Source organism: Pan troglodytes, chromosome 1, assembly GCF_028858775.2.
Source record: "Pan troglodytes isolate AG18354 chromosome 1, NHGRI_mPanTro3-v2.0_pri, whole genome shotgun sequence".
Lineage (NCBI taxonomy): Eukaryota > Metazoa > Chordata > Mammalia > Primates > Hominidae > Pan > Pan troglodytes.
Genome location: NC_072398.2, coordinates 49,993,186 through 50,117,681, shown reverse-complemented (window position 1 = coordinate 50,117,681; position 124,496 = coordinate 49,993,186). Strand labels below are relative to the sequence as shown.

General features: G+C 35.0%; 2 long non-coding RNA genes across 2 annotated transcripts; one reads left to right on the top strand and one right to left on the bottom strand.

Moving 5' to 3' along the window:
- Positions 1-20,146: 20,146 nt before the first annotated feature.
- LOC104004338 (uncharacterized) lies at positions 20,147-46,144 on the bottom strand. Its single transcript, XR_677271.3, has 3 exons — positions 45,962-46,144; positions 35,597-35,769; positions 20,147-20,563 (listed from the first exon to the last, which is right to left on the bottom strand). It is a non-coding gene; the product is annotated as an uncharacterized LOC104004338 (long non-coding RNA).
- Positions 43,314-101,711, top strand: LOC107969669 (uncharacterized). Its single transcript, XR_001711630.3, has 3 exons — positions 43,314-43,646; positions 66,461-66,577; positions 101,077-101,711. It is a non-coding gene; the product is annotated as an uncharacterized LOC107969669 (long non-coding RNA).
- Positions 101,712-124,496: the final 22,785 nt, after the last annotated feature.

Here is a 124,496-nt window from a genome sequence, read left to right as displayed (position 1 = left end):
ACTGTTCTAGATTTTAAAATAGATTTGTAGATTTTAAATTATATTCCTGAGTATAGTTAATAAATTTTTACCTTAATTGATCTAGATATCGGATTCTAATTTTGTATACTTCTTGATCAACCAAACCATGACGACTATTTAATTAGTTTACATCAGATAAAATATGATTTTAATTTTACAATTTACTAAATTTCTCTATTCCATCTAAAACTTAGAAAACTTATTTGTTCTCTTTATTCTAGCAAGTTACTGGATAATCCTAACTTTAGTCTGAGATTATTGCTAAAAAGCAAAACAAGCTGTGTCTGAACAACAGATCCCAAACTCTGTTATCAGTTTTTAAGCCTAGTTTTTACACATTTATTTTAATGTCCAAAAGAAATGATTTAGGAAATGAGGCCAGTGTTTTGCTTTGGTGTTGATAATATTTGCTGAAAAGTTGTAAACTCTGCTAAAATCTGTGGTCTGGAGAAGAAAAAATATACTAATTATTTTCATTTTAATATAAATTTTGTTTAAAGTCACAAATCATCATGACTTTTGCACATGCCAGGATAGGTCTGATATATAACAGGGACTTAGACAACATTAAATAATGAAAAAGAGTCATATCATGTTAAAATTCTAACAGTAATCCAAGTAGCCCTCATTGTACACAGTTTTATATGTACTGATTTTCGTTACCACACTTTAAGTCTATAATATCAGTACTTAAACAACATTGTTCAAATTTTAGTTACCACGGCATATTAACCGTGAATAATCACACAAGATATAAAATTTGCTGCTAGCTCTTCAGGCCACAGATTACTATGTAAATAACAGATGCAACTCATGTTCAGCGGCCAATCACATCATTTCTTTCAGAAAGGTGGGTGTTTTGTCACAAGGCATCTGTTGCTCCGTTCACACAGAGATAGCTAAGCAAGTCATTGTGTTGTCTTCGTGTCTCCTAGTCACAAATCCATGCAACATTTTATAAAACAAATAATCAAAAGGAGGAACTGGATAAGGAAGATGAAATTTCAGCAAAGAAATGAAAAGTGATGATACTGGAAGTGAAATTTGAATAGATGGGGGTATAGAAGGCATGGTTGACTAAGAGAAGGAATGTTGACTACTGCATGTATGTAGTCAAGAGGAACTTAATGACGGTGAGCTTATCAATATAATGAAAAGGATAAGGATAAAATGATGATGATGTCCCAGAGGAAGTGATGCCAGCCAAAAAAAAAAAAAAATTATATTAAGGGGATTCTCAACAATACCTCATGCCTTCAAAAATTCAAAAGATGAAATGTTAAAAGCTCATCTAACCTTGGGAAGAGTATGTTGGTTTGTTAAGGCATAGGAAAGACATTTATTCTTTGAAATTATATGACAAGAAGGAGGCAAACACCATTCAAACCACTCTCAACGAGATTTTTACAGTGAAATAAAACACAAATTCTCAATGTTTCTAAATGATTTAAATTACAGTGTTCTAAGAATATAAATTGTATTATTTGTTTTCATTTCCCCTACATTTATAACAGATAATATCAGGAGAGGCCTTAATGTTCCAAAAAATAAAAACTTTAAAAATCATAGAACAATTGTAATTTTCTCATTGATAAGGAGATCACTTTGTACTGCCAGCTTTCACATCTTTTAAAAGTCCTACACTACCATGAAAAGCAAGGACTGCTTGTACTAACTTCTTTACTTTATCTGAGTGAACAACAATCAAGTTCAATACATTTTACCAGGAAACAGGTACTACGTGGTTTCTAAATTACCTCTAATCATGTTTATGTAATAAAAAAGCCTACAGTTTTGATATGCCTTGGAACTTTTTAATAGACTAAAATTAAAGACAATCACTGCTGCAAGATTTTCAATATGACCATTAATTGACCCTGCTACTGATCAACATTGTGGGAATAATAAAGCATATGGAGTTTTCACTGGTCACATATAATATATTGTAATTCACCACTGAAAAAAGTAATCTATGATGCATAATTTAAGCTTGGAAGATATATGCTGAAGTTATAATTTATTATTTTGGAGAAAAAAGACTCATCTATATTTTCACCCATCCCAAGAAAGATGTCATAATTTTTTGGGAAAGCTATAAATTATTATCATATCTCTGCAGATCATAAATAAATTAACTGCATTAAAATTTGCTCCCATAATAGCAGCAAGAAGATAAATTAATAATACATTTTAGTGTTAAAGAGGTATACATAAAGGCTTATATTAGCATAAGATGAACCACAAACCAGAAAGCAGACCAGAAACATTCTATATAATCAGGGACTATGCTGGAAACAGAACACACTAAGATGGTTCAAGAGACTCTAATGAAAGGTTTGAAGAGAGTTTTAAAAAAATAGTGTGTTGAAGCAGCCAGAGATTAGCAAACATGAGAAGCCTTTATCACCTCTTGGCCTAAAGGGTTAAGGAGACGATGTGTTAATGAAGCCCAGGGAACTCTAGTGTGGAAAATAACTAACAGACAGGAGTTACAGTCCTGGAGGATTCAGCTATTGCTGGAAATGTGGCTTACAGTGGAAGAAAGAGGTCAGGAGATGCTCTGATCCGATCTCTTCCTTCTTTCCTCTGCAGTCTTTCACCAGTGGACCCCAAATCCGCCACCAGTGAATCCCATTAGCCAAATCCCACTAGAATAAGTCAACAAGGGAAGTCAATGCAATCCATGAAGGTTGACTTCCTGAGGCCCTGAAGGGGACAGATAAGGAAGGAGTTTGATTCTGGAGATACGGCAAACAGAATAAGCAGAATAACATAATAATAAGACCTTAGTAATGTACCTGTGTCTCACTGAATTATACCCCAGAAGCAAGACTGAAACACATCTCAAGATTTGAAAGTAAGCAGAAGTTTTAGTAAACTCAACTTGAATTCTGAAAAAGAAGCATTTTATTATAATAATGTTATAATATCAAGGAATTTAAGCTTCATTTTTCTATTTAATTGTACTTAATCCTTATTTTCCCACCTCATTTAAGCCATTACCTACCTGTATTTTGAGAAACTCTTAACCACTAACCTGGGAGTGGACAAAGATACAAACAAAATTATTCAAACATAGCATGGCATTACACAGAGGAGTGAGTGCTTAATGCTGCCTGCCCAGTCAATGGATCTCATGAAGTGAGGCCATTAAAAGTGGACAAGTGTCCACTGTCCCCAAAAGGTTGAAGCAGCATGGGTAAAGGTGAGAGAGGAAGCAGGAAGTGGCATGATCCTTTTTTGAAACAGCAGGCATCTCTATATATGGGAGTACAGAGTAAGAAAGTGAGGTGATACTGGTTTGGAGAAGGGCAACCTTCTCTGAATAACTAGCCTCATGTGTCTTGAAAACAATCTTGGACTTTATAATTTAAGAAAAGAAATGGAGAAACACTAAAAACTGAGAATCAGGGGAGAACTAATTACTTTGAAAGCTTGCTCTGGCCGGGCACTGTGGCTCACGCCTGTATTCCCAGAATTTGGGGAGGCCAAGGCAGGCAGATCACCTGAGGTCAGGAGTTTGAGACCAGCTTGGCCAACATGGTGAAATCCCATATCTACTAAAAATACAAAAATTAGCCGGGCATGGTGGCACATGCCTGTAATTCAGCTACTTTGGAGGCTGATGCAGGAGAATCGCTTGAACCTGGGAGGCGGAGGTTGCGGTGAGCTGAGATCGTACTACTGCACTTCAGCCTGGGCAACAAGAGCGAAACTCCGTCTTAAAAAAATCAAGAAAATGTTGGAACAATTTAATTCAGTATTAACTTGTTTCTTACTCTTGGGGAAACAAGAACAGGAAAAAAAAATACAAACGGTGATTATATTGTTTACATAATTAGAAATAATGCTTCCTACAAATGCTTTACAATGACATTTAATTAATAATTATAAAGATGAAGCTATAAACATTGCACCGGACCAGCTATTTGGCAATGATTACAGCATGGTTCCTTGGGTATCCAGATAAAGCAGGTAAAACTGTGAAAAGAACATGGTTGCCATTTACAGCGACGTATTTGTATAAATCTGAGTGTTTTGACACATTGTGACTTTAAGACAAAGAAGAGAAATTGTGTGGTTACTAAACCTAATAGTAAGTGTCAGATCTGCAGCTCTTACTAGAAAAGAAATGCAAGAAATTCGCTGATTTATATAGACAAATCTCTGGAGAATACATGTGAGAATTAATTCTGAGGTGATAGAACAAAGAAGGAGAAATAATTTTAAATCAAGCTGAATTTATCAGCTCTGATGCACTTACCGGGGAATCTAGCCACAAACAGTTATGAGTAGTTTGAATTATTTGCTAGTTTGGTTTGATTCAAAAGTGACCCACACTCAATACAGTTTAGATAGCAGATAGTTATTGTTATAATATAGAGAAGGAATCCAAAGACTTTAGAGGTTGTGCACTGTTAAAAACATAAATATCTTTCCCTTCATCCAAGCCTTAAGAAAAAGTAATTGGTGAGGGATATATTGCCTTTTTTGAAGAGTAATTTTGTGGAAACATTTTATAGACTAAGCATGCTGGCAGTGGACTCCACAGTTGATTTTAAGAATGAGAGATGTTGGTCATGCCAAGTAGTGATAAAATGTTAATTCCAGGTGAGATAAGTAATTATGATAGGCTGCAGTATAAGCCTACTCCACAGATTGGCCTGATTAACATACAAAAATTGGTTCCAGAGTCTGCAGAGTCAAAAGAGATGGGCAATCCACAAAAATCTTCTTTGTTTTATTAAGAGAAAATTCACCTGGTAAAAAGAGGCCTGAGATAATGCATCAAAGTAGAGAATTGTTCCCCCCTCTCTCAATTTGCAGCTAGCCAATACGCAGGGCAGAGCTACTTGAATCAAACACCTTGAAGAAAGGCCCTGCAATCATATTCAAAGAGCATATTGTAGATTTTCCAACAAACGCCCCCCTGACTGGTCCTAATTTACCAGGGAATTCTCCACTGAGAGAAAGAAAACGCCTCAATTTTTCAGATATTACTGGGCCTTGGATTGAGGTAGTATTAATTCCTAAGAATCCAGAATGCCTCCACAGGCTCTCAGTCAGAGGGCAGTACTTCTTTTCTTTTTTTTTTTTTGAGTCGGAGTCTCGCTCTGTCGCCCAGACTGGAGTGCCATGGCGTGATCTCGGCTCACTGCAAGCTCCGCCTCCCGGGTTCACGCCATTCTCCCGCCTCAGCCTCCAGAGTAGCTGGGACTACAGGCACCCGCCACCGCGCCTGGCTAATATATTTTTTTTATTTTTTATTTTTGTATTTTTAGTAGAGACGAGGTTTCACTGTGGTCTCGATCTCCTGACCTCGTGATCCGCCCGCCTTGGCCTCCCGAAGTGCTGGGATTATAGGTGTGACCCACTGCGCCGGCCAGAGGGCAGTACTTCTGAGCATTATTTAATGATGGGCTTTTGATTTGAGCTCACATCATAGTAAGCTCATTGAGTTCTAAGACTCATTTCATGACTTCATACTGAATTCCTGAGTGTGTAGTTGAAATACATAATTTTCAGCAACTGGCAGAATCCTCATATTGGTTCTCTGGCTGATAGATTAAAGGCTATTATGTCAGACAAGACTAAGGGGAAGCACCTGAAACTCCTAGTCATTACCAAAACATTAAACCAAGTTCAATTCTATGTACCTAGGGATAACACAGAGATTAATGCCATCATCAAAGACTTAAAAAACTCTCTGGTGGGGATTCCTATTACATCGCCATTAAACATTGCAGTTTAACCAGTGCAAGAGACAGATGAGTTTCAGAGAATGGCAGCAGATTATGGATTATTTTCAGTTTAATCAGATAGTGACTGCAATTGCAGTTGCTATTCCAAATGTTGGTCTTAAATGAATTAAAACAGGAATCGAGTAAGGATTATCAAATGAGCCAGAGGTGAGGACCTAGGTCATAAGAAACAAATGAAAAAGGGAAAGAGAGAAGCAATCTACTCCATTGTCTGATTCCTTTTTAACCCAAAATAACTAGAAAGAAAGCTTTTTGCTAGAGGGAAGGAGTGATTACATTCTGGGAGGGAATGGATACAAAAGAGAAGCTGGCAAGTGACTTTTATTGCAACTTCTATTCCAAATGTAGCATATTTCAAATATTTTCTCCCCCACTTTCTCTTTCTTCTCATTTATATATGTGTTATACTGCTTGTCATTGTCCCACGGGTTATTGAGGGTCTACTCATTATTTTAGCTCCTTTTTCTCACTGAGTTTCAATTTGAATAATTACCACTGTGCTACACAATCACTATTGTGATCTCTTCTTCTGCACTGTCAATCTGTTAGGCATACCTAGTGAAGTTTTTATTTCACTTATTGTATTTTTTGTTCTAGAATCTGCATTTGGTTCATTTTAATAGTCTTCATGACTAGATTTAGATTCCTCATCTTTTCACTTAAGTTCATCTTTTTCTTTATATTTTAAACAAATTTTAACAAATGTTTTAATGCCTTTGCCTGCTAGAGGCTCAAATTTTACTATTTCTTCTCATGCCTAATAATTTTTAACTGTTTTCTGGTATCATGGATATATTGTAAGGAGTCTATTATTGTCTTCATTTCAAGATAACAGGAATGTTTAATTTAGTTCTGAAAGGCAGTTTTGTACTGGCAGATGAGTTGGATCTTTTGGAGGCTTGTTTTCAGTTGTTTTCTAGAGTGGACTTTTAGTTTTAAGACTACCTTGTTTCTAACATGTGACCATTCTGAGGACTCACTTAAATATCTGGGTTGTTCAGTGTGTTCTCTCTACTCTGGGTCTTTGGGAATCTTACATCGGCCAACACAAGGATCTTTGTTCAGCTCGTAGACCCCTTACTAGTTATCTTTTGCCAGATCTCATCTTCACTCCTCCTGTTCATGCACAGTTAATATCTGAACAAAAAAAGTAGGGGACCCCTAGGCAGACTTCTGGATCACTTTCTGTGAACCACTGTCTTCCATTTGGTATCTTGCCCTGCAGTCTCCATCCATTTTAACAACCTCATTCTTTTTTCTGTTGATATATTGCCTCAATACTCTGCAAAGTACAGATAGAAGAATAAAGGCGATTACTGCCAGTACAATTATAAAGTTTTGAGCAGAAAAGGTTAAGAAAGGAACAGAAAATTCAAATATGCAAATATAGACATCATACAGTAAAAAAAGGAAATATGGATAGATGAGGTTTCTGGTATGTTTGTTACAAAGTAGGCAAAGAGCCAGAGACCTGAAGGAATGATGAGGCATAGCAGTTATATTGTTAGTTCTGTCATATAAAAGGATTCAACTATATGCAATTTTCCCCTGTAATTGCCATAACTATAGATCAATATAGTTACAATGATATTAATTATAACTATTTTATTAATTTTTGGCAATAAAGTATTCTATGCTATTAAAACAAGAACATATAGACTTTTTTTTTTTTTTTTTTTGAGACAGGATCTCACCGTGTTGCCCAGGCTGAAGTGTGGTGGTGCAATGGTGCGATCTTGGCCCACTGTAACCTTCGCTTCCCGGGCACAAGCTATCCTCCCACCTCAGCACCCTGAGTAGCTAGTACTACAGGCACATGCCGCTGTGCCTGGCTAATTTTTGTATTTTTTTTTGTAGAGAAAGGGTGTTGCCATGTTGGCCAGGCTGGTCTCAAATTCCTGGGCTCAAGTGATTCACCTGCCTCAGCCTCTCAAAGTGATGGATTGCAGGTTTATTTTTATGTACTTAAAATATTTTAGAATGTTTACCCTATTAGTGTAATAGGTTAGACTCGGGGCACCAATTTTTAAAGTATTCTTGAATATTAATTTAGACTCATGATTTTAAGTTCAAATTGTATTAAGTACATATTTAAAATTCAAACATTTAAGAAAACATAAGGTTCATTTGTTATAAGCGCTCTGTCTTATTCTTAAATATTATTAAAATGCTTATAGATTTTTCTTGTGGTTTTGTTTATTATACAACTGAAATATTCTAAAAGAAAGTAGAATATAATAAACTTATATATGGAGCTTAAAATATTTAGGTGAGTTTAATTAATTAAATTTATAGGTGAAGCCAAACATTAATCTGGGCTATATTTAAAGTTACTCTCAAAATTAGCTAGACTTATAAATAAAATAAAATTGGAAAACTGACCTTAAAAATACAAGGAATAACATCAAATTATACATTTTAAAAAATGGTATCAAGTAGTTCATTTTTGTGCACATAATCTCTCATCAAGGACATTAAAAATTTGATCTACAATGCTTTACCTTCATGTACTTAAGAAAGCTTTAATTTTACATTTGTATGGTTAATTAATTTTGATGTCCTCTATTGAACACAAGATTCATGAAGGCAAAAACCCAGTTGGTTTCTGTTTTTTATTTAAGCCCAGTCGAGTGCTCTGAGTAGGCCCTCAAAATATATTTTTAGATATGGTGAATACATTCAAACAGCATTTTTTCATTATCCAAAAAGACAGATATGAATCATCTTTATATCTAGGTAAATATAGATATAATATATGCATATGTGTGAGGAAAATATTCCATTTATTTCTCAGGTAAAATATATACCATAAAAACCTTCAGTCTTACAGCAAGATAGCTCCAGGTACTCTCTTCCAATCCAAGAGTATCTGACCATTCACGTCTTCCTTTATATACTTCTATGAGAAAGGGGGAGGGCCCTGGATTGGGAAATAATTGCTGGCATTAGTAAGTCTGTTGCAGAGGAGTGCAAGGCAAGAGGCCGGACTGAAGGTGATGGAGAGGACCAGCTGTAAAGGGAATATAATGAGAACGATGTGTAGACAGAATTGAGATTTCCTTTTCGTGTGTGTGTGTGTGTGTGTGTGTGTGTGTGAATGATAACAGTTTAGTCATATTAATATTCATTTAAAGAGAATGGCCTGTGCAAAGAGAAAGTATTAATGATGCATTGTCCACATGGAGTTGCTAGTATGGCATGAACACCAGAGGGATTAACCTTGCATATAGGAAGAGAAAATGCTGCCACTAAGATAAGAAAAGAAAAAAAAGGAAAGGAGAGAAGGATGAGAGTGGATGCAGATACATGCTGATGACATAGGGCACACTTGGGCAATGCAATTTCAGGCTTTCTTATTGCCCTTTCCTCTTTTCCAAATCCCCACTAGCCAAGTTCAAGTTTGCCTAAAATTCTGATTTTTAGATATAATACTGTGATTTCATCTCTCCAACTTTGAAAGGTAATTTTTTTTAGTCACTTTACTTTCGTTTGAACATTTATTACAAATATTCCTACTAAATTTTTTGAAAATGACTAGTTTAACTAATGACTATCAGAATCAAATGTAGTTTTAATAATATTTATATATGTAAGTAATATATACACAAATATATTGATTAGTTAACAATTAACATATATATATATAAATTTTGTCATAGGGAAAATTGTAAAGCAGCACAGAGACAAATAAAGCACCTCAAATCAGAGTATGAGGCGAGCAGTGTCTATTATGGCTGACCTGTGTTTCCTGTTTGTCTAGCTGTTATTGATGATCAAAAAATATTTGCTCCATTCCTGAAATAGGAAGCAGCATCTTCTCCCAAGATAGGAAACAGTGTCTTGACAGCTTTTTAAGCTAGACAAGAAGACGGTGCAAAGTAATATATGCAAAAAGTGTGGAGTCAAGTGTATTGTAAAATGAAGTGCATAAATGTGAAGAGTAAGTATGTGGTACAAAGAAACAGCAAAAATGATAGAAACACACAAATGCAATTTTTGTTTTATCTCTAATCCTTAGGATAATATTTAGGAACTTTTAACAAATGCTCCATGCAATTTAAAGTTTAATCTTACCTCACAATTTAAAGATTTCACAATGAAGCTAGTGACCCTGAGGCACCTTAGTGACAAGCCAATGATTAGTACCTGAGTTTCTACTTTGCTTTTAGCCATTGATTCAGGCTGCCTCCCCCAGGACACGAAAATATTTCTAGGAAAACCACAGCTCACATTTGACTACTTTATTGATCATTAATCTTCCATTTTAAGTGTAAGGATCTGAAAGTAAATACTAATCACCTTTTCCTGGAAATATTAAAACTTTAAAGGTTCACACAGAAGGGGCTAGAATGACAGGGGAAAAACTATACATTAAAAAAAAAAAAATGATTTGCAGGATGAGGCCCCAAGGATCCCAGAACATGATCCTCTTTTTATATTCTCTATTCTGCTCTTACCCTATTTTATCATTCTCTATGATGAAATGGCATATAACTTTTCTAGTCATTTTCATTTGTAAATAGACTTATGTTAACATAAATTCATAAGGATATTTTAAGTCATGAGAAAAAAAGTGATCAAATCCTGTATTTCAAAAATGGAGTATTCCCCACTTCATGTAAATTCAATAAAAGCAGAGTGTTTCTGTCTTATTCATAGATTTATCCGCAGCATCTAGTGTAGTACCTGACTCAAGATAAATGGTCAATAAATATTTGATGAATAAATGAATGAATGAACTATATTTCATCAAATCGAATCAATCAATACCATAAGCAATCAACTGTGTTACACATTAAAGAAACGCAAAAATGAGTATCCTACCTACTCTGTGGTGGTAACAGAAAGAGGATTCTTCGCTTGATCTGGGCCAAACGTCAGAGAAGTAATGAAAGAACATTCTTATGGAGATGGGAGATATGAAGTAGGAGACTGATGTTTAGCAGGCCACTTAAACATACTTGAGACTCAGTTCCATGATTCGTTAAGTAGGAACCAATAAGCTGAGTATCACTGGCTCCCCATGAATATAAAAGGATGTATGTTATACTACTATTTCCAAGAACTTTCCTACAAAGTGTCTGTGACGGATTGAATTATTTTTCTCAACTTGTTACTCCCTTCTTTCCACACGAGGATTACATATCCCTTTCCCATTGGCATTGGTGACTTATTTGGGCCGATGAAATGGGAGTGTATGTGATACACTCCTCATACATAGGTACCTAATGGCAGAACTTGTAAAACGTAGGAAGTCTGTGCCCGTGTTCTTCTTCATGTCCCCTCTACCGTGTCCCAGCCAATGGCTATTCCTGCAGCCTAATTCTCAGAATAAAAAGTGAGGGGAAGCAAATCCTAACCTGACACACAATCAGAAGCAAAGACAGCAGCTGACCTGTAGCTGATGGTATCTGTAAACAATTTATTTATGTGAATAATAAATAGTTGTTGTAAACACTCAGTATTTTTAGCTTATTTGTAATGTAGCATGACCTCAAGAAAATCTGACTCATACAATCCCTTAACCACAAAAGCAAGTAATGTGTAAATGTGTATCCCTCTCCAAAAGGTCATAACTTAAACTGGATCATCAGAAGTCTGTAAGTTTTTTTTTTTTTTTTTTTTCGAGGCGGAGTTTCGCTCTTGTTGCCCAAGCTGGACTGCAGTGGCGCGAGCCTGGCTCACTGCAAACTCTGCCTTCCGGTTTCAAGCGATTCTCCTGCCTCAGCCTCCGGAGTAGCTGGGACTACAGGCACACGCCACGCCCAGGTAATTTTTTGTATTTTTAGTAGAGACGGGGTTTCACCATGTTGGCCAGGATGGTCTTGATCTCTTGACCTCATGATCCGCCCACCTCGGCCTCCCAAAGTGCTGGGATTACAGGCGCGAGCCACCGCGCCCGGCCGAAGCCTGTAAGTTCTTAAAAATCTTTTAGTATCTAATTTTGCACTCCAGTTCATAGTATTTGTGTTTGTTTTATAAGCAGTGTTTCGAAATACTTACAACGAGGTAATGTTACTCTCTAGGAAGGTTTCAAACCACATGTACATGTGGCACATCACAGCACTTATGAGAAGCACAACGCTGTGAAACTTCAAATAAAATAAGGTTTTTGCTTTTGTTTCCTGTAGTAGAATAAGTCTATACTGACGCATTTTAAAAAAACTTTTTAAAATGTAAAACTTAAACATTTAATAATGTAAAACTTATGAGGTAGCTCGAGTTTTAAATATATGTATACTGAAAAAAATGTAGTTTACATACATAAACAGAGCTCAGCAGAGCTGATGTGTGTACATGTCAACATATGCATGGTTTAAGTGTGCATATTAATGTTAGTTATTTGGTTTTTATTTGGTTAATTATTTTGTTTTTTTATTTGGTTAATTATGATTTTTTAATCCCCAGAGAAAAACAGATCTTCAACAGTTTTTTGATGGAAATAAACAATTTCAGGTTGAGACAACACATCAACTTCATGCATTCCTTCAGCTTGAAGTCAACTGGGCCTGGGTTGAATCTGGTTCTGTTTTGTTGTTGTTTCCTTTTGTTTTTTAGCATTTGACTATGTACAGTCTCTATTTCTAAGTCTTGATTTCCTCATTTATAAAACAAAGCAACTAAATGATATCAAATACCCTTGTTTTGAAAATCAAAGAATAAGCACAGCACCCAAGACAACTTTTTGTATCACAGGCAGACATGAATGCTTTTTTCCTTTTCCTTTTCTTATCATAAAAACCTATATTTTATGACTTTTACATTTATTCCTAGATGCTCTCATATGCATTATCTCATTTTTACAATAACATTATAAATATAAACACTGTTATGCTATTTTACAGATGAGAGACTTGAAGCACAGAAGGCTAAAACTACCTTTAACTTCTAAAGAAATTTTGTGAGAAGCATCTGAGACTCTTGACAGTTAAAATCCCTATCATTTCAGAAAGTGCAACTGGGGATCACATGTATTTTAAATAATTCTAGTTGAGAATAGTCAAAAGTCGCATTTATGAAGGAAGATTGACATTTTTAAGCTTCCCAATGATTTCATCAAGCTCCTTTAGTACTCCTAGCCTCAGTTTCTTCACTTGCAAAATAAGAATAACCAAAAACAGGAGCTTCGTGGATTAATTTTAAGAATTAAATGGGAAAATGTTTATCGACATTTTAGCACAAGCCTGCTTACAATAAACATTTTAAAAAGTTATCTATCTTAATAAATATCGATTATTTTAAATGAATATATTTTATTTGTGATTTTGTTTTTCTTGCTTTTTTATTTTTGACAAATCTGCCAGGTGTTCATGAACATTTATTGATCAATTTGAAGTCATCCCATTTCAGTTAAATGGATTTAACTGTATGAATGAAGACAGTAATGATAAATATAAGTAATCTCTAGATGGCACGATTGCAGATGATTTTCAGTTATTCTATTTGTTTATCAATATTTTATATTTTCTGGTAAAATGCATTTATTTTATATGAAGAAACATTATTATATATTAAAACAGACTTTTAATCAAGAAGGCTTAAAGAACTGCATGCAATGTTATAAGGCTCAAAGGTGGGTAATGCATATTCAAAATGCTCAAACTCAGTTTTGTCATATTGTAAGAAAATTGTCTTCATGATCATTTCAAATGTTTGACCGGCCTCCTTTTAGAATTTACTAGAGTGTCATTACTTTTGCTTCTTAACGTGACCAATGAGTAGCTCTAAAGAGAAAAGGTGTTAGCTCTGCCACTTTCTCATTTATTTCACATCTATTTTGTAGTATCTTTAATCCATATTTGATTGCAAGATTTTTTTTGATCACTTGTCAATTTTTGGAGCATTTATGCTTTTAAAATTTGAAAATATAACTCATAAATCCATACCACTAGGCACACAAAAATCATGTCACAATGTGCTTAAATGAACTAATACGTGAGAAAACCATTGTGGTTATCTTCCATTGTGAAATGCTCACTCATTTTGCCTTGAAGTATGTCACTGACCCCAGAAGGCATGGAGTTATCTGTCAGACTGTGATAAATAAAGTCAACACAAATATTTAGAATGCTTAATGCCCATCTAACTTTTTAAATTAATATGTGTATATATAAGATATTAATCCACAAATACATTGTATATATATATGAAAATCAGCAGATATCCTACTTACACTTTGAGATGTTATCATTTCACTTTGAAAAAATGCTGTAATAAATAATTAATCATTTACTAATTAATAATCATTAATCATTTACATAGTAAATGAGGATACATACTGAAACAATAATATTACACAGCTTCCCATATGCACTCATAAAGTCAAATGAGGAAGACAGATGGTAAACAGTTCAGAAGAAGGAAAAAAGCAGAAGGAAATAAAAGAGTTTAACGAGGAAGCTCATTTAGACATGACGGGCAAAAATCTCTCAAAGAACTGGTGTTATGGCTCTTCTAAAAGATTAGATGCCATGAATCAGGGAACAGTAGGAATGAAGGCTTTGAGTTAGAAAAGAGGAAATTTTATTGTAAGGGACTGTCTAAATCCAATATGACTGTGGTGTAGTGAAAGAGGGGAACGGTTGAATGAGAAGAGGTGTGAGAGGTAGGCAGGAATTAATTATAACAGGCTTTTCAGCCATTGAACGGGTTTTGCATTTAACCTTCATGCAGTAGCAAGGGTTTTATATTGGCTGTATGGATAATAGATTAGATGAGCGAAAAGTAGAAGGCAGAAAACAAATTTGGAGTCCATCTCTGTAAAGCAGGGAGGAGATGATGATTGTTTGAATGAAGGAATAGCATTGAGGATGCAGAAGAGCAGGTGAATTCAAAGTATGTTCTGAGGAATGAACATTCAGGACTTGCTGATAGATTAGATGTATGGTATAAGGAAAAGGGAAGCATCAGGAGAGACTCCAAAACTTTTAGCCTGAGCAACTGGTAGATGGTAAAGGCATCTATATCTATTGGGATGAGGAAAATTGGGGAAGAAGTGTGCTTGAGAGAGTAAATCAAGGGTATCCTTTCAACCAGATTGGGCTAGTGCCTTGGTGATGTAATGTAATGTTCAAAAGGGAAATTCAAGTTTCTATCTTTTGCAATTGGATGAGTGGTGGCATGATTTACTGAGATGGAAAATAAGAAAGAAACAGATTCGTTCTTACTCTAAATTGGTGGAATTATCAGATCTCTATTTCCAAGGCATATTCAAGAGGCATTTAAGATGAGAGGCTGAATATGAATTTGGGACTGCAAGTTTGGCATGCAAAGGAGAGATCTGGGATCTGGATATATTCATTTTAGAGTTAAAATACTGTTATTTAAAGTAAGTTCATTTTAGAGTTAAAATACTGTTATTTAAAGCAAGGGGTATGGAACCTGGGGAAAGAAATGTAGAGACAGAAGAAAACCTGGTAGCAAGATAGTAGCAAACTCCGTGTTTCCAAAGAAAAATTTTTAAAGTTCCATTCTAGTATTCATGTCTCATAGAAAAAAAAATCTTAAAATAAACTATAATGGTTTTAAATAAACTCCAGCTTGCTGGTATAGCTTAATGATGTATGAAAGTATGCATTCTCCAAATCACATACAGATGCCCCTCGGCCTAGATTGGGGTTACATCCTGATTAACTCATCATAAATTGAAAATATTGTAACAGAAAAACGCATTTAATTCACCTACCAAACATCATAGCTTAGACCAGCCTACCTTAAACATGCTGAGAACATTTACATTAGTCTATAGCTGGACAAAAACATTTTAGCAGAAAGCCTATTTTATAACAAGGGGTTGAATGTCTCACATAATTTATTGAATACTGTACTGAAAGTGAAAAATAGAAGTGTAGTTTTTACTGAATGCACACTGTTTTCAAACCATTCCTAAAGTCAAAAAATCAAAAGTCAAACCACTATGAAAAGTGGGAGACTGTCTATATACAGTTTGAAAACTTTTGGCTACTTTTCAGAGTCTAGGTCACTCAGTTGCCTGATACTTTCTAACACTATTTCTCTGTTTCTTACTGTATTCAAATTATTGTTTTTGAAAAATGATTTTATTCACTACAGAACCTCTGCTAGCTGTGGTTAATTACTAATCTACCTTTTTGTGTACCTGTCTCTTCTGCAGGGTATGGAAAATTAAAAACTATACTTCTCAATTTCCCTTGTAACCATGATAGGCAATGCAAATTCAGTTCTTTCAGTTAGATGCACCAAAAGACTGAAAACAACTTACCATTATTGGCTATTTTCTGTTGTCAAGTCATGGAGATGCCAGAGTTAGCCTTGTGGAAGTTGAGAGACCTTGATGATGGTCACAAGTCCTGGCATACCAAAGTCTAGTCTGTACTCTCTTGGATGTTAATTGCATTTTAGCTGTGACCAGACTCTGTTTCCAGGGTATAAGCTTCTCTTGGGGAGGGAGCCTGATTCTGGCTTCCTGATCCCTGCATCACAGCCAAGTTAATATATTCTCACATTCAATAGTTGCAGTTTCAACTCCTGATTCTCCATCTTCCTGCCTGTGTTAGAAAGTAGTAGTTCACCTGGCAAATGAGTGCCACAGTGTTCTGTCAATCATTCTAGAAAGGCCATCATAGAGCCCATTGTTCCAGTATTTGCTGCGGTTTTGCAAGAACTTTTATAAAAACCGATAGTTTCCTAAATCCTTGTCTGCACAAAAATACTGAGAGATATTTTTACTTCCTTTATTAAAACAAGACCCATAGCCTGATTTAACTCTGGGGATAAGCAGAGTATCAGCTGGAATTAAACACTATAAAATTGTCGATAGAGAGGATCCTTCGAATCATGAATTTTTCATTATTTAATTTAGTATGATACATCAATCTACTATGGGTTTACATTGAGAAATACAGACAAACTTAGTAACCAGTACCCAATTTAAAAATTTATGAGATAATTCCTGGGTAAAAAATAAGTGACTGGCAGTTATGATGAACAGTTCACACTCTTATGCTTAATGTCCCTATCCATTACACACAAATTGAAGTAATTTATTTCTAAAAGCACTTTATTAATAGAAAAAGGAAAAGAAGATTCATTTATGTAACTGCACTCATAATAAAATTGTCAGAATCATTCTATTAGAAGAAACAATATACCTTCTTAAAGACACAAATATATCCCTTTTTATGGCTAAAGTATTTGATGTAATTTGATTTATGGTGTAACAATTGAACAACCTAGAAATGCAAAATGTACTCTTTTCAGATTTTGTGATAAATATTCAGAGAGTTCTGAGCTCATATCTATTATATTTTATTGCTCTATATCAAAAAAATAATGAAAGAACAGGAGTTTGTCGCCCTCAAAAGTTAAGTTTAGTATTCTCTAGTATTAGTCCATTCTCACACTGTTAATAAAAACATACTTGAGACTGGGTAATTTATAGAGGAAAGAGGTTTAATTGACTGAGAGTTCAACAGGGCTGAGGAGGCCTCAGGAAACTTAGAATCATGGTGGAAGGGGAAGAAAACATGGCCTGCTTCACATGGCGGCAGCGAGGAGAAATGCCAAGCAAAAGGGGGAAAAGCCCGTTATAAAGTCATCATATCTCATGAGAACTCACTCACTATTATGAGACTAGCAGCATGGGAAAAACTGCCCCCATGATTCAATTACCTCCCACCAGGTCCTTCCCACAACACAATACGTGGGAATTGTGGGAACTATCATTCAAGATGAGATTTGGGTGGGGACACAGCCAAACCATATCATCACTTGTGTGATACTTAAATATGGAAGATATTTTTCAGGCCAGAAGAACAGGTCAAGCACAGTGGCTGGCATACACCAGGTGATCAATAATTATATGTCCAGTGAATAAATGAGTGACTTAAGAGATTCTAAACAACAACAACAAAAAATAGGTGATTTGGAAAATCACCATGGATGAGGTTGGCCACGCAAGTTTAAACAAAACAGTTATTAAACAGCCATTATGAAGAAAAGAATCAAACATTACTCTGAAATCAGTTAAGCTGGCTTTGGTTCCTAAATATGTGTTTTATTTAATATATTTCATGTTCAAATAATAAAAAAAACTCCAAACTTGATATTTTCTCATCTGTAAAATAGGGATAACAAAGCTTCCCTTGCATAGTGGTGATAAGGATTACATGATGGGTGCTCAAGAAATCGTGGTTATAGGTATTGCACAAGTATTTTAATGTTTATAGAAAAAAGTGTTTAAACCAAGAAAATTTAAATATCATCCCTTGCTTTTTAAGAAAGAGTAAAGCAAAGTGTTTCTAGAAGGCCTGCCGAGCACTTTAGGTGCCTCGTGACCTGTCATGATAATTCCTCCGCTTCTATGAACACCCTTCACTCTCACTACACCTTTTGAGAAAAGATTAAATTCAGTATTGATATGAACCCTGTCTACAGTTTAATTCTCTGATATGTGGGTTCTTCCTCCCACTGATGGAAAAAGAAGTATTAATACAAGTGAAACCATGTCAGCTTTAAATTCAATTTTACAGAATTTTTTTTTCACATTTGAAAACTGTGCTAATGAAGGTTAAATTACAAGTGTATGTCTTTATATGTACATAAATATTAATGCCAAATGTGTTCCTACACATGTGTTATATTGCATGCTTTTCATGTAAGCTGCTGAACCCTCATACCGAACACGGGTGCATCCATGTCCCTCAAGGACAATGAGAAAGAACCAAGTGTCCCAAGTCTGTGGTTACACGCAGAGCTGGAAAAGAGGAGGTGACAGAGTAGTTTGGCTAATTCTCAACATAATTTTGAAACCAACTCTCTAGAAGAGAGAGCTTAAAACTATAGAAATACCTCTGAAATGCTATGCAAAAGTTAAAGACTCATCTTAATTTATTAATCCTATAAATTCACACAAAAATTCTACCAGCTTCTGAAAGAACGTGTCTATTTGCCATCACATCATCCAATAAATAGCATGGTAATAATAAAAGAAGCAAACATAGTTTAATGTTTGGAGTTCAATTCAAACGATCTCATTAAAGTAGAAATGTCTAGTGCATGAGAAGCACAGTAGACTAGTAAAAAGTTAATTAACTCATATTTATTTTCAAAATGCATTTATTAAAAATGAATTACACAGGTAAGTTATGTTTGCCAATTCTTACAGCTACACACTTCCAAGGACATCAGGGCTTTCCTGAATCTAAACTTTTAAAATATCACTACCCCTTTAAAGCTACCTTGAAGAAATTTTGCTTATGGCATAAGCACTTGTAACACAGGACACAGTAACAAGTGAAAGAAGAAATAAAATTCATCCTGCACCCATGGTGCTAAGTGGGCTTTTTAAGGAACAATTAAAAGGAATAAGTAACTATTTTTACACATTTTCTTGATACATAATAAATTTGGGAAACAGGGAAATCAGCAACTGAATTGATAATTTCTTTGCACTGTGGTGCCTTAGTTGTCTATATAGAGCTTTATTACTCTATAAATATATAATAAAATTTGGAATGATAGGCCCATTTGGCAGTGTAGTGAATAATTAGTAAACTCAAGAGTACAAATTGAATCACATTTTGGCAAAGAATTGAAGAAAATACAAACAATGCAACAAAATTCATTGCTGAGGATGTTCAAAAGCTAATTCACATCAACAAATATACTTCACCCAAAGTGACATATTAAAACACATAGAGGAAAGGAATACTGGTACTCAGGATAAACTCAACCTAAGCAAGAAAAAAAAAACTAATGCAAATCATTATTTTCACAGAGCAAAATTCATGACATCTAAAGTTTAATGCCCATTTGTGGGCTCAGCCAGCCCCAGTGAAATGTCAATTACCAGAAGACTAACAATCCTCATGTGTAATAGTAAGCCCTAGCCAATCAATAGAAAATTGAAAATACCATAGTACAATGTGGGAACTGTATGACCTGACACAAGATTATACACTGATACAGGGGGTTATAAGCAAGAACATGCTGAATGAATCTTCAGTGAAATGGCCCATACATTGTATCACTTTGATTATCAGATAAGACCTAACACCACAGGAAAAATGACTTATCTCTTGACTTCAGGGAAATACAATAGGATATTAATTAATATACTAGTTTTTTTGTTAAAAGTCTTAGATTTATTCATTATTTTAAAACTAGGTACCTCTTCTTTTTCTTTTATTGAGACAGCAAAGGAAGATCTGCCTGGCTCAGGTATAAAACGTGAGTAGCCAAGGAATGAAGATGCATAGGATGACATCAGAGAACAGGGCGTGGTTTTGCTTTTAATATTTTGCAGTCCCCTTCCAGTTGCCTTTCTACTTATATTCAAGTAGAAGAATTGGTAAAACGAGAGAGAGAGAGTGTGTGTATTTTTTTCCTCTTAGGACTAAATTATAGAAACACCATAAGCATTTTAAATCAAAGATCAGCTGTTTTAGGAATTCATCGTAATATCAATCCTATCTTATGTATTAACATTAGCAATCTAACATTTTCTCTAGCATGGGGAAATAGAAAACAATCCACCAGTTAGAAAAAAAAATCTTATTCTAAGCTTAACATTTTTGTGATTAAAACATAAAATTATTGAGAGTGACATTTCTGTAATACTAATGGATATGAGAATCATAAATTACAATAGAATGACTTTCTAAAAAACAATATTGAATACATTTTCTTCTTTTACTCTGATGTAACATCACATAGATCCTAACTCTGTATGTAGGTTTTATAGCTGTATTGGGCTGTTATAAGCCATGGCCCTTGAAAATCCTGATCTTTATTCTTTTTCTCTGTAAGATAAAGAATGAATTTTAGCACACAAGAGATCATCTGGAAATAAATAGAAGATTTTCATATTAACAATTTTCCTCTTCTCTGTTACATTCAGTATCTAATATAAGGTTTTCACTTTCTCTTTTGTCTGTAAAGAAACTAGATGATGTTTATCTGCTTGAAAACTATCATAACATAATGTACAGTATTATAATAATCTACTACGATAGTACCTTCTGTGTTTCTATGATTTTATTTATATGTATTAACTTCCCCACAAGGATATATCATTAATTCTGCCCCAACATTTATTAGGAAAAATCATCTACGTTTTCTTGATCAGATTTAAAACTTTATCAATACTTCTACATGCTTTATGCTATTATATGCCAAAGTAGAATTACCAAACTACGAAGAATATATACTTATAAATTAACATTACATATCATTAACATTAATATAGAGATTCATGTTATAAACATTTCATATATATATACATATATATATATATATATAGTGAGAAAGCACTTACTTCCTCTCAAAATAACCCAGTTAATCTTTGAAACTCTTTTGATATGATGTGTTGTGTTACTATACACACTATATGTAGGGATTAGGTTAAGAAAATAAATCTACTAGAAAAACAAATTGAAGAATTGCTCCCTTCCAGTTTTCCTTCCAGTTTAGCCATTACTGAGCCAAAGGTGAAAAGACTGAAAAAATTAAACTGCCTTTCTCTAATTCTACATCCCACCCAACTAGTAGGAGATTTAATTTTTATATACTTGTAAAAATGTGATTCATGTACGAAAATCTAGATTGTCTATGCTTTTCTTTGTTTAGTTCTAAAGAATTTACATTGTGGCCTATTTATTAAGAGCTCTGAGGTGCCTCATGGTGAGTTCAAGTGCAAAAGAGGGTCTCTATTTGCATTTGAATTACCGCTATCCTCAAATAACCAATCAAGTAATGTCTCATTTTGAAGGGCAAGTGGATGGGAAGAAACAGTAGTAAGTATAAAGTTTATATTTCACATGATGTGCCAGATTTTCCCCTACATATAATTTTTCAAATTGGGAAAGAATGGAGGAGTCGAGTGGTTATTATACTCCTGGCATTTTGATGAAGACAAGGACATAGCCATGCCAATCATCTTTCCTATTTCATTTCCTGAAAGGGAAAGATCAGTTAGTATGATTATCTTATTTGGTGTACAGTAATTTTACAGAAAGTATTGATTCTTTTCATTTATTTAAATGTGTACCACATATTATCCCATAAGATTCCACAGTACTATATCCCATAAAACTATAGAATTTCTCATTTAATAAAAATAAACAATAAGAAAATAAGATACTATATTTTGTCATCTAACCCTTTAATATTTCAAATGTTAACATTAACACTGAATCATAATCGGTGTGCTAAAATTAAAGGCAAAAATAGGTATTTTTGTTTTGCTCTATGTCAGAATAATTGTTGAAATGTTAAGCCTTTTTAAATGTAATGATTGGAAGAAAAAAAATGAAGACCACACTTAATGGAAATCAAAAGAATTTGTAGAATTAGATAATTTTCATGATATAAATACTGCGTACATTTTAGCATGTATTAAAATTATATTAATATGCAATATATAGTCAACATGCAGTAAAAGGTTTCTACTGATACTAATAAACATATCAGCATTTAGTTAACAGAATAACTGTATTCATCTTAGTTATATTGAAAGTGATAGTTAATTGAATTCAATCACTGGCTTCATAAAAAAAGATTATATAGGTGGTAAAATTCAGAGGTAGATTTTCTGTAACTTAACTAAATTGACCCAAATATGGTTATATTTGCATTATTGTAATAGCTAATCAATGAGCAGTTAATAATTGCCATTTGGTCACCATATGGCCAAACTAATTTAGTTATTCCAAGTGACCAAAATAACATAAAGAGCTATTTGTTATTCTATTAAAACCTTAAATACAAATTGGAGTAACCATGTAACCAATATTCAAACTTGCAATAAAATATATTTCTTATAAATTAAATCTAAATCATATAAATGTTCTGCTCATACCATCTGAGAGCATAATATGGCTACATTCCATACTTGAGTGCCAAATTTGTTGTCTGGCTGCTCTGGGATTAAAGTACATCCAAATAAAAGCATATGCTTGAAATATACAGAAGCCTACAAATACTCAAAATGCACTTTTCTGTAGCTTTGAAAATGAACATGGACTATCTATCAAGAGAACTACAAGGCAGCAGAAGAACTTGAGCATCTATATCTAGCTACCAAATGAAGAGCTGTGTGTGTGTGTGTGTGTGTGTGTGTGTGTGTGTGTGTTTTCCGTGCTCTTCTTTTTAATCATGGTCATGTAAATCAGCATTGAAAGCCATGTGGGTGATTAAGCTGAGAATCACACCCAAAACTTTCACAATCAGTGCACATATATGGTATTTTGGCTTCTTATATTTCTGACCATCTGTCAAAATGGCAAAAAGCCCAATTCAAAGTTGCCAGATCCTAGCAAGTAGTTTTCAGATGGTTATGGGTTTCAAGGGATATTCTAAATAATAAATAACACTTGTCATTTAAGGATTTCTGGCATTCTAATAAAAAAGAAATCATATTATACTTCTTTTATGCCAAAGTAAATAGTATATAGATAAACATCATACTTCCTAGCAAGTGAAGTAAGTAAATGGGAACATCTTGAAACAACAACTAAAAATATTACTTCTAGGTTGTTTGAATCATTGTCTTCTTTAAATAGAGATTTGAGTTTAAGTGTTTTCCCATTCAGTAATGGATCTATATGAATTGGTCTTATTTGTACTTATATTAACTGGCCTCAACTGGACCTAGGGGTAGGATTTGTGAAGGCAGGGCCACTGAACAGTGATAGAGTCCCTGTGTGAAATAGAAAGTCCGGTGACCTGAAAACCAAGGAAATCCTTGTACTTTATTTCTCTTTACCTTTTATTTTTGGTGCCTTTCAACACCTTACTTAACAGCTCCAACTCTCATTTTATTCATGTTTAAAATTAAGCAACTGAAATAAATAATTGCTCATCTTTTTAATAGTATTTTTTAAATTCTAGAATGCATAAAATATTCTCTATTCCTCAATGCCCCAATCACAGATCTTCTCTGTGTATCTTTAAAAATGGGCCCTCCTCTTTCCCAATCAGAATTATTTCCCCATTTGTGTTCCCATAGTACTTTGTACATAAATCTATTAGAATACCTACTACATGATAGTGTAAGTTTATGTATGTTTACGATGTCTCTGGTAAACATTTTGAGAGCTCCTCAAGAGCAGACACGTTTTGGCATTCCTAATATTTAACCCAGTGCCCAGCATACAGTATCTACTGAATAGTCATGTATTACAGTAAACAGAGACACAAGTATGTGCAACACTAAAACAATAGTAACTTTAGAAAAATAAAATAAAACCACATGCACACACATTATATATATATTTGCAAATAAACATATATCTTACATATTATATATTACTTATATAATATGTATGTACATATATATTACATATATAATATGTATGTACACATATAAAATATATGTATATATTACATATATGTATGTACACATATGTAATATATGTATATATTATATATATATGTTTATTTGCAAATTTTGGCACTCTGAAGTGAGCATGACTTGCCCTAATGCACAGGAAAAAAATGTGTTCTATAATCCACTTTTAAATGTTTGCATCAATGATAGCTTATAAGATTTATCCCTGCCAACATTTAATTTAATTAGGTGAGAATTCTTACATTATTTTAGAAACTAGAACTAATTATTGCTATCTTTTAGATGCTTTCTTCGCAAAGACGTTTATATCCATCTGTCTTCTTTGTAGACTTTGTCAGAACTTGATGGGTTTCTATTTCGAGACAAGCTTTCGTTACATTCTCATTAGCTGCCATTTACCTCATTCTCTGGACCCTGTCATTTGGTTAGGATCAGTGCATTCACTTCTCATCTTCTGCATGGCATCCAGACCAAAGTGCTCCTAAGCCCTGTCGTCAGACCCAGGTGGCCTCACTCGGCCTTACCTTCTCACACGTAGACATTATAGATTGACTCTTTGTTCAGCTTTTTAAAAAAAGTTTCACTCTAGTACACAGACCTAAAATGACAATAATTCTTAATACTCTGTAACATGGGTAAGGGCAATAAGTGGTAGGGCTGGAATTGGAACCTAGATCTTGCCTTTTTCACTTCACAGCCTTCCTTCTATTAGTTGTTTTTCCAACTGACCCATTTGATCGTTCTACAGTTTTCTGGAGTATTGACGAGCTCCTATGTGTGGTATTGCCTGAGCTTACTCATTTGATATCTGGCAACATTAGGTTCCAATGTGAGAAACGGAAATCTGGTGTCTCTAAGATCCATGCAGAGCATACTTTGAGAATGAGCCTTGTGAGACTGTAGTATCCAAAGCATTCTGTATTTCATGTAGGCAGAGTTTAAGATGTGAGATCAAAGAACAACACTACTTGTTGGATAAAATAATAACATTTGGATGTTTCCAAATGATTTTCTTAAAAAATGTAATTAATAAATGGAACTGGGCTTTCATTTCCTAAATAAATATTTTATAAAGTGATTGCACAAGACTTTCTTTGCATTTTGCACTACTGAACGTTGGTCAAACATGTTGAATATGCAGCAATAATGAGATCTGTCATCCAAAATGGTAATTTTGCTTGAAGTCATGTTTTCTTTAGAGTCCTTGTTATTTAAATAAATTCACTTATCCTCATGCTAGGCTTGATGCATTTTATTTTTACTTTACTTTTTAAAAATGGCAACAATTTAAAGAGAAATTTGTAGGATAAATTATGAGGTTCTTATTGTACAGCACATCTTTTTAGTCTCACTAAATCTTTCTGAACATACATAATCCATATCTGTATAGAAATTGCAGAATTTTTTTCAAAAAAGCACAGAAAACATGAATCTAATTTGAAGTTGGCTAAGTATCTGAAATAAAATATGAGAAAAACAAAAGTATGCAGTTAAAACTAGAACCTAAACTTTAGCTGAAAACTTTGGGGTTTTCTGAAAAGGAAATGTCAAAGTTGCAAGTAAGCAAAAAATTATTTAATCTACATAATGTCACTTTAAACAAATAGTTATTTTATAAAGTAAAGATGATGAAGAAGAAAACAAATTTAAAAAGACAAGTGAGTATCTTTCCAGAGATTTTATTTATCCTAGAAGAGAGATGCCCCTTATCTTTATACCCATGAAGCTAACTTCATAACATTGCACAAAATTTTTTTAAGAAAAAAATTAGCCTCATGGACTGTGGTATATAATTTTCCAATGTGTTATTTTTCAAAATAGTAACATCTTAAAATCTATACAATAAACTTCAGATTATTTCCAAACAAGGGACATGGTCAGAATAAGTTAGTAGAGAAACTTCTTTGATTCTTTTATAAGAAATTATGCTGGGAATATTAAATGCTTGGCATACAAATATTTAAAGTAGACAAATGCATATCTAAATTGACCTTTAAGTGGATATTAATATTTTTGTTATACAAATATAAAAAGAAACTCACCTAGGGTTTCTTCTTTTAATAAAATTACAGAAAAAGCAATTTATATATAAATGTATTTGAGTGTCTCTAAAGTGGAAAAGAATTGTGTAGCTCAACAATGCATCCATTTTAAGCAAGTCCAAGACATTCCATGAGCTTGTGGAATGATATTTAGGATTTTGCTGAAATGGATTTCTACAAAGCCCTTGTTCACTTTTCCCTGTGTGTGTGTGTGTGTGTGTGTGTGTGTGCGTGCAATTTTAAAGAGATTTAATCACAGTGAGTTTGATTAATTTACTTTCCTCTCATCAAAATGCTATTTAGCAAGAGTTGGATATTTGATAGCCAGTTATCTATGCTGGACCTTTCTCTTTGTATGGGGAAATGCGCATTTTGCCAAAATTAAATGGAAATCAAATATCAAGAATATGTCAGTAAGTGAGTTCCAAAGCTATAAATAAATTACGGTTGTGGTCTGAAATTCGTTCCTACTGCTTATTCTCTATATATTATGCCAGAAGTTTCACTCTAGATACTTATTGAGGGCAGGGCTGGATTAGACTCCAGAAAAATCAGGGACAGCGGGTGGTCTGATTCAAATGAGCAGCTCCAGGTCATTTTTCATACATTAATTTAAAAAAATCAACTTAAAGAGACTTTGTCATGGCCTAGATATTGCTCTAAATACTTTACACATGTGAACTTGTTTAAGTTTCCTACCAAGTAGATGACGAAGGTCACATTATATAACCCATTTTACAGAGGAGGAAGTGTTAAGTAACTTGCTCACGTCCATCTAGCTGTTAAGTGGCAGAGCTGAGTTTCAAACCCAGGCAGCGAGGTTTTCCCAAAAGAAGTGCTTGAGAAAACTATTAATATCCATTTAAAGGTCCATTTCAGATATGCATTTGTTTAGTTTAAATAATATTTGTATGCTAAGCATTTAATATTCTTAACATGATTTCTTTTTTTAATCTCTTTTATTATTATTATTATTATTATTATTATTATTATTATACTTTAAATTTTAGGGTACATGTGCACAATGTGCAAGTTAGTTACATATGTATACATGTGCCATACTGGTGCGCTGCTTTCTTATAGAAGAATCAAAGAAGTTTTTCTACTCAATTATTCTGACCACGGCCCTTGTTTGGAAATAATCTGAAGCTTATTGTAGAGATTTTAGGATGTTACTCTTTTGGGAAATAACACATTGAAAAACTATATACGACACACAGTAAATTTGGCTTATGTCTTTTTTCTTAATAAATTGTTGTGCAATGTCATGAAGTTAGCTGCATGGGCACTTCTTTTGGGAAAGCCCCACTGCCTGGGTTTGAAACTCAGCTTTGCCACTTAACATCTATATGGCCATGAGCAAGTTACACTAATCTAATTCTTAGATTAGGTTAATGATGCCCAAATTTGCTTCTTTAGTGAAGGGATTACAATAGGAGCCTCATAGAGTCTACTCAGCAGCATGGAGGTGTTCATTTGACCTGAGGCATGCTGAAAAGTGGTTAGTAATTCCAAAGAAAACAAGTAGCAAGGATTTAATAAATTCAGGACTCACGAGCCTTTTCTGGAGCTGCCTTTTCCTTGCATCGACACCTTCTCATGTGGGTGCGTATAATCAGCACAATCTCTTACATTACTTCCCACAATTTCAAATGTGTAGCAGACATTCCAATGTACCCCAAATTGTGCCCATTTTAGGAATCTAGACAATTCTAGGCCTAGAATATGGAATCTGCATGACTTGAGACCATGCACAACTACTTACTACCTGGTGCTTTTGGCCAAGTCATTCAACTTTGATAAACTATAATTTACCATCTGCAAAATGGGGATAATGGGAGCAACTACATCATCACCTTTTTTTGTGGATCAAAGGAGAGACCATAGGTAAAGAACCTCAAAATGATAAGCATGCAATACTATTTACATGAGGACATTTCCATGAAGTAAAAATGTTTGCATGGAGCCACCAGGCGAGAAAGAAACATGGAGAAAATAGCTTGTGGTCTATTTTCTCTGAGCTGCAGAATGAACTCATGTCTAGATCCTAAAGGAAAACACCAGTTCCAGGAGGCAGTCTGTGAAAACACAGGGCTCACTCAGTTTTATGTAAGGCAATATGTAGCATGACTTGGAGGACAGAAGAATTTCCTCATTGCTTTAAAACAGGGAGGGCAATAAGAAGCCCAGAAACTTTTGGGAATCTCAAGGCCGGGCAGAGGGTAATCATGCCCTTGGTGTGGGCATTGGTTTTCTTACCGAGACAGAGGCTGTTGTTGATCATAGGAAGATTGCACCTTCCAGGGACTTTAAGTACCAAAAGGGAAATGTGGAGGAAGAAGGGAAGGAATGAAAATACATTAGTGTGAAGTACACAGAAGACTCTCCTCTGGGTTTTCTAGAAATAGTAAGTTGAAACCTTGAGGGAAGCAAGCTGAAATCCTTTTTGTAAATGCACATACATGTGTACACATTCGATAGTGACCCTATTAATACCTACTTTGAGGCTTGTAAAAGAAACTTGGGTTATATTGGGTATTAATTTTGTCATTCTAACTACATTATAATGTCTTCAAATGGAAACCTATTTTATGAGAAGCCTCTAGTACATAGCCCAACATGTAGATAATCGATTATTATTTTCCCCCTCTGTGCTTTGCATAATTAGTGATCCTAGAACCACCTCTGGACTTAGGTGAATCTCCCAGTGATATGTTATCATCTTTGGCTTTCTTAAGCTTGATTTTTTATTGTGTATTTTGTACACCTCTGATCAATTGTTGAGGAATAAATGTTTCAGGTTCTTCCTCAACCTCTCACCCTCAGCTTTCTAACCTGTTTCTTTATCATTTTGGTAGAGTTTCTTTTTGCTTTTATACAATCAAATAATTTTTTTCTGTATTATATAATATGTGGTCTAACATAAGTGTCTCTAATGTTGTATAAAAAAATTCTTGAACACAGAAATTTCCAAAACAAACAAATGACTGTGTAAGGTTTGTATGGATAAATTCTATTTTATTTTTTATTAGGCTGAAATAATTAAAATAAAAATTTTGAACTGAATGTATATAAAAATGCTTACATAAGTAATATTTCTGGTTTTTTTTCTATGTGAAAAATTATGATAGAACTTTTCAAATGCCTTGGCAAACATTCACTGGGGTGGAGGGGGAATATGACACAATTAGAAATAATTGTCTTCCAAGACTTTTTCTCTAAACAGTGGGAAAAATTATAATATTATGAATTTTAGGTATAATGAAATCCATAAGAATAAAATTTTAAAAGAGAAGAAGAAAGAAAAAGAGGAGGAGGAAAAGGCAGAGAAGGAATTAGAGGATTTCATATACAAAAGCTGTTTAAGATATATATATTACAAATTTCTGTAATGTTACGAGAATTGTTTTATAGGATCACATATTGTCAAGAGAATTCAAAACCTGCTTTTTCTTCGTTTGATTGTATATTTAAAAACTCAATATTTTTGCTGGGATTTTTCAGACCATAAAAAAATGCAAAAACTCTTTCCCTACTGGAATGCCTCTGCTTAACCCATTTTTCTACATCCTTTCTTCTTGCATTTATAACTGGATCACACCAAACCAGAATATGCCCCACAATACATCCAAGAAATATAGTGATAACATAGGTTCACCCATATCTTTCTTACTTCGTTGGCCTTAGTTTTCGGTTGTGCCTGCTCCCCCTCCCCTTTGTTGGCAAATAGATCAATTTGAGGTGTCTGCTTTATTTCTCACAAGCATATGTAAGCATTTATTTATGGGTTTTCTCTTAATGCATTCCATATTAGAAAAGGCCAAGAGTACAACATTTCTTTAAAAATTCAAATTTCTTGAGAAACAAGGAGGAGGTGAGGGGGAGGGAGTGTTAACTTGGCAGACTGTGTTTAAAATATTTTGCAAGAGGAGCCCCCTGAGGAGCTGTCCATTAAACTCCCACCATTTTGCTGTGAGTAGTGAATGTTTTTCCTGGCTCTGAATTTATGTGATTCTTAAATGTTCTCACAGGTTGAAACAAAAAAGAAATAACTGAATGTATACTTGACTATTCATGACTAAATTATCTCTATTTATTACAAAGAGAATTTGTTTCTTGCTTGAACTTCCTACTTCCTTTTATTTTTCTTAGACAAAGCATAATATGTGGATAAGTTTTAACACTAGTCCTCTAAGAGTATCAGAAGGAACATTACATTTTTGCCACGATTTTTTTCTCTTGTCTGCATTTGCCTGATTTTGGAGTGCTATTCACAGTCGCAGGAAAGCAGTTACGTCTTTGAAAAGCACAAAATAAATTCTGTTCACTGAGTGGGTAATTGTTCAAGGTCATCCATTTATTGTCTTTGTCTTGATTGTTTGAATTAGTAGCTAATAATGGTGCTGAAATGTGAATGAATTATTAGCAATGGGGCATATTTTGGGGAGTGTCAGGAAATATTACAGGGCAATTAAGGTTATCCAATAGCAAAGCTGTGTTCCTAGCAGATGTCTTGTAATTACTGTGTTTAAGGAGTGTAAGGCTTAAACTAAGATTACAGCTTTTATATTGTCTGCCTTTAGAAGTCATATTTGGAATTTATTCAGTTTATTCTCCTGCCCTTTCCCTTTTGTTCTGATTCTGTCACTTACGTTTTCATTTAAACATAGTCTTTTTATGAATTAAAATAAGCATCAGCAGATGGTATGCAGTATAGATGCTTATAAAATAGGAAAATGATTGCAGAGACATTTAAAATGACTATTGATAAATAATTTATATTGATATTATTTGTTACTCACTTTTTAATTTCTGGAATTCAAATATTTTTAAATCTCAAATAGTTTCACAACCTGGCATTTATGAAAGTGTTGCCCCAATTTATTCATACTTACCAGGGTGGTAAAAATCATTCAAGAAATGTTGAGTTACATATAATCTGGAAGCTTCTAAGTTTTAAGGGCAACACTCATTGCACACTTAATTTCTTCTTTCAACATTGACCTGTAACAATTGTTGTTGTTTCATTAAGTTTATAAAACATATCAAAATACGTGGAGTAAAAATTGTTATGTCTCTAATAATAAGTATTTTTGATTTGCAGATAGAGCTTTAGGAAACAGCACTGCATGCATTGTTCACATCTGCTGTGAGTATACTTGACACAGCTGCGGTGGAGAGATGCTTGAAAAACATACTGTAAAATACACTCGGTTTCCTCTTATTGACATATTTAGCAGAACAAGGCTAATTGAACTATTCCAAAAAAGTACTCATGATCAAATCTGAAAGTTGATGTATTCGACCAACTCATAAATTATTAGAGGAGAAAGAGAATGGGTGGAAGGGGGGGATACCTAGCAAAGTGTCCTTATTTGTAGATTGCTATCTCTCGTGAACTATATAGAAATTTTAAAAGAACTAAAAAGAAAATAAATAAAGAATGAGCATTAAGTTAAAAAAAGTCAAGCGTTAAAATCTATAGGTCTCTGGCTTACAATTATTAAGACTTTCTCAGTTTTGTATTCTCCATAGAACTGAATAGATTATCTTGCTAATAAAAATGCCACTATTAATAACACCTATGAGACCTTGGATTTTCATATTGTATTTAATTTCAACATATTTGGGAGATACTAGTTAGGGCTTTGCTAACAATTTTTGAATAAATAATTTCAAACATAAGTTTTCTATAACTTTTGGAATAATTTTATGAGTCATTGGAAGCCTTAAAACAATTGGTTGCCGAGTCTTGAATTTCTCCTTATAAATGGCAAATCATGAAAACATTTTATAGTTAGAACATTTTGGTCACTATCTTTGATAGACTCATTATGAATATTAACAGTAAATAGGCATACACATTTATGCAATTTTAAAATATTTTGTTTAAAATTCAACAAGCAATTCTTGCATACTTACTCTTTGTATGCATTGTGATAAACATTCACAGAAGTATGCCTCTGAGTAAGACACAGATTCTCCTCTCAAGGAAAAAGGGAATTTTGTTTTGTGGACCAGATAGGTGTAAGGTACATACTGTGACCCAAAACAAAATGTTGCTAGTGTTATAATAAAAACACAGTGCACAGTGGCAACACAAGAGGAAAAATGATATGTCAATGCAGGTGATTGGAGAAGTTTTCCTGGGCCTTTAGCGTTTTGTGTATGAAAAAAATAGGAAATAAGTTAGGTCAAAGAGGGAAGAGCAAATGATAGGAACTCTGGGCCAAGAAATGGACTTTGGGGACTTGGGGGAAAGGGTGGGAGGGGGTTGAGGGATAAAAGACTACACATTGGAGGCTGGGTGCAGTGGCTCACGCCTGTAGTCCTAGCACTTTGGGAGGCTGAGGCAGGTGGATCATGAGGTCAGGAGTTTGAGACCAGCCTGGCCAAAATGGTGAAACCCTGTCTCTACTAAAAAATACAAAAATTAGCCGGGCGCGGTGGCGGACACCTGTAATCCCAGCTACTCTACTCGGGAGGCTGAGGCAGGAGAATCGCTTGAACCCGGGAGGCGGAGGTTGCAGTGAGCCAAGATCACGCCACTGCACTCTAGCCTGGGCGACAGAGCAAGACTCCATCTCAAAAGACAAACAAACAAACAAAAAAAGACTACACATTGGGTAGAGTGTACCCTGCTTGGGTGACGGGTATACCAAAGACTCAGAAATCACCACTAAATAACTTATCCATTTAACCACACACCACCTGTTCCCCAAAAACCTATTGAAATTAAAAAAAGAGAAACAGATGGAAGTGTAAAGGGATTGTCTTATTTAGAGATGAGAAAATAATCTTTAATTGCCAGGATGTAGATTTATAACATTGATGAATAATGAAATAAACTCTAGTTAGGTTGGAGTTAGACTAGACAGGGCCTTAAATGTCACACAGAGGAGTTTAACGTGATCAATCAGTAGTTGTTTTGGGCTTTTGAACAAGAAAGTGAATGACCAGATCTGTTATTAGGAGATAATTTTGGAAGCTCTGTGAAAGATGGAATTAAAGGGAGAGATTGGTGATAGAAAAATCAGCAGGAACCTTATTGCAATAGCTCAGTTTAGTGACAAAAGAGTCCTAGAAACCAGTAATTGTGTACTTTACCATTTTTTTGTATTTGCTCATTTTATCTTCTCTCTCCTCCTCCACCCCTTTGCTGTCAATAACCCAAGAACAACAAGAAAAAAATCTCAAAAACTAATATGTGTTAGTTTTTAAAAATTCAATAACTCAAAATAATAATAAAAACTCTGGCCCCCAGGGACAAAAGAGGGAGAGGGGACACTGAACTGTAATTTAAACACAAATTTTGATATAATTTTATTGAAAGGAGGGAGATAATAGAAATAAAAATTTTTACCAAAATAAAATAGAAAAAGATTCCTTTCTCTTTCTTCAGTCTTCATATTACAAAATAATATGTATCACTGATACCAATGACTTGTTTTTATGCAACATTAAAATTAGCACTTTTTTACCATGATACCAAATTCTCTCCACTCCTCTCTCCCTCCTCTCAATAAAATTGTATCAGAATTTTGTATTTAAATTACCACTTCAGTCTTCACCCCTCAACTTTTTAAAAGTTGTGTTATATTGTTTACTTCTGAACCAAGTCATTTACTAAGATTTGCACCCTTACCCAAATAACTCTTTGTTTGTCCTGGAGTTAATACTCGTCTCTTCTTTTTCATAAATTGCTACATTCCAAACAATAAAATACCTATGGAAATTGTTTTGTTTGTTTGCTTATGGTCAGTCTCACCAGGTAATGTGTCATGAATTCATTGGTTCCTTTTTTGTTTCCTGGAGACATTCATTCCTTAGTCTTCATGCTCTCAATAGCCTTGGGGTTTCTAGACTTGAAGAATGGCTGATGTCTCAGGATTTCCCTTCAACATTATTCCAGGAATTCTTTTCAACCTATCCTGTGTTGTAATCATTTTTCATTAATCCTATGTCTTGTTTATTTATTCCATTATTTTGGTGATGTATATCTTCCTACAGAAGGGTGTATCACAAATACATATTTTTAGATCTAACCTATCTGTAAGTTGCTTTACTTAATCTGTGTCTTCTGATTAATTTTTTAAATGGAGCATAGAAGTCTAGGTTGGAATTAATTTTCTTTCAGAAGTCTAAATGTTGTAACTCCCATATGTGATCTTCTTTATCTTTGTAGAAGTTTTTAGCATCAAATATTTGTACGCATTGTACAATTTCAGAATGATATACTTTTGAATATGTTTTTATTCATTTATTATGTTGACTCTTCAGTGTGCATTTTTCTTTATTTATTTAGCAAATATTATTGGATATTGTCAATACGCTAGATACTGTTCTAGATGTTAGGGAAAAAAGCGATCTATATTCTGAAGTTCTTGGAAATTTCATTCAATTATTTCTTGTATTATTTTTAAGATTCAATGGCTGTGGGATGTAAAGAGATCCCCAGAGAGAGTATAGAGTGGGAAGAAGACCTTGAAGACAACAATAAGAGGAAAGGAAAATCATCAATTAGAGGTTGATAGAAAATATCAGGTAAGTAAAATGAGACTCATTCATTTACTCACTCATCCAACCTCACTCTTGGGAGCCTGTGGTTTCTGTTGCACATGGCTCCTGCAGTTCATGGAAGCGAGCCACTTCCCTGTTGCTCTCTCCCTTGGGCAATAGCAGAGTGCCTGTGGTCATGGCGTGCTCACTTGGCCCCTTGGCCCATCTCTAGCTCAACCCTAGGGATAGTGGCTAGTCCATATATCTGTATTCCCATATTTCTTAACATTATTTTACTGCTGCTTGCAAATCCCTCATTACTTCAAACCTCTGTTACAGTTAAAAAAAATTCTCATAAACTTCTTTGTTCAAATTACCATGTGTTTTTACTCTCTTGATTCGATCCTAACTGATTCATTGAATAAATATAAATCAAATTATAAACATGTATAAAATTATTATACCCCCCAGATTATATTAATGTTAGTTATCTTTGGATATATTGTCATTATATTGCTTATCTGCATATTCTAAGTCCTTACAACAAAAATATATTTTGTGATAAGAAAACCATCAACATACTTTTCTTAATCCCCAAATAAATTGTTTTTTATCCACCTGTAGACAGTAAAGAATGACCTGCAATTACCTGCAATTACTCAGTATGATTTAATTTGGCTCTTTGTGCCTTGTTCAAATACTGTGTAATGAACTTAGAGATAAATAACCAACAGAAAACCCAGAGTTTTGGTATCGTTTCCAGTACAAATTCATGATCCAAAGTAATTTACTGATGCATTAATGTTCATGGAACATTGCAAGAAATTATTTTCAGAAGTAAGGCAGGTACACAATAGAAGTGTTAGGGTTTCAGCTTTCCCGTTACATGGAATAATCTTCCTTGTCTAAAACTTTATTGGTTCCCACATCTAATGTATACTTACAGAGATCGGAGGGAGGGTTATTTAAACCTTTTTGACATCTGAATTTGAATTTTAGTTGACATCTTATAAAAATCAGACATTGTATTGATCAGAAGTAATCTAATTAGAAAAGGTCCATCATTTTAAAATTTAACTTCTCTTGATATTTTTCTGTGTACCGGATCACAGGAATTCTGAAATGAAAATGCTCTTACTTCAATAGAGAACCTTAGGTAAGCTAGGTAGTTACACAAAAGGCCAGTAGAAGGGCTAGGGAACACACAGTGAAACTGAAGTAGTTCTCTTAAAGTTTGATTTAGACTGTAAATTGGTTTCTAAAAATTGCAATTTTATTTTTCTCAGAAAATACATAATTTTCACCTTTAACTTGACTCAAAGTTAACTTGCAGTTACAGCTTTGACATTAGTAAAATCCTGCACTACTATTATTTTTAAAGCACTATTGCAAAAACTTAATAAATACCATATTCTATATTTTATTTCGCAATAAAATAGAAAATTTCATCATATGCATTTAATTTTCACTATTTCTTAAAATAATAGTTTCACATAATGTTAAAGTATAACTGTAGTATGTTAGCAGTTAATCTTGCCTTTCCTGGTTCAACCTAAAATTTCTGCCCTGGAAAAACAATTTAGCAGGTTTTTATCAGTGTACTAGATGGTAGGCTCAGAATGAAGCAAATATGTGTACTAGGAATAAAACACAAATTAGAAATGTTACACACAATTAAAATTATAAGACACAGAAAAAGGACTAAATCAACTTTGTTTAACATATCATTGTGTAATATTATGTATGAAATATATAGGCTTGGTATGGAAAACCAGGTAGACAACTCAGGTTTATTTTATGAAGTATTGTCAAACATGAGCTGCTCTTGAGAATATGGAAACTCAGATTGGAAGCATTGCCAGAGAGATCACATACTTGATAGGAACAGTTTTCTTTTCTTCTTTTAAATTTGATTAGTAATTTTGATATTTTCAACTTCATAACATCAGAAACATCATTCAAAATATTCATGAAGATATTAGAATTCCTTCTTCTGGAATAGGAACACATTTATTTTCAGCCTTAAGTAGCTCATTTTTAGTTATTGGTCTGATTTTCCTAAATTTAGCATAATAATATCTTGTCCAATCCGTTGTCATAATAGAAAAGATCATTTTATGTGCGATTTTGGTTAGCTTCTGGTTTGCTTTGTCAAATTTAGAACCACTTGAACATCGTGGTTTCTAAATTTAGTCAAACCCTTTGAGCTTTAAGTTCCGTTTGGCGCTGGCTGAACATGAACTGCTGCTTTGAAAAAAAAATTCTCTTGGCACTATCAGAATCTAGATGTGTGCACTGCACAGACCTCCTCTTATTTAAAAGAAATACATTCACTTTTATTTGAAAGTTGAGAGCTCCAAGAGGATAAATAATAAAATGAGAAACTTGAAAGAAATAGGTCATATTTTAAAACAGCTCTCAAGCAGAATTAGGCCTTTGGGTTTAGGGCCTAAACCCAAATATTATTTAAAAGACAGAGAGAGATCCATTTTAGTTATTTTAAAATGTAGTGATTTAATTTATCTCAGGAAGTTAAAGCAAACTCTGTCCATTATGTTGCCATTAGTTTGGTGTTACTAAGAAGGAACTTGTTGAAGTATTTTATTTTTCATTAAAGACAACTTATTTTCCACACTGTAAGGGATAATCAGAATATACAGCCCTCAAAGTCAGTGGGTTAATTTTATTTTTCACACTTGTACAACAAATGTAATATAGAATGATAATTAAAATTAACATTTATGGCTGGGCACTATGGCTCACGCCTGTAATCCCAGCAGTCTGGGAGGCCAAGGTGGGTGGATCACCTGAGGTCAGGAGTCTAAGACCAGCCTGGTCAACATGGTAAAACCCCATCTCTACTAAAAATACAAAAATTAGCTGGGTATGATGGCACCCTCCTGTAGTCCAAGCTACTCAAGAGGGTGAGACAGGAGAATCACTTGAACCCAGGAGGCAGATGTTGCAGTGAGCCAAGATTGCCTCATTGCACTCCAGCCTGGGTGACAGAGTGAGAAAAAAAAAAGAAAGAAAAGATAAAGAAAGAAAAAGAACATTTACAAGGAGACACATCAGGCAATGTCTTAAGTTTTTTACATGTATTAATTCATTGACTACAACCACCCTTTAAGATAGGTACTACTATTATTCCCAACTTACAGATGACGAGGCTGAGGCTCCAATGGTGAACTAACTTTCTAAGTGTCACACAGATAATAACACAGGAAGTTGCACAGGAAAAGCCAGGGTCAGAACCAGAGCCATCTGTTAACTTCTACTATGCAGTATCTCAGTAGGCTGGATGAAATCTAAAGGCAACGATGTTCAGGGATCCAAGTTTCCCCACATTCTGTCCACATCAAGCAAGTTAGCCTGTGTTTATGTAGCAAAGATTTTTTTTTCTCAACTTGTGCACTCACTCTTTAGACACATGTACAGAGAGCTTATGTAAAACCTGCCACACACAGTGTTCAAATTGTGACATAACACAAGGTTGTAAGCTCCTAGATGTTTTCTAAAGGAATCTCACTTGTCTCTTAAACTGAACATTCTGTCAACTTGCTTGAAACTTTCTGGGAAAACACACACACACACACACCCACACACACACACACACTTCACATGATTCTTTGTACTTCCAGTCTCAGCATGCTTTTCCTTCCTTGGTGGCTCAAGTCTAGGCTGAGCATTCCTAGTTTATGTGTTCAACCTCCTAATATTCTCTATACTATTTCCCTGTATACTTTGATGGCTTCTCCTGCAGGCCTCATGCACAGTTAGTAAGCGCTGGTTGTAACTAAAATGAATAAATAAAGGAATTGCTGTAACATAGAGAGCTGCTGTTCCTGAGAGATGACTCTTTAAACACAAATAGGAGAGAATATTTTGTAGACAGACTTCTGAAGGCGGATACATTTTTCCTTTTGTCTGAGAATAACCAAAAATCTGGTTAGAGAAAAGCCAAGAGAAGTAATCTTTTCTTTATGCTTACTGCCCCCTTGTAAGATAAATTCAGAGTGGTCCCCTAAAGAATTGGGAGGATTAAACTGAAATGCCACCGAGATCCTATCTGAAAACACTTTAGGATAACATCTCCAACTCTAATGACCCTCTTTACTGGCAGCAAACAAAACCAAACCTTTAGATATATTTACTGTTTTACAGCAGGTCGGACCTTATGGGTAAAATTTCCTAAATCACACTTTCCTTTGTTATTTTAGTTTTAGTTTATTGCTCTTAGGTTTCCTTCCTAAGGATGCTAGAGAGCCAAGACATTTGTGAGCCCTATGGAAAGAAATTGTTCAATACCAACCAGCTCTTCCCCATAAAGAGGTAGTCATTTTCCTTTTTTTTTTTTTTTGTATTTAAGACCTCGCTTATAGCATTTACTGTACCTTCTTATAGTGCAGCCATAATATTGGGTATTCAATAAATGTTGTATTGAATTGGATTGAATATTTTAGCTCTTACCTTAAAACATCTTTCTTACAGTAATAAACTGAGTGAAAAGTGCACAAATGGTCTCCATTTTATGTTGGATTATACATGACATTTCTAGGAAGTGAAAAATGTAGGGAATTGCAGGGGCAATAATTTGTTGAGTGTTGGAGATAGAAATATCAACAAAATGATATACTCCAAGCTCATCCACTATTTAATGGTGGGTAGTTGGGTTCTATTCTGTGTCTTTAAGTTATTGTCACTGCCCTGTCATAAATTATAGTGACACACACTGTAGCTATTTCTTACATTCTTCTGCAGCAGAGTAAGCAGAATTACCAATTTCACATTTTCTGTGCAGTTCCCTGTAGATGGGATGTTTTTTAAAAAATGGGAGTTTGAATGAGAATAAAGGGTAGAAGGGCTATAACAACCCAATAAATAAATTTGTAAAATTCTATCATCATGCATGCATTTTCCCATGTGCTCTGGTGTGTAAATTCTTTTTTCCCTACATAGATAGCTGACAGAGAATATAAATGCTTATGTATCTTTAAAACAGCCACTATTCCAATACAAGAGAAGAATAAAACTAAAATGTTGGTATATGACTGCAGCCAGAAAAATCAAGAAATCTGCCTCTCCATACTCCAGATTAGCTTGAAATTTTCTGTCTTCCTTTTCCCTTTTTGATTTCTAATTTTCTTTTTTTAAACTGGAGCATACGAACTTTGCAAAAGTACTTATTATTAGCTCTTCTCCACAGGTTTTGTTTGTTTCCGAAAAATTAGGTTTTCTTGGAAATTTGCTTTAGTGAGTAAACCATATTTAGAATATTATCTTGCTCAAAGTAGACACTCAAAATGTATTAAATTAATTAATTAATGTGTTTTACTTCATGTAAATGCACCTATTTGATTATACAGCTTTGAATAAGAAGATTTCAAAGAGGGATTGTAAAGAGAGGGATCACGTTTGAAATCCCTTTCAGCTCTAAGCTCCTTCTTTGCCATCCTTTTTGGGTCATCCTGTCTAAAACTTCAAAATTAGTATCTGAATGTAGCATGAAGCTACCCTAATCTCTACACAGCAAAAAGGAAAAAATATAACTCATAGAATGTGATGAAAACTATTTGAAGTATATTAAATATAAAAAATATTTGGCAGAATATACACAAAACGAAATAGTGTTTACCTGGAGAGGGTGTGATGGGAGAGTCTGGGCAGAATTTAGTTTCTTCCACTAGGTTATAAGTTTTATACAGCAAGGTCATGTCAGTTTTGTTTTCTATTGCGTGTCTAACTGCTAATATGAGGTTCAACCCATGGTACATGTTCAAGAAATACTGATTAAGTGATATTCTATTCATTTTTCTTCTGTATAGGTTTTTACAAAGAAAAAATATTCCTTTTCTAGTCAGAAAAATAAACAATAAAGTTTTTTAAACACTTTGCAATATAGCATATTATTGAACCTCTGTAAACATTTGTTGAGTGACTGAACCCAAGCAAAGAGCATGAAGTTAGTTGGGCAGACTGTGAAACATGAGCCACTGTTCTTTAGCAGCATGAAAACCACACCTTTTTCATCAGGATAAAACTGAACACCTAACACAGGCATGCCCAGGTCACCTGTGTCATGGCTCTTCCCAGTGTTTCCTGTCATTAGGCTGATGTTAAAGAGGCCAGAACTTTCCAGTGGGAGCTTATCTGATATATCTCTACTCCACTTCAAATGTATCTCTAACTCCAGGTATTCACTTTCCTTCTTCTACAGACTTAGAGAAAGAAGTGTCATTTTCTATCTCAAAAGCTCACAACTCCACCTATGCCTGGGATCCAGTCCCCATGGTCCTGCTCCAGGGCCTGATTCCACCAAGCTGCCCTCTTGTTTCTGGCATACAACTCCTTACCATGGCTGTCCCCATCCATTCCACAACTGTGCAGGACTCATGTCTTCTAAGAATAAAAAATCAAACCTGCAGCACCCAAGGAGCTGATCAAGCCACTGCCCCTTTAATAACTTCTCATTGCCTTCCCAAGGTAAATTATTCACTGAAAATCTGGGTGGCATTTGAAATCTGTGGGGAAGCTGGTGAGGTGGAATGGATAGCGATTTTGAAGTAGCCTACACACCAGCAAGATACCATCCAATAGGTTTGGCTGGACTTCTGCTCCTTGGCTACTGCTGCTGATTCCCACTCCCAGCTCTGACTGTTGCATTCGCCTCATGAAGCTCTTTGTTGTCTCCAATGGGGACACAGTATTTAGCCTCGTCATTCCCCTGTTGTCTGTGACCAGCCATAACCTTCTCATGGCTGTTTTCACGACTACATGACAGAGTTTTTTCAAGTTTTACATTACTATAAAATCAGACAAGGTTTTTGTTTCCTGATCACTCACTTTCTCCTTAAATCTTACGCTTCAGTTTCTGCTTCCACCATTTAATAAAACATCTCTCAGGAAGAGATGATTAAGAAACTCTTACTTGTGAAACAATGGTTTTCTTCAATTTCATTCTACTTCTCTTCTCTGGATTATACATTACTACAGACTAGAGATCACCAACAGGCACCCTGTGGACCAAATCAAGATAGCAATGTATTTTCTGTAAGGACATTGTTTTTAAAAAATATATTTCTTTTGAAGTCAGTTACTTTATATGAGTCACATGCATTTCACTTTGCCTTTGTCCCATGCCTTCTTATTACTTTAGACTTGGCTTGCTGCAATATTTGCTTGACCACTCTAAAGATTCAACTTTGCATCTCTTAGTTAGATGATTCTCTCCTTTGAGCTACTACTCTACTCTCTTTGTTGTTTTTAACTACCTTTAGGATCACTCTTTCTTTTTCTTCTCTCTCAAGTTCTTCCAACTCTGCTTCCTCATCCCATCTTTGAGATATAGATACTTTATAAAGATTTGCTCATAGTCTTTGTTTTTTCTCTAACCGCACTCACTTCCTTGGTAATTTTGCTCAATCTTATACTCTCAATTGCCACCTTTACCTAGTGACTTCCAAGAATCCACCTGTCTCCTCCTGACTGCTTGTGGGTTCTAGTGTGCATTGTACATCTTCAGCAACAGTTCTGAAAACCATTTAAATTTAGTATATATAAGCCAATACTTTTCTTGTAGCCCTAAAACCTACTCTTTTTCCAACATATCCTTCTGGTTATTACTAACCTCCTAATTGCCTACATTAGAAATGTCAATTATTACTATTATCTCTCTCTGATGTTTCTTTATTGTCAAGTTCTATTTATTTCCACCTATCCTATTTCTTTATCCTGATTTCCACTAACCTTATATGATGCTCATGAAAAATCAGCTTTTCTTTAATTTGATGGTGCTTCCAATAGAGTGAAATTTTTTTAATTACACAAAATAATGCACATCCAATATCCAGTATTTTCCTAGACATACTACTGTTACTCTTTTTTAATATATGGTCTTTTAAAGATGGTATCTTATGTTTACAAGGTTCACCTTTCTTCCCCTTGATGAGTATCATGAGGTCTCATTTTCCACACCTGAGTGTCTCACAGACCTACCTCTCCTTCTTATAGAGACATTCCCAAAGAACATTGTACATTACACGCGTGTATAAAGGGAAGCCTGTAATTTTGACCTGGTAAGGAATGGGTGAGTTGCTGATCACCCTTCCTTTTTGTAATTCAGTTTAAGAAACAAGCTTCATTTTAAATTCCAATTCTATAGTCATATTTTCTACAATATTCATTATTTCATTCTTTCAACAAGTTAATATATTAACTTTTATTCCTAAACCAATTATTTTTTCCTTATTCATTTTATAACTCATTTCCAGATTAAACTTTCTGAAGCCTAGTTCCATTAAATTTCCCCTACTATTCAAAAATGTAACAATGGTTTCCTCTTGTATATAAAATATAACGTTCAACTCCAGTGTAGGGCATTCAATTCTTTCCACAACCTGAACCCAAACTTCTTTTCCAACCTGATTGTCCCACGTACATGTGTCACACCCTTCAGCTAAACCAAAACTTTCACCTTCCACCCTGTGGTGGATAGGCTCTGTGGTGGCCCCCCATCATCCTCATCTCCTGACATTTATGGCCTTGAATAGTAGTTTCCCCTGAGTATGACCACGACCTGTGACTTGCTTCTAACCAATAGGATACAGCAAACAAGACAGGGGGAATGTGATTACATATTTATGATTACTTAGAGAAGATGGTGTGATCATCTTGTTAAAGTTTATTTTTTCCTGGCTGGATTTAAAGAACTACACTGCCATGTTGTAGGCTGCATGTTGGGTGACCATTGTGACAAGGAACTTAGGGTGGCCCCTAGGAGCTGAGGATGGTCTCCAGTTGAACATCAACAAGACACTGAAATTCTCTGTCCTTTAACTGCAAGGAACTAAATTTTGCCAACGAAAATCAATCTTTCTCCAGTTGAGTTTCAGATGAGACTGTACTTCCAGGCAAATCCTTTTTGCAATCTTGTTCACCCCAAACAGAGGACTCAGCTAAGCCCTTCCCAGATTCCAGATACACAGAAATTTTAAGGTAATAAATGTGTGTTATATTAAACTGAAAATTAGTGATAATTTCTTATTCTGCAATAGAAAACTACTACTCACCTTTTGCTTTTGCATTATGTCTGAAAAGTCTTTCTCTATATGATCATATATTTTAACTCTACCATACATTATAACTCAATGCCAATTACTCCAAGAAGTATCCTCATGTCTTGGGAAGCAATCTATCCCATCTCTCAACTCCAACATCACCTTACTAGATCTGCTTCTATGAACATACTTCTTTTACATTTTTATTATGGGTGCTTATCTTCTCTTTTAGACCATAACCTTCTAAAACGCGGAATTTTATTTGATTCATCTTTAAAAACAAGGGATCCAACACGTTGCTTTGAATATGTTAATAGCTCAATAAATACTTTAACTAAATAACATTTTAGAAAATATTTGAGCCTAAATATTTCGGTGCTAGGAAGATTAAAATATATGCTAACTTTCTGTTTTATACAATGACAAGCTTAGTGGGCAATGTATCACACTAGTAAATACTGCAGAGAAATAGACTCATACTTCTAATTATTTATTTTTTCAGAACCTGCTCAAACTCCTTTGCATTGTGAAATATAAGAAGTTTTTTCTAAAGGAATGATATAAATACGTAGTATTAGAAAAAATTAGAAATTAATTTTTATGTAAAAAATAATAGTTTTCTAAAGGTTTTACAAGGGCCTTACTATTAAAATAAAAGGAAAGCAGTTTAACTTTATTTCTCCATTGTCTACAATATTTGTCTTCTACTGATAATGAACATTCTATCTGCTATACTCATAACTGTTATCTGCATTGGGAGAATGATTTTGATTAACTTACATAAGGGCATAAAATAAAAATCTAACCTTTTTTAGTTTTTCAAAAAAGTCTATAAAAATAGTAAGTGAAATGAAAGCAATCTTCTATTAACAGGAAGATAGTCTAGGGCTGAGCTTATGCTTTGTGGAGCATCCATGTTGTGTGTGAAAGGTAGCTGTACTTTTATAAGAATTGCTGAATAGTAAAGAGAATTGGAATAATGTTTAATATTACATATGGTAATACCATTAAAATATAAGCAGATTTATACATGTTTTCTCCTAGGAACATGTCTTCCTGTACTAGTTTTCTGGCTATATTGAGAAGTCATGATTATTATATCCTTATTCTATACTAATTAGCTCACTTCCTAATAGCAGTAAGTGCCAGTGTATCAAAGATATAAGATTGTTCTGAAAACTGCTTAGATGTAACGGAGACTCAGGACACTTTTCTAAATTTTCATTTATTCAAATATTATTTATCTATAGAACTATGGTTTTTAAAAATAACATTTTTAGATCTGTACTATATAACCCTGGTAGAACCAGTATCACACCAAATGTGTTTGATAAACACCTCTAAATTGCTAAGAGTAAGATGAAAATGATCTTTTGTGATAAGAGATTTAAAAATGGTAGTCTATTTCAAAAATATGAAAAATAAAAGAAGGAATAAAAGCTTCCCAATAAATTAATGCTTTACTCTCTAATATGCTTCCTTTAAGTATAAAACATTCCATTTAGCATTCAGAAACTGCTATTGAATCAGTCTACATCCAAAACATATTCACTCACTACAATTTGTGTTGTCATTTTGGAATATTACTTTAAAGCATGAGTCATAAAGCCTGTGAAGTGCTATTGTCAAAAAAGTCATAACATACGTTATTTAAAGGAACACATTAAATTCTGCATTATTGTAAATATACTTTTCATAATGCTGTTTGCTAAAATACTTTAAAAAATCTACAAAGTTACTTTAAATAGCTTTTCATGGAATGGGAGATTTTTAAAGCATATACTCTGATTTTGTGCTTCTCTGCAAGGTGATAATTTCAACATTATCCTTATAATGAGTACATTCTTTAAAATTTAAATGTCTTAAATTCAATATGCCTATAATTTTCTGTGAATCTGCACATATAAGTATCCACATGTAATTCTTATGAATATAGATTTCATCTCCTTTCCCTACCTATATCCACTTTCCTGCAGAACAGCTAGAGTAATCCATTTAAAATGAAACCCAGATTATGCCATTCTGCTACTTAAAACACTCCAATATCTCTCCATAACACTTAGGATAAACCAAATTACTTGGCTGCTCAACACCCTACTTGATTGGTCCCTGCCTCAGCCTCTCTAATGTCAATGCCTATCATTCTTCCTTAGTTCCTATCATATCACACCCTGAACTTTCTTAGTTCAGGGTGTGATAGCTATACAGGTAACATTCTGGCCCTTGAATGTCCTTGAATATCTGAAGATTTACCTCTGCATTATGGTCACAGCTGCTCCCCCTTTATCTTCCTATGCTTATTTCCTTCTTGACACGCAAATCTTAGCTTAAATGTCATCATCTCAGAGAAGTCTTTGTAGGTCACCAACCCAAAAGTAGCTGCCATCTTCCAAGCATTGCCCATAATGTCACCCCTGCTTAATTTCCATCTGAGCTGTCATCCTTTGTGTATGTAGGTGTATATATATTTATTTTGGTTTGATGTCAGCCACACCCAACCAAAAGTAAGCGGCATAAACCTAGTGCCTGGCCTTCAGTAGATGTTTTGAAGGGATGAGTGGAACAGTAAGATACAGAGGGCTTGCTGTAGCTTACCTCCTAACTCTTAAATTTTGGCTTTTTCTCTCATTTGCTATGTGACTTTAGGCAATTACTCAAACTCTCTAAGCCTATTTCCTCATCGGTAGAAATAAAATTGTCATACCTATTTCATGAGGATTTTTGAATAATAATGAGATACTATGTATTCAATATTTAACTTGTTGATTGATACACAGAAGTCAAAAATTGTTAGCTATTTAAATGTTGTATATATGTGTGTGTATACATATGTACACATATATGTGTATATATATATGGAAAGAAAGAGTCTCATCTTCAATACAATACATTATATTTCTGAGGCTAATGTTTTATGTCATTTATGAATAATTTAAAACATAAAATAACATGAAAAAAAAGTTTTGAATGATAAAAGAAACATTAAAGGTTATATATGAATTTAAATGTAATTTTCTCAACATAATTGTTAGTAATTTTTCTCCATAAAATGTGTCCGTATTTTATTGCAAATGTAAAACAATACATAAGAGTATAAAGTTTCAAAAGTACTTACTTCATAATCACCTTAATTTTACTATTATAGATTTCATCTTACATTGTCTGTTTTTATGAAAGCATGTGATTCAAATGCTCCATTACTTCTATTACTCTATAGAGTACTGAAAATCAACATATTTTTAAAAAGTAAATGACTAGTGGGCTGATGATAAATGTTATTTAATGAAAGGCAAATATTACTTTTTAAATGTTTTAAAATATAACTAATATGTAAGAATTGATATTTTTATAAATATGGAGTTTTTATCCTCCAGAAAAATTAATTATCTCACCTTTTTAAATTTATGCTGCTATAAGGGCCTTCTGTTTTGCAACATTATTGGAAATATAGTCCCTAAATCTTCGTTTTAAAACTTGGCTTTTAAATTGAAAAATCTAAAAATATGGGCTTTTAGAAAAACTTCTGGAGTTAAGGGAAGAAAATTTATAAGAATGAATGAAGTTACAATATTCTAAGACAGAAAATGACAGGTTGCTGTCACTGATGTACAAGCTAGACCAATCTGTTTGGGTCAATAGGCGAATGTTGACTTAGGAAAGAGATATAGCAGGAAAGCAAAAGTTTTGTACACTAGAAAGCCACATGGCAGTCTGAACTTTTCAGAGGAGATGGGTGGGGCTTATGGATTCTTTAAAAAAGCAAAGTCATCCCACTTTTAATATAGCATATAGGGCTTTCTTTAGTAAAAACGTATCTTTCTCCTAAATCAACATTTAGACTTATAGTCAACTATAAAAAGAAAGGCTGACTACCAATTAACTGACTCTTTTATACCAGCCAGGCAAGCTTCTCAGTTACATTTGTTATTTTAGAAAAGTACATGTTAGACTTAAGAGGGAACCCACATGAGTTTTGGCATTCTTCTTTTCTCCTCAAATAAAACATGAAAAGCTGTATTGAAAAGAAGATCAAATGATGAACAAACTAAATTTGTTATAATTGTTGTTAACAATATCTAATAATTTTGTTTCTTCTCACAAAGTTCAAAAAACAGTGTTAATTCAGTTCATACCATTTGAATTACAGTGAGATGCTTCAAAAGTGTCAAGTTAAACGAGTATACAAAACTGAGTTCTAAAATATAGATTTATTCAGATTAAAACTTTCATTCCAATGCTATGTTAAAATATTAATTTATAGAATAAATACACAGAGATTACTCACCATATGCCAGGTAGTCTTCCAGATGCTGAGACCCAAAACTGAACGAAAGAAAACCCAGCCATGGACAGGTTCTACACGTGTTATGTAAAACCTTCCATGAACATCTCTGTGCTTGGAATTGGAACTTTAAGGAGCTTGCCACCAGAATTTTATTCAGAACTTACCAATAAGGATCTATATAATTCAAGTGAACTCCATTTAAGTTTTTTATGTCTTTATTTCCATGTGTACTATAGGGTGGAGAGGAAGTATCCTGTGGTGGCTAAGCATGCATGCTCGGAAGCCAGGTGGCCTGCCACACTGCTTCCTCTCCGTGCAACACTGGGCCCTCTCTGACCTTTGGTTTCCTCATCTACAAATGGAAGGTTATAATGATATCTACCTTCTAGATTGTTATAAGGAATAAATTAAATAACACTTGTGTGGTACTTAGGCTAGAACTTACATTATAAGCACTCAACAAATGTTCATTATTATTATTGCTTAAGCTGAGGGAATAGCTAGATAGCACCAGATTCTTACGTGTACTGCAGAAGAGAAGGACCGGGGGAAAAAAATCCATATTGTTTGCATTCTCTTCTTAGAAAACAAGAAAGTGAAACATGAATGGAAGGATTTGTGCATGTCGTTCTAACATCTGGCATTATTTTAATCAAAGAGGAGGACTACATATCTCATTAAGTTTATACTATTATTTTTCACCAAATTAAAATAAAAACACTGTCAGACTTCAATTTTCAGAAGCAGCTCAAACTATATATGTATAATTTCCACTTCTAACCATTTTATGATCCAATTCTTATGGTAATATTTGGGAAGAATCTTCCCTTTGGGGATCTCTTTCTCATTCTGCATCACCTTTATTACTATTCTTTAAAGAAAATGTATAGTTCGTTAGCAATAAAATTATGGAAAATGGCCTTTGGTCCACTTTGGAAATAAACTTGAATAGCAAGCATAAGAAATATTTTGGAGAGTTTTTCTTTTAAGTGGCAAGCTATTGTTCTATTATGGATATAGCCAAGGTTAAAGAAGTTCCATATGGCTTGAGCAGTAGTAACACCACCAATAATTAAAGGCTGCCCCAATGTCTCTACTTAGCTATGACACCATAACCATAATTATTTTAGGACTGAAATGAACTACAGTTTTTCTCTAGTCTAACCTATCATTTAACAGTTGAAGAAACTGAGGCTTAGTTAGATAAATTTGCTGACCCAAGACCACTTGGCAAGTTGGCAATGGAAAAGGGAATGCAATTCACATCTCCTGCCACTCGTAACAACACCCTTGCCCTTGAACATTGGCATCTTGCAATAATGGAAAAGGTATACATCTTGAGCATTTTGTTCAACTACTTTTCCTTTATTTTCTCTAGAAAATATAACTATGAAGAATTATAATGTAAGTGAAGATAATGGGAATCTGGATTAATTTTTACTTTCAGTTTGTGTATATTCTGACCCATATAAGAATTCATCTTTTTCCTCCCCCTTGAAAATCTGTTACATTTTTCTCTTCCACTTAAAAGTTTTAACAAATAATAAATGAGTATCTCAGAAACATACATAATGACATGCATTGTTTTCATGTTGTTTTTTTATATCACTTCAAAATTTTTAAGTAAAATTTATAATTAAGTTTATAATTTATAATTTGTAAATTTAAGTAAAATTTATAATTTATGGTTAATATAGCAAGTAATATTTTCTTCCCATTATTCCCCTTAGGCACATGGAAACTGGGGATAGACTTTAAGTATGATTTTAAAAGTTAACATGAAGGTAAATAAGTTTATTTGATATAAACACACTGTCTCATAGATTAGCTATAATAGAAGCTGTTTAATCTATCTCTGTATATATATGTTTATCCCTTAGTCAACTGTGTGTTCCAAATAAATCATTTTGGTTTTCTTCCCCATTTTTAATCTTCAGAGTTTTCTTCCCTAAGAACAAAAGTCAATAAGCATATTACATGTTATACATTAAACAATTAACTGAATGGATTAAGATAGTTTTATTTTAGCCTAACTCTTAAGCAGGAAAAGAGATTCAATGTTGCCTCTTCAGTTTGAGTTGGTTAGCTTTATGTGTAGGCAAAAAGGCAATTGCAATTATATTATCTGATTATTTGTAAGAATTAAGATAAATTAGTGCTCTAAATGGAGTCGGTCAACCCTCTTCCATTTCCCTTTCTAGTAAATAGAATGAAGACAAGATTATTTTCAGAAAAAAAACATTCAGAAAGCTTCAGGCTGGCTCTTTGAGTAGGTAGGTGGTTTACTGGGCATCTGGGTGGAGCATAGAAGCACTGAAGTAGAGGAGGGAGAAGTGACAAAAAAGTATATATTTGCGAGATCTATTATTTGTCTGGCCTTTAACATAAATGAATGGTCTTTCTTCTTAGGTTTTCATGACACATTCTCTTTGGGCATGCTTCAACTAGACATGTGTAAATAAGATTTGTTTTAACATATTTTCACTCCATGTTTGTATGTAGACACTGAGTACACTAGTTAAAATAACTGACTTTGCTGCCTTAAACATTTCATCAAGTCAGTTGGAGCTTCTACTCCATCAAGACAGGGAGTTTGCCCATGCTTGAGACCTGCTCTGTAATATTTCTTTATAATTTCAGCTATGACTTTGTTCATGCTAGTACAGAATTTAATGCTCACTATTTCATTACTGTTGAAACTTTGTAATTTATAGTAGCTTTTACCATTATATCATGGCCATTCATGTTTCTTATATTTCTTTTAGCCTTAAATGCCACCTTTTTTGGCATTAACATTGAGTCTTCTACTTTATTTGTTTGCATTTTTTCTTATCTTTTTGTTCACTCCTTGACTCTCTAATTCTCCTTACCAATTGTTTTAAGCATGACTGTGTAAACATTAAGTACATTGGTGTTATGTTTACTCAATGTGAGAGTCTACCTTTAATGGCAAAATTCATTCCATTCTCAGAGTAGAGATCAGTATATCTCATGTTTACTACTGGCTTAAATTTCTTATTACTTTTTTCTCTTATTGTTTTATTTGAACAAATTACTATTTATGTTATCTTTTGTTTTTGTTTAAGTTATAGTTTTCCATTCTGTTAATGCTTTCCCCTTTTCTTGCTCTTCTTATTAGATATCTATGACTCTACTATTATTTTAAGAAGATAAACTATGCTCTCAGTTGAGATAGACTGTCTTACTCAGCCAACACTCAGTTTTCTTTGATATCTTTCTCATTCCTCAAAACAATAACAAAGGAAGATGAAAACCTAGAAAAAATTACATTAGGTCTCTCTACTATTTGCAAGATGCCATTTCAATTTTAAGATTTTTTTTTTTTTTTAAGACAGAGTCTTGTTCTATCACCCAGGCTGGAATGCAGTGGCACGATCACAGCTCACTACATCCTTGAACTGCTAGGCTCAGGTAATTCTTCCACCTTGGCCTCCCACAGTATTGGCATTACAGACATGAGTCACTACATCTGGCTGCCTCAAGATTTTTTTTTTTTTTTTTTTTTTTGAAACAGAGTCTCACTCTGTCACCAGGCTGGAGTGCAGTGGTGGTGATCTTGGCTCACTGCAACCTCCACCTCCCAGGTTCAGGTGATTCTCCTGCCTCAGCCTCCCGAGTAGCTGGGACTATAGGCATGCACCACCACACCCGGCTAATTTTTGTATTTTTAGTAGAGACGGGGTTTCACCATGTTGGCCAAGATGGTCTCGATCTCTTGACCTCGTGATCCACCTGCCTCGGCCTCCCAAAGTGTTGGGATTATAGGCGTGAGCCACTGCACCTGGCCGGCCTCAAGATTTTTAAATTTAGCATTAAATAACCTACTAGATTTTATTTATTAAGATAGAAAAAATAGATTGAAAAAAGATAATGAGTAAATTAATAGGTGAACAAATGAATGGATAGGTGGATAGGTAAATAGATCACCACCTTCCTTCTTCCTCTTATTTCTTAAATTCCCTTTTGATTGGTGTGAGTCTTTTTTCAAGTAATTTTTTCATGCAAAGTATTTGTGTGGTACATATTCTAAATTCTTGTGTTTTTTAAAGTAAATAATATCTCAGGTTGCTACAGAATTCTCGAGTTATAAATCCTTTCCCCCTTTTTAGTGTCAACTATTACTAATAAGAAATACCATGCCAAACATACTTTCTCCACAAACCTTGCAGACAACTTTTATTTCTATTTGGAGGTGTCTATATTTAAAAAACTTTTGACTTTAGGAATTTCACCAGGATAAAATGTTAGATTTGTTTCTTTATTCATCAATTTAGTTTAGAACTCTTAAAGTCCTTTTGCTGCACAGACTTTAGTTTTTTCTTCATGTCAGGGGAATTTTCTTAAATAATTTATTCAATTACTGTCTCTCCTATTTCTGTTTTTTTCTTCTGAAAATTCTATCATTTATGTTGTCTGTCATGAATCTAGTCTTCAGTCCTTTTATCTTTTCCCTCATGATAGCCATCTCTCTATAGTTTTGCTTTGTCATTAGAAATGTTACTTGTACTTGACCTCTTAAGTTACTTCATATGATTTTTATATTGGCCATTCTCTTTCAGTTCAACTATTATATTGCTTAGCCTAAAATAATGATTTTTTATTTTATTTTGCTTTGCTATTGTTTTAGCACAAGACAGACTTTTGAAACTCAAGTGTACTGAATGTTATATTTTGTATTTTTCTCTCTCCCCACAAGCAGTTTTACTTCACTGCAAATATGCCCTGATTATTCTGCCTGATCATCCTTTCTGACTGGTGGGAAATTTTAGATAGGTTGTTATTTCTGACTTCTTGTCTCATGCAGCTCAGATCTAGAGGTTGGAGCTTCCTAAGAGGTTAGAATCCCATTGCTAAGAAAAGCAGAATAGTTCTGACACCCACAGTTTAGAGGGTTGCCTGTTTCTTGCCAAAGCACCTGGAGGAATTCTCTTCAATCTCTAGCTCGCTTGAACCCTTTCAGCCTCTAGGGACAGGAGAACTCATTCATCACTGCCCCTCTCAATCTTCTAGGGGCCAGAGGCACCTTATATATTCATTCAGAAGAATGTCACCCTTCTTCTTATGGTTTCCCAAAATATAAGAGAGCAATTATGAAAAAAAATGAAAGAATCATAGGATAGGTCCAGAAGATATAAAGCTTCTTCCTTCCTTCCACAAATCTGTGAAAGCTAGAGTCTTCCTACAATCTACTTCTTTATTCTCCTTTTTCCCAGGCAATAATGCTTTACTCTAGTAGCTTGCCCTGCCACAGTTCTTTCTGTTGTGATTTTAACAGACATCATATCCCAATTATACCAGTTTTCCATGGGTTCCAAAGTCTCCTGCATTAATAGAGTCAAATAGCTTGGAATAGGAGTTGATAAAAAAGAGAATGTGGCCCAGCTGCTGCCAGAATCTCTGCTCATGGTATCTATTTTCTGTAACACTCCCATAGTCAGCTGATCAAATCCTACTAGTGAGTGAGTTCTCGTGAGATCTGGTCATTTGAAAGTGTGCAGTACTTCCCCACTCATTCTCCTGCTCTTGCTTACATGTGACAGGCTTCTCTCCCTTTGCCTTCTGCCATGATTGGAAGCTTCCTGCGGCCTCTCCAGAAGCAGATGTCGCTATGCTTCCTGTAGAGCCTGCAGAACTGTGAACCAGTTAAACTTCTTTTCTCATAAATTACCCAGTGTCAGGTATTTCTTTAAAGCAATGCGAGAAGGAACTAATCCACTGCCCCAGAAAAGATATCATATATGACACAGCATCTACAATTAAGGCATAAATTTACTTGAGTTACGGTAGCTCACTTTCACGCTCAAAGATCCATCTGACTTTTTTATGTTGGTGAATAAATGGCGATATCATCGGGACTACCTCCCATGGATCCTTAGGTCTTTAATAATGGCACTAACTGTGGCTATTTTTCCAGAAAAAGATATTATTTTGGATTTACTCTCTTGACTGTAGAGTACAAGGGTAATTTCAGAGGCTTCCATTTGGCATTTCTTTTTACAATATCCCCTACCTCACAGGCCAAGGAACCAGAGTGGGATTGTTTCCAATAATAAGGTGTGCTTACTTTAATTATATACCAAGGACCAAGGAAATGATCATCCATGGCCCTAGTAGACCCACGGTGAGCTGGACCTGTTCCAGAACCTGCACTTATTATTCAGCCCTCATTCACACCTAATCTAATATAGCAGCCATGGTGTTTCTTTCAGCCCCTGTTTATCTAGGTCAACTCGAGTCCTACGTGAAACAGTACTTGAACTATTTCAGTGTTCCCTTTCCCCATGAACAATTACCTAAGCAAATGGCCACAGACCTTTTGGGGAAGGACTGGAGAATTGTTACCTAAATACTTTTCATGGTAATGTTGGGTCCTTCCCCTGAGGAGTTGGCATCTCCTCCCATCAGTGGGTTCCTGGACTGAAAACTGCTACAAGTTCTGCAGTAGGAAAGAAATTGTGACTCTTTATTGAGGCAACTGCCCTTAAATTCCTGTTCATCCCTCTGTGGTTTTCGTGGCTTGTACAGATTGAGCTAGACTGTGTAGCAGGAGAATATCACAGGTATGATGAACACATTTGGAAATATATGATCTCATTTGTGTCTTCATCTCTTGAGTAGTTAACATTATCCAGATCCTCTGGACCTCAGCTGCAAAAATGGGTCTTGCCCACCTGGAAATAACTTCAGAGTGCCTACACTATTCTAGCCACTGCAGCCTCTTCTTACCTACTGAGGAGAGCTGATCTGGCATCGTCCTTGGGAGTTTCTCTACTCTTAGATTCCTTACTAACATGATGTGTTTCTACTAACATAGGTTAGTAGAAACAAACAAACACATGGTGTGTTGTTTGAGTGTGACCAGTCTCAGATTCCACTGTGTATGACACAGTTTCACTGGCTCTCAGTCGCTTCATCTCCTCAACAACTGACTCACTGATAGTATTCTGCCTGTAACTACATCAGGAGTAAGAATAAACAGAAGTGTGTGTGTGTGTGTGTGTGTGTCTATGTGTATGTGTGTGTGTATGTCTGTGAAGAAGGGGAGGATCGTGGTGGGAAAAGATCTGTATCTCAAATATATTTTTTCCTTCTATAGAGCACCTTCTGACTCACCCATTTACTATAATCTAACACTGAGATAAAGTGTAACTTTCTCAGCTTCCTTCAAGGTTAATTTTCAGAGATCTGAACATGCACACTGACATGAGCTGTCAGGATATATCTTGATTTCTAAAAGGCATTTAATCAGTTTTCCAAGATATTCCTGCAGATAAAATGAGTGAATGTTGAAAGAATAATAATAAAGTTATTATTCCAGTTATGAATAACCACACCCAAAGAATACCAAGCTTCAAATCACTGTCAGCCTTGAGTTAGGTTTCTTGTGACATGCATTGGATACTGTCTTATTCAACATTTTAATCAATGGCTTGGATAAAAATAAAGGTACACTTATAAAAGCAAAGTCGGATGAAAAATGCTAAGATTTAAAAATAGAGTAAAGTTGTATTAGTCTATTTTCACACTGCGGATAAAGACATACCCAAGACTTGGAAGAAAAAGAGGTTTAATTGGACTTACAGTTTCACATGGCTGAGGAGGCCTCAGAATCATGGCAGGAGGTGAAATGTACCTCTTACATGGGGCAGCAAGAGAAAATGAGGAAGATGCAAGAGTGGAAACCCCTGATAAAACCATCAGATCTCATGAGACTTATTTACTACCACAACAACAGCATGCGGAAAACTGCCCCCATGATTCAAATTATCTCCCACTGGGTCCCTCCCACAACACATGGGAATTATGGGAGTACAATTTAAGATGAAATTTGGGTGGGGACACAGAGCTAAACCATATCATTCCACCCTTGGCCCCTTCAAATCTCATGTCCTCACATTTCAAAACCAATCATGCCTTCCCAACAGTCCCCCAAAGTCTTCATTCATTTCAGCATTAACCCAGAAGTCCACAGTCCAAAGTCTCATCTGAGACAAGGCAAGTCCCTTCCACCTATGAGCCTGTAAAATCAAAAGCAAGCTAATTTCTTCCTAGATACAATGGGGGTATAGGTATTCGCTAAATACGGCCATTCCAAATAGAAGAAACTGGCCAAAACAAAGGGGTTACAGGGTCCATGCAAGTCCAAAAATCCAGTGGGGCAGTCAAATTTTAAAGCTCCAAAATGATATCCTTTGACTTCAGATCTCACACCCACGTCACACTGATGCAAGAGGTGGGTTACTATGGTCTTGGGCAGTTCTGCCCCTGTGGCTTTGTGGGGTACAGCCCCCCTCCCAGCTTCTTTCATGTGCTGGTGTTGAGTGTCTGTGGCTTTTCCAGGTGCACATTGTAAACTGCCAGTGGATCTACCATTCTGGGGTCTGGAGGATGTTGGTCCTCTTCTCACAGCTTCATTAGGTGGTGCCCCAGTAGGGACTCTGTGTGGGGGCTTCAACCCCACATTTCCCTTCTGCACTGTCCTAGCAGAGGTTCTCCATAAGTGCCCCGCCCCTGCAGCAAATTTCTACCTGGGCATCCAGGCATTTCCATACATCTTCTGAAATCTAGGCAGAAGTTCCCAAACCCCAATTCTTGACTTCTGTGTACCTGCAGGCTCAACACCATATGGAAGCTGCTAAGGCTTGGGGCTTGCACCCTCAAGCCATGGCCCAAACTCTATGTTTAGCCCCTTTCAGTCATGGAAGGAGTGGCTGGTATTCAGAGCACCAAGTCCCTAAACTGCACACAGCACAGGGACCCTAGGCCCTTCCCATGAAACCACTTTCCTCCTCGGCCTCCAGGTCTGTGATGGGAGAGGCTGCCACAAAGTCTCTGACATACTCTGGAGACATTTTCCCCATTGCCTTGGGGATTAACATTTGACTCCTTGTTACTTATGCAAATTCCTGCAGCCAGCTTGAATTTCTCCTCAGAAAATGGGATTTTCTTTTCTATCGCATTGTCAGGCTGTAAATTTTCTGAACTTTTATGCTCTGCTTCCCTTTTAAAACTGAACGCCTTTAGCAGCACCCAAGTCATCTCTGGAATGCTTTGTTGCTTAGAAATTTCTTCTGCCAGATACCCTAAATCATCTCTCTTAAGTTCAAATTTCCAGAAATCCCTAGGGCAGGGGCAAAATGCTGCCAGTCTTTTTGCTAAAACATAACAAAAGTCACCTTTGCTCCAGTTCCCAACAAGTTCCTCATCTCCATCTGAGACCACCTCAGCCTGGACCTGATTGTCCATATTGCTATCAGGCTTTTGGTCAAAGCCATTCAACAAGTCTCCAGGAAGTTCCAAACTTTCCCACATTTTTCTGTCTTCTTCTGAACCCTCCAAACTGTTCCAACCTCTGCCTGTTACCCAGTTCCAAAGTTGCTTCCACATTTTGGGGTATCTTTTCAGCAACACCCCATGACTGGTACCAACTTACTGTATTAGTCTGTTTTCATGCTGCTGATAATTACACACCCGAGACTGGGAAGGAAAAGAGGTTTAAATGGATTTACAGTCCCACATGACTGGGGAGGCCTCCGAATCATGGTGGGAGGTGAAAGGCATTTCTAACATGGTGGTAGCAAGAGGAAATGAGGATGATGCAAGAGAGGAAACCCCTGATAAAACCATCAGATCTCATAAGACTTATTCACTACAAAGAGAAGAGTATGGGGGAAATCGCCCGCATGATTCAAATTATCTCTCACTGGGTCCCTCCCATAACATGTGGGAATTATGGGAGTACAATTCAAGATGAGATCTGGGTGGGGACACAGAGCCAAACCATATCATTGGTCATAGTACAAAATTAATAAAATGAAACTTAGAGAAGAACACAATCTTAGAATTATACTGCAGCTAAGATCATGCAGTTTCAAACTGCTGATTGTATAGATGAGGAAACTAATTCCCAGAGAGGTGAAATGATTGACTTAGGGCCACTCAGCTTGCTTGTAACAGTGTTACGATTGAATTCTGTCTCGTTTTTCCAGTGTTATGTGACTATGCCTTGGTTATTCTCACTCAATACTATCCTTAGATAGCCTCCATATTATGCCTCCAAATTGATTTTTAATTTGCTGAATTCTGAATAGATAATAAAAACTATGCTTATCAATGTGGAGTCCTATATCTAGTCCAAAACAAACAAACATAAATTGTTTGTATTAGTGCAGGATGGACAAGGCAGACATGTGAAAGAGACATTGGTTTTTTGGCAATAATATGTCTCTAAAATGTGATTTGACTTCATAAAATACTAATTCAGTCTTAAATTGCATCAGTGAACAGGAGGCATTCGGATTGAGACAGGCTTTTGTTGCATTTTGTTCTGCAATGATCAGAGCACTTCTTTAATGGCCTATCCAGTGCTGGGCAGCACCTTAACAAACTAAAGAACATTAGTCATAGGACCACCTGAGTGAAAATCTGGAAATCATGACAGAAATAGAATATGTGTTAAAACTGACATTGAGATTTTTTCACCTAGAGGGAGTAAGCATTTTATTTATGTGTGTGTTTGTTTATTTGTTTGATACAACACATTAGTAAACAGCCATGAAGAAAAAGAGTGATTTATTTGTAATCATGTTCAGTTCTGTCTGAAGTGGTCTGAATTTTCTGTAATAAACAGAGTCTTGTAAAGCTGAATTTTCTTTCTGATTAAAAACAGCATTAATCCTCTTTGCTGTTGTTAATCTAAAATGATCCAGTGCCTTTTTTTTCAAAAACCACAAAGAGTTGCATTTCTTTGTTTAGTACCTAAATATGTTACCCATTGAGCCAAAAGATATGACCCCCAGAAGCACTTTTATTCTTTCTACTGTTTGGCTGTATAAGCAATCTGTGGTCAATGTTTGAATGTTTCTCAGTTAACCCTGCCTGGGTGTCTATAGATTTAAGAGTTACCCCATTATAGTCACAGGCCTGTGTTAAATCTGTTAAATAATTTTATTTCAAAGCATAATTTATTTTATTAATAAGTAATATATTATTTATACATGATGTCAGTAAGTAGCTCAAAAAAGACACTAAAAATAAAGTGGGAATTTTATCTTATTTTCTTTAAGTGTCTTTTGTTCACAAGGAGAATCATTTTAGGTCTTTTATAAAAATATTAGTTGGAAATATTTTATTAGTTAAAACTTTCAAAGACTAATGAGTTGACATAAGAAAAGTTTTTATCCACCTTTCCTAAGTGAAGTATTGAAATTGAAATTGAAAGTATTATTATGAACCACGCAGGAAGCCAATATTTTTAATGTTATCATGTTGAAATAAGACTAATAACTCACACTGATTTTCATCAGTGAAATAAGAGGATAGTTGAGTTCATTTGAAAAGCAAAGTATAAATATTGATGAATGCCTTTTGACTCTGTCATCTAAACTTCAACTTTAATGATAATATTATATGCACTGTCCACTACTTTATATTTGTAACATGGACAATATATCTAATGGAGCATTTAGGTATAAAAATATAATTTTTAAATTTTTATATAATTCAACCAAATCTCTCTTTAAAGACCCTATGTGATTCATATCAGAAGATGTAATAGTCATCAATTTTGAGTAAGTTTAGGAAATAAAGGTTTAAACTCAGTCATTTCAGATTTTCCTTAAACCTCTTCTCCCTTGAATGCGTCTAATTTAGGGATAGTGAATCCTAAAGTTGTTGAGAGATGGGTGAGAGAACACTGAGTCCTCGGTCACCAAATGTCTGTTGGTGTCCACAGGGTGTATCACTCTCTGATGGCCCTTTCTGCCTCCACGGAGTTGTCCAAGTTGCCATCAGTCCACACATTCTCTGTTTTCTCAGCCTAATTTCTCTCTCCCTACTTTCTCACACCTTTAAAAGGCAGAAGTCATTTTGAGATGCTCTGCAAAATGCGCACTCTGCAAAATGAGAGACCAGGGAGCTGGATCAGGTTTCGTCTGGATTCAGTATGCTGATATTTCATATCAACTATTACCATGGTTCAGGATTATCTAAAACTTTTCTCTCTTCCCTTTCATAAAATGGCAAGGTCTTTCCTGCTTCGAATTCCTTAGCTCTCTCCTGGTATTCTACCATTCATCTCCTGGAGCTGATGCCTCAGCTCTTTCAAGAGACCCTCACCTGAGTCTGACTTTCTTGCTTTCTTTTCCCATTCTCTTTCTCTCCAAGTTTTCAGAGGTGGTTTTTCCTTTATCCTTTTTAAAATTTTAATCTCATCTCCATTTAGAGCAGAGGAAAATGCTTTGCACTTTTCCAGCTCTTCTCTCTTAATCCTTGGACAGTCATATTTTCATAAAGCCAATAGTTTTCTGACATCATGATTTTCTGGCTCTGTCGTAATACCTCTCCTTTGAGGCAATGGGAGCCTCAAGCCCTGTAGTAGCAAAGGCGTGAGGAAGGGGAGCATCAATGGGTTGAAAGACAATGTGTGTGTGTGTTGCAGGGGTAGATAGGATGGGTGGGTAGCGAAGCCTGCTTAATATTTTGTAATATTGTTCTGTTATGTGTGCTTCATCATGCTTATTGGTTTATTAGAGAAAATCAAATGCCTACGTGGAAAGAGAAACAGGTGTCTCTCACTGGAATGTAGCTTCCTGAGGTCAGGGACTTGCTTTGTTTTCTTCTATAACTTTAAAGCCATGCCTGGCACATAGCAGAAGCACTATAAATAAATCCAGGATTAATGGGTTGAAGGAATGCCCATTACATATCTAGATTGAAAGTGTTCTTAGGTTCAGCACTGTGCTTCAGAGTGGGCCTGAAAAGAAATTAAATGAATGAAAGCTCAATCTTAAAACAGGACTAAAGCTTTGATAATTTCAAAATGAGGACTAGGTCCATTTTTAGACTGCACCTTTGAAGTGTTAGATATCTCAAGTGGGTCATTTTATGGTTGAACTCTCTGACAAATGTCTAAAATGTGACTACTGTGTTGAAGAATAGAGATTAATGTACTGTAGGCCACATTCCCTGCTGGTTCACTGCAAATGGGTCTATGAGTGCCATGTATTGATCTTCTCAGTGCTGTGGGTGGCAAGAGCCCCTTGGCTACCACCTTTATCTGACAGAAGCCTCCTCCTTTTTCTCAATTTGTCATCTAAATGCATGGAGCAAGCAGGGTTGAGTCTAATGTAAAAAGTCTGACCTATATTCAAACTAATTCCTTCTAGCCTCAGCTTTTCTCTAAATGATAAATTATCAAGTATATAAATTGACTGCCACATAGGTAACATTCACTAATATCGGTCGTTATTTTTACTTTATATGTGGAAAGGCTGATTCTGAGCAATGCTGCATGTTACTTGCATGTTAGGTATGAAGTATATGTCAACTTAAGCAGCAAAGACTTTCTCCTCATTTTAAAATATTAATTATTGCAACAAAAGCAGTGGCTTTGTTAAGCTACTTGCTAGAGTCTGAAAATGAATCTATGCTATCGGTGTATAGATGAATATTTCACTTTATATTCTTTTAGTCCATTTCATCTAATACAATAGCTACATCGAATAAATTGGAATTAAAATAAGACCTAGGATAATATATTACTTTACACTCTTTTAAATTGAAATTTATTTGTTCTTAACTGTTGTTATGCACTCTAATTTTGGTAGTATGTTGTGGCATATGCTTTAGGAAAATATTAATGACCTGGGATCTAAAAGTAAATGGATGATTTGTATCAAAGGCAGTTCCAAACTATGAGCTAATACATTTAGTGAGAGATTACTAAGGACTTAAAAAATTCCTTGCTTATTCCTTTTCTCCATTAGGTTTCAATAGTTTATATATGCATAAAATTCTCTCTCTCTGTCTCTTTAAAATAGAGATGGGATCTCACTCTGTTGCCCAGGTTGGAGTGTAGTGGTGTGATCACAGCTCACTGCAACCTTGAACTCCTGGACTCAAGCAATCATTCTGCTTCAGCCTCCTTAGGAGCTGGGACTACAGGTGCACACCACCATATGCAATTAATTTTTTAAGCTTTTTGTACAGACAGGAATCTGACTATGTTGCCCAGGCTGGTCTCGAACTTTGGGCTCAAGTGATTTTCCTACCTCTGCCTCCCAAACTACCTGAATTACAACTGTGATCCACCATTCCCGGCCCCATTTATCTCATAGTTTGGTAGAATGAGAATCCTGGGCAACAATTTGTTTGAAAGCTGATAGCTGTATTTGAGAAATTGCAAAAGAAGGCTATAATTTGGATTTCTATTTTGAAAGATGGCATAAACAATACTAGGAGTTCATTCTGGGAGAATATTATCTAAAGATATAATTAAGAAAATAATTTTGCATGAAAAAGAAGGTCATTAAATAATAATATTTAAATAATTTGTAAAGTTAGAGATCTTTTCTTGGTGTTATCTTTACCTTTAAGCAAGAAATGTGTTATATAATAGGGTAGTATAACTGGATCTGAATTTTTTTTTAAATCCACAATTTGGATAAATTTTTGTAGGACCCAAGTGGAATAAATTGTTTAGTAATCGGTAGATTTCTGCTTAATGATTATCCTTGCAGAAGTCTAATGATATTTACAATTTCTACATTTATAGTTGCTCTTGCTGGCTGAATAAAATGTCATTTGTTGAGACTCACTGTTATCTTCCCTCTAAATTATTTGGACTTTCTAAATTTTAAAATTAATGTTTATTCATTATTTAAAATCAAAATTCCATCAGAATTTTAACTCACTTATTTTTAGCACTATTCTTTTTCTTCTTGGCTATCTTTAAAAAACAGAGACTAAGTGACATTTAATTGTCCAAAAATGAAATAGTCAAGCCTGTTTGATACCTTTCTATAATTGATTACGGCTAAATAAACAAAGAGGCAATATTTTCCCGCACTCTATTTGGTCAGCATAGTATAAAATTTTTTTTAGACATCAAAGGATTATTTTTATTAAATTAGAAGCCTGCCTAAACCACATAATTCCTTGGTTTTACCTCCAAATCATTTATATTGTACAAATCACTCAGGGCAGCAATAGTGAGTGATAAATAGTATAAATTTAAAAAGAAATGACTTCCAATCCATTCTAAAATATTTGCCTAGAGAATAGGTATAAGTAAGATAAGGGACTAATTTTAAATAATAATGCTGGTCCCTTCATTAGAGAAATAAATTAAATTGTCTTTAGATTTCCCACAGGCTGCCATTTACCATTATCCAGTTTTGATAATGAGTTTGAGCAGGTATTTTTCTCTTTGATTCAAACTGATCTTCTAGTGAAAGAGCCCAAAGGGAAGTAATCTTCTTCAATTCAAATTTCCTATGCCAGGACCGCTGACAACCCTGGCAACTGCAACCACTAAAATCATTAAGTCGGATAATGGCTATTTACGTAAAGTTCACACAATTGTTAAATTGATTCCAGATGTCTAAATAATCTGCATGCACATTAGCAGGAAGTATATCAAATATATACGTGTGTGTTCTATATACATTAACCTACCACCTGTCAGTTACATGACAGTAGATAGCCCAGAAGTAATAAAGCCTTACCACATGTAAATTGTAGCTCTGAAGTCTACCTTCACTTATATGAGCTCAAATCCATATAGCTAACTCACCTTTACTTTTATCAAAATTGCTTTGAATTAAGGATGGGAGAAGAACCTTGGATACGGACACATTAGTTACATTAAAATCAAGTCTGTTGTGAACCTAAGGTTTAAAAGCAGGTATTTTCTTTCCATTATGCATTCCAAGAAAGGATTCTAGTTGTTGGGAATCTATCGTAATGCTCTTGCTGAAGGTTCCTCAAGTATAACTCGGGGTCTGCGTCTCTACTGCTCTTTGGAAGAGAACAGAATTCTTTTAAAGATGTGGTCTACAGCATAAAGTATTATGTATTAGAAATATTGATTCATGTTTGTGAGTTCCCCTCCACAACTCTAATGACCAGATTATCCTAGATGTAAGATGATCTTTCAGTCCTGGTAGGGCTCCACAGTTGCCCTGAAATTACAGCTGTCTTAGGGAGAAATTTTCTTAATTGCTTTAATGTAAAATTATTTATATGTATTTATTTATTTTCTACTTAGAATATTTTAGTTTATTTTTGTCTTAGGGAAATTTTAAAATCACAATAATGTCTAATGTTCATAAATAGAGATTTTTAGATGTGATGCACTCAAGAATTTCCTAGGCGCTGTCTTTAAGGTTAACGTACCTATCTGGGGCTAGCATGGTTTAGGGTCTTGAAGGACTGCAATAGCACTAGTAAAAGGAGGAAAAGAAGATGTACTCTTTTGGACAGAGGAATTTTTTTTCTATCTTCTGTTCAAAGAATAAAAGCAAATATGAAGGCATATAAAATATTTGGAAAACACACTCTAAATTTGGTGTATTCAATAAAGTATAAAAAGGATAAAATAATAAAAGCTGTTTTGCCGAAGGTAATATGAGTATCTTATAGCTCTTCTCTTAAAGAAGTGATTCTGAAATGTTTTAGCATTTACTTTATCAGAATAATAAACTCATCAGATGAATGCCCCTGCACCCACTTCATATATAACTGACCACTGCCTAAAGCTATGGACTTCCTAGCAGAAATCTCTCCCCGATGTTCTATCTCCTATCCCAAACCATTTCACAGTTTAGACAGGCAACTGAGGCAACTACACACAGATGTGATATATACCTCAAAAGTTTTGTAAGAAACTTTTATGGAGTTTCAGATGAGGGGAAGGCTTTGTCCTGTTGGAAGAATCTGAGAGTTCCATGATGGAAATTTCATTTCAATTTGAACCAAGGAATGGACTACACTGGATCTCAATAGGAACAAGCTGGTTGAGCATATTCCAGACAAAGGACTAATGTGATCAAAAGATCAGAGAAAATAAATCTCTGACATGACTGGTGACCAGGTCAATTCATCAAACAGGTGGGTCAAGAAATAATGCCATTTGAAAAAAAAAACGTTAGAAAGTTGGTTGGGATTGCATTATAGATACCCCTGCATATCAGATTACATTTTGAAAGATTTTTGCTCTTCATAAAGGAAACTGTGGCAAATATTCAAAGAAATTTGTGATCTTATTAGAGCTGCATTAAGAAGATTAATATGATGAAATTCATAGGATGGAACAAGAAGAGAAACTAGAGGTGGGCAGAGAGAGGCAAAAGCCCAAACTAGGGTGGGGACATTGAGAATGGAAAGGAAGTGACATATTGTGAAAGAAAAAACACAATTTGTGGTTACTTAAATGTACAGAAAAACAGCATAAGCAGATTCTTAATCAACAATTTGCCAATATTTGTTTTACATATTAATAGAGCCGAAGGGTGTTTTCATAGTTTTAGGAGGTGCTTCAAGAGATCTGTGCCATATCCTCCTCTGGAATGTTCACAGTGTTAACACATCAAAGTCTATGAGAACACCTGTGTAAAGATACCAACTTAACTTTATTTCAGCAAGAAATTATCCAATTTATTCCAGTAGATATTGGCATGTCTGTAGTTGTATGTGGAACACCTATTCACAGTCTAAAAACCTAGTATTCTTTAGTACACACTTTCTGGTGCTTAGAGCAGTAATAAACATTAGCTGTCAGTTCTGCCTTTTGTTGAGACAGAGCCATACTTTCTTGTCATTTTTATTCCACACATGTCATTGCTTATCAGTGTGTGCTTATTGAGGGGAGGGGTAATTTTGAGCCATAACATAATTTATGTTATTGAATCATCAAATATTTTGAACTAGAAAATGTTCTAATCTAGCATCACTCAGTTAAAACTCTATTTGAAAATATCTTGGAGACATATAACAGAATGAAAACCATAAGAACAAAGACCATAAATCCAGAAAATAAAAATGAATGAAAAGATCAAGATATAATATACAAATGACAGTTAAACTTTTATAATTCCTTAATTTATGAAAAATAATTCAAATACATTTAGTATTTTACAAATGAGCAGGTAAAATAATTATGATTTTTAAAGGCTATATTAAGATATTATTTCTTTATAAGAAATGTAGACATAATACTTATAATTTGTTTCTGCAGTTAATTATTAACATGGGTCTTTTTTAGATGAAAAATCTTGAACATGTAAAGAAAAGTCTTGACATTATTTATTGTATTAGAATAAAGTACTAGAATTCTCTCATTCCTTATTAAAAAATTAAGCCTATGTTACCATGTTTGTCAATCTCATTTGATTTTCTATTCTTAGGTCTAAAGTTTCTAATAACAATTTAATGCATTTATCAGTAAAACACATGCTTAGAATCCAAATGTATTAAAATTTTTGCTAAAGTAAGCAAAATAGACAAATAATGAAATGTTGTTACTTTGATTTTTAGAAAAAAGGTAAAGAATTTTATTCTCTAAGAGAGCAAAACAAATTATCTTATGGTGACACTAAGACAGAAAAGAGTTTGTTTTCATTTCTGGTATTATTTGCCAATGTTTGACAGTTGAATTTTTTTTCCAGATGAGAATTGTGCATCAATGTTCAAGTCCCAAGAGATGTTATCAGTCTGAACAGCCCAGTGAACAAGTATTTGTGACTCTCCTTCCAAATGAAATGTTCTACAGAAAGGTGGAAGTGGTAAGAAACCGTTGAAACAGTGGTTAAGAAGGTAGGTCTTTGTGGTACTGATGGGAAATAGTCGTTAGGGGAAAGCTGCTTCACCACACAGGAAACAGAAAAACTCTTGAATGCATCTTGTCCAGCTGTGGCAGAAGAATTTACATAGATAACATTTTAAAACCAGAGAGTTTGTACTCAACTGGTGACCAAGAAACGGAGAGATGAAGGGCTGCAGGCAGAGAGTAGAAGGGAAATATTTTAAAGTTACAAGACTTACAAGCTGTGCATTTTGCAAATCACATAGCTACTTATCTTCTCAGAAAAGATGTTTAAAATAGAGACCTACACTTTATCATATTGAAAACCAGAGCAATCTCAATGAAGGTTTTAAAAAAAATGTTTACCAAACCAAAAGAAACTCAAGGAAGCATTTTATAAGCTAACAGAGCTATTATTGAATGCCTTAAAATGGAAATATTTTTATTGTCTAATTATAGATATTGAAAAAGGTAGTAAGTATAAATATTCATAATAAATATTAAAATAGTAACAACAAAGTTTGCCACTTTTTCTCACTTAAGAGGAACTGATTTGGTTTTGTGATTTCACTTAATTATAATGAAAATTCTATAAGCTCAGAACTGCCATCCACATATTATAGATGAGCAAACAGACTTACAAAGATTGAGGCTTTTGACCAAGCTCCTAGGGCTCAGGCTTTGAACTCAGATGTGATGGAGTCTGAAGCTTGTGCTTGTTAAACATTATTGTGCAACTCCCATCATAATAATTTGAACAGTAACAAAAATAAGTACATTCTGTGTTTGGTTCGTTCTCTCTTTTTTTAAGTTATTTTATTCTTCTTCCAGCATGTCATATATATTATTCTCCATATAAGGAAATATAAGAATATATTCATCCTTATATAAAATGTTGGAAATGCTCTCTTGGAAAGGTTTCTTTGTGGCTTCTGGTTTTGTTCATTACTTTGTTTTTAGTGATCATTATTATTATTCTTTCACAATATTGTAACATACTACCAGAGTCATTTTATTGTAAACACTTTGAAAAACATACTTCAACAATAATATTGTGGCTATAACTCAAATTCTCACCCACATGGAAAAATTGTGTGTTTTTGCTATAAAATATACGTGGTAAAAAGAAGTGTGAAGTAGAAAATGACAACAAAGTTGCAATAAATTCATTAAAAGCATAATTCATTGGTCTTTCATTCTATTCTATTCATCTAGTGAATTTATAAGATTTTAAGTGTGTTGGTAATTTCTTCAAGCAATCTAGATACTATTACTGGGGAAAAACATCTCAAAGGCAAACACTCTTAGTATATCAATCGCTAACTTGAGACCATGTCACATACAAATAGTTGATGTGCATATTCTTTACTTCTTTTTGCCTATTTCATGGGATCGCGTTTGCTAGGTACCCAGTCTAGCAAGAAAGCCCAGTTGACATTTCACCTTCTAATCAATATCTAAGCAAACATTTTGAACACTATCTTCTTTCTTCTCCTTCTTTCCCCGGTCTAAGTACTTCAGGCAGGTGCTATCTGATTTGTACGTGTTTTAGCCATCATTATACCTTTCATTTACATGAAGCCTAGTTCATTTCACATCTGAGGCCTCTTCCAGTTCACATAACTCTCCCAATTACTTCTTGAACATATGAAGAGTCAATCTCTCTTTCCTTTTTTAAAGTACTTAGAAAACTTCTTCATTTCCTAAATGTTTGGGTGTCATGTTCTAATTGAATTTTCATCAGGCTACAAGATAATTTAAAATGCTACTTTACTGATTTTCTATTTAGGTTAAATACTACTTTCTAATAACATATTTCTGTGTGCTTTACAAGCATGCACAATTCATGCATGATGCTTGTTTAGTCTCTCCCAGAGCTAAGGCAGGCCAAAGAATGATTTAGATATATCCTCTGGGAGACAAACTTTTATGTAGCAGGATGGCTATATTGTAAACATTTAAGACTTGTCTGAAACTCTCTACAACGTCCATATTCACATTGTCACACTGTCCTTTAATACAGCTCTTTTGGATTTTTAAATATAGTAGATTCCTAGGATTAAAGCAATTAAAATGGGAGCAACCACTTGTAGGAATCTAGTCCAATCCTCTTATTTTATAGCTAAGGAAAGTAAGACTCAGCACCATAAACCTATTGAAGATTGGCTCAAGGATCAGGTTGTTTTCTGATTTCCAATATTGTGTACTTATTTTAGTATAATTACTAGCAATTGATTTTTACTCAGTAAGACATTAGGCCCAGGGTCCCAGACCAGATAAAAAAAATAAATGATCAAAATAGCTTGAACCATTTTGGCCTAAATATTTCTGGTTTAGAGAAAAATATGGTATCAATGGATTTTATGAGGCCTGAGATGCAATATTTGAATGTCCTCATGATCACTGATTCACTCACTTTTAGATTTTGAATGTCATTTTAATGGCTTTTAAAGATGATCATATTATTTTGGTCCAGTTGGATCATTAAGGCATTTTTTTCTAAAGTAAACCACATAAAATCACTAAAATGGAATAAATCTAAGTTACAAGGAGGACTAAGACACAACCATGAATGAGTAAATCTAAATTCTATGATTAATGACTTTGAGGACCTTGTACTTGACTTCTGTAACAGCATTTAACAAATCCTTTCATCAGAATCATTTCTCATGCTGTACTTTAAATGAAGTTCTTTGTCTGGTCTAGAGCAAGCTGGAGAAGAGCTGGCAAAGAGCCTTTGGTCATATATTTCAAATTCGTTAAGCATCTTTAATCTTCCCCTTGTAGATAAAATCTCTTCAACCAAATCTCCTAACTTGGTTCAGATAGTTCATAGTTCATAGTTTCTGAATCCCCAGTGTGCTCTGCTTTCTAACCCTGCCTTGCAGTTTCTTCTATACCTTTCATTAAATCCATGATGAAATTTAAAACACACAAGCAGAATGATGTAGGCTATAAGCATTAAGGAAGTTAATGAAGTTGATTTGCCATTTGTGTTTTCATACTGTTTCTTTGCATTCCTACATCTACATAGATAGATGTTTTATCTTTCACTATATTATTTACTTATCTCTATCTTGATACACTTTGAATAAATAACTAGCCTCCACCCACCAATTTTAGCTGATTTCTTGTTAAATTAAAATTAAAATGGCATACATGCACATTTATGTACACACACACACACTCATACATAACACATACACACAAAATCTTCTGATCGCTGATCACCTTCGATACTTACTCTATTCATACCTATACGTCACAATTTTTGTACTATACATTTTAAGACATACATTCTTGGTCCCGATGTGTGTTCTGGAAAGACGTTTTGAATTTGCTATTTTTCACTGGCTTTATAAACAACAGGTTGAGAATAGTGACATTGGAGTAGTTAAGCTCTAATATGGTGGAAATGAGTAGTTCTTACAGACTGAATAGGGGAAAATAGCAGAGGACAAAGAGAATTTTATTCAGATTTAAAAAAAAATAAGTTCTAGAATTTAAAAAAGAAATCAAATATGTTAAAAATAGAAGAGCAAATTGGAGAAAGACTAAAAAAGAATAAGAAGGAAATGCAAATTTAAAGAAGTGCAAGTCTGTTAGGCAAAATGTAAGAATATTGGGAAAAAATAAGTTAAGCAGACTGATTATTTTGGCAGCACAAAATAAAATATCAGTATCTATCTATATATCCATATATATAAAAGAGAGGAAAGAACAAACCACAAGTCTAAAATATTATTATACTAAGAAATAATAAAGTATCATCATTGCTGCTATTTCCCTTATCTTTGGTCATATTAAATATGACCAAAATAATTTTCTACAAATTGAACCTGATATTATTGTATTACTCAAGTTAATGTATAATGCATTCTACACTTTTCTCCACTTTTACTTTTACAAAATACTTATATTGCATTATTGCTCAGTCAGTTTATTGGATAATGTTGATCATTGTAGACATCTTTAAAAGTGCAGGACATGGGGAAGGGGGAACAAGATGGCTGATTAGATGCAGCCAGGAAGCACTGCTCCCACTCAGAGAGACCAAATTATCAAGTAAACCACCATAATTCGGGAATGTCTTCAGAAAGAAAATGCCGAACTCAATGAAGAGGTGATGCTGAAGCTGAGACTGAACAGGGAGGAAGCTGGGAACCCCATGCAGGGTACCTGAATGCTAGGGCTAGCTCCTGATCCTGAATGGTTCCTGGGAAAGAAGTGAATGAAGGATGACTCACACTTGTCATGAACCTCTGGGATCCTTTCTACAGGGGACCCCACATCCCCCATGGACTTATGAATTGTCTGGAGGATCTTCCTAGGGAGCAGGCAGAGACAAGCCTTCAGACAGCATGGAGCCTGGGAGCGTTTGTTCACTGGGCAGCTCCAGCAGAGAGCAGCCATAGATGGCCACGCCCCAGGGATCTCTATGCACCTCCGGGAGGCACTGGCCTTAGCTGACCTCTGAGCTAAGAGAGAGCAGGGCTGGTTTCCCTGTGGGACTAGAGCACGTGTATTCCATAAGCCCTCCTGCCCACTGGCCTCTCCTGCCCACTGGCCCCCATAGGGTCCATGCCTAACTGTTCTGCAGAAAAAAGTGCACAGTGAGGCCTCTGCAGTCCAGTCTGAGTGCATTGTTCCACATGAATACTTTCCTGGTAACCCAAGAGCACATCAGATCCCTCAGCACAACTAGAACCCAACCCTGAGCCATGGGATACCCCCAGGGATGCAGCACACAGCTGGGGAGAATGAGCCAAGCTCTGTAGCCTGCACCTGAGCAGGGAAGGAGCCCCCATCTTAAAAGCACTGCAACAGGTGAGATGCACAGGTTCTTGGGCCAGGGTGGAAGTGGGGTGAGCTTCCTTCTGAAGGACCATTCCAGAAAGGCTGTGGCATATCTCCCTGCTGTAGCCTTTCCTTAAGGGAGCCCCATGGCCCAGAGCACCTAACAAAAGAAATGTGGACATGGTGCCAGTGATTGAAAGGGGCTCCCCAGTGGGCCATAAGCAGACCTGGTGAGGGAGTAGTGTATCTCCCCTCAACCACAGAGCATGTCTGCAAACTGAGTGAAGTACATAAAGTGGTACAGTTTGGTATTAGCCTACCTATAAGCCATTACTCTTAAGCACCATCTACTGCATCACAGCCCAAACTACAACAACAAAAATTATCCTGCTAATAACATATATGCCTGTGAAAACAAGCACAACAATTCACCCATACATAAAGATCCTATGCAGAGCCCTGACCCTCAGAAAGCATCCAGAAATGAAGCCAAGTGACTATACTCAACTTATATCATAGTTAAATGAACACCAACCCTCCAAAATGAGAAAGAATCAGCACAAGAATTCTGCTAATTCATAAGGCCAGTATGTCTGCTTACCTCCAAACGAGTCCACTAGCTCCCCAACAATGGTTCTTAACCAGTCTGAAATGACAGACATAGAATTCAGAATCTGGATGGCAAGGACACTCATCAAGTTTCAGGAGAATACTGAAATCCAATCCAGTGAATTCAAGGAATCCAGTAAAATAATCCCAGAGCAACAGTCATTCTAAGAAAAAAAAAAAACAAAACAAAACTGAAATTCTAGAAAAATTCACTACAAGAATTTCATAATACAATTAGATGTATTAAGAACAGAAAAGACTAAGCTGAGGAAAGAATCTCAGAGCTTGAAGGCTGGTTCTTTAAATCAACTCAGACCGAAAAAGAAGTTTTAAGGAATGAACAAAACCTCCAAGAAATATGGGATTATATAAAGAGACAAAATCTATGACTCCCTTCTATTCCTGAGAGAGAATAAGCAATTTGGGAAATATATTTGAGGATATAGTCCATTAAAAGTTTCCTAATCTCACTAGAGAGGTTGGCATGCAAATAAATATAGAAAACCCCAGCTAGATACAATGTAAGACTACCATCCCCAAGGAACATAGTCATTAGATTCATCAAGATCAACACAAATGAAAAAATCTTAAAGTCAACCAGAGAGAAGGTCAAATCACATCCAGAGGGAACTTTATGAGGTTAGCAGCAAACTTCTCAGCAGAAACCTTATAAACCAGAAGAGATTGAGGGCCTATTTTCAGCATTGTTAGAAAAAAAAATTCCAATCAAAAATTTCATATCCTACCAAACCAAGCTTCATAAGTGAAGGAGAAATAAAATCCTTTTCAGATAAGCAAACACTGAGGGAATTTGTTTCAAAGAAACCAGACTTACAACAGGTCCTTAGAGAGTGCTAAACATGGAATGAAAAAAACACCTGCTACCACAAAACACACCTAAGCAGATAGCCCACAGGCACTTTAAAGCAACTGCACAACCAGCTAACAGGATCAAAAATCACACATATCAATGCTAACCTTGAATTAAGTGGGGTCAAACACTCCATTTAAAAGACATAAAGTGGCAAACTGAATGGAAAGACAAGACCCAACCATCTGTTGTCTTCAAGAGACCCATGTCATATATAATGACACTCATTGGCTCAAAGGGTTGAGAAAGATCTACCATGCAAACAGAAAAGAAAAAAGAGAAGAAGTCACCATTTTTATACAAGAAAAAATAGACTTTAAGCCAATAAAAATGTAGAAGGACCATGAAGGACATTACACAATGATAAAGGGTATAATTCAACAAGAAGACTTAACAATTCTAAATATATATGCACCCAACACTGGAGGACCCAGACTCATAAAATAAGTTCTTGTCCTGTGAAAAGACTTAGACAACCACATAATAATAGTAGGAGAATTCAATAACCCACTGACAGCATTACATAATCAAGGTAGAAAACTAACAAAGAAACTATGGATTTAAACATGACACTTGACCAACTGGACAAAATAGGCATCTACAGAACATGTCACCCAACAACCACAGAATATACATTATTCTCATCTGCACACAGAATGTATTCTAAGATTGACAACATGCTTCATCATATTGAGCAAGTCTCAATAAATTTAAAAAAATGAAGTCACACCAAGCAAACCCTCAGACCACAGTGCAATATAAATAGAAATCAATATCAAGATCTCTCAAAACAACACAAATATATAGAGATTAAACAACATGCTCCTGAATAACTTCTGGGTGAACATCAAAGTTAAAGCAGAAATTTTTAAAATCTTTGAAATTAAAGAAAACAGGGGCACAATCTACCAAAATCTCTGGAATGCAGTTAATGCAGTATTAAGAGGAGCATTTATTGCCCTAAACATCTTCATAAAGAAGTTAGAAAGATCTCAAATTAACAATCAAATGTTGAACCTAATGGATCTGGAAAAAAAAAATAAAACCAATCCTAAAGCTAGCAGAAGAAAAGAAATAACTACAATTAGAGAAGAACTTAACAAAATTAAGTACAAATATTAATGCAGAAGATCAATGAAACCAAGAACTGGTTCTTCAAAGCAAATAAACAAGATTAATAGACTGCTAGCCAGATTAACAGAGAGAAAAAAGGAGGATTCAAATAAGTAAAATCAGAAATGACAAAGATGACATTACAATTGTTCCTAAAGAAATACAAAAGATTCCCTATACAATAGTATAAACAACTCTATGCGCACAAATTAGAAAATCTAGAGGAGATGGATAAATTCCTAGAAAAAACACAATCTTCCAAGATTGAATCAGGAAGATATTGAAAATATGAATAAACCAATAACAAGCTCTAAAAATGAATCAGTAATAAAAACCCAGCAACCAAAAAAAGCCCTAGACCAGAAGGATTCACAGCCGAATTCTACTAGACATATAAAGAAGAACTGGTACTGATCCTACTGAAACTATTTCAAAAAATTGAGGAGGAGGCATTTCTTCCTAATTTATTCTAGGAAGACAGCATTACCCTAACACCAAAATCTGGCAGAGACATGACCAAAAAAAAAAAAAATCAGGCCAATATCCCTGATGAACATAGATGCAAATATCCTCATCAAAATACTAGCAAACCAAATCTAGCAGCACATCAAAAAGATAATTCACCCCAATTAAGTAAGCTTTATTCCTGGGATGCAAGGTTGGTTCAACATATGCAAATCAGTAAGTGTGATTCACCACATAAACACAACTAAGAGAAAAAAACCATATGATCATCTCAATAGATACAGAAAAAGTTTTTGATAAAATCCAACATCCCTTTAAGAGACTAGGCATCAAAGCAACATACTTCAAAATAATAAGAGCCACCAGTGACAAACCCACAGCCAGTATAAATACTGAACGGGCAAAAGCTAGGACCATTATCCTTGAGAACCTGAACAACACAAGAGGACCACTCTCACCTCTCCTATTCAACATACTACTGGAATTCCTAGACAGAGTAATCAGGCAAGAGAAAGAAATAAAAGGCATCCAAATAGAAAGACAGGAAATCAAACTATCTCTTTGCTGACAATATTATTCCATATTTCAAAAACTCTAAAGACTCCATCAAAAGGCTACTAGGGCAATAAATGATTTTAGAAAGGTTCAAGATGCAAAAGCAGTGTATAAATGTCAGTAGCATTTCTATACACCAATAATGTCCAGGCTGTTAGTCAAATCAAGAACCCAATTCCATTTATAATAGCCACAAGAAAAAATATAAAATACTCAGGAATACAGATAACTAAGGAGGTGAAAGATGTCTACAAGGAGACTACAAAACATTGCTGAAAGAAATCAGAGACAACACAAATAAATGGAAAACATCCCATGCTCATCGAAAGGGAAAATCAATTGTTAAAATAGCCATACTGCCCAAAACAATTTATAGATTCAACACTATTGATATAAAACTACCAATGTCGTTATTCACAGAATTATAGGAAACTATTCTGAAATTTGTATGGAACTAAAAAAAAAAAAATCCCAATTAGCCAAAGTAATCCTTATCAAAAAAGAACAAACCCAGCAGCATCATTCTCTGACTTAAAACTATACTTTCAAGGATACAGTAACCAAAACAGCATGGTAGTGGTACAAAAATATACACACAGACCACAGAACAGAATAGAAAACTCATTAATAATAAATAAAGCCGCGCACCTACAACCATTATAAAGGCTGACAAAAACAAGCAATGGAGAAAGGACTTCCTGTTCAATAAATGGTGCTTGGATAACTGGCTAGCCATATGCACAACAATGAAACTCTACCTTTACCTTTTACCATATACCAAAATTAATGCAAGATGAAATAAAGATTTAAGTATAAGACCTCAAACTATAAAACCCCTAGAAGAAAACCTAGGAAATACCCTTTTCAACATCAGCCTTGGCAAAGGATTTTTGGCTAAGTCCCCAAAAGCAATTGCAACTAAGACAAAAATTGACAAGTGAACATAATTAAATGAAATAGCTTCTCTACAGCAAAGAAACCATCAACAGAGTAAACAGACAACCTACAGAATGGGGGAAAATTTAAAAAAAAAAGAATGGGGGAAAATATCTACAAACTGTGCATCCAACAAAGGTCTAATATCCAGAATCTATAAGGAACTTAAACACATCAACAAGCCAAAAACGACCTGATTTTTAAAATGGGAAAAGATCATGAACAGACACTTCTCAAAAAAAACACATACAAGTGGCCAACAAATAGGAAAAAATGCACATGATCATCAGAGAAATACAAATCAAAATCACAATTAAATAAATATCAACTCACACCAGTTAGAATGGCTATTATCAGAAAGTCAAAAAACAACATATACTGACAAGGCTGTGGAGAAAAGGGAACACTCTGACCCAGCAATACCATCTCTGGATATATAGATCATTAAACCCAAAAGATCATCATCATGGCACTATTCACAATAGCAAAGACAACAAACTCAAACTAGGTGCCCATCAATAGTGGACTGGATTAAAAAATATACATACACACTATGGAATATTGCACAGCAATAAAAAGGAAAGAAATCATGCCCTTTGCAGCAACATGGATGGACCTGCAAGCCATAATCCTAAGTGAATTAATGCAGGAACAGAAAATCAATGTTCTCACATTGTTAGTGGGAGCTAAACATTAAGCCCACAGGAACATACACATGGGAACAACTGACACTGCAGACTACTAGGGGGAGAAGTAGGGAGGGGGCATGGGAGGAAAAGCTACCTATCAGGTGTTATGCTCACTACCTGGGTGCAGTATACCCATGTAACAAATCTGCATATGCGTATTTAATCTAAAATAAAAGTTGAAATTGTTAAAAAAGAGAGAGAGAAAAAAAAACAAGTACATAACATTTCAGAACTCTGGATTACCATATAACAACTATTAGGATTAAACAAACATCACATTCAAAAGAACACCCAGAATACTTATCAAAAGAGATATATCAAATTGTTTTTAAATCGCTTCTTTAGCTTGCCCTATGAACACCTTATTCTCTGTGAAAAGTATTTTAAGTGTTTAATACTTGAGATGTGTAAAAGTATATAAATTAACTTTTCCATTCCATTTATTTGATCAATTGGCTCTTTTCTTGGAATCTGAATGACAATGATGATAATGAAGAGATTATCTGAAATAGTCACTTCCTTTCTAAAGTTGAGGCTGAACTAGTCTTGAAACTTGTCCACTGGACTAAAATTTTAAGTTTTGACTAAGTTTTTATTTTCAATTTTTATTTATTATAATCTAATTCTAGAAAATAATTTGCAAATGGACTATCCTACCTATTTGCTCTCATTTGAAGAAAATATTGATCTCTGTTTCCCTGCCAACCCATGGTTATTTTACAAGTATTTAATAGGAAAGTTGATTTTAAATCAAACAAAATGACAGGCATGGTGGCTCACGCCTGTAATCCCAGCATTTTGGGGGGCTGAGGCAGGTGAATCACGAGCTCAGAAGTTGAAGACGAGCCTGGCCAAGATGGTGAAACCCCGTCTCTACTAAAAATACAAAAAATTAGCCATGTGTGTTGGCAGGCGCCTGTAATCCCAGCATTTTGGGAGGCTGAGACAGAGAATTGCTTGAACTCGGGAGGTGGAGGTTACAGTGAACTGAGATCGCGCCACTGCACTCCAGCCTGGGCGGCACAGCAATCTCAAGAAAACAAAAACAAAAACAAACAAACAAACAAAAAACACTGCATAAGATTCCTATTATTTGAGTTGATTGATTTTAACTTATGCAGCAGAGCAGCTTAGTAGAAGGTACAGTCTTTACCTACCCAGAAAACTGTAGTTGGTATCCAAACTCAGCCACTTATCACCTCTCAGAAGTTAGAGAACTTTATGAACATCACTGAAGATCTGTCTTTTAAGTTTTGAAAATGAAGTTAAAGTACTAAATATAAAATATTTTGGCTGATTAGCTGAGCATGGTGGCACATGCCTGTGGTCCCAGCTACGTAGGAGGCTGAGGCAGGAGGATTGCCTCAGCTGAAGAGTTTGAGGTTACAGTAAGCTATGATTGCACCATTGCATTCCAGCCTAGACATCAGAGTGAGACCCTGTCTCTAAATAATAATAATAATAATTAAAATACATAAAATAAGGCCAGCACAGTAGTTTATGCCTGTAATCCTAGCACTTTGGGAGGCTGAGGTGGGAGGATCACTTGAGGGCAGGAGTCTGAGACCAGTATGGGCAACATAGTAAGACCTCATTTCTACAAAAAAAAAAAAAAAAAAAAAAAAATTAATTAGCCCAGTGTGGTATTAGGCACCTGTAGTCCTAGGTACTCAGGAAGATGAGGTGACAGGATCCTTTGAGCCCAGGAGTTTGATCTGCAGTGTGTTATGATCACACTGCTGTACTCCAGCCTGGGTGACAGAGCAAGACCCAGTCAAATATATTTATATCTCCAGTTAAATAAGAACATCTATGCAATTTATCTGGTAGTTCTAAAAGATCAATAAACAATTGCCACTATAAGTAAAAACACATTTTTATAGCAGCATATAGTAGCATAAGTATACACATTTGTTTCTTTTAACTCACTTGTCTTACTAACATTTATTAAAAACTTTTATTTTTGCAATGTTATATTATTAAAGTCCTAAATCTGTCTCTCTTTTACATTTAGTTAGGGTTTGCATGCTATTCCATGATTGAGTTACATTTTGAATGGGGCAAACTCTTCACGTAATTTTAGCATATTAATTCCATAAATTGTTAACATTTGTAAAAAAGGTATTTTAAATTAAAATGTCATTTCAAATAAGACCCTTTCTATTCCAAACATTGTACAGCATTTGTTCATAATGTTTCCATTTATTGTAAATAACCTTTTAGGTTCCAGTGAGATATGAATAAATCTTTATCTACTGGTAGAGATAGAAAATATAATTTTGCTTTTGAGAGGAGATACACCATGTGGTCTGAGACTGTAGTAACTAATTTTGAGTCTACTACATCCCAGAATACACAAATAAATACACTGTAAGTAGATTTCTATCAATAAGTCAACAGATATGATTCTAACTGATGAGGTCCAGTATAAATCATAAATATCTCTTAGGCATTTTAATGTAAATTGTGGTTATGCTGCTGTTATTGCTTTTGGTGATGATGATCATGATGCTACTTCAAATTTTCCAGTTTGTTAAGCTACAGGGGCAAAAAGAAATACATAATGAGTTTTCTCTAAATAGATTGCCATACTAAATTCAATTTTCATTTGTTAGCCAAAGCATTCAAAATTACATTTTTGGTAACATAAGATGAGAGCACTGAGCTACAAGGAATTCTGTACTTAGAGACATATACTGTAAGAAAGAGTGCCATTGCAGGTACGTCATTAGAAAATAAAATTGATGGATCATCTGCAGGGATGAAGTGAACACTAATGTAAAGTCCTGGAAATCTACTGACATCATTGAAATATGCCACCATAGAGACAAGCACTGAAATAGTATGCTTGGACCAAATCATGCCAGTATTTCTGGTTTATATAGGCCGATAAATGATTTTCAGAGGAGAAAAAGAAAAGGATTTGAAAAAGACATTTTGTTTGTTGCCCAAATATTTAAAGATGAATTACACAAAGATTGGAACCTAATTTTCAGAAGACCAAATTATAGCATGTGGAGCATTTCCTGAATGCTCAATTCAACCCTTGATAATAACATTAGAAAAGTTTACATCATTCCTAGGATAAGATTAGTCCTCACTAGAGAAACATGTGAATGACAGACTACGCTCTAGTTCATCATTTGGCCAACTGCTGATTCACCAACTGTCACTCCAGCCAGTTCACGTGGAGTCTGATGAATGTGCCTTGAGTTATCACAACAGGAACAGCAAGAACAGGCAAGAGCAAAAAACTGAGTCTTTCATAATGGCATCCATTATGAAAATCATTTGATCATTTTAGATAATAGGCATTGAAATAATTTGGGTAACATATATTTAGCCATTCATTATTTTTAATGACATTTCAATCAATGTTCAATGAGAAAACAGTATAAAAGGAGATTGAGCTCACCACACTTAAATTATTCAGCTCAGTGTCTGGTGAATAGCCTATCTTTTTCAGTCAGTTTTCCTACAGAGTTGTCCCCAGAAAGCCTACTCATGTCTAAAAGGATCTTGAAGGTTACTTTTAATTTCCACTGTTGATGAAACTACTTTTGGCAATCAAAGCCTTCCTACAGACAAAAACCCAAAGGCACTCTTGAAGATACAAAAATACTTCATGGCAGTAACTATAAACACTACTGAGCATTTGTATATTTGTGGAGGAATGAGATAATGTGAAAAAGTTAGGTTGGCCTTTGCATACATATGCCTAAGTTAATATTTGCCAAAATTATCTTTATCTATGCAGAAAAATGTATTGTAAAAACTTATTATATTTAGAGTGTATTATTAAGTGGTTTGATTATTTTGGGGATATCAAAAATGCACATACAAATAAATTTTAAACACTGTATTCAAATTTCATAGTGTAGTTTCTGCAATATTTACACCAATAAATATATGTGCATATATGTACATATATGCAAATATATGTATATATAACATTAAATACATGTGCATATATGTACATATATGTAAATATATGTGTATATATAATATTAAATATATGTACATATATATGTCAACAGGAAAATGCCCAAATATGTATATTTTAGCTAGATTTCTTCAAACACTTTATAAATATTCTATAGTTGTATTGTGCAAAATGCTTACACAAATAATTAACTCTTTTTTTAAAGGATGAAAATTAGGAATTTAAATGCTCCTGTTAAAAAAATGCAGTAGCATCTTATTTTTGAGCTTTGCTTAGAATGCATTCTCTATCTTTGTCACAAGCTTGGTTACTTGTTGCCTCCTGGATATTAAAATTCAATGAAATATTGTTTAGACATCTCATCATCTAATATTAGAAACATCATCAAGGAATTTAAGTCTTGTATGATTTGTAATAAAAAATACTTTGTAATAATAAAATTAAAGTTTATAACCTAATAATTTTGTTACTTTTAGAGCTTTAAAAATCAATTTTTCTTTCAAAGACAAAATGATTAGGATGGACAAGTTGACTATGTTGTTAATATCAGGAAGGAAAACACCCCAGAGAGCTTCAATTAACCAATTTACAATTAATCATATAGGAGTGTGTGTGTGTATGTGTGTGTGCGTGTGCACGTGCGCGTGTGTGTATCCAGTGGTTAATCAGAGATGGCAAGATCAGGTTAGCTACACATTGACTGGTTGCATATCTCTGGTGTCACTCAATCCCAGAAAGTGTCTCACATCATAAGAAAGCATTTACATAGAGAATACTGACTGCAGGAAGTTTTTTCTGCATTTCTTGTGTCAAGGTGTCCTTTCTACATCAAGGGGGGTGGGGAGCAACCCCTGTGTTTCTCATGTCTTACTGAATTAACTTCCTGTTAGTTTTTTGTTTCACACCATGAAATTATTTGTTGAGTGCCTACAATCTGTAGAATACTATGCTGGGTGCTAGAACCTGTGCTGCACTGCATCCTCTACCACTTAGTACAGTATCTAGCACATGACTCAAAAGGTATTTAAAAAGTGTAAATGAATAAGTGATAAAACAAGAAGTTTGACCGAAGGAATAGACACATTCTTTAAATTGTGAGTTATCTAATTATGTGTCCTGATTTCTAGATTTGGAAAATGATTGTTCTGGAACTGATGGTAATAAATGACTTGGACTTCAAAAGAGCCTGAAGAGAGCTGCATACATCTTTTGCAGTCCTTGTCTGCATGCTATAGGGAGAAAGGCTGTGCTTTATGTGGAAATCTCAATTTCTTATATATCAGAATGTTCTTTTGCTAAGGCGGGGCAGAGACCCAAACTACCGGGATCATGACAACCATTAGTTCTTTCTGAATTTCTGTACTAGTTAAGCATCTTGATTTAACACAATAAAGATCTATTTCTTGCTCCTCTCAGAGTCCAGTGAAGGTAACTGGGGTAAAAGGCTCTCTGTGCACTGCTAGCCCAGGCTTCTTTCATATGTCTCTCTCCTAAAGCCTCAAAGTTCTCAGTGGAATCCTCTGCACCTGGCTGAGTAAATGATCAAAGAAAGAGAGTATGAAACACAGCATGAGTGGGTCTAAAAGTCAGGTCTGGAAATGGGGAACATCATTTCTACTCATACTCCATTGGCTCACTTACCTGCAAAGACTCTGAGAAATGAGTCTCGCAGTGTGCCCAGGAAGAAGAGAAACACTGGTGAGCACATTCTCTGCTGCAATTGGCAACACTCCCAGGTAGAACTCTGCTTTTATAATAACTACTAAATCTTCATGCTGTTAAGGAGTTTATTTTGTTAATATTTATTTGTCACTACCAAACTTAGAAAGAAAAAGGAGAGGAAAGAGTAACTAGAAAAATATCTACAAACTGTCTATTGTCAGACAATAACTGATTTTTCTCTTTCCCAGCAAAGTAAACATTGGTCCTGAGTCTTTAGGAAGGAGATGGAAATTAGAGTTATAGAAATTATTGGAAGGAATTTTTCCACAGGCTAATAGTGAGGGAAAAATAACTTAAAGTAATGTATTTATATTTAATTATAAATGTAAATATAATTAATCATAAATATGAGTATCTGCATGTGAATACATGTGTTTCCTCCCAAGAGCTGCATACTTCTTGGGTTACTTAAGGAGTAAAAGCATACTGGGTATTTTCCAGATTAGAAACCAGCAGCTGGAGTAGGAGCATCAACTCCCACTCAAAAACAGTTCTTTATTCCCTTCCATTCTAGTGCAAACCCTCCCCCAACTTCTAACATTTCTCTTTGAATTCTTTTTTCTTTTTTTTTTTTTTTTTCCCATGGAAGGAAAATTGTGTCATCTGGAGGCATTCTCACGGGTTAGAGTAACAGCCAAAATTTCTCACCGCTGCCTTCTGTAGGCCCTTGAAATCTCCAAGACAAGCAAAGCCAACAGTGAAGGTTTTTGTTTGTTTGTTTGTTTATGGCTCAGTGATCTCATCTTTTCTTTGATCAGGACATGGTGATAGTGGGACTTTGAGAAGTACTAAGCTATGAGGACGCAAGGGCATAAGAATAATACAATGGACTCTGAAGACTTGGGGGGAATGGTGGGAGGGGTCGAGGGATAAAAGACTACAAATAGGGTGCAGTGTGTACTGCTTGGGTGATGGGTGCACCAAAATCTCACAAATCACCACTAAAGAACTTACTCGTGTAACCAGACACCACCTGTACCCCAATAACCTATGGGAAAAAAGTACAGGTTGTATTGAAAGTTTTCTAGGCATCTGGACAGCTAGAAGACAATTAGGTAGAATGTCACCTGCAAACAAATCAACTGAACATTTACTTAATATACATCTGCCTTTATAAAGGGTACCTTGTAAATTGCATAGCTTTATTCTAAAATGGTATGGTTCATGTGCAGGAATTTTATCTTATGCTTTATTTTAACATGTATTATTTTTCCCGATAGATTTCCAGATCTCCCACGTATTATAATTTGGTCTATAAAAATAATAAGATATTTTAATATCAAAAATGATTCAAATAATTTTTAAATTAGTTTGAAATGTATTTATTTCCTTTTTCTTCTTTCAGTTATACCAACTTTTAAGTTTTAACTGAAACATAATTCAATATAGAAGAAAAGGATTATATTAAGTAGTGTTCATTTATACAAGTGTTTTCCTACAGTTGAAGTTAAGAAAGACTGTTAAAACTTGATACTCCACTAAAAACCTAAACATCTCTCTTAGATAAATTCTATTGCATTGTTTTATTATCCTGTTACTCTGAAATTATCTTACTACAAAAATTAATGCATTAGATATACACATTAAGCATATTATAAATACTTAAAATAGTAACCTTTTATAAATATAATCAATGAAATGAAAATAGCTTCTATTACATAATATAAAATAAATTTATAGTTTACTTAATATAAAACAATTACAAATTAGTTATTAATTTCCCTACAGAAAAACCATTTTATCACTTTGTACTTTAACAGTTTAAATGGCTCATCTATTTACATAACATTAAAAATAATAACTATGTAAAAAGTTATGAATTATTAAGAATTTATCACATTCATTCATTAATCAACTATTGATAGGCTATTTGGTTTCAAGTATTATACAGTTATAATTTAGAAAATGACACGTTGATAATTATAACGTAGTATACTTGTACACTTGTACTTTACAGTTTTGAGAGAACTTTCACCTCCAGTATTTTACTGGAGTCTCAGAATAACCAAGTGAATTTCAAAAAAAAAAAAAAAAAAGTCTGGAACCAAAATCTATGATCCTTTCCTCTAGTACGTCAGTCTAACTCTCTATTGAAAACCCCCAAATGTTGAGAAAATCCCATGGAAATAATATCCCAACTAGATGATAATATTATTTAGGCCATACTCTCTTTAACTTTTCTGCAGGATAAAAAGGTCTATACACTTGGGAAAGGATAGGGCTACATAATGTCACCCTTAGGAGCTAGGTTTCAGTTAATTGCAAAGTCTATTTTCTACTGTTTTCTACATGGTGTCATAGAAGTTTTATCTGGTTAAAAAAATGGGAAAAATGATTTAAGAGTGCATTTACTGCCTCAACATTCATAGCACGCAGGAGTGGAAATAACACTAAGCTTGAAGTCAATCGACTTGGATTTGAATCCTCTTAAACACTTGCCAGCTCTGATATTGGGCAAGTCACCTAACCAGAGTTTCCAACCTCTGTGGAAAAGATTGTTGCTCTTAATAATAATGATGATGGCAATGATTATGATAGTTTTGTATTTATTGAGCACTTCCACTCAGAAGTCATTTGTCTTGATATTTAAAATAAATACCATTGATTAAAACCTATTTCACAGTAATTTTGAGAGTATGTCTATCATATACATATGTAATGTATGTTGACATACATACATCTAGTGTTACGAGATCTGAAGGTGTAGTTTTAAAATAAAACATTGGTTACTAAAGTTGATATGGAGACAGAAAAGACCCAGAACAGCCAACACAATATTGAAGGAGAAGAACAAAGTTGGAGGACTGACACTACCCAACTCCAAGACTTACTATAAAGCCATTATAATCAAAGCAGTGTGATATTGATGGAAAAATAGACAAATAGATCAATGGAACAGAATAAAAAGCCCAGAAACAGACTCATATTTATATATTCAACTGACCTTCAACAAAGGAGCAAAAGCAACATAATGGAGAAAAAATAACCTGTTCAACAAATGGTGTCCAACAATTGGACATCTACACAGAAATGATTAAATCTAGACACAGACCTTACACCCTTCATAAAAATTAACTCAAAGTGGATCATACACCTAAATGTAAAATTCAAAACTATGAAACTTTTAGAATATAACAGGAGAAAATCTACATGATGTTGGGTATAGCAATGACTTTACAGATACAATATCAAAAGCAGAATCCATGAAAGAAATAATTGATAAGTTGGACTCCACTGAAATTAAAATTTTCTGTTCTCCAGAAGACACTGTCAAGAGAATGAGAAGATTTCTTACAGTTTGGGAGAAAATATTTGCAAAAGACATATCCAAAAGAAACATTGACTTTTTTTCCTAATAAAAGATGGTTATCTAAAATATACAAATAAATCTCAAAATGCAACAATCAAAAATGAACAGCTAGATTAAAAAATGGGCAAAAAAACCTGAACAGACACCTCACCAAAGAAAATATACACATGGAAAATAAGCATATGAAAAGATGCTCAACATCATATATCATCAGTAATTTTCAAATTAAAACAACAATGAGATATTATACACATCTAATAGAATTGGAATGGCAAAAATCCTAAACACTGATAACACCAAATATTGGTGAGGACATGAAGCAACAGGCATTGATTGCTGGTGAGAGTGCAAAATGGTACAGTCACTTTAGAAGACAGTTTGGGAGTTTCTTACAAAACTCAACACACTCTTACCATATGACCCAGCAATCATGCTCCTTGGTATTTACCCAAATGAACTGAAAATGTATGTCCACATAAAAACCTGTATATGGATGCTTATAGCAGCTTTATTCATAATTGCCAAAAGTTGGAAGGAAGCAAGATGCCCTTCAGGAGGTCAATGGATACATATCCTATGATTCAGACAGTGGAATATTGTTCAGTGCTAAAATGAAATGACATATGAAGCCATCGAAAAAGACACAGAGGAACATTAAATGCATATTACCAAGATAAAGAAGCTAATCTGAAAAGGCTGTGTACTATATAATTCCAGCTATATGACATTCTGAAAAAGGCAAAGTTATGTAAACAGTGAAAAGATCAACAGTAGTCAGAAATTAGGGTAGAGGGAAGGATGAATAGGTGGAGTACAAAGGATTTTTAGGTCAGTGAAACTATTCCCTATAATACTATAATGGTGGATGCATACATACTGTTATATATATATATGTTAAAACCAATAGAATGTACAATACCGACAGTGAACCCTAACATAATGACATTGGGTAATAATGATGTGTGAATGTAGGCTCATTGATGGTAACAAATATACTGCTCTGGTGCAAGATGTTAATAGTGGGAGGGGCCGTGCATATGTGCTGAGGGTATACAGGAACTGTGCATTTTCTGCAAAAGTTTGCTGTAATTCTAAAACTGTTTTGAAAAATAAAATCCATTTAAAAATTAAAATAAAATAAAATTTTTAAAAAGTGTTGTCAATATGATTGAAGTCATTTTTAAGTGTTTTAAATTTGTTGGTTATATTAAATCTTTTCCCCCATGTCTGCTCAGTGTATAAATTCACATATCATTGCCTTTCCTTTCTGATTTGCCACACTCCCCCTATACATTTCTTACACTGTTCTTCTCTCATCTACTTCATGATGCCTGAGGCATATGTAGAGTTGTAGTCTGTGGTTCAAGTTAGGAAAGGTACTGGATTTCATTGGAAAGTACTTACTTCCATTCTTCTTTCCCCATTTCAAGGCCTTGTTTGATAAATTATCAATCAGTCTTTTATAGAATTATAATTCCCAGTAGGCAAAATGGAAGTTATATTATTAGGAGACAATGTACAGGTAGAACCCTTGAGTTATCTCTGAGCCAACTTACTGCCTGATTTATACATCACTAAAAGATCATAATGTCAATCCAAAAAGTATTTGCCAACTTTAGTTTTCTTCTCAGTATCAATATTAGAAGAAAGAAATGGTTTTCTCTTTTAAAGCTTTAATCAAACAAATTTAAAAGACACCATATTTTGGAGAATTTAGAATACTTTTTGCTATATGATTTATAGATGGAGTTTTTAAATGTTTTATTAATTTAACACATTTTTATTGGTGCTCTGCCATTTGCTAAAATCTGGGGATATGGTGAAGCACAAGAGAGACAAGTTTCCTGCTTTTGTGGAACATGTTTTCTGGTATGAAAGAAAAATAAAAAGCATGGAAACACAAGAGTACACAAATAATGACAATATAATGAACACTTGGAAAGAAAGATATCAAATAATCAAGAGAATCCAATTAGATGGTATGATTAGGGAAAACATGTTAGAGAAGGTAACATTTGGACTGAGACCAGTAGAATTAAAATGAGCACACCAAATAGAAACTGTGGTAATGGGCATTCTTGGAAAAGAAAAATGATACCCTGGTACAAAAACAGTTTGCATGAAAAAACACAAAGTGGGCCAGTGTACCTGAAACAGAATGAGCAAAGGAAGAATTCATGTAGTGAAATCAAGGAAATAGAATGGAGTCATCAAAAACCTTACAAACCATAGGAAAACTTAAGATTTAATCTAGCACATTAGGCATTCATTGAAGGATTTTACATGAAGGAGTAGTATGATCTGATGTATGTCTTAAAATGTTTATACTGGTGGTTGTATTTGAAATAAGGATAAACAATGGACTACTAAAAAACAATTAGTAGACTACCACATCGGTCGAAGGGAGAACTAGTCAAGACTTGGACTAGAGAAGTGATAGTGGAAATAGAAAGAATTGAATGTATTTTAAATATCTGTTGGAAATAAACTGAATAGGATGTGTTGCAGATTAGATGTTGGGGGTATGGAAAGGAAATTATCAAATAAAACAACTAGGTATTTGTCAAGTAGGCAGTTGGATATGAGTCTGATTTGGGCACAAGGTTGTCCACATAGAGATCTGTGGTTCATAGTGAACATTGCATTGCCATCCTGGAATGTCTGGAAATTGTATGTGGGCATTACTTAGACGTCACAATGATTTGGGGGGTTCTATTGACATTTGGCTGTCAGTGGCTGAGAATGCTAGATGACCAGCCGTGGTGTACAAAAATTTGGAAAAACAAAGTATCGGCCCATGTCCTACACGATATTTCAATGTTCTCTCCAACTGAATACCTTGTAAAGATAAATTGGTAGTAGTTAATTGCATGATAATTCTTTTTTATTCAGCAAGCAGTTACATAAGAAGCCCAATAACTTATAAAAAAGATAGTTAAGGAGAAGGAAAGCAAATATATTGTCTTAAAATCATGAAATAAATTTGTCTACTCTGTTTATCTGTCTCGTTCTTGATGTATTCTTGCATTTCCAACCATATATTTAGTGGTAACACATTTCAGTGCTGTAATGCAGCTATTAAAAATCAGTAGTTTTAGTGCTGTAATGTAGCCCTGATGTAACAGATGAAACCCCTTGCAACAGACTCAGAACCAAATGTTAATTAAAATAGTGCAGATGTATTAAGGAATGTCATTAATAAAACTTTAAAAAGATATATCACTGCCAAGATAAGAAATGACTAAAGTGAAAATAACATGGAAATGTTATATTTGTTTTGGGGCTGCCTATTGTTTCTCAGACGTTCTGTCCCCAGAGGTGTAACACAACTTCTCTATATCCTCTTATATTTCTGCTTCTCTTTCTATCTATACTCTAGTCCCTGTTGCCCATTGAAGTAGAGTCCTGTGTCTCCTTAAGTACCAGAGACTAAATGTAGACTTCCATTTGTGGTAGAATTTTAAGAGAGAAAGTATGTTTGAAATTTTGAGATACTTTATCACTACTTCATACCATGTAATAACATAGGAATTATTTTGGTACTAAGAAAAAAGTTCCTTAATAGAATATCAAACTTTCTTATTGGTTCCACTTCAACAGTCTGAAATTTATCTTGGCCACTTTTCTTATTCCCATTATAGTTATTTTCTTCCCATATACAATTGAATTGTATTTATTATAACATTCTAAACTAGATTTTATTCTCAAGCCCATTTCTACCTCTCTGCACCTTTTTTTATATTTGTTTGCTTCTTGTATATAATGGCTTTTGATTGTCTCACTTATAAATTCATTATAAATAGGTACAAACATTACCTATGGGTATGTCTACTAATAAAGACATTTCTAAAAATTTACATGTTAAATCATATTATTTTATTGTAAATTAATTTCCTTTTATTTTTTCTTTGAGTTAGGCTGCTATATTGACTTTTTTTCTAATCATGTCTCTAAGTAATTTACAGTATTTGTAAATTTTATGTGGGGATAGTAAAGATGGCAGTGTAATAAAATATTTTATATAACAGAAGGCCTTAGATCCAATAGGAATGAGATCCACTGATATAAGTATTATTTTAGCCAGCCAACTAGATGAGATCATCCAGGAAATGGCATAGCCAGAAAGGAGGAGGGGGCCTGGCACTTGGCTCTAAGTTACTCTAACATGTAGGTTGTGGGTAGAAGAAGAGAGGCAAAAGTGAGGAGCAGGAGTAGCTAGTGACGAAAGAAAGAAATAGAAGATATTGGCATCATGGAAGCCAACAGAGAGAAGTATTTCAGAAAAGACATGGGATCTCCTTTGTTAAAGGCTGCTGAAACTTTAAAGATAAAGACAGAGTAAAGTCCTTAGCATTTGGCAAAATGGTAGCTATTGATGACATTAAGAGGAGTTTCAGTGGAAAAGTGGGAAAGTAAGATTGTAGTAAGTTAACGGTTAATTGGAGATAAAAGCTGAGAATTTTTTTTCTTACAATGAAAATAAGAATTGTATGTAGTGAGGATTTCAGAACAGAAGAAGTATCTTTTATGAGAGATATTACAGATTAACAAGAAAAATGATTAAATTTTAACAGCATAGTCTTCTGATTCTTTTGATAACACATTTAGCTTATAAAAGTATACTTGTTATAAACAGTATAATAACGAAAATATTTAAGATAGTAGAATTTTAAATCCTGGTAAAATAGGCACGAATATTAAAATAGTTGATGAGAAGCTTGAAATTGAAATAAGAAAAAAAATCCCTGGCACATAGCGGGTACTCAGAATATATTTTTAAATGAATAAATAGATTATTTGTAAAAGACTGATATATTGCTGTTCTTTGGAAAGGGGTGTAAATAAAAACCTTAGCTTATGTTAGGTGTTCCTAGACTTTCTGTTGGGGCTATATTTAACTTTACTACTTAAAAGAAAGAACACTAAGTCCTCTTTTTTTTTTCTCTCTCTCTCTTCAAAGAACCAGTAAGTACTTGACGGGTATTTTATTAGTGATCTATGTAAACACCATAGCTTAAATATTAAAACATTACATAGAAAATCATCTGTCTATTTAAAACTGAAAGTGAGAAAAATATCTAATGACATTTGTTTTGAAGCACTTCACTAAGATTTTAGGTGAAATATTTTAAGTTCCTGTCATAACAATGTAAAATATACAATTTTAGTGGATTTTTTGCTCAATGTAATTTTCACTTTAGGCAGAATGACTCAAAATACACTGATAAAATTGTCTTTCCTAACAAGGCAATTGCTGTTGATCATCACAGTACAGCCTCAGGGAAAATGGCTTTTTAAGATATATGTGTGCTTGAAGTTATTTTAATAGGTAATGTCAATGTAAGCTTGGAAAATGGAGGCTACACTGAAAATTGGTTGAAGATGGGGAGTCCTCTAAATATGCTTTTGTCATATTTTGGAGACAATAATGCAAAAGCTAACATAGTAGTGGGCTATGTTAAATGTATGTGAACAGAAAGTCTTCCCCTGAACAGTAATTCACAAGTCACTTTTCCCAAATACCAAGTAGTTTATCAGCAAATGGCTTTAGTTAGGTCACACTGAAACACTTGGGCCTGTTTTAAATTACATCACTTGTCATGGCCTCCTAATAGCCACCATTGGTTGGGTGATCAGTAGTAGTAGGAGAGAGAGGTATAGAGGGTGAGAATCAACCAAAATTAAGGACTCTGATGAAATTGAACATATTACAATTCTATGATCTTTTAATATGTATTGTACTGAAGGTCTTTCAATCCAAATTTTAGAATCTGTTCACCATATGCTGCACACTGTCTGGAATTCTCCACATGGAAACAACCAATTTATTTCTAAGAGAAATTTGACTTAGACTATTTTTGGGCAGATTTTGCAGTGTTTTTGTGTGTTTAGTCCAACGAACTTGTTAAAGCTATAATTATTTTTATGGAGAAGGCTAACTACCCAAACACAGGAAAAAATAATTTTCTCAAAGCCTATTTGAAAACTATAATGAAAAAGTTAAATATTTTATGATAATAATAATTCTCATCCTACTGTGTGTAGATCCTACAATAATAACTCATTTTTTTCTTTGCTAAAATTGCCACACTTAAAAGCATTTCTGAAAACACGTACCATCTTTTCTAACACTGGCATTTCAAATGTCTCTTTTCCATCCATGGGATCACAGGCATGCCATCCATCACTGGATACTCCTTGATCTTAAGAAGTTTTCTCTCTCGTGCTCTCTCTCTCTCTCTCTATTTGACTATTTCACTAAGGAGTACTATGCTCTAGCATATAATGTACTACATCTTTAAAATTTCTTAATTTCATGATTTCACATGATTTAAAACACATTAGTTCCTTTTTTTAGTTTTTTAAGTTTCAATTTTCTGTAGCTTATGTTCATTTATAATGAGTGATAGCTGTATTTACAAACACTCTAGAGACTATAATCCATTATATTTAGAATGGTAAATTATTTATACATCTATTCTGGAGAGTATTTTGATTTTTCTTTAAATAATCATTTTTTTCTGAAATAGAAAGCATATTATCTTCTGTTGCTATGCTATTGTTTCAGTTTATGTTTAGATTTTCAATTTCAGTCTTCATGATATTTTTGGTGGTGAAGGGTTTCAGTTTTGAAAAAGTGATGAGGTAATGTCTTTATTTTTTAATCAGCGTCTCCTCCATTCCACTTTTTTCGATGTTTCTGCCTCCTTGAATAGTCCTTGATAAAATGAAACTTAATCATCATTCAGTTTCTAGTTTTTCCTAACAAACGCTACCTTTTGAAATTAAATGTTATATGCACTTTGCAAATCCAAGCTTATGTAATATTTGGAAAGACTTAGAAATCATCTGTCCAATCTCCTCAGTTAGTGGATGGGAAAAGTAAGCTTCCCTCAAATCCTAAGGTGAAATGATTGCTTCAAGATCATAAAACTGGTTAACACATAGGGTATTTCTCAAAATTAATTTCCAAAAAGATTATATGTTTCATTAACTAAAAAAAAAAAATCCCTGAACATTTGTTCAATAAAACAAAAACATTTTAAACAAAATGAAAGTCAATTCATTACAGATGCATAAACTATTAAGAAAATAAAATTATTTCAAACATTTATATAAACACATAAGCTTGACATTTTCATTTTAATTAATAATTTCAACATTCTTGTCTTTCTAAAAGTTTACAGGAGCATTTGACTAGTTGCGTTCTTAAAAATGCTTTTGGCTACTTTTGCAGCCAAATCATTACCTAACCACCTCTACTTCAGCCATGATCAGGTGAATAATCTTTGTACACTTGGACTGCATTTTGAAGGTATGTTTATACTGAGTTGTCATGTTACAGGATACAGATAACAGGTCTATATGAAACTCAGAATAGTACTTTAATAGATATGCTACTTGCTATAAACAAGTAGCTTTAAATTGAGATAGATTTTTTTTGCCTTACAGTCAATCAAGAAAAAAAATTATATAGGTACTCACCACTTAATTTGGTCTAAAAAGGAATAAATTTTCAGGCACTGTCTGTATTATAAAGTTCCATTGCTACCTCTTTATTTCCATGTAACATGTTAATCATTTTGTTCTGGGTTTGAAATAGATTCTTTAGTATGTAAATATTTCAAGCCTTGGTATAGCATTTCAGAAATGCTCTCAAATGTAGAATTTCACAGATCACTAAAAAGCTGTGATTTAATTTTTACAAATAGTGCAACATAAATTTAATTCATCTTGGTGCTGGGTGGCTTAGTGCATGCTTATCTAGTTATAGTATTTGGTGAGTAGCAATGTGAATTTTATCAAGTAAATGATCTTCGGGTTGCAGAATGGTCTCCATTATGGAAGCAACATAAATCTGATAGCTGCATAGACTAAGGGCAGAACCAACAATGAAATATACGTATTAATCCCTGAATCATTTTCTGAAATAAAATGTTAGAGTGTTTTATCTTTAATCATAACTGGGAAATTTTAATATATTAAGTTCAATGGACAACAAGTGAATGCAGAAATAGCAAGCTATATTACAGGTGTGTTTTTAACAGTCAACAGTTTGAAAGGAAAACAGGAAACTCTTACTGCTGGTCTACTGCTGATGTATGTCATTATTTTTACAAACAAGGAAGACTGTAGCTAGTTTATTTGACCTATTGTCTAGGTAAGACCACATGTCTTAACTGCTCCATTCAAAATTTCTCCCAAAGAAGATATTGCTTTGTCTCACGCAACTCTTCACATTATACCATGTCAATTTGATGGCTTGATTTATTGTATTTCTCACCACTCTTATTTTTGCTATCTAGTTTTACAGAAATACAATTATCATTTAAATTATAGATTTATTGCCTAAACACTGGAAAATAAATTTAAAGCCATTAAGAACACAGAAGCAAAAACTGTATTATTTAACAGTAGTTAAAAATCCTTAGTTGGATATATTGACTGCATCTTGCCACTCGGAACTTTCTGTAAAAGGTTAAAAAAATTAACTTTAAAATGTTCCTACCAACTTCTTCAGTTGCATTTGGACATTTGTTAAAAAAAAGAAACTAGGGTTTTTCCCCCCCTTTTTAAAAACAGCAACTTTGATAAAGCAGATAAAAGTGAATGCTAGGTTGTTTATCAAGTGCGTATTTTAAAATCTTAGCTTTGTTTATCTATAGTAGTTTCTTTGGAGACCATTATAAGAAGTGGCTACCCAATGCACTTTAATCTTTCTAGTTTGTGATATGGTTTAACTGAATGTAAGATTAAGCTATATCATTCTAGCTTTACATCAGTAAATACCTGGTAAGAATTAGCCTTGTACATAAATAGCTTAGAATTTAACCCTTTCTATATAATGTTACTTCAAAACTGTGATGGGTTTTTCCACATATCAAATGTAAAATATAATGAGTAATTTAGCCTTGTTTAGCTTAATTTCTAATCACAGATATTTAAAAATATATGAAGGACTAAACTTTGACAGCTAGCAAGTTTAACTATCAGAAAATTGTAACATACATTTTACATTTCTGCTTCCTTGATTTATTGATACATTTCTTCAAAGAGCCATTCTCAAACGCAGGTAGCTTAACTGACCTTTCAAAGGCCAGCATTTATGCTGTATGATTAAGCTTGCAGACTAGATACTTTGTTCTGAATGTGACTATAATGCTATGAGCTTAACCAGTAAGCTCTTCGAGAGTTAGAAAGAGCTCCAATAATCAGCATCCCTCCCAATTCAGAATATTACATCCTATAAAAAGATTATTTATTATCTGTATGTACACTCAATATATCTATCTCAGCTTTCACATAAGAACCTTTGGAGTAAAGTAATCTAATAGATTTATTACGCTCATCCTAAATATTTATTCAAGGTTCAACAATTCTGATTCTTTTAAACTTTTCTCTATTACATTTTTTTTTTTCTAGGATATCTTCATTCTGGTTATACTTCTCCAGATAAATGATAGTTCAGAATTATGTTTCAAAACGCTTTAGAGGAGATTATGTTGTAGAAAAAATGTATTATTTGTTACTTTCCTTTAGCGATGGAATATAACTCTTCCTTTAATTGAACAGTATGTTAAAGTAATTGAATTTTCTCATTAATATTCCTATTGAACCATATGTTAAAGTAATTGAATTTTTTCATTAATAATTCTACTGTATAAGAAAACATCGTTCCTATAACACTTAAATTCCAGTGTGGCAATACACTGACAAATAATGTGACACATCAAAGAATAATGTGAAAACAAAATGTATATCTTTGAAGTCACTCATTCAAGATAATACATTGAAAGCATAGAATGGTGAACAAGATCATCCAAATCATTTAAATTTTATTTTTCTATTCCATGAAAACTTTGAATGAGACCCCCAGAAATATCTGAATGTATATTTCATATCAAATATGACACCTTGAGGAGCTGTTATTGCAACAACGCACTCAATGTTTAAAACAAAATCAAAATGCCTCAATGTAAGTGTAGTCCTTCTCCTACTTTAGTGAGGTACCTTATATTTTCTATATCTCTCTCCAACAAATTTATTCTCCTACTACTTCCCCCAGATCTCTGAAAAATAGGACATATTAACCCCTTATTTTTCCTCAAGGCCCTGTCAAACGATCATGCCAACATAATAATAATTTTTAAAAAGGACTCCCTTTTAATATGTACACCTTTTTGAATATACACTTATGTATCTTACACCATCATTTCATTATTTGCATTACATCATCATTTCTTTAATTATTTGCATAGTATTTATCTTAACATCTAATTAATTGTTTTATCTCTAACCTTGTCTGTGCTCTGACAACAATTTTAAATGTTAAATATACCTGTTAAATACCAGAGGGATGAAGATGATGAATTAAATACAACCTGTTTTTATATTCCCGTCAAGAATCCCACTAAGATAAAAATAAGGGGATTTTTGAATGTGAACACATATAGGACAAAGATAAGTAGAGTAGACACCATCACAACTGTACTTTGGAAGACAGAAAGCATATGAACAGATAGTAACTGATTTAGCAATCTGGGAAAGACTGAACTCTTAACTCACGGCAAAAATCCAAGAAACAACCTTATCTATACTACAGAATACCGTTAAAAAATTAAAAATTTGTAGTGCCAGTTTTCTGATGGAAATGAGGGCAAGGTGGATTAAAACAAGGATGAGTAGTTGGAAACTTTAAGCAACAGTTAAAACCATACACCCATTAGGATGGCTAAAATTATAAACATGGATAATAACAGGTGTTGACAAGGATGTGGAGTACCTATAAAATGGTCCAATCACTTTGAAAAACTGATAGTTTCTTAGAAATGTAATCTTACACATCTAGTATTTATGGAATGGAAACAAAAGCATATGTCCACATAAATATTTATAAACAAATGTTCACAACAGCTTCATTTGAAATGGTCAAAAATTAGAAACACCTCAAGAGTCCATTTATAGTTAAATGAATAAAATAAAGGACGTACATTTATACCATGGAATAATACTCAGTAATAAAAGAAGCAAATCATTGTAAACACAACAACGTGGATAAGTCTCAAAATCATTATTGTGAAAGAAGCAAGACACAAAAGATTACAAGCTGTATTACATTTATATAAATTGCAAAATTGTCTATAGTAGTTGCCTGGGGTAAGGACTAAAGTAAGAATTGACTTCAAGGGATGTGAGGAATATTTTGCGGGTGATGGATATATTCTGTATATTGATTGTGGTTGTGTGGTCATGAGCAAATATACTATCAAAATTTATTGGGTTGTATACTTTCAATAGAAGGGATTTATTGCATGCCTGTTATTCCTCAATAAAATCAATGAGTAAAAAAGCAATTTAAAAAAGAACAAAGAAACAATTAGAACCTCAGGTCTTCTCAATCATTGCATACCTCCAAAGGATTTATTTTATTTTGTACCAAAAAAAGACCGGAGGTGGGCAAGATAGAAGGTTTCTAATCTGGGAGACATTTGAAGGTAGAGGATTCTGTTGAACATAGGATAATTAAATTAACATTTATAATACTGAATATTGATCCCCTAGCTCCCTCCCCAACATGTCTTCCAGAATGACAGCAGCCAAGATTATAACCTCTAGGCTATTGAAAGATCATTATATGGAGAATCTACTTAGCCAACAGAAAAAACATGAATACACTTTTTTTAAGACAGTGGCTTAACCTATAGCGAAGATTACAGTTACACGCTTCATTTGGGGACTCGATATTCCAAGGTAACTTTTAAATACCCTACTTTTAAATATTAGCAGACACCCAAGGATCACCAGCCATCTGTGAACTTCCAAGTTAAAAAAAAAAAAGGATCAAAATATACAGAGAAAAAATAAGAAATTTTGTAAATTGGGACTATGCATGAAAAAAGAATTTTATTGATATGCTTAGAGAAATAAGACATTTTTATTAAAAAAGGATTCAGCACAATTTTAAAAAATTCTATTGCAATATCCAAATATAAAGGTGAGAAAATCTCCTTCAAAGCACAGAAATATAAAATTAAAACAGAAGAAAGGAAAATTAAGTGAAAGGAATATAAGAAAATGAAAGAAAAACTAAAGGAAGTATAACATCCAGGTAACAGAAGTGCCAGAAAGAGAGAGAATAATAAAAACTGAAGAGAGAAAACTATCAACTAAATAACTGAGAATATTTCTTACAATTGAAGGACTTGGGTTGTGAGAGTAAAAGCCCCACTCTGCGCTCAGCAAAATAGACTCAGCAAAATGGACCCATATCAAGGTACATCAACATGAAACTGTAGAACCCTGAGGGCAAAGATAAGATTTTATGACTTCCGGGGAGGGAACAAAAATGAATCACATGAAAAGTCTCAGGAGTTAGAAAGGCTTCAGGCTGTTTATGAACAACACTGGAAACTACAGACAATGAAGCATTGTCTACAAGATTTTAAGGGAAAATTATTTAAAACCTAGGGTTTGATACTCAGCCAAATCATAAATCAGTACTATGGTAGAGATGTTCAATGTTTGTAAAAATAATCTACTAGGTAATTTTATCAAGAAACTACGCTAAATGAGCTTCATTAAAATAAGGTTATGTACCAACAAAGATGGAAGCATGGACTATAGAAAATATAGGAAAAAGTAAAGAGCATCTTTTGGGTCACGGCAACATGAAAATTCCACAAAGATAGATGTATAGCAGGCATAAAGGAAAATCAGTCCAGAATGGGGCAGGTTAGAAGTCCTCAGAAGAGATGTCTTCAAAAGATATATTTTATCAATTAAATGTTGCATTTTAAAACGAGATTTAGACAATCGGTGAAGAGCTTAGATTTGACTTAGTGTTAAGTACATCATAAAAAAAGTATGCAAAAATCAGGTAATTTTTAACTCCAGAGGGTGAAAAATTTGATTAAGAAAGGAGAAATAGTTTTAGTATGCAAAATAGCTTAGAATAGCATTTACATACACATAATTGTGTAAACACGGATGTAATCAAACTTATAACTATATCGATAACATGGGGAAGATTGAGTGTGTGTGTGTGTGTGTGTGTGAAAGAGAGAGAAAAAGAGAAAGAGAGATGCAGAGAGAAAAAGAAAAGAGGTATACATTTGTGGTAAGAGCTGAGTGTATGAGAGTAAAACAGTGCTAAACCTCATTTCTTTATAGGAGAAAATAAGTAGAGAATACCTAAGAATTGAACAAAAAGTCAAGACATAACAATATAATTCTGATATTTGAAGTATGGAGGTAAATGCCAAAAAAAATCAGCTAAAAAGTTGAAAATAGTTGCCTCTATAGACAGGCAAATTAGAGAGAGAGGGCACAATGAATTCTCTATTTTGTTAGAATAAAAAACTACTTGACTCTTCTAGCTTTGCAAGTACATATATAAAGATTAAAACAAAACCACATTAAAAATATAAAAAATAAAAGCTATTATCCTAGTGTGATGGTTAATACTGAGTGTCAACTTGATTGGATTGAAGGATGCAATGTATTGATCCTGGGTGTGTCTGTAAGGGTATTTCCAAAAGAGATTAACATTTGAGTCAGTGGGCTGGGAAAGGCAGACCCACCCTTAATCTGGGTGGGCACCATCTACTTAGCTGCCAGTGCAGCTAGAATATAAAGCAGGCAGAAAAACAAGCCTACATCTTTCTTCCATGCTGGATGTTTCCTGCCTTCAAACATCGGACTCCAAGTTCTTCAGTTTTGGGACTCAGACTGGCTGTCCTTGCTTCTCAGCTCCTCCTATATATATATAATAGGAGATATATTAGTTCTGTCCCTCCAGAGAACCCTGACTAATACATCTGGCTTCAGAATTCCTCAGTCATGTACATTATTATGTTATATTATGTATTATGTCCATTATTATATTATAATGTTCTTTATCTCTAGCCACACATCATCATATAGTCATGTTTTGTCATTACAATCAACTTGTATCATCTGATGAAAATAAATGTATTTTTAATGTTTTGATTCTAGATCTAAATTCAAGATCAGCATTCTAGCTTTTTGTCATGTATTAATTTCTAATATCTGAACTTACTATTTTCTCTTCATTATGATGTATATTTCCCATTTTTAACACTACAATTTCCTGTACTTCAGAGCTTTTCTGTCTTCTATTGATCAACTTATCACTCTAAACTACATATTCAGCCATTCACTGTAACTTCTCTAACAGCTAAGGATCCCTTAATTGCTTGAATGTTCTCTATTGTAAATCTCTAATTTCTTCATAGCTACATCCTTGTCAGGTTCCAAAAGGTCTTCAGAGAAGTCTGGACTCCTATGCTAACTTATGTTAATTACCTACTCTATTGTATAGTCCTCAAAGTATTAATTTTACCTGTCTTTCTAATATTCAGCTAATTTTTCCATATGGTTTAAATTTATCAACTTTCCTCCTTTTCTTCATAAAGTATCCCTAATGTTTCATTATTCTTTATGCAATAAAATATCACATATCTTATCTCATACAAGGTAGAGAAAGAAATACCTTTCTCCCTTTCTCTATTTTTAACTAGGTCAGGTCCTTTTGTACTGTGTAGTAGGCCGAGTTCTAATACACCATCCCCTGAAATCCCAAGATTCCTGGTCCCTGGTGTACACACATTTTCTCTCAGTTATTCAATCAAGCACTAATCTAGGTATCTCTGTGAAGGGGTTTTGCTGATATAATTAAAAGTCTTAGATTTTAATCAATTGACATTAAGATTATCCTTGTGGGCCTGACCTCATCACATAGCTACTTTAAAAGCAGAGAAGTTCCTCCAGATAGTTGCAAAAGAGCATTTCAGAGATTCAAAGCACCATTGCTTGCTTAAAGATGGAGGAGGACACATGGCCAGAAGTGCAGTGGCCTCTTGGAAACTGGACCAGGCCCTGGCTAATAACCAACGAGGAAATGAGGACATCACCCGGAAGGAACTGAATTCAGCCAAGAACAGGAATGGGCTTGGAGGCTGTTTGTGCCCAAGACCCTGAAGATAAGAAGTCAGTCCAGCTGAAATCTTGATTTCAGCTTTGTGATACTTTGAGCAAGGAGCCCCACCACATTATTCCAGACTTCTGACCTATAGAAAGGTGCTAATAAATGGGGAATGATTTTTTTACTTGCTACATCTGTGAGAATTTGTTCCACAGCAAAAAAAAACTAATAATGCAAAATTCAATTCTCTCTACTTGATTCTGAAACTTTCTCTATCAACTAGCGCTTGTTTTGTGTGTGCATGTTTAAATTCTATCCTATCCTATCCTATCCTGTCCTATCCTATCAGTCTATTATTCTGCCTCCTAATTTTAATACCAATCTTCTTGCAAAAATAAGCTACAGCTACTATCTATATTTTCTCCTTAATTCTGAAGAATACAGAGCCAATGTCCTGTGGAGCATGAATGATGTTTTAATTGACAAATCCTGTTATCTTTGTTCACCCTTTCTGTTTCTCCACAGTGTTGATTACTGGCAGGCTTCTCTGGTCATCTTTCTCCCTCCACTTCTATCAACATGGAGTTTTGTACTCAGCAAAATAAAAATCTTTCAAAACTGAGCACCAAAACAAAACAAAACAAAAGATATTTTTATATTAAAAAACTGAGAGACTTTGTTGGTAGCAAATTAAAACTACAATAAATGGTTAAATGAAGGAATATGGTATCAATTGGAAATGTGGATTTCCACAAAGGAATTGAGGACATTTGATATTATAAAAAGGTAGGTAAGTATAAAAGAAGTTTATTTTTCTTATTTTTGAAAACCTTAAGTAATAATTGACTTTTTAAATCAAAACTAGTAACAATGTATTGAGGAGTTTACAATATGGAGAAAAGGAGTAGCAAAAGACTGTTGTAAGATTCCTAGAATGTATGTGAAGTAGAGTATTATTATTTGATTGTAGACTGTGATAAGTTAAAGATGTAGAGAGTAAATCTTAGAGCAATTACAAAAATATGATGTAAGACAAATAAATAGTGGAGACAAAATTGAATAATAAAAAAACTATTAAATTATTTCAAATTGTTCTCTTCAAGAGACCCAAAAAAAAAAAAAAAAAAAGAGAGAGAGAGAGATGGGACAAATGGAAACCAACCAGGAAGATAAGAGATTTAAACTCAAACATTTTAATAATTACATTAGATGCATTTACATTCAGTTGAAAGACAGATATTGTCATAGTGGATTAAAAAATCTAGGCCTGGTGCAGTGGTTCACACCTGTAATCCCAGCACTTTGGGAGGCTGAGGTGGGCAGATCACAGGATTGAGACAATCCTGGTCAACAAGGTGAAATCCTGTCTCTACTAAAAATACAAAAATTAGGTGGGCGTGGCGGCGCGTGCCTGTAATCCCAGCTACTCAGGAGGCTGAGGCAGAAGAATTGCTTGAACCTGGGAGGTGGAGGTTGCAGTCAGCCAAGATCGTGCCACTGAACTCCAGCCTGGCGACAGAGCTAAACTCCGTCTCAAAAAATATATATATATTATGTAATATATATATGTATGTATATATTATATATATTCATATATATCATATATTTATTTATTTATTTATTATATATAATATAGTATATATATTTATATATTATATATATATACACACACATCTCCTGTTGGAAATTCATTTTAATATAAACATATAGAAAGGTTAAATGGATCGAAAAAGCTATGCAATGCTAATACCAAATACAAGAAAGATGGAATTCCTATTTTAATATCCAACAAAGTAGATTTCAGAGCAAAACATACTACCAATGGCAATGAGGCATATTACATACTGATAAAAACATCAATCCATCAAACAGATATAACTACCCTAAATGTGTATGTAACTGTTAACTTAAAGACATACAAAATAAAAACTGAAAGGAGAAATAGACAAATCCACAATTATGGTTGTAGGGCACACTCTTTTCTGAATAATTGATATAAGATGGGGGGAAAAGGCAGTAAAGTTAAAGATATATACCACCATTACCAACTGGACATGAATGAAATTTGTTGAACACTCTACCCAATAACAGCAGAACACACATTCTTTGAGGTACATGTTGATCAAACACCAATATAGATCCTATTCTGAACCATAAAGCAAACATCAATAAATTTAAAAGATTTGAAATTATACAAAGTATGCTCTTTGGGTATCATATTTGGAAATTAAACAACAAATTTGTAAGTAACTTATTGGTCAAAAAAATCACAAGGGAAATCAGAAAATGTTTTGAACTGAATAAATATGAAAATACAACCTATCACAATTCTTAGGACAAAGCTAAATTGGGGAAATGCGTAGTATTAAATGCTGAACAATTACTAGAATAACAAAAACAAAAAAGTGCTGGCGGGAACACAGAACAACTACACTTTGCAAACTTTTTAACAGTTTCTTATAAATTAAAACTTTTACTTATCTAGATATTTCCAATCCTAAATATTTACCAAATAGAAATAAAAATATATGTCCAGTCGAAAATATTTAAGCAAATTTTCAGACCAACATCTTTCATAATAATCCCAAACTGAAAAAAACACACAAATTTCACTCCTAGATATGTACCACAACAATTCCACTCTTACATATTTACCAAAGAGAAATACATCTATGCGTCTGGACAAAGATCTATAAGCAATTCTTCACAGCAACTGTACTCACAGTAACCCCAAGTTTTGTCCGTGGGTGTATAAATAAACAAATTTTGGCATATCCACACAAGGGAATACTAATCAGCAATGAGATATAAACCTATTAATACATGTTACAACACGGGTGGGTCTCAAAAGCATTATGCTAAGAAAAAAAAACATAAAAAGCTACATGCAGTGTGCTTTCATTTATATGATCTTCTGGAAAAATCTAATTGGTAGGAAACTCTACAAACAGAAAACAGATCGGTTGTCCATAGTGAGGGTAGAACAGGGTATTTATTGGATAATACAATGTTTGGGATAATAGAAATATTCTGTATCTTGATTGTGATAAACATTGGTCAAAGCTAATTGAACTGCATATTTTTTAAAAGATAAATTTTGATGCATATGAATTACATCTGAATAAACTTCACTTTTAAGATGTTCTAATATATTCAGAAAGTTTCTTTCCACTTTTATAGATTGAGTCAATTTCTGTGACCCTATCAACATATTACTCTGCTCTGTCTAAATTTCTTACTAGTATTAGAAATACAGGATCTTTTCTTTTCAACTTTTATTATAGTTTCAGGAAATGAAAATGTTCAGAAAATTGTTTCTCCTAGATTTTCTCAAGAGGGGTAGCAGTGCTGTTGAAAGTGTCATGTGCCAGCATTATTACTATTATTGGACAAGGCGTCATATAAAACCTATGCTTTTGTCTTTTGATTTCCACTTTCCAACATGATATTTTTGTGACATCAGACATCTGTAGGGTTTACTGGCACCTCATTTTTCAATGTGATTTCAACATATGACCATCCCATTTCAACTTCCCAATTTGGAAGAATACCATTGCATTTTATTACAAAAAAAAAAAAAAAAAGAAAAGAAAAGGAGAAATTCAAGAAGAAAATGGGTTTTTTATCAGGATATTATGAGTGCTGGTAATTAATTTCCTCAATGAAGAGGATGAGCCCTTAGGAATACAATGATAAAAGAATATTATTCATCTTCTTCCTGCAAGCTAACAAGCAAATCAGTATCATTAGTGTTTTTGAAAGATTGACTTCTCACCTAAAAACATGCTTAGGGATACTGAACATTTGGTATCACTAATTTTCTTGAGCACATGTAATAGCCTTTTAAAAATATTTGCTAATAAAATGAAGCTCACTCCTTCTCACTTAAATTTCAGCTTAAGCCACTCCCTCTTTTAAATATTACACAATTCATTCCATTTTATAGTTTTAAAATTATTTCTTATTCAATTTTCTATCACTCTTAGCTCATAACATATTCATTTAAATGTAAAAAATTAGTTCTAACTTTATTTGATTACCTTTTAGGTAGTGATATTGAGTTGAACTAATTCTACATTTTTTAATATACCTAGTGATCTAGTGCTGCCTTTTGTTTATGGAATGTTGATCATTGTGATTTTTAAAATGATCATTATCTGGATCAGATGGCCTAAAACTAAAAGTATCCCCATTTAACCTTTCTCATTTGCCAAATCAGCAGAACTCAAATACATTGTCTTCATATAAACCAGATTTTCATTAGGGTTTACCTGTCAAATTTCCATCTATTTTTTGATACAAGACTCTTGCTCATTTCAATTATTTGTATGCTCAGAGGCCTCATCATTCTGTCTTTAACACCAGTCACACATTTTCCCTATTACATTGTAGAAATCTGAAAATAACCAACGCATGTTGCTGAGTTCTCAGATCAATTGACTCCTTGTTTTGAATATTCAGTTTATGGTTAAACTGCTGCATTTCAATATCACATGCAAATAACCATTTTATCAACATTTAAAAATTCTCAGTGATTGACTCACGTCTCTTTTCATCACTTTACTGCAAGAAAGGAGTTGAGCATAAGCAACCTTCTTGCATTAACCTCAGTCACTATATCATGAAGACTTAAACAGAACTGAAATCTGCAATACAGGAAATAGATGATTAATTAAAGATAATTTCTGTTATTAATTAAGCCATTCTTTACATAGTGGCAGAAAACATGGTATTTTCCTGCCTCTTCATAACATTCATTATTTTCTGTTCTCTAGAATTTTTAGCTTTGAACTCTTCTTGTGCAAGTACAGGTGTGTGGATGATAAATGTAGAGTGATTCTGAACTTACCAATACAACTAGTCTAGGCATCTACTTGTATTACTCCTCAGGATTAGAACTACTTGAAATCTGAGAAACATGTACAGCCTCTGTGGCTGGTTCATTTTGATTGCAGCCGAATTTTTCCCTCCTGCCCCTTCATCATTCTCACTCAAGTGTGTGGTAGTCTCTGATGTCACTGAGATTTTGTCTTCTGCACACCAAATCAAGCCTTTGCACACTTTTCCATACTCTCAGATTGATTTTAAAACAAATATATGAAAAGGAAGTGAACCCAAGGCATCCAAAGTATTGGTGGTTTTCATTTCTTCCAACTACTATATTGTATTTCTTTTCCTTTTTTTTTTTCACGTAGTTACTTTGAGCTTGTACTTAGTGGACATTTTTCTAGACATCTCCTGGAAAAAGTTATTTGTTCATTATTTTAACATGTATAGATTCTCAATTCATTGCACTTTTCAAAATGAAGCTATAAATTTGCTGTGAATTTTAAAACTTGTATGCATTTGACATTTCTTCCACAATCTTTAAATTTTATAATCTGATTTTGAAACAAGCTCCAATTTTTGTTTGTTATTTTGTACATTGAAATAGATCATAACATTCCCTTTTAAATAGATTCAGAGACTAAGCCATTGCCACTCTATTGTTAATCTCCAGAATTCTTTTTCTCATATTTGATGACATACTTATGTAGAAAGCATGATGCAGCCCACAAAACATTTTAAATGGTTTCAGACTAGTTAGAAAATAAGATAATGGACAAATAAAAATAAAGAACCAGGAAGTAAGGGAGAATTTGTTAGTAGTAGTAAAAAAGTAGTAAAATTCAGACCAGAGAAAGAGTTTAGCTACCAAATTCTTATCCCTCTTGTCATTTTACCAACCTTTCTGAAACCCTTGAAAATGACTTTGTTTCAGGATTTTAGTTTATTCTTTAAAAAAGTCTATCCACGTGTGTAGGCAAGTCATGAGAAACAGCTTCACTATGACAGCCGCCAGATGACTAAAACTACCCTTTATAATCTACTGAGATTCACTGTCTACAATCTCAAAGGCAAAATGTGGACATAACTCATAACCCTTTTCACTAACCACATTTTAATAATAGAAGCCTACAGCAATTAGTGGCACCAAATTAGTAGGAGGAATAACCAGAAAAGAGTCAGCAAAGCATACCTAACAATTTCAAACCCATTCCCAAGCTATTTTTAAAATGTTTACAAGTAATAAGACTCCCAGTTTCACCACACTTGACAAAACTCAGGACTAAATGTTTCAATTTCCATTTACAAATAAGTATTAAGAGATAATAATATAGCAATGTTGTTAAATGGGTAAGATTTCAGGTAGATCTTCAATAAAAGCACTGGAGAATTTAGGAGATAACTACCACTTTTAGGATTCTCTCATTTTAAGGGATACCATATGTAGCATCTATGTCTTGGGCCTGAGGACTGGTGCTTTTCTGAGGATGACACCAATAGTTATGTTTTCTGAAAAGTCCTTGTTTATGTGTTCTAGAAAGTCATATCTTGAATTTTCATGTTTTTCCCTCAACATTCATTCTGCCAACTGTTTTCCAATTTTAAATTCAATCTCTCTTTGTAAATTTACATAGTCACTCTTTCCTTACCCTATGTCTTGGGAGTATCTTTGATTCATAATAATTCTAGTATCTCTTTTTTTTTTGACATTTGAAGTCAACTTTCCTCTTTCATTTCTGATACTCATAGCTTTTGTTTTATGTTTCTCATATGATATTTATCTATGTGTCTATTACTTTGGGCAATTTTTTTAACCTTTCTGAGTTTTTTATTTGCTGAAAATCAGCTTAGTAATTAGATTAAAGGTATGACAACAATTAAGAGGCTAAATGACATAATGTACTGAAAAGCACTAAGCAGAAACTTGGATATGTATATTGCAAGCCAATCTATAGTTTCTGAGTTTCTTCTTTTCTCATTTTCTTTTATTTTTTCTTAATTAGAATATTCTCTTTTGCTATGCATAATTTAAATTTATTTTTTTACTTATACAAAACAGAATCAAATCATTTCCTGTTTTATATTTATCATATTTCTTTATATGTCTATGACATCATTGTTTTACCTCCAACAACCAGGAATTCCAAGAGACTAGCGTATTTAAAACAGGCTTGATCATCATAGCCAGGGCTGGTCAGTGGCCACAGCCTCAGCTCCAACTGCTTCAAAAGGACTTTGTTAGAGCTGAGTGTGGCTGACCTCCCCTCTTCCCAGGGGAAAGGAGAATGTAAGGAGGTCTTCAATGTATACGTGGCATCATGGTCAAAGGCATTTTCAGTTTCCACTGTTCACACCTGGCCTTGAGTCCTACAGAATTCTGATCATTGCCAACTCAGTCCCTCAAGATTATCTCCTCCTGTCTTAGCAAATAGAGTCCCAGCTTCACTGACTGTAGCTGCTTGAGGAGAAAACATGACCACATCTTAGTTCCATAATAGATTAAAGGTTTTCATGAGCCATGCTGTGGCTGTGCAGTTCCCCTGGCTTTTTCTTTCACAAGAAACAAATCAATGTACTGTCTTCATTTGTTTAGTCCCAGAGTTTCCAAAGCTCTCTTTCAGGTAAGAAGAAGAGCTCAAGTGTGTTTTTTTTTTTTTCCCCTCTCTAAGAAGACATCATCTTATCCCATTAGTTAAAGAATATTTGGTTTCATAGATTGAATCTAAAAATATGGATACTTACAAATATGAAACCTATTTATCCTGGTCAAATGATGGGATGCCATTGAAATTGAAGTGGTATTGTGTAAAGTTTGTGCTGGATAGTTGTTTTATTTATTTTATTTTGCATGCAGCTTCTGAGAAGTTTGAACAGTAGCAGTTTGTGATGTGGCAGTCACTCTTTCCAACAATACTAAGAATTAGTCTTTGTCCACACACACCGACTGCAATGCAGTCTCTGTTCTAGCACACACTGATGCTGTTGCCTATTTTCAGCTGGGTTGATGACTACATTCCAGACTCATGAAAACTAAGCACTGCTGTTATGGTACAAACCCTGGGTTTTCCTCTTGGCTGACACTAAAAATAACCCACCAAATTTGTAATTTTCAAGATAATTTTGGCTTTGGTTTTGTAAATGATGACATACATCTGGATTATGTCCTCTAACCTTGACATTGTTTCAAGTGTTATCTCGGAACACATCAGCTCTTAGTTTGTATTAAACAAATCCATATTAAATTATTTTAGTTTTGTATCTATGTGAAAAAATACAAGTGCAAATGTTTTGAAGATGATTCAGCATATATTTTCCCTAGTAATCATTTCATTTTTAAAATGTCCATATAAGTAGAATATATTAATTTACTACGGTATAAAAAATTTTAATGCAGTATTTTACTTCCAGCTACTTTCCTTCCACTTCAGACATAGAAAAAGAAAATATAGTTGAAAAGCAACTTATGACATTTTTCAAAGCTGCCAAGTTGTCAAACTTTGATTCTTGTAGGGTGCTAAGAATAAGCACAAGAGGGTGAAAAGTCTACCTATATCACTCTTGGGGCTCTGTGACAACTAGGAAAAGTGATTTCCACTCATTCCTCAGTCCCTGCCCCAGCAGGATGAAAGCATGTTGTTTTACAAGAAACATGCGCCTTTTCTTGAGTAGTAGGGAGACAGCTGATGCAATTGGAAGCTTTGCCATCTGTCCCTGTGACCACAGACTTTACACAGAAATGCTCCTACCAGGTCATGTATTTAGATTCTGTGGTCATGTATTTATACTATGTGATTAAAACTGCTGGGGAGAGAAAGGGTAGGCCAGACTGTGATGGTCTCTCCTTCAAGCCCTTACATAAAGTCTATTCCTGTTCTTGTTTGCCTGATGTTGATCCAGAACTTTTCAAGCTATCAATTTAGTGTAATAGATGCCTGTCATGACATTAACAAGGAAGGTCAAGCTACACACAAAATGAATTTCAAATTTTAACTTGGTAAGAGTTTTTCATGAAGGATAGAATGCTGTATTCTGACTGAAGAAAAGATTTATTATTTACAGAGTGATCTTTAGCAAGACTTGGAATTTCCTCCTTCAGTGACTTTTGTCTCTCAGTCAGCTAGTGAAAGCACACGAAATGATCTTTCAACATTTTATCCAACGTTTAAATATTTTTATGGTGAGTATTTTGTAAAGGAATATAATGCTGTGAGTACATTTATCAGTGGTGTTTTTTTTCAAGTCTTATGGTGATAAACAAATCTGGGATGGGGATCATGACCCTCTGTTAGCAATGAACCTCATCACCAAGTCAGAGAGACATTAGCTAGAAAACCTTAATGCTAAGATGAAGGTGAGAAGTGGGAACAAGAAAGAATGACAAAGAAGACAATAAAACAATATGTGCAATATGGGGGGATCTTCCTGGGGACATTTCACTGCATAGATTTACTTACCACAACTAATAGAATAAGTTTTCCTGGCATTGGCTCCCTAAAGAACAGTACAGCTAGTAAGGATTTGCTGCTTTTATAACTTGACAAAAGAGAAAGTTTTATTCTCCCCTTAAACGTGATACATGTTTCTCAGATTAACTAGCAATATAAATTCGTGGTAGAATAAGAGTATCACTGAAACTCCTGAAAATCAGTCAAGCCACTCAGGAGCTATCGAGCAAGCATCTCTGCAGTGGGAATAGGCACATCAACCCTACTAACTGCACAGAGAAGAGCAAATGGATGGGAATGAACTGTGCCTCCCTTTGCATATTAGCTTATAAATAAAAGGCTGTCTACTGTTTATTATAAAATTAATGGAAAAATTAGAAGACTTAGGGCATACTCAGGCCTTTCTGACAAGCTCGAGTATGTTTTCTCAGCATTTCCTCCCAAACCATGGTAGGCAACACACACACACACACACACACACACACACACACACACACAGAAATCAAATCCAACACACTCACACAGAAGTCAAATCCAACACACACACAAACCCAATCCAGCCAGGAGGATCTCAACTGTCATCTAGATAGTATCTCTGATTTGACAGGAAAATTGAAGAAGGAAAGAAGAAAGAAAAAGAGAGGAAGAAAAGAAGAAAGAACAGAGAGGAAGAAGAGTAGGAGTGGGAGAGAAAGGGAAAGAGTAGTAAGAAATAAAGGAAATTGAGACATTTTCTCTCTTGTGCTGACCACAACCATGGAGGAAAAGGCAATTAGACTATCTTATATCTTCATTGAATTGAAATCTCTTCTTCATTGAAAATGGTCAGTATGAAAGAGAATTCTATGCAGTTGTATTTATTTATTTATTTATTTATTTATTTATTTATTTATTTATTTATTTTGAGATGCAGTCTCGCTCTGTCACCAGGCTGTAGTGCAGTGGCGTGATCTTGGTTGACTGCAACCTCTGCCTCCTGGGTTCAAGCGATTCCCTGCCTCAGCCTCCAGAGTAGCTGGGATTATAGGCACGTGCCACCACCCCTGGCTATTTTTTTTGTATTTTAGTAGAGACAGGGTTTCACCATGTTGGCCAGGATGGCCTTGATCTCCTGACCTTGTGATCCACCCACCTTGGCCTCCCAAAGGAGGATTACAGGTGTGTACCACCATGCTCGGCTGTTATCTTTTATTTTGAAATTAAAATCAGTTGCCCAAGAGAGCATGATGATTGTTTTTGTCTAGAGACAACTGAAAAGGGTGATGTGCTGCCCTGTATGACTTTCAGAACTTGAGGCATGTTATCAGTGCCATGCTTATTCAAAACATCAGTGAGTGGATTAGTCTGGTATTTGATGCCATTTATATTCCAACCTCCCTTGGAGATTTCAATCCAAATGGAAGAGTGTATAAGATTTTTGACTAAAATAGACCAATGAAGTAGCACACATAGAACAAAATTCTAGGCACTCAACTTCAGAGACTCTATGCATCCATCTTAAGGAATACTCTTCATACCAAGAAAGAATTGTGATCTTTTCTGGGCCTGGAATCCTTTTCCCTACTTCTTTCTCAGTTAACACCCTTTAAGACAAAATAGAAGTGCCACTTTTTAAATATAATTTACCTTCTTCAAAGCAAAATTTTTTGCTTCATCTGTGAGTCTCACAACACCATTAGAGGCATCATTATAACAGGACCTCTTGGCACAGAAATTATTTTATCCGTTATCTCTTCTCCAAGATCCTCTGGAGCAGGACCTATGCCTTATTTAACTTTTTAAAACTTATTTGTTGTGGTTTGACACTCAATAATTTTAAAAATAATAATGTAGTAAAAAATTATTGTAGAAGGTTAGGAAATACAAAGGGGAATACATCAACAGATTTTTAGGAATTAGCAGAGAAAATGTTATTAAGATAGAGAAGAAGAGGAAGACATAAATTAGAAGAAATGGCGTGGGAGTGTATTCGGGGAGAGAATGGTGGGAGTGTAGGTAAATGGAGTAGAAATAGGGAGGTTGACTGTGGGAAACACAGAAAGATTAGTGTATGAGAAGCTGAGAGACGAGGCTGGGAAAGCTGTAACTTGAAACTGTGGGAATTAAGTCAAGAGGAAAAAGTTGGTTGATTTGTGTGAAGAAGGAAAGAAGAATTAATGGAAAAACATTGCTGACTACACAAAAATGCTTGGTTTGAAATGGAGGAGTCAATCGCAGTGGACTGAGTACAATGCAGCAGGAAATGGTGAGGCAAAACCAGTAACAGGATCTAAAAATGTCCAACACTTTTACCAGGGCCCTGCAAAGTGTTCGAAGGGAGTCTTTTGTGGATTATCTCATTTGGTCCTCAGAAGCAAATATCACGAGGGCATAAAAATGATCAATAACCCCAATTCATTCATTAAGACATTGCTCCTATTCTCAAGGAACTTATAACAGATCAAGGTGAGAAAATATAAAGAATAGGGATGAAAAATGGCAAGCAGTGGGTGAATGACAATAAGTGTTTTATATGTTCACAACTGGGGCCTGCTACTGGCATCTAAAGTAAAGAGGCCAGTGATACTGTTAAACATCCTACAAAGTGTAGGACATCCCCTTACAACAAAGAATTCACCAGCCCAAACAAAATGTCAATAGTGCTACAGTTAAGATGCCCTTGGACAGTGCATATTGAAACCTGTTATAAAAATAGGTGTATTTCTTACATAAGCATTAGGTATTAGCACGAACTTCAGCTGGTACTCCACTGTGGTGATATTGAAGTAACTGTTGCTTTGTTTCAGTACCTAGAAATCAATACTTTTTAAAAAAAAGTCTTGTTCCAATAGGAACTAATCATTGACTAAGATAACAAAATCCAAAATGTGGACCACTCTACTGAACTATTGAACCAGCTTCTTAAAAATTCATCGCAAAGAACACACACACACATACACACACAAGAGAGAGAGGAAAAAATGTAGTTTTTAGAAGAGACTGAAGAGACCTATCAACCAATTACAATGTATAAACATTTTCTTTTTAAGAGCTGGGATCTCACTCTGTCAACAACCCAGGCTGGGGTGCAGTGATGTAATCGTACCTCACTGCAGCCTCAAAATCCTGGGCTCCAGAGATCCTCCTGCCTCAGCTCCTGGAGTAGCAGGGAACACAGGCGCATGCCACCATGACCAGCCAATTTTTTTTTTTTTTAAGAGATGGGGTCTCTCACTATGTTGCTCAGGGTCATAAACATTTTTTAATTCTAATTTAGATGAACACCTCCTTAAAAATGTAATTTGGATGAACACCTCCTTAAAAATGTATGGGACAATCAGAAATTGAACAATAAGTGGACATTTGGTGATATTAAGTGAATGTTAGTTTTTAGGTGTGATAATATAATATTTCAGAATGTTATAAAAAAAGACCTTATCTTTCAGAAAGATTTACTGAAATACTAATGGATAAATAATATAATCTTTGGAATTGCGGAAAGAAGTGAGTGCTAGTATATGAAAAGTGTCCATGAACTGATAATTATTGAAGCCGTGTGATGGATAGTATGGGATTATTATACTATTCTCTTTAATTTTCTATATGTGCTTGATATACTCACTAAGAAATAGTTTTACCCATATATACGCCAACCTAATTTATCACAAAAGCAACACTGCTGTGCAGTGGGCAACATGTAGTTTTTTCAATAAAGGTGTTGCATCAGTGAATTACTTATTTGAGAAAAATAAGTACCTTAATCTCTGCTCACCCAAGTCACAAAAATCAATTAAAATTGACTGTGGTCTATGTGGTTAAGGTAAAACAATAATGGCTTTAGATGAAAACATGGGCAATCATCTTCATGATTTTAGAGTAGTCCAAGATTTCAGAAACAGAACACAAATAGTTTTAAACTAAAGCGAAAAGATAAATCAATAGCTCTGTTCATCAAATGATAACATTAAATAAATAAAAGAGGAGTATATCTACAAAAAATTTACCCCCCACACAAAAAATCATATCTAGACTCTGTAAAGAACAGCTGCAAACTAATAAGGAAAGGATAGAAAATCGAATGGTAAAATGCACAAAATACTTAAACAATTCACATAAAATACATTAAAATGGTCAATAAATATAGAAAAAGTTACTCATATTTATTACTCATTGACAAAATGCAAGTTAAAACCACAATGTGATACCTCTACTTCCTCACTGGAATTGTTAACATGAGAAGACAGACAGACAATACCAGGTTTTGGTGAGGATCTGTAGCAACTGCAAGTTTCATATACTGTTGGTGTGAGACATAGTTTAGTATAGTTTAGTACAACCTCATAGAAAGCTCTTTGGCAGTGTCCTCTAAAGCTAAATGTATGCATACCTTACAGCCTAGCAATTCAAATTCTAAGGATATACCCAACAGAAATGCATACACATGTTTACCAAAACTCCTGTACTGGTATGTTCATAATTCTAGTGAAATACCATATGTCAGTAAGAAGGAACTGATTACAACTGTGTGCAAAAACAGTTCTAAATTTGCCAAGCATGATGTTGAACAAGAAGTCACACACAACTAAATAGATACAGTATCATTTTGTTTTAATGAAATCAATTAAAATTAATAAAATTAGTCAATGATAAATTTTATTTTGATAAAGGTGAGAGATATGCAACATCTCTGGTTTTAGAAGTGGGTGTCAGCTGTGGGGTGGAGAATAGTAACTGGAGTTGGCATAAGTGGGGTTTTCCAACATACTGGCCACATCCTCTTTCTTGGTTTAGGTGATGTTATACACGTGTTTGGTTTCAAAACATTCGTTGAAGGGAGACTCTAAGAAATATGTAAGTTTGTGCAAATATCTTATACCTCCATATTAAATTGCCAAAAAATACTACTAATTCAACTATGTTAAAATCTAGAGCTTGCTTTGAAAGAATTACATCCTAAAAGAAGTACTTGGTCACACAGTTCTCAACAATGTTTCTTATGAGACTTCTGACAATGTGATGTGATGATAGAATAAATGTATTCTTAAAAATAGAAGAACTAAATCATGATAAAAAAATCAAATATTGCCACAAACTGATGACGGATATTGGTTTTGATAAAATATCAAAGAAACTGGAATGAGAATTATTATTGTATTTTCATGATTTTAAAGTAATATTTCAAAATGAATGAATCAATCAAGATGTGCAAAGATGTAATTTGATTAAACTATGTAATATCCTATGTAATTTGAAATATTAAAACTTAGAATAATTTTTCTTAACAAGTCCCTCCAAAAAAAAAAGCAGAAAAGAAAAAATTGTAATTGAAGTGGCATTTTCCATTAATGTCATCGTTTACAAACTCTGAATTACCCTTTTGCGGGGAGGTAATGCTCTGATATTTATCAATTGGTTCTCAGTGATAATTTTAACATCAGCAGTGTGCTATCATGGTGGGAAAACAAAGAAGTACATATTGAAAAGATATAAAAAATAATTTGTAGAAACAGACCGACTCTCATGAAGCCTGCAGTGACAGGTGTTATTTGATTAACATAAGGAAAAAGATCAAAATACACTGAGCACTTATCATGTTCAAGAGTTAGTTCTTAACTCCCTATATTTGTTCTCTTTTAATCTGTAAAATAATCCAGTGAGGCTAATAACATTGCCCTATTTTACACATGATAAAGTTCTATAAGTAGTCCAAGTTTGGGAAGATACTAAATGACTGGATATTAAATCCAGGCCTGGATCATGCAAGAGAGTATGATGAGTGTGGAACAGAATAACCAAGGGTATATTCATAACTATTGACTCTGGTTGGACTCTGAAGCCAGATGATTCCAGAGATGAGTTCCAAACAGAAGTAGGAGTTATTGAGAGGTGAAGCCAGCTGGACTTCCTGGGTCAAGTGGGGACTTGGAGAACTTTTCTGTAGCTAGAGGTTTGTAAAATGCATCCATCAGTGCTCTGTAAAAACGCACTAATCAGCACTCTGTAGCTAGCTAGAGGTTTGTAAAATGCATCCATCAGTGCTCTGTAAAAACGCACTAATCAGCACTCTGTAGCTAGCTAGAGGTTTGTAAAATGCACCAATTAGTTCTCTGTAAAAACGTACCCATTGGCGCTCTGTAGCTAGCTAGAGGTTTGTAAAATGGACCAGTCAACACCCTTTAAAATGGACTAATCAGCACCCTGTAAAATGGACCAATCAGTGCTCTGTAAAATGGACTAATCAGCAGGACATGCATGGGGACAAATAAGGGAATAAAAGCTGACCACCCCAGCCAGCAGTGGCAACCTGCTCGGGTGCCCTTCCACACTGTGGAAGTTTTGTTCTTTTGCTCTTCACAATAAATCTTGCTGCTGCTCACTCTTTGGGTCTGCACTACCTTTAAGAGCTGCAACACTCATCACGAAGATATAGCCCTCCACTCCATTTTGAAGCATATCATCTTTATAGGACGGGGTAAAGTCCCAATACTAATAGGAGAAAATGCTTAGGACTCTAACAGGTTTTTGAGAATGTGTCGGTAAGGGCCAGTAAATCCAACGTTTCTCAGTCCTCTTTGTGGTCTAAGAGGAAAGGCAAGGTGCAGGTTTTCGACAATGCATCAGTAAGGGCCACCAAATCTGACCTTTCTTGGTCCTCATTGTGGTCTAGGAGGAAAACAAGTGTTTCTGCTGCTGCGTCAGTGAGTGCAACTATTCCGATCAGCAGGGTCCAGGGACCATTGTGGGTTCTTGGGCAGGGGAGGGGGGTGCAAAACAAACCAAAACCATGGGCAGTATTTTTCTTTCAGATGGGAAACACTCAGGCATCAACAGGCTCACCCTTGAAATGCATCCTAAGCCGTTGGGACCAATTTGACCCACAAACCCTGAAAAAGAGGCAGCTCATTTTTTTCTGCACTACGGCCTAGCCCCAATATTCTCTCTCTGATGGGAAAAACCGCCAGCTGAGGGAAGTATAAATTACAGTACTATCCTGCAGCTTGACCTTTTCTGTAAGAGAGAAGGCAAATGGAGTGAAATACATTATGTCCAAGCTTTCTTTTCATTGAAGGAGAATTCATAACTATGCAAAGCTTGCAATTTACATTCCATAGGAGGATCTCTCAGCTTACCTCCATATCCTAGCCTTCCTATAGCTCCCCTTCCTATTAATGATAAGCCTCCACTAATGTCCCCCACCCAGAAGGAAACAAGCAAAGAAACCTCCAAGGGATGGCAAAAACCCCCAGGCTATCGGTTATGTCCCCTTCAAGCTGTTGGGGGATGGGGATTTGGCCCAACCCAGGTACATGAACCCTTCTCCTTCTCTGATTTAAAGCAGATTAAAGTAGACCTGGGGAAGTTTTCAGATGATCCTGATAGGTAAATAGATGTCCCACAGGGTCTAGGACAAACCTTTGACCTCACTTGGAGAGATGTCATGCTGTTGTTAGATCAAACCCTGGCCTTTAATGAAAAGAATGCAGCTTTAGCTGCAGCCCTAGAGTTTGGAGATACCTGGTGTCTTAGTCAAGTAAATGATAGAATGACAGCTAAAGAATGGGACAAATTCCCTACCAGTCAGCAAGCCATCCCCAGTATGGATCCCCACTGGGACCTTGACTCAGATCATGGGACTGGAGTCATAAACATCTGCTGACCTGTGTTCTAGAAGGACTAAGGAGAATTAGGAAAAAGCCCATGAATTATTCAATGATGTCCACCATAACTCAAGGAAAGGAAGAAAATACTTCTGCCTTCCTCGAGTGGCTATGGGAGGCCTTAAGAAAATATACTCCCCTGTCACCTGACTCGCTCAAGGGTCAATTGATCCTAAAAGATAAGTTTATTATCCAATAAGCCGCAGATATCAGGAGAAAGCTCCAAAAGTGAGCCCTGGGCCCTGAACTTAATCTGGAGGCGTTATCAAACCTGGCAACCTCATTGTTTTATAATAGGGACCAAAAGGAAAGGCTGAAAAGGAAAAGCAAGATCAGAGAAAGGCCACAGCCTTAGTCATGGCCCTCAGGCAAACAAACCTTGGTTGTTCAGAGAGGACAGAAAATGGAGCAGGCCAGTCATCCAGTAGGGCTTGTTATCGGTGTGGTTTGCAAGGACATTTTTTTTTTTTTTTTTTTTGAGACGGAGTCTCGCTGTTGCCCAGGTTGGAGTGCAGTGGCGCAATCTCGGCACTGCAGGCTCCACCCCCTGGGGGTTCACGCCATTCTCCTGCCTCAGCCTCCTGAGTAGCTGGGACTACAGGCACCCGCCACCTCACCTGACTAATTTTTTTGTATTTTTAGTAGAGATGGGGTTTCACCATGTTAGCCAGGATGGTCTCGATCTCCTGACCTCGTGATCCGCCCGCCTCGGCCTCCCAAAGTGCGAGGACATTTTAAAAAAGATTGTCCAGTGAGAAACAAGCTGCCCCCTCACCCATGTCCACTATGCCAAGACAATCACTGGAAGGCACACTGCCCCAGAGGACAAAAGTTCTCTGGGCCAGAAGCCCCCAACCAGATGATCCAACAACAGACTGAGGGTGCCCGGGGCAAGCGCCAGCTCATATCATCACCCTCACTGCACTCCGGGTATGTTTAACCATTGAGGGCCAGGAAATTGACTTCCTCCTGGACACTGGCATAGCTTTCTCAGTGTTAATCTCCTGTCTCAGACAGCTGTCCTCAAGGTCCGTTACCACCTGAGGAATCCTGGGACAGCCTGTAACCAGGTATTTCTCCCACCTCCTCAGTTATAATTGGGAGACTTTTCTCTTTTCACATGCCTTTCTTGTTATTCCTGAAAGTCCCACACCCTTATTAGGGAGGGACATATTAGCCAAAGCTGGAGCTATTATCTACATGAATATGGGGAATAAGTTACCCATTTTTTATCCCCTGCTTGAGGAGGGGATCAACCCTGAAGTCTGGGCATTGGAAAGAAAATTTGAGGGGTAAAAAATGCCTGCCCAGTCCAAATCAGGCTAAAAGACCCTATCACTTTTCCTTATCAAAGGCAATATCCCTTAAGGCCTGAAGCTAGTAAAGGATTACCTGATATTGTCAGACATTTAAAAGCTCAGGGCTTAGTAACAAAATGCAGCAGCCCCTGCAACACCCCAATTCTAGGAGTACAGAAACCAAACGGTCAGTGGAGAGTAGTTCAAGATCTTAGACTTATCAATGAGGTAGTAATCCCTCTATATCCAGTTGTACCCAACCCCTATACCCTGCTCTATCAAATACCAGAGGAAGCAGAATGGTTCACAGTTCTGGACCTCAAGCATCCCTTCTTCTGTATGCCCCTGCACTCTGACTCCCAGTTTCTCTTTGCTTTTGAGGATCCCACAGAACACACATCCCAACTTACATTGACGGTCTTGCCTCAAGGGCTTAGGGATAGCTGTCATCTGTTTGGTCAGGCACTGGCCCAAGATCTAGGCCACTTCTCAAGTCCAGGCACTCTAGTCCTTCAGTATGTGGATGATCTATTTTTGGCTACCTGTTCGGAAGCCTCATACCAGCAGGCTGCTCTAGATTTCTTGAACTTTCTAGCTAATCAAGGGTAGAAGGCATCTAAACCAAAGGCCCAACTCTGCCTACAACAAATCAAATATCTAGGCCTAATCTTAGCCAGAGGAACCAGGGCCCTCAGCAAGGAACAAATATAGCCTATACTGGCTTATCCTCACCCAAAGACATTAAAAAAGTTGTGGGGGTTCCTTGGAATCACTGGCTTTGGCCAACTATGGATCCCTGGATACAGTGAGATAGCCAGGCCCCTGTGTACTCTTATCAAGGAGACCCAGAGAGCAAATACTCATCTAGTAGATTGGGAACCAGAGGCAGAAACAGCCTTCAGAACCTTAAAGCAGGCCCTAGTACAAACTCCAGCCTTAAGCCTTCCCACAGGACAAAACTTATCTTTATACATCACAGAGAGAGCAGGAATAGCTCTTGGCATCCTTAGACTCGTGGGACAACCCCACAACCAGTGGCATACCTAAGTAAGGAAATTAATATAGTAGCAAAAGCCTGGCCTCACTGTTTATGGGTAGTTGCAGCAGTGGCCGTCTTGGTATCAGAGGCTATCAAAATAATACAAGAAAAGGATCTCACTGTCTGGACTACTCATGATGTAAATGGCATACTAGGTGCCAAAGGAAGTTTATGGCTATCAGACAACCACCTGCTTAGATACCAGGCACTACTCCTTGAGGGACTGGTGCTTCAAATACACATATGTGTGACCCTCAACCCTGCCACTTTTCTCTCAGAGGATGGGGAACCAATCGAGCATGACTGCCAATAAATTATAGTCCAGACTTATACTGCTTGAGAGGATCTCTTAGAAGTCCCCTTAGCTAATCCTGACCTTAACCTACATACCGATGGAAATTCATCTGTGAAAAATGGGATATGAAGGGCAGGTTATGCCATAGTTAATGATGTAACAGTACTTGAAAGTAAGCCTCTTCCCCCAGGGACCAGCACCCAGTTAGCAGAACTAGTGGCACTTATCTGAGCCTTAGAACTGGGAAAAGGAAAAAGAGTAAATGTGTATACAGAGAGCAAGTATGCTTATCTAATCCTACATGCCCATGCTGCAATATGGCAAAAAAGGAAGTTCCTAACCTCTGGGGGAACCCCATTAAATACCACAAGGAAATCATGGAGTTATTGCATGCAGTACAAAAACCCAAGCAGATGGCAGTCTTATACCACTGAAGCCATCAAAAAGGGGAAGGAGAGGGGAGAACAGCAGCATAAGTGGCTGGCAGAGGCAGGCAAAGACAGAAGAGAGGAAAGAGAAAGAGAGAGAGAGAGAAAGAGAGAGAGACACAAAGAGGGAGTCAGAGAGAAAGAGAGGGAGAGACAGACAAAGAAGGAGTCAAAGAGAAAGAGAGAGATAGAGGTAGTAAAGAAAAAACAGTGTATCCTATTCCTTTAAAAGCCAGGGTAAAATTTGAAACCCATAATTGATAATTGAAGGTCTTCTCCATGACCCTATAACACTCCAATACCACCTTGTTGTCAGTGTAAACAAGGGCATAGCCCAAAAGCACTGAGGCCAATGACAACCCATACCCTTCCTATCAAAAATCCTTAACCCAGCAGGTTTCCTAACAGGGGATCTAAATTTTAATTAATTACCATACAAAGGTCCGACCAGACCTAGGATGAACCCCCTTCAGGACAGGATGATAGATGGTTCCTCCCAGAAGATTAAGGGAAAAAGACACCACGGGTATTCAGTAAATGATAAGGAAACTGTTGTAGAAGCAGAATTAGGAAAATTGCCTAATAACTTGCTCAAACGTGGAGTTGTTTGCATTCAGCCAAACCTTAAAGTACCTGCAGTATCAGGAAGGAGCCATCTATACCAATTCTATGTTAATATGGACTGAACGAGGTCTTATTAATAGCAAGGAATAATTGAAATTCCAAACTTACAAGGTTTTCAAGAAAAGTGAAGTCTGCTAAAAGTTAACAGTGTAATGTGTATTATCCTAACTTCCAATCTTGTGGAAATCAGACTCTATCCGTGCCTCTCAAAGCTCAAGTCCATCAGTGCAGGGCCATACAACTAATACCCCTACTTACAGGGTTAGGAACCGGAATAGCCAGTTTATCTACTTTATCATCCTACTACCACACACTCTCAAAAGATTTCTCAGTTTACAAGAAATAACAAAATCTATCCTTATTCTACAATCCCAAATAGACTCTTTGGCAGCAGTGACTCTCCAAAACCGCTGAGGCCTAGACCTCTTCACTGCTGAGAAAGGAGGACTCTGCCCCTTCTTAGGGGAAGAGTGTTGCTTTTACACTAACAAGTCAGGGATGGTATGAGATGCTGCCTGTCGTTTACAGGAAAAGGCTTCTGAAATCAGAAAACGCCTTTCACACTCTTATACCAACCTCTGGAGTTGTGCAACATGGCTTCTCCCCTTTCTAGGTCCTGTGACAGCCATCTTGCTATTACTTGCCTTTGGGCCCTGTATTTTTAACCTCCTTGTCAAGTTTGTTTCCTCCAGAATTGATGCCATCAAGCTACAGATGGTCTTACAAATGAAACCCCAAATGAGCTCAACTAACAACTTCTACCAAGGATCCCTGGACCAACCCACTGACCCTTTGGCTGGCCTAGAGAGTTCCCCTCTGGAGGACACTACCACTGCAGGACCCCTTCTTTGCCTCTATCCAGCAGGAAGTAGCTAGAGTGGTCATTGCCCAATCCCTAACAGCAGTTTGGGTGTCCTGTTTAGAGGGGGTATTGGGAGGTGAAGCCAGCTGGACTTCCTGGGTTGAGTGAGGACTTGGAGAACTTTTCTGTAGCTAGCTAGAGGTTTGTAAAATGCACCAATCAATGCTCTGTAAAAAAGCAACAGTCAGTGCTCTGTAGCTAGCTAGAGGTTTGTAAAATGCACTAATCAGTGCTCTGTAAAAATGCACTAATCAGTGCTCTGTAAAAATGCACCAACTGGCACTCTGTAGCTAGCTAGAGGTTTGTAAAATGGACCAATCAGCATCCTGTAAAATGCACCAATCAGTGCTCTTTAAAAACGCACCAATCGGCACTCTGTAGCTAGCTAGAGGTTTGTAAAATGGACCAATCAGCACTCTGTAAAATGGACCAATCAGCAGGACATGGGTGGAGACAAATAAGGGAATAAAAGCTGGCCACCCCAGCCAGCAGCAGCAGCAACCTGCTGGGGTCCCTTTCCACGCTGTGGAAGCTTTGTTCTTTCACTCTTCACAATAAATATTGCTGCTGCTGACTCTATGGGTCTGCATCACCTTTAAGAGCTGTAACACTCACCTCAAAGGTCCATGGCTTCATTCCTGAAGTCAGCAAGACCACAAACCCACCAGAAGGAACAAACTCTGGACACATTATCAAGTTTGATATAAAGTGTATTCACATTATCTTTGAGGTTTATGGCAAGATGAAAAATTATCCCCAAAGATATCTAGGTCTTAATCCATGGAATCCATCAATGTTACCTTTATATAGAAAAAGGGTCTTTGCAGATGTGATTAAGTAAGAGATCTTAAGATGGGGATATTATCTAAATAATCTGGGTGGATCCTAAATGTGATCTCAAATGTCTTTATAAGAAGGAGGCAGAGGAGGCACGGTGCAGTGGCTCACGCCTGTAATCCCAGGACTTTGAGAGGCCGAGGCAGGTAGATCACGAGGTCAGAAGTTCAAGACCAGCCTGGCCAAGATGGGGAAACCCCGTCTCTACTAAAAATACAAAAAATTAGCCGGGTGCGGTGGTAGGCGCCTGTAAACCCAGCTACTTGGGAGGCTGAGTCGAGAGAACCGCTTGAACTCAGAAGGCAGAGGTTGCAGTGAGCCAAGATCGCACCACTGCCCTCCAGCCTGGGTGACAGAGTGAGACTCCATCTCAAAAAAAAGAAAAAAAAAAAAAAAAAGAACGAGGCAGAGGGAAGTATCACACAGAGGAGACAGCCATGTGACCACAGAGACAGAGGTTGAAGTGATGTAGTCACAAGCCAAGGAATCACACAGGCACCAGAAACTGAAGAGGCAAGAAATGGACTCTCCCCTAGAGCCTCCTCAAGGATTGCTGCACTACCAGCATTTGTTTCAGCTGGCGAAAATAATTTTGAACTTCTGGATTTCATAACTTTAAGAGAATAAATATGCACTATGTTAAGCCACCCTAGAGATTTTGCTTAAGTTGTGTTTCATAGCGTGTACACTATTTCCACCTGAATTGTAGGTTTAAGGGTGAGGGAGTGACTTGATGAACACTTTTGTAGATTACAAGGTTACTAAAGAACCCATTTACTTCTTGATACACATGCTGTTTAAAACCCAATCTTAGTCCCCAGATAGAATTTGCTTTCTTTCTTAATTTCCCTCAGAACTACTCATGAAAGGGAGTTGTAAAGTCAATGCAATTGAGCATACAACAACAATGAAAAAATACAAAAGCCAGATGACAACTACAGCGTTCAGTGACATCCTTTTATCCCTGACTGCAAGCCAGGGAGGAGGGAGAGGAGAAGTCTGTGACGGTTAATACTAAGTGTCAACTTGATTGGATTGAAGGATACAAAGTATTGATCCCAGGTGTGTCTGTGAGGGTGTTGCCAAAGGAGATTATCATTTGACTCAGTGGGCTGGGGAAGGCAGACCCACTCTTAATCTGGGTGGACACAATCTAATCAGCTGCCAGTGAGGCTAGAATATAAGCAGGCAGAAAAATGTTAAAAGAGAGACTGGCTTAGCCTCCCAGCCTACATCTTTCTTCCATGCTGGATGCTTCCTGCTCTCAAATATCAGACTCTAAGTTCTTCAGTTTTGGAATTCAGACTGGCTCTCCTTGCTCCTCAGCTTGCAGATGGCCTATTGTGGGACCTTGTGATCATGTGAATTAATATTTAATAAACCTCTCTCTCTCTCTCTATATATATATATATAATATATACTCATATATATATTTCATTAGTTATGTCCTTCTAGAGAATACATATATGTGTACATATATGCGTATATATGTGTGTGTATGTATATATATATATATACAAGGAATATATATATATACAAGGAATATATATATATATACAAGGAATATATATATATATATATACAAGGAATATATATATATATATTCCATTGGTTCTGTCCCTCTAGAGAACCCTAATACAAAGTCTATGACAG